The sequence below is a fragment of the Schistocerca americana genome, chromosome 7, assembly GCF_021461395.2.
Source record: "Schistocerca americana isolate TAMUIC-IGC-003095 chromosome 7, iqSchAmer2.1, whole genome shotgun sequence".
In the NCBI taxonomy this organism is placed as follows: domain Eukaryota; kingdom Metazoa; phylum Arthropoda; class Insecta; order Orthoptera; family Acrididae; genus Schistocerca; species Schistocerca americana.
Genome location: NC_060125.1, coordinates 530,057,692 through 530,201,870, shown reverse-complemented (window position 1 = coordinate 530,201,870; position 144,179 = coordinate 530,057,692). Strand labels below are relative to the sequence as shown.

At 43.3% G+C, this 144,179-nt stretch overlaps 1 protein-coding gene across 1 annotated transcript; it reads left to right on the top strand.

Annotated features, from left to right (window-relative positions):
* Positions 1-58,235: 58,235 nt before the first annotated feature.
* Positions 58,236-124,582, top strand: LOC124623065 (glucose dehydrogenase [FAD, quinone]-like). Its single transcript, XM_047148857.1, has 4 exons — positions 58,236-58,292; positions 85,710-86,058; positions 93,444-93,454; positions 123,032-124,582. The coding sequence occupies exons 1-4, from the start codon at positions 58,236-58,238 to the stop codon at positions 124,580-124,582; spliced, it is 1,968 nt and encodes a 655-aa protein (XP_047004813.1).
* The last annotated feature ends 19,597 nt before the right edge of the window (positions 124,583-144,179 follow it).

The window sequence follows — 144,179 nt, the reverse complement described above, 5'->3', positions numbered from 1 at the left end:
TAAACGGCTGTGAAAACACACTTGACCTCGTAGCAACAAACAATCCTGTGTTAATAGTGAGCATCAAATCCAATTTAGGAATTAGTGAACACGGGGTTGTCGTAGCGAGACTGAATACTGTAATCCCCAAATCCTCGAAAAATAAGCGAGAAATATACCTATTCAAAAAATCAGATAAAAGTTCACTTGACGCCTTCCTGAGAGACTCCACTCATTCCAAATTAATAATATAGGTGTACACCAGATGTTGCTTAAATTCAGAGAAATAGTATCGGCAGCAGTTGAGAGATTTATACCAAATGTATTAACAAACGACGGAGCTGATCCTCCTCGGTACACAAAACGAGTTAGAACACTGTTGCAGAAACAATGAAACAGACATATCAAATTTAAACAGACGCAAAATTCCCAGGACTGGCAGTCTCTTACAGAAGCTCTAAATTTAACGCGGACTTCAGTGCGAGATGCTTATAACAGTTTCAACAACGAAACTTCGTCTCGGAACCTGGCAGAAAATCCAAGGAGATTTTGGTCGAATGTGAAGTATGTTAGTGGCAAGAAACAATCAATGCCTTCTCTGCGCGATAGCAATGGAGATACTATCGAAGACAGTGCTGTCAAAGCAGAGTTACTTAACACAGCCTTCCGAAATGCCTTCAAAAAAGAAGACGAAGTAAATATTCCAGAATTCGAATCAAGAACAGCTGCCAACATGAGTAACGTAGAAGTAAATATCCTCGGAGTAGTGAAGCAACTTAAATCACTTAATAAAAGCAAGTCTTCTCGTTCAGACTGTATACCAATTAGGTTCCTTTCGGAGTATGCTGATGCATTAACTCCATACTTAACAATCATATACATCCGTTCGCTCTACGAAAGATCTGTACCCAAAGACTGGAAAGTAGCACAGGTCACACCAATATTCAAGAAAGGTAGTAGGAGTAATCCACTAAATTACAGGCCCATATCGTTAACGTCGATATGCAGCAGGATTTTGGAACATATATTGTGTTCAAACACTATGCATTACCTCGAAGAAAACGGTCTATTGACACACGGTCAACATTGGTTTAGAAAACATCGTTCCTGTGGAACACAACTATCTCATTATTCACACGAAGTGTTGAGTGCTATTGACAAGGGATTTCAGATCTATTCCGTATTTATGGATATCCGGAAGGTTTTTGACACTGTACCACACAAGCGGCTCGTAGTGAAATTGCGCGCTTATGGAATATCGTCTCAGTTATGTGACTGGATTTGCGATTTCCTGTCAGAGAGGTCACAGTTCGTAGTAACTGACGGAAAGTCATCGTGTAAAACAGAAGTGATTTCTGGCGTTCCTCAAGGTAGAGTTATAGGCCCTTTGCTGTCCTTTATCTATATTAAAGATTTTGGAGACAATCTGAGCAGCCTTCTTCGGTCGTTTGCAGATGGCGCTGTCGTTTATCGACTAATAAAGTCATCAGAAGACCAAAACAAACTGCAAAACGATTTAGAAAAAATATCTGAATGGTGCGAAAAGTAGCAGTTGACCCTAAATAACGAAAAGTTTGAGGTCATCCACATGCGTGCTAAAAGGAACTCGTTTAACTTCGGTTACACGATAAATCAGTCTAATCTAAAAGCCGTAAATTCAACTAAATACCTAGGTATTACAATTACGAACAACTTAAATTGGAAGGAACACCCAGAAAATGTTGTGAGGAAGGCTACCCAAAGGCTGCGTTTTATTGGCAGGACACTTAGAAAATGTAACAGACCTACTAAGGAGACTGCCTACACTACGCTCGTCTGTCTTCTTTTAGAATACTGTTGCGCGGTGTGGTATCCTTACCAAATAGGACTGACTGAGTACATCGAAAAAGTTCAAAGAAAGGCAGCACGTTTTGTATTGTCGCGAAATATGGGAGTGAGTGTCACAGAAACGATACAGGATTGAGCGTTTCTCGTTGCGACGGAATCTTTTCACCAAATTCCAGTCACCAACTTTCTCCTCCGAATGCGAAAATATTTTGTTGACACTGATCTACATAGGAAGGAATGATCACCAAGATAAAATAAGCTCGTACAGAAAGATATGGGTGTTCATTCTTTCTGCGCGCTATAGGGGATTGGAATAATGGAGAATTGTGAAGATGGTTCCATGAATCCTCAACCAGGCACTTAAATGTGATTTGCAGAATATCCATGTAGATGTAGATGTAGAAACTTCCTGGCATATTAAAACTGTGCGCAAGACCGAGACTCGAACTTGGGACCTTTCCCTTACGCGGGCAAGTGATCTACCATCTGAGCTATCCAGGCATGACTCACGACCCGTCCTTACAGCCCTAATTACGCCAGTACCTTGTCTCCTACTTTCCAAACTTTACAGAAACTCTTCTCTGAAACTTGCAGAAAGTAGGAGACGAGGTACTGCCGGAGTTAGGGCTGTGAGGACGGGTCGTGAGTCATGCTTGGGTAGGTCAAATGGTAGAGCACTTGCCTGTGAAAGACAAAGTTCCCGAGTTCAAGTCTTGGACTGGCACACAGTTTTAATCTGCCAGGAAATTTCATATCAGTGCACACTTCACTGAAAGTGAAAATCTCATTCTGCAATTATAATATTAATAACAACAACAGCAATAGTAATATTAACAATAACAGTAACCATGAGGTGAATGAACTAAAAGCTAATGAACAACAACTTCATCAATTGACTCATCTTATGTTTAAAAATTTAAATTTTGACCAATTATATTAATTGTATTTAACAAATGAAACATATGGAGACATAGTTTTTGATTGTATTAAAAAGGAAAATCTATGTACTGAATTTGATGGGATGTCTTTATCAAAGAAACAAAAATTATCTCAAGATGTTATGACAGAATTTAAAGGTAAAATAGAATAGAATAATCTCTTAAGGTATCATAAATTATCAGAAGTTTTTGTGACAGAAGTTAAGGATAAACTAATTGTTTATTTACATTAGTGCATCAGAGATTATCTGAAGAATTTATCAGAGAATTTCAAGCTAAAGTGAGTTGGGCTGGAAAGACATATATCAATAATAATTATCTGAAGAGTTCATAAGAGAATTGCAAGATGAATTGAATTGGACATATGTATTATGACAGCAAAAATTAACTGAAGACTATCTGAGAGAATTTTAACACAAATTAAATTGGGATGATACATCAGCTGAACAAAAAATATCTGAGGATTTTATTATGGAATTTAAAGATAAGGTTAGCTGGGGAAAAAATTTTAAGCTGTCAAAATTTATCAGAATCATTCATATAAAAAATGATAACACATTATGAAATAATGGATCAGCCTGAAGGTAATAATTTTTCTACGTATTTAATTGGTCAGAGTCATCAATTTGTAAAAACAAAATGTAATCATATTTTTCATAAAGAATGTACTGATAAATGATTAGTAGATGATCTTTCTTGTCCAGTTTGCAGAAGTATTGTTAAAAAATTTGTAAGATAAGAAATATTATACTTGGTGAAGACTAATTATATCATTAATCAATTGCTCTTCTATGTAATCATTTAAAGTGCTGAAATAATTGTGCCAACAAACTACTCTTAAATTTTCTTTCATTCTTCTGTACAAATTTATTGAATTAATATTATAATTAATACAACATTTCTTGACAATTTTCATGTCTATCTTCGATTCTATACAACTGCCTGTCTAAGTTTTGTTCCTTGTACTCTAAGGTTATAACAATTATATTCAAAGTTTTCAACAAATAATTTAAAAAGAACAAAAGTTGGTTTTAAGTCCTGATTAAGTGTTTGAGGAACTACATGGGGTAATATTATACCTATTTTCCTTTGTCTTCCTTGTTTTATTTCTACAGCATTATTAATCTGGTTCAAATGGTTCAAATGGCTCTGAGCACTATGGGACTTAACTTATGAGGTCATCAGTCCCCTATAACTTAGAACTACTTAAACCTAAGGAACCTAAGGACATCACACACATCCATGCCCGAAGCAGAATTTGAACCTGCGATCATAGAGGTCGCGCGGTTCCAGACTGTAGCGCCTAGAACCGCTTGGCCACCCCGGCCAGCCATTATTAATTATCCCATTTACATTTTGAATATGATCTGGAATTTTACTCAAATTTTCTGAATGAGTTATCTAATCATGATATATTTTTTTAATTTTGTATTCTTCACATTTGTGGACTGAAGGTAAAACTCCTTCACACACCAAATATTGATACTTTTCTGCTGACCTCATTTTTTATTTCATAATAATAAATATAGACCAGGTTCATTAATAAAATTTGTGTCTGAATGCAAGAGTAATTAATTGTTATCTATCAAATCCTTATACTTTCTCCATATTTTTTCTCTAACATGGTCTAATATTGCCTTTCTCATGTTTGTAAATTCTAAAAGTTTCGTCAAATCTTAGCTTTAAACCACAGTTTATTCTTATCATCAATAATCATAAACATTAGTATTACATGTGAACTTCTTGTTGCTGAGGTCAATGACTGACTCCATTTAATAAGACTAATTTTTATGAGAATTTTCCATAATCAAAGTAGTAAATAATGGGTACTCTGATAGGTTTTATTGATTTTTGCAATGTTTAGGTAGTGCTGTTTTTTTCTCTTCAACTATTATAATAAGATTTTATAATATTTTAAATGTATATAAATGACTTTTCTTCTACTACCGTTGTTTGTGAAAATGGTATTGCAGATGAAATTAGTAAAGCCATGACATATTTGGATGATTGTTGGTTAATCAGATATTCAGGATGATGTAAAATTTACTCAAGTGAGTTATGACGTATTCAGAGAATCATTAATGTTATTTCAGTAAACCTACAATCTTGAGATATCTAATGAACTGAATGAAGAAACGTTACATTTTATTAATAAACCTAGATTTGATAAAAAATACTATGCCGACTACAGAACTAGTTTACGTAAATGGAATGACAAAAATATAAAATGGTGTTATGAAGGTGCAACTGAAAAGGTATTACTAGCAGCAAAAGCGTTATTTCATTTATGGTAAAAGTATATTGACATTTCATTTGGTCAAGATAAAAATAATCCAGATAATTTAAATATCAATAAAAGACAAGTATATAGTTATGAAATATGTGGTCACCATTGTCCAAAGGATCTGGATGGAAAAGGTAATGTGTTAGATTATACATTTTTCAAATGTGGGTAATGATCCAGTGAAAATACATATGAATGATGAAGAGTTCTGGTACTTGGAAATTGATAGGAATACACCAAAAGATAAAACAAATCTATATGAAATACTAGTTCATAAAACTGGTCATGTACTGGGTCTATAGCACACTGATGTTTATGAGAAATAATGTATCCTTAATGTAAAGGTTCAAATTTATAATTATCTCAAGCTAATTTCGATGCTCATCAAAGCTTTCATGGTAAAATAAAACACTGTGAATAACACAGCTATCTATACCAAAAAGAATTCATCTGCACCAATGGGATCATTATGTCAAATTAAGAAGTTCGTTCACTTATTATTTGTGAACGGAATTTCATATATTGTTTATCAGAAGTGGGTATGGATACTTAGTGATATAAGATCATAGGTCATAACTAATTGGTTAACCTTATTACTACAAGATTTACAATAAAAAGTATGTGAAGTTTTAAGCAGAGATTTTCAGGATTGCCTGCAGAAATAAATTCAGCTTTCAGTAATCTTAACGGATTGTTAGATTTTTTTCAGAGATGATACTTTCTATGAACATAATGAATTCACAAAAAAGATAGAAGAGCAGGTACAACTGATTTTCCATTATTTGGTATTGAAATTTAACTTTTTCCTAATAAAAAATTTTCTGTATAATTGAAGCCATCCAGTCTAAACTGTGTAAATACTGTAAATCTGAGAAGTCAACTGACAATTCTTCTTGATACAGTGATCCCATCGATCTTCACTTGCCAACCAACAGTGATACTAGTCACTAATTGCTGGACCCTACTCTGTCTGGAGCAGAGGCGGAATTATTCGTATACGTCGATCAGGGGGCCTCAAAATGGCGTATGTAGAGCTGAAACTGTTTGCTGAAATAAAATAACCAGTGGAAATTTAAGCGGGTGAAGTTGTTTCCATTCGACACTTTATACTGAACATCCGAGGTCGCGCTATCACCTGTATAAAAATTGACTTACAAAGACATTTCCTTTTCTGTTCCACTGCCAAACAGCGCGAGGGAGAAACGACATGCTACACTGGAAAGCCAAAGAAGCCAGATGCATATTCAAATAGAGAGATATGTAAATAGGCAAAATACGGCGCTGCGGTCGGCAACGCCCATATAAGACAACAAGTGTCTGGTGCAGTTGTTACATCGGTTACTGCTGTTACAATGGCAGGTGATCAAGGTTTAAGTGAGTTTGAACATGATGTTGTAATCGGCGCTCGCACGAGGGATGGGACACATCTCGGAGGTAGTGATGAACAGGGGATTTTCCAGTACGGCTGTTTCACGAATGTACAGTGAATATCATGAATCCGGTAAAACATTAAATTTCTGACATCGCTGCGGCTGAAAAAAGATCCTGCAAGAAAAAAGCCAACGATGACTGAATAGAATCTTTCAACGTGACGGAAAGGCGGCCCTTAGCCAAATTGCTGCAAATTTCAATGCTGGGTTATCAACAAGCGTCAGCGTGCGAACCATTCAACGAAACATCATCGATATGGGCTTTGGGAGCCGACACAAAGATTTACGCCTTGCCTGGGCCCGTCAATACCGACATCGGACTGTTGATGACTGGAAACATGTTGCCTGGTCGGACGAGTCCCGTTTCAAATGGTTGAAATGGCTCTGAGCACTATGGGACTTAACATCTATGGTCATCAGTCCCTTAGAACTTAGAACTACTTAAACCTAACTAACCTAAGGACATCACACAACACCCAGCCATCACGAGGCAGAGGAAATCCCTGACCCCGCCGGGAATCGAACCCGGGAACGTTTCAAATTGTATCGAGTGGATGGATGTGTACGGGTATGGAGGCAACCTCATGAACCCATGGATCCAGCTTGTCAGCAGGGGACTGTTCAAGCTGGTGGAGGCTCTGTAATTGTGTAGGGTGTGTGCAGTTGGAGTGATATGGGACCCCTGATACGTCTAGATACGACTCTGACAGGTGACACGTACGTAAGCATCCGGTCTGATCACCTGCATCCATTCGTGTCCATTGCGAATCCCGACAGACTTCGGCAATTTCAGCAGGACAGTGCGATACCACACACATCCAGAATTGCTGCAGAGTGGCTCCAGGAACACTCTTCTGGATTTAAATACTTCGGCTGGACACCAAACTCCCCAGACATGAACATTGTTGAGCTTATCTGGGACGCCTTGCAACGTGCTGTTCAGAAGAAATCTCCACCCCCCTCGTACTCTTACGGACTTATGGACACCCTTGAATGATTTATGGTGTCAGTTCCCTCCAGTATACTTCAGACATTAGTCGACTCCATGCCACGTCGTATTGCAGACTTCTGCGCGCTCGCAGGGGCCCCACACCATATTAGGCAAGTGTACTAGTTTCTTTGGCTTTTCACTGTATATGCCTCCGTACGAACAGTAATCTAATCTTCCCTTCGTGGTCTTTACTTGAAATGTACGTTGGCGGCAGTAGAATCGTTTTGTAGTCAGCCTCAAATTCAGGTTTTCGAAAGTTTCTCAATAGTGCTCCACCGAAAGAACGTCACCTTCCCTCTAGTGATTCCCATTTGAGTTCCCGAAGCACCCCGTATTACTTGCATGTTGTCGGACCTAACGTTAACGAATCTACCAGCCCGCCTTTGAATTGCTGTGAACTGCTTCGATGTCTTCTGTTAGCCGACATGGCACGGATTGCAACCAGTCGAACAGTTCCGAACAATGGATATCACTAGCGTCCTGTATGCAGTCTAATTTTCAGATAAACCACACTTACCTATAAAGTACTCGCATTATACCTAACGCGGATATTCGCCTTGCATCTGATACTGCTTTGCAACCTTACGCCTAGGTATTTAATCGACGTGTGTCAAGCAACACACTCTAGTAATGCTGTACTCGAACATTATGGGTTTGTTTTTCCTTCCAACCTGCATTAAGTTACATTTATTTTGCACTGAAATCTAATTGTCATGCATTACGCCAAATAGAAATATTGTACAAGTCATTTTGTATCCCCCTACAGTCACTCAACTTCGACACCTTACATTAAACAGCAACATCATCAGTAAGCAAGTGCTGCCTACTGTGTCCACCAAATCATTTATGTATATAAAATAATAGCGGTATATAAAGAATAATAGCGGTCCTATAACACTTTCCCTGGCCACTCCTGACGATACGTTTATGGTGAACGCTCGCCATCGGCGGCAAGATACTGGGTTCCGTTGCTTATGAACTCTTCGAGCCACTCACGTATGTGGGAAAACATTCCGCATGCCAGTATCATCGTCGACAGTCGGCACCGTGTCAAATGCTTTACGGAAATCTAGAAATATGGAATCCGCCTGTTGCTCTTCATCTGTGGTTCGCAGGATATCATGTGAGAAAAGGGAGGGAGAGGTGGACGGTGCTGGTCCACACAGTTGGTATCCTTCATCCCTGTCGACCAGATTCTCGTGAACCCGTATTTCAATGAATTGTTTTCTGATGCTGCCCCAATAGCCGGTTGATCGCCCTACCACCTTGGTTTTGTTGAAGTCAAAGGTGGGTCTTCCTTCATGCTATGCTCTGCTATCGGTGACCGATCGTTCTGTCCCAGATGCACATGCCTGATATGCTCATCGCAGTGTTTCGAAATACAACAAAACTTTTTCCCAACATACTGGTGGCAACATTTTCAGGCGACGCTGTAAATCCCAGGGTCCTTCAGTTTAAGCATGTCTTTTGCAGAAGCAAGCCACTACTCAAATTGGAATTTACGAGTAGATTCCCAATTTTGGCTGAGAGTGTTCCCAAGTACAGAAGGAGAGGGAGTCCCTTGTCTTCTTCTTCCTCTTCCGGTTTGCTGCATACTTTCTGTTCTTGAACGGCCTACTAATCTGTGCTCCACTGTACCCCTTTTTTACAGAATTCTTCCTTCAGGTGTTGTACTTCGGCTAGGAGGGTCTTCTTCGTAGCAGTTGAGGTAGGTAGGTAGGTAGTTGGTGTTTAACGTCCCGTCGACAACGAGGTCATTGGAGACGGAGCGCAAGCTCGGGTTAGGGAAGGATTGGGAAGGAAATCGGCCGTGCTCTTTCAAAGGAACCATCCCGGCATTTGCCTGAAACGATTTAGGGAAATCACGGAAAACCTAAATCAGGATGGTTGGAGACGGGATTGAACCGTCGTCCTCCCGTAGCAGATGACACGAGCCCTATGTGTAAGGGCGATCAGCACTGTCTATCGTTGAGCTGGATGGTGGCAGCTCTTTGCATGCAGGCAGAAGCCTGTGTGGGGATTCTTCCTATGCACTGAACGGCCTTGTCCAACATTTGCCATCCTCTTCATTAGTACGTCCAAGAGAGGGAAACATCCATTCTCATTTATTTCTACAGTGAAAGCAATGTTCCGCTGGATGCTATTAAGTTGGTATAGAATTTCATCCAATGGCTGCCTTGTTCCCACGTTTTTTTTTTATATTTTTTATATGTTTTTAATCAATTTATCATTGGTACAGTTTCAAATTACAGTGAACTGTTATTTTCATCATGAATCAGTACAGCAGAACTGTGTTTCTGGGGCCCTCGCTTATTGCCAGTTCTCACACAAATGATGTTCACAATAAATTGGCTGAACCGGGTTGACATGAGAACTGAAGACATGAAACCTCCCACAACGAAAATCACTACAAATATTCAAAATAAAAATTAAGCAGATTGTCGTTGATATACACTTCAAAACACAGTATATAATGTGTTAATTATAAAACTGGAATCCTCAGCATATTGTTAAAAACAAGTGTGTGGTTGCTGTAATATCGTTACAGTATAGCTGTGTATTTAAAATAGTCCGATGTTGGGTGTTAAAATAATCTGTTGTATTTAAATTGTATGTAGGTAGCAAGAGTTTCTGATGATAAAATATTACGTAATGTGTCCCTCAAAGGTAATAAAATTAATAAAATGAAATTTTTGAGTTGTAATTGTCCGATAGGTGAGACACAGCAGAAGTATGACAAGAATAACGTGGAACTGTAGTCTCTTTAGATTAATGGTTAAGGGGAACTCCCTGCTATGGTGAATGAAAACTATTACCTTTAATTTCATATTGATGTGAAAGTCAGGAACAGAAGTCGTCTTGGGAGAGCGGAGAAGCTTAGTGATGCAGGATCATGAAAATATTAATTTGCAGTGCAAAAAATGATTTGCATGACGATAGCAATGAGAATCGAACTTCGTAAGAAGAAAATTAGACTTTTGAAATCTTCGACAGGGCTATGATGACGATCGATTTTCACATCACCAAATAGACCACTTTCAATGACTCTATTAACTGGAATGGGCATCATTTATCATAGAACAAAATCTTAGTGATAATATACAAGAATGAAACAACATACATTTGTAATAATCAAATACATCATTAAATTAAATAAGTGCCGTCTTTCTCGGCACGTCCATTCGAAAAAACGAACAACGATCAAAAGAGAAGTAATGATTCCAGATTAACTCTTACACCAATTTTTTGAGAACCCTTTTTAATTGGATTTCTTGCAAATGTTGTAAAATACGGGAGAGTGATCAACTCCCATAAAAATTATTATATCTTTGTCTTTAAATAACTGTCCGTTACAAATAAAGAAAGTGCACGGCAAGTAGATGAAGTTATGCATAAACTTATAAATTTGTCTTCAACCAAATGGTAAGGACAATCATGCGATCTTCCCATCAACGCAATCTAGCAATGGTAGCTACTTTCTTTCAGAACTACGGGCCCGCTATCTGCCACAGCACTTGCGAATGGAATGTACATCTGACAGGTAACAACATATCCAGAAAACCGCACATGAAGTCGGTATGTTGTCGTGGACATATCCAACTTTATTATGCACTTATTTGTAATGTTTTGTTTTCATTTTGTGTTTGAACAGATTCTGATGGCAACAAACGCGATAATAGTTATGAACAAAATTAGAATTACGAAGTTAACGAAACACTGCATCAAAAAGAGCAAGAAATGATCGTCCGCTCTTACTCAGCCTTTACGTCTTCAATTCAGGAATCGTATTTCAGGGCAGAAACTATGAATAGTCTTCAGCCTACAGGGAATCCGTAGATAAAAATTAAGGAAATAACAGATCCCTCAAAGGTGCGCAAGGTGTTACTCGTCCAGCACATCAACCGTGAACGGAATGAGGAGCATGAATCCAACATTAATTTTTAAAGTGTAGATGTAGATGTAGATTTAGGTAGTATGCATCACAAAAGCGTGGACTGCGGACCTTTTCAAACGCATGAGACATATTTTTAATACACTATTGTCCATTAAAATTGCTACACCAAGACGAAATGCAGATGATAAACGGCTATTCATTGGACAAATATATTATACTAGAACTGACATGTGATTACATTTTCACGCAATTTGGGTGCATAGATCCTGAGAAATCAGTACCCAGAACAACCACCTCTGGCAGAGTAATAACGGCCTTGGTACGCCTGCGCATTGAGTCAAACAGAGCTTGGATGGCGTGTACAGCCACAGCTGCCCATGCAGCTTCAACACAATACCACAGTTCATCAAGAGTAGTGATTGGCGTATTGTGACGAGCCAGTTGTTCGGCCACCATTGACCAGACGTTTTCAGTTGGTGAGAGATCTGGACAATGTGCTGGCCAGGGCAGGTGTCGAACATTTTCTGTGTCCAGAAAGGCCCGTACAGGACCTGCAACATGTGGTCACGCATTATCCTACTGAAACGTAGGGTTTTGCAGGGATCGAATGAAGGGTAGAGCCACGAGTCGTAACACATCTGAAATGTAACATGCACTGTTCAAAGTGCCGTCAATGCGAACAAGAGGTGACCGAGATGTGTAACCAATGGCACACCATACCACCAAGACGGGTGATACGCCAGTATGGCGATGTCGAATACACGCATCATGATGCTGTAAACAGAACCTGGATTCATCCGAAGAATTGTCGTTTTGCCGTTCGTGCACCCAGCTTCGTCGTTGAGTACACCATCGCAGGCGCTCCTGTCTGTGATGCAGCGACAAGGGTATCCACAGCCATGGTCTCCGAGCTGATAGTCCATGCTGCTGCAAACGTCGTCGAACTGTTCGTGCAGATGGTTGTTGTCTTGCAAACGTCCCCATCTGTTGACTCAGGGATCGAGACGTGGCTGCACGATCCGTTACAGCGATGCGGATAAGATGCCTGTCATCTCGACTGCTGGTGATACGAGGCCGTTGGGATCCAGCACGGCGTCCTGTATTACGCTCCTGAACCCACCGATTCCATATCTACTAACAGTCATTGGATCTCGACCAACGCCAGCAGCAATGACGCGATACGATAAACCGCAATCGCGATAGGCTACAATCGGACCGTTACCAAAGTCGGAAACGATTCTGATTTTTATTTTTATTGGATACAAAGGTGTTGGTACCAGAACAAGATTTGTGGTTCATTCTTGTTTCGAACATGTTTTCAATAGTTCACAAATTTAGCAATCGCCTTGTGCCAAGTGTACCTTGATCGTGACTGCTGACAAGAGGTGCACAAGTCTTTGCACAACAAATGGTAGTGGCAAACTTACAGAACCTCAGAGGATGGTCTCTGGCAGAGAAAAGTTACTGCTTTGCAGTACTGCGTATTCCGTGCTACAGGAATCGAGAGGAACCTTTGTAGAGGAAGCAAATCGTTCTTTCAGATCTGCAACCGAATGTATAAAGGGTTAGCAAGACCGTATTTTTCGAGAACGCTGAGAAATGGAAACAATGCACTTGCTTAAATGGAAACGTATGCACGCTGAATCCACCAATGAGAATTCAGAACGCGATAAAGGAGCCTTGCGCCTGCATTAACTTGGCACGTTCTGTAAGCTTTGCTGCTAAAATACACACATCCGAGCGTGCAAGGCGAGTACGCTTGCATCCGCCGTTTCCAACAACTACATCGCTCTCTGAGATCAGATACGGACCTTGAGCTACGCCGTGTCGCCTTCGACAACCTGTATTGGCCGCTGGATATTTCAAAGTAAATAAACGACGCAGTGCGGCAAGAATTTACGTCTGTCGCCTGCAAAGAGCCGGGTGACGTACGGCCCCGTAACTGGCTGCTGCGTACGGCAGGCAGCAGGCTGGGCCGGAGATACCGCCCGCGACAAACTGCAGCTCTTGTATGTATTGGCGAGAAACGCAGTGGACTTCTGGGTACAGAGACGTTATTTATTCTTGGCGGTCACATGTCGAGATGATAACATCAACAGCTGAAACCTTCAACGATGTAACGGAAATGTATATAATTGTCCGAGCAAGTCAACATCCTGTACCATCTGAATTCTACAAACATTACTGCAATATATCAACAGAGCTGCTGAAACTATATATAACCACACAATTATAATTTAGTACTGCTAACATTAGTATTAAAAGTATTTGGAGTTTTGTGTAAGAAGAGAAAAACACAGCACCAAAACCAGGACGGTCAAATGATTCAGTCGAAGAAGCAAGAAAGAGATGTTAAAAGACAATTCTACCAAACTAGAAGCAGCTAGAAGCAGTATCAATAACTTTTATTAAAATTAACACATTCACCAAAGATCTAAAACCCATATCGTATACTGACAATGTATAACTGACGTGGAGCTATTATACAACTGTTATTCAAGCAATATTGTGGATATTCAGGCCAGTCGTGAGCCGTGTGATTGTTACCACAACATGTTTCGCAACAACATTATCCCATTTTCAGGTGTTAAAACAAGGAAACAAGATAAAAGCACAGACGTCCTGAGTCATAATCTACCTTAAAAAAGGTTTTTATGCCATTAGGTCTCTTCACAACCTAAAAACCAACTGTACACTTGCATTGTCAACTCAAACCATGAAACATAAAATATCACTAGCCGGTGCATCTATCGTTCCCGTGGTACAATTGCAAACTGAAAGCCAGTGCCATCCCCTAGCAACGATAATATTTACTTAAGCCTAAAGCTCAGCACTGACCATACTACTATCTGTCATAAAATCTTTGAGGAGTACCTCTCTCGTCCTAGTCCTTTCTAACTTAAAACTACCTTTACGCTGCAATACGAATGGAAACAGCATGCATAAATCCTATGTCACCAGATAAAACATATTGGTAGCTGCTTCTTAAGGAGGATATCGCTAAAGTGTGCCCAGAAATACCGTTTAGACACTTCTGTCCTCTCATTTAGAATGCCGACGCACTGATCTTTCAAGGCGCAATAAATCTCTATCTCCTCTAAATTTGATAGCAACTACTCTTTGTCTTCAACGTCCAATACCCTCATGCTTCCCGTTATATCCCCCAACGAATGCTGTTCGTTCTTAAGATGCTTTGCTATAGCTGACGAGCCTTTCTCTCTATTATTATGCTCTTTGAATCTAACTTCAGAATTCTGTCCCTTCTTCCCTTCCCTTTCTGTCTCGCTTCATAGTCCTGATATTTTCCTTCATAAACTCAAGATTTCCTTATCCATTCCTTGTCTGTGTCGGTATGTCACCTCAGCCTCTGTCCCAATTTGTTGTTCGTCTTGAAAGCAATTCTAACCCTTTTCTTGCTAACCAACCTTTCTAATTTATGTGAGATGGTCCCCCAATACGGCATGACTCTATATTGGTCAATATTTTTATCACTTTTCTGTTACCATGCCTAACTGCTACATCCAACCGCTTTGTCAAACCAGCATCAGAACCATTTTCTACAGCTATTTGTTAAGAGTTTCCATTTGCTCAGTCTTGGTTTCCGGACATACAGGTATGGAATTAGCCTTGTGCAACGCATTTTTGAAAAATCTTAGTTTATGTTTGTGGTAGCGGCATGAGGATACGATTGACAACTGGGCTGATTATCCTCAACATAATATTTCTGATAATGTACGAGAGTAATACCAAAAGCAAGGTCTCCTGTTTTTTTATAAGTACAGAACCCTGTTTGTGTGGCAGTTGGTCACACTGTTATGAACAGTGTTTCACGCGCTGTGTGTAAACAAGCACACGCCGCGCTGAGGAGCTCAGTCTTGGCTTGGGAGCCGTTGAGAATGGAGCTCCCGTTGGATGTTACTGCCAAGTGCGAACTGCACGCAGTTATTTGGTTTTTGAACGCAAAGGGCACTGCGCAGATTGAAATCCATCGCCAATTGACGGAAGCGTATGGTGAGTCGTGCACGGATGTCAGAAATGTTCGTGAGTGGCGTAGAGAGTTTGCAGCTGGTCGGACCGAAATTCAAGACGAACAAAGGAGCGGGAGACCGTCAATTTCTGAGGAGACAGTGCTGAAGTTTGAGCAAAGCTTGCGTGAAGATCGGCGGATCACCCTGGATGATCTCTGCACGTTGGTTCCTGAGGTTTGCCGAAGCACCGCTCACCGAATTTTAACGGAAACATTGAACTACCGGAAGGTGTGCGCGAGATGGGTGCCACGCTTGCTGACTGAAGACCACATGTGGAAACGAGTTGATGCTTCCCGCGCATTTCTTCACCGCCTTGTAGCCGAACAGGACAACTTTCTGGACTCAATTGTCACAGGTGACGAAACCTGGGCATACCACTTTACAACTGATACCGAGCAACAATCACGCCAGTGGCGGTATCCTTCTTCGCCAAAGCCGCGGAAATTCAAATTCAAACACAGTCTGCCGGTAAAGTCATGACAATCGTCTTTTTGGATCCAAAACGGATATTGTTGGTCGACTTTTATGCCCACTGGGACCACAATTAACGCTGACAGGTACTGTGAGACTCTGTAAAAACTCAAAGGGGCAATTCATAACCGGAGAAGAGGAATGTTGAGCAAGGCTGTACACATTCTCCATGACAACGCTCTCCCACACATCGCTCGGAAAACCGTTGCTCTCCTGCAACAGATTCAGTGGAACATGTCCGCCCCAGTAGCTGAGTGGTCAGCGTGACGGATTGCCGTCCTCTGGGCCCGGGTTCGATTCCCGGCTGGGTCGGAGATTTTCTCCGCTCAGGGACTGGGTGTTGTGTTGTGTTCATCATCATTTCATCCCCATCCGGCGTGCAGGTCGCCCAATGTGGCGCCGAATGTAATAAGACCTGCGATATGGCGGCCGGACCTGCCCCGCGAGGGGCCTCCCGGCCAATGACGCCAAACGCTCATCATCATCATCAGTGGAACATAATCACCCATCCACCCTATAGTCCTGACTTGGCGCCCAGTGACTATCACCTGTTCTCTAAGTTAAAAGAACGTTTGGCCGGAAAGCGATTCAGCTCCGACGACGAGGTGAAAGAAGAGGTTCATGACTTTCTGAACAGCATGGCGGCGACCTGGTATGACATGGCCATACAAAAACTGCCTCACTGTCTACGAAAATGCATCGACAGAAATGGTGATTATGTCGAAAAATAGTTAAATGTTCAAGCTGTAAACTGATGTAAACCATTGTAGAAATAACAGGTCTATGTACTAATAACAAAATAGGAGACCTTACGTTTGGGATTACCCTCATAATTCCACACCAATGTCTCAACTGGTTTCCAACCTTAGCAAATGATGTCCATAGTGATACATGTAATGAATGCACCAGAAACACAAAAGATGCCATAAGTAAATCTCTTCATAATAAAATTCACAGAAAAAAGCCTGAATAATTAGCATTCAATTACTTTACTACCATATTCACCAAAAATTCTTAAGAAATTAATGTACTCATTGACAGGTCAAACTTACATGGAAACCATTTAATTAGTTCATTACAGTTGGAGTTCAAGAGGGGCTGCTTGACTGAGACCGCCACTTACACTGTGCTGGCATACACTGGCGCCAGCACACTGTGCGGCACGAGGGTTACGAGAGTATTGATAGAGGCCAATGGCAAAACTTGCTGGAAACATGCTGCCAACGCTCTCTCAACCGCCAGTATTTAGGATCACCGCCGCGGACTGATGGGCCTTCACGCACTCCACCTCACCTTCCATATATGCCTCCCATCCGCCGTGTGGATCCTCTATAACCTGATTCCTTTCCCCCATCTGTTCCTTTTCTCGAACATATCTGCATCCTCTACACCTTCTGCTGACTTAATCCCCCCCCCCCCCTCATCCCCTGGTTTCTCCTCTCCAACCCCCACCTGCTGCTGTGCCTTCACTGTTGTGTCCCCCCTACCGTCCACCTCTACATCTCTTTCCCAAGGTGGCTTCTGACAACTCCCCCTCCCAGATGACGCTCTCTCTCCCCCAGTTTATCCTTCCTATCAACTCTGATCCTCACCTGCCCCTCCCTCCCACAATCCTTTCCCCAGGCTCCCTCTCTCCCCACTTCCATCCTGTTTTCCCCACCTACCCTCTGACTCCGTTCTCTCCCCTGAGTCCATTTGCTTCCCCTCCTCTGCTTTCCCCACTCCTCCCCACGTCCACCCTGCCCTCCATTTTATGCATCCTCTCCCTCCATCGGCTCCCACCCTTTTTCTTTCCCTCTCCCCTCTTTTTTCCCCCTCATCGCTCTGGGTCCTCCCCCCCCCCCCCCCCCTCCAAATCTGCCATCGTGTCTCATCTATGGTGCAGTTTCAAGTGAGTGTTCAGTATTGTGTGTCCCCTTTCAGTGTTGCAAACAGACACCATATTGTCGCTAGGTGTATTTTTAACTCTTGCAAACAGAAACCAGAAATTTTGGAAATTGTGGTAAGATCTTATTGGACCAAACTGCTGAATCGGTCCCTTAGCTCAAACACTACTTAATTTAACTTAAAGTAACTTACACTAAGGACAACACACACATCCATGACCAAGGGAGGACTCGAACCTCTGATGGAGGGAGTCATGCGGACTGTGACAAGACGCCCTAGACCGCGCGGCTACCCCGCGTGACAGAAACCAGACTGTCGCTGTGTTTTTAAAATGTGCCTGTCTAATTCCTATGTGTTTTAATCAGCATCACGAGCCCTTTGTTTTTTCATGTTCCAGTTTTGACCTGTCGCCGTTTTGTCGTCTGTTTTTATTGTTTTACTATCTCCTCATTATATTTTTAACATCTTTAGGCTGCAGAGCGGCATATTACGCTGCTACCAGCCCGCACCCCCTCTTGGGGGGGGGGGGGGGGGGACAGAAATTCAATGAAGAAAAAGGAAGTCCGAAGGGTCAGTTTAGCAAGTTAGTTCGATAGCTGGTGGTACACGTTTCTAGATGTGAGGTCGTGGTCCAAGAAGTTCTTCCGTTCCTGACGTTTTGTCCAGGATTGCGCTGGACATCTTCCGAGGCGCTCCTCCGCGTCAGAAAGACTCAGCGGAGGAGCGCCTCTGAAGATGTCCAGCGCAGCTCTGGACGAAACGTCAGGAACAGAAGAGTTTCTTAGACCACGACCTCACATCCCGAAAGATGTACCAGTAGCTACGTCATCCAGTCATGAAAGCCTTCACTCTTAGTTAGTCCGAGTACAGAAGACAGCTTGTACCTCAGTTTATGTAACTTCAAGTAAAGTAGCTCTTTCTTTATGAATAAAGAACCCAGTTATTAATTGCGTGCAGTTTATAACATAGAACGTGTATACCGCCATCAACCAACCTCCTCTCCTTGCTCCCCATGGTACAGCTCTACAGAGACAACGAGACGACATAAAAGCGGCTAAAGAGAATGCAACATACACATTTAACGACGACCTGTTACAAACGTTAAATAACACTAGTTAGTATTATTTGCGTTCATAGTAGTGTACCGACATTCCTACTTTCTTATTCATAATTAAACCGACTCCTGGAATATCCTTACTTAATTTTGCATTTATAGCCCTGAGTTCACCCGACCACATATCCTGTTCCTCCTGTCACCGAATTACACTAACTCCCAGCATATCTAACTTCAACCTACCCATTTCACTTTTTAAGTTTTCTAACATATCTGACCGATTAAGGGATCTAGCATTCGACTCTCCGATCCATAGATCGTTAGTTTTGTGTCTCCTGTTGATGACGTCCTCCTCAGCAGGCCCCACCTGGAGGTGCGAATGGGGAACTATTTTATCTCCGGAACATTTTACCCAGGAGGATGCTATCATTTTTTAACCATACAGTGGAGCTGCATGCTCTCGGATTTCTTTTAGTACCCATGTGGATGACCTCGCGCTTTTCTTTGTTTAGTGCCAATTGCCACTTTTCTCACCATACAGAAATTCTCTCTAGATCATTTGATAATTGGAATTGATCGTCTGATGATTTAACTAGACGCTAAATTACAGCATCATCTGCAAAAAATCTAAGAGGGCTGCTCAGATTATCACCTAGATCATTTATGTAAATCAGGAACAGCAGAGGGCCTATGACACTACCTTGCGGAACGCCAGATATCACATCTACTTGATGATTTACCGCGTATCACTACGAACTGTGACCTGTCTGAGAGGAAATCACGAATCCAGACGCACAACAGAGACGATACTCCATATGCAGGCAATTTGAGTAATAGTAGTAGCTTGCGAGGAACGGTATCAAAGGCCTTCCGGAAATCTAGGAATGTGGAATCGATCTGAGATCCTGAATTGCAATTTTGGAAAGCCTCTTTCGTTTCGACCTAATATAGTCTGTGTGCTTCATGTCGTGTTGAAAATCTGCGTGGGAAGTGGAGTAGGAGGTTTAGGCTCTGAACTGTGCCGAATGTTGGTTAGAGTAGTAAAAATTGATGTGTTTTATAAAAGATAGGCTGTTACCTGCCGCTTCGCTCTCATATCTGTAGTTTTGTAATGATGAGTGATGGTGAGTAAGTAAACTAGTAATTTTACGAGATATTGGAGTATATAGTGGTGTGCAATCATATGTACAAAAAATATATTCAGTGTCGGCACGTATATACCTTATGAATGTGTTTCTGTTATTTTGCTGAATGTCGAATCTGAAGCATGCATTATAGTTTCTATTTAAAAAATGTCTCGACGATTTTAGCAGAAGTTGAGCTTATAGGGGTTTCTCTGGCTCAACTAGTACTCGATGTGAGAGTTTGTCGTAGTGAAATACATAGCAACAGTTTCTTCCTTTTATTTTAATGCTTTATGCCGCATCCATCCCACTGTGACTAATTTATGATTAACATAGTCAGTTAGATCATAACTGATGCAGTCTCACCAAAAGCGTCCCACGTTCCACATCTAAAGGTATGACTCTCTGTTTTTCGTAGAGCCTTCAAATGACGCTGTCGGTTTGTGTGTTCAGTCGTCTTGGAAGTTGTTAAGAGATGTGAGGTTCTCAGCGTATAAAATGCGATGGCTTGTGACTCTCCCAGTGCTTCTGTAGCTCTTAAAGCCACCTGACGTTCTGCATCCGAGTTCTGGCAGACATGAAACTGCTCTAAGGTTTGCTGCATTTGGGTAACTTTCGCAGCTTGAGCTCTCCAAGAACTAAGCGTTGAATCAGATTTTCGTTTGGGAGGTTTGTGGTAACAGTTTTAAATATGATTTTCGGGCCTACCGTCCGATTTTATTGTTGGATCCCCACCAAAACTCTCCAGGTATTCCAGGTAGTGCAGGAAAGCAACATCAGAAACCACGCGCGCAATAAATTGGATTTGCGCTGTCATGGAATGATCTATAGACACTAAGAGTCGCCGACCGTTGCACTAGCCAAGTCTGCATGCCACTCACGTATACCATAATTAAAAATGTTAATAATACTCACAAAGATACAACTTTCTAAAGTAGTCTGTGGTCTCCTTTAGGGTTCGCGCTGTCCCCATACCAAATACCGTATGATTCGATTTAGAGGTAGAGTCCTGAGGTTACAGTGAGTTACTTTCGCAATTAATAATACTGGCATTAGCATGGAAGTATGGATTAAACACGCTGAGAATTCAATAAACATTGTGTTAATTACGTTGAATCATATTACGTAGAATATATCGACCAATAAAAGCATTTTCAAAATATGATAAAATTCAAAAGCGAAAGAGCAAATAGTTTTTTCTGAAAGTAAAGAGTTTTTCTTAATTTGCGTAACATTCATGAAATCATTAAATATCTTGTACTACACACTTTATAAAGTATCCTTCCTTCTTCATCAGTGTTCAAGCTGTCTCATTCCAAATTTCATGATTATCGGTCAACGGTTTAGTCGTAACAGACATATTTACTTTCGTATTTATATATTGGTATGGAAGTGTGGATTAGCATGGATTAAACACGCAAGTCTTTTTATTTGACGCCACTTCATTGACTTGCTAGTCGACGATGATAAAATGATGCTGACGACAAAGCGCACATCCAGACGCGAGCGGAAAAAGACTAACCCGTGGGGGAACTGAACCAGGGAACCCAAGATCGTGAAACAGAAAAGCTAGCTGCGCTACCGCGAACTGTTCACGGAAATGTAAACACAACAAAGGCGCATGACGCTGAGCAGCTAAAATGTGACGGTTTTGTGACCGATATTAATATGGAAGCACGGATTAAATACGTTGGTGATTGTATAAATATTGTATTCATTACGTTGAATCATATTATGTAGAACATATCAAACACTAACTGCAATTGCACACTTATGATTAAGTTCAAAAGTCAAAGAGTAAATAGCTTTTTCGAAGAGTAATTATTGTTCCCTAAGTCGCGTTATATTCTTCAAATCAATAAACATGTTGTACTACACACTTTCTAGGGCAGCGTATGTTCTTTCTAAGCCTTCAAACTGTCTCCGTGTATAAAATTTTATCAAAATCTGTTCAGCACTTTAGTCGTGAAAGCGTAACAGCAGAGTTACTTTCACTTTTGTAACATCAGTATGTATTTCCCGACACGTGAGAAACAACTGATCTTTGACTACACGTTTTTTTTTTTTTTTTTTTAAAACAATGAACGTTTAAGTTATCCCCATCATTTCCTTACTACTTTTTCTAAGTACAGAGTATGACTTTGTTTTTCAGTCTAGTCGAGCTGAAATGTGGACAAGGGAAAGTAAGTTACGAGTGTCAAGCTTCAGCCTATTTATGGATGCCCATCAAAGTACTCTACAACTTCCTGTGCCGTAATCACGTATCGAATTAATATTGCAGCTGTTTAAGTGAGCAAATAAAAATTAACCTGCCACCTCCCACCCTGTTCGGCTGTACCAGAGAAACTGGTACATCTTCCTAATATCGTGTAGGGCCCCCGGGAGCACGCAAAAGTGCCGCAACACAACGTGGTATCGACTCGACTGTTGTCTGAAGTTGTGCTGAAGGGAACTGACACCAGGAATCTTGCAGGGCACTGGTGGCCAGCGGAAGTGTTTAAACTCATAAAAGTGTTCCTGGAGCCACTGTGTAGCAATTCTGGACGTGTGGGGTGTCGCGTTATCTTGTTGGAATTGCCCAAGTCCGTCGGAACGCAAAATGGACAGGAATGGATGTAGGTGATCAGACAGGATGCTTATGTACGTGTCACCTGTCAAGAGTCGAATGTAGACGTATCAGGCGTCCCGTTATCACTCCAGCTGCACACGCCCCAAACCATTACAGAGCGTCCACCAGCTTGAAAGTCCCCTGCTGACATGTAGGGTCCATAGGTTCAAAAATGGCTCTGAGCACTATGCGACTTAACTTCTGAGGTTATCAGTCGCCTAGAACATAGAACTAATTAAACCTAACTAACCTAAGGACATCACACACATCCATGCCCGAGGCAGGATTCGAACCTGCGACCGTAGCGGTCGCTCGGCTCCAGACCGTAGCGCCCAGAACCGCACGGCCACTTCGGCCAGCTCCATAGGTTCATGAGGTCGTCTCCATACCTGTACACGTCCATCCGCTCGATACAATTTGTAACGAGACTCATCCGACCAGGCAACAGGTTTCCAGTGAATCAGTCCAATTTCGGTGTTGAGCCCAGGTGAGGCGTAAAGCTTTGTGTCGTGCACTCATCAAAGATACAGGAGGGGGGCCTTCGGCTCCGAAATCCCATACCGATGATGTTTCGTTGAATGGTTCGCGCTCTGACACTTCTGGATGGCCCAGCATTGAATTCAGCAGCAATTTGCGGAAGGGTTGCACTTCTGTCACGTTGAACGATTCTCTTCAGTCGTCGTTGGTTCCGTTCTTGCAAGATTTTCATGGAAGCAGCGATGTCGGAGATTTCATGTTTTACCGGATTCCTGATACGGTACACTCGTGACATGGATGTGCGGGAAAATCCCCACTTCATCGCTACCTCGGAGATCCTGTGTCCCACCGCTCGTGCATCGACTACAACACCTCGTTCAACTCACCTGAATCTTGATAACCTGCCATTGTAGCCGAGGTAACCCATCGAAAAACCGCGCCAGACACTTGTTGTCTTATACAGGCTTTGCCGACCTCAACACCGTATTCTGCCTGTTTACATATGTCTGTATTTGACTCTCTGTATTTGGAATCGCATGCCTATACCAGATTCCTTCGCGCTTTAGTGTATGTTATTGGAGTTAGAGTAGGTTCACGAGAAAGTTGTCCGATCTCTACAACAGAAGGCCACAGACTAGTGGACTACAAGCATGCACTTAAGCATACGGGAAGTCATCCACTGAAGCAAAAATGATAGCTGGGTTTTCCCAAGGGAGTGCTATAGACCCTTTGCAATATGCATAAACGGTTTAGGAAACTATATGAGCATTCCTTTTAGATTTTTTGCAGACGATGCTGTCGTTAACCGTCTACTACATTCGTTAGAAAATCAGTACCAGTACGAGTCACAAAATTATTTATACAAGGTATCTGCATGGTGCTAGGTTTGCACTTTACCAAGAACAATAAAAAGTATCAGATTCTCCATATGAATACTAAAATAGATCGTTAAATTTCGTTACACGAAAATTGAAATGAATTTAACCATATGGTGCAATTGTTCAGTGCAGAGTGGGCAGCTGTTAAAGTCGCTTGTTTGGCGTTTGGAATCACTGCTGAGAATACAAATACACGCAGTCCACCCCAACGGATACTCCCGACTTTAGCTGTGCCCTGAGTGCATTTGCAGTCCCACGACTGACTAAAAACGCGAAAGAAGCGACTTCAACAGCTGTCCACTGCAGTGGACGACAACTGCACCACAAGGTTAAAGGTTATCAATTCATCTAAATACCTAGGGATTACAATTACGAACAACTTAAATTGGAAACCTCATACAGAATAGGTTTTGTTGAAGGTTGACCAAAGACTGCGTTTCATTGGCAGAAGACTAATAAGATACAACAGATCAACCAAAGAGATTGCCTACACTACACTTGTCTATATCTGCTAGAGTGTTGCTGCGCTTATGGGATCCTTACAAGATATGATTCATGAAGGACATTGAATAAGTTCAAGGAGAGCAGCTCGTTTTATTATAGAGAAATAGGGGTTGTGTGGGGGGGAGGGGAAGGGGGAGTGAGTGCCACGGATATGACACTCGATTCGGAGTGACTCTAATTAAAACAAAGGCATTTTTCGGTTCGGCGAGGTCTTTACACGAAATTTCAATCATAAACTTTCTCCTCAGAGTGCGAAAATATTTTGTTGCCTCCCACGTACATGGGAAGAAATGATTACCGCAATAAAAGAAGAGATTACACGGATGGATTTAATTTGTTAGATTCTCTCGCTCGTTGTTCGAGAGTGGAATGGTAGTGAAATAGCGTGAAAGTGGTTCGATAAAACTTCAGTCAGGCATTGCAGAGTAGTAATGTAGATGTAGAACTGTACTTAAGTTTGGTGCAGTTGGGCAGACGTTTTGCACCTCTTCTGCTGATGGCGGAACAGTGGTTTGCGTTCCTGCTGCGTTGTTATTATTTGATCAAGTACCAAATACTATGTCGTTCACGTCCTGTTTCTAAAATCTCGTCATAATTCGGCAGCTATTAAGCTAAACATTTAATGCCTAAGGTAAGTCGGAAAATTCGCCAGATTGTACAGTATGGCTTAGTGACATCTTGACATATTTACTCCTTATGAATAACTTTGTGGTTACTTTCTTAGCTGCAAAATTTAACTTCCTATTTACTAATGCCATCGTCTGTTATTTTGCTACATAATTTTAGCGTCTTATTTTCTAATTTAATTCCACCAGCACGACCTAACTCAGTTTGTGTCCAAGCAATAACACTGTTTTATTTTTCTTGATAGCCTAACTTATATTTTGTTTTGAAGACACCATAAATTTCGCAATGACAAGAAATCAAGCACATTGTTTCCTGAGACAAAGGCTGATATTAAGTAATAACGCTGCTTCGCAGTATTTCATCTAGCTGCACCAAATCGTCTACAAGTTTTTCGTCACTCTTTTTGCATAAGCTTTTCTTATTTAATTCCCTGTTGATGTCGTATACAGGAATGAATTTGGATGGTTCGTCAGCAGATACGAAGGGAACGTAGATTAAGCAGGTAGTGGATGTTAAAAAAATCTGTTCTCGTAGCTGGTTGCGTGCCTGTCGATAGACTTCACAATATCAACCACTCCTTTGCCTCTTGCGACTGGTGGAGTGGGAAGTGTTCCGTCAAAGCTGTCATACTACGCACTCGAGTGGTCTGTATATCGTATTCATACTTTGGTATCGAGCCAATGAAATGCGTCTATCGCACGTCTATACCGTAATCGTTTATGATTCAAAAAACTAATCACGAGTCACCACTCCAAAGTCACAGTGCCCCAATGAGGTCAATGAGAAACGTATTTATATCAGTCGTAAAGATTCGTTTACACGCGCCATTTTTTACGGCAGGTGGGCACATTAGAATCAGTGTCAACATTATTAATTATGAACTTCCAGTGTGCTGGAGTAGCTTGAATCAGCAACTTCCGTTAATCAATCGTAGGAAAAACCAGTCCGGGTTGCAAATATTTTATTTTTCATTCGATGAGCAGTTTCGGTTCAAGACACATTTTCAAATCACCTTGCAGGGTAGGAGCCCAAATTTACACTCATGCATAATAAAGTCATTAAGAAATTCTTAAGCATATGTCAAAGATACAGTACATATCGTTTTAAACTAACATAACAAAGTCGAAAACGGTATTTCCGAAGATGTCAAAAATTTGTAATATACATTTACAGTGCACACAGGTAATTGGGAGTTTACTCCTGCCTGTGTTCTAAGGAAACCTCGGGAAGGGGGCTCCCTATCAGGATATAGGAAACCTTTTCTATTTGATAAAATCTTCTCTAACCATCACGAATACAACAGTTCATACAGTAACCGTACAAGTCCACGATAAAATTAAAACCTTTCAGAATATTTACCTAAAAGAGTCGAATACTTAAAAATCACAAATCAGTAGTACACAACAGATCCACATACGGGGTGTATTACAAAACTGAATGCCGTGTTGGCATGTAAAAATCTTTAAATATGAAACCGTGCAGAAAACTATAGGAGCACTTTTTAAAATCTTTACCAAAAAGTGTCAAATACTTAAAACCACTGACCAGTAATACACAGGAGCCCCACATAATAAGGGCAATAATGAATGTGGCATGTCCGGAACGATATAAATGTTACAATTATAAAATACAGAAGAGCAAGAAAAATAAAGGATCCCTCACTCCAAACAGAACATACAATACAGTTTTCTCCAACACCTCTGAACAGTTTCTGCTTTCTCATTATACTAGGTTTGCATAAATCAACAAGTTACGTGTTTCATATTTACTGCCTTTAGCACTCATTCATAACTTTTGTTTTGCTTGTCTCTATTTTCCACAGTGGTTCTTAAAAACAGCCCTCGATGGCGACGATTAAATGTCGCTATTATGCCCTAACTCAGTAGGCGAACGAGACTGGTAACCTTTGGCAGAAGGAAACGCACAACAACACCACCAATACTTAACCAACAAGAAGCATATGAGCATTGTCACTAAATAAGATTACTTTTTAGGCAGGCCTTTTTGAGTGAAAAGCTTCACAGATTTCGGTACAAACTGATTACTAAACTATTCGGCAAGAAGTTTCAGAAGACATCGAAGAACTTCATCCAGCTCTTTAAAATATTAGTAGTATGTTTCGGGCGACATCTTTCAAGGGCAGAGTTCTTCCTACCGACACGCGTTAGGGCAGTTAATGTGTGCCAAAAGTGATTAATGCCGAAAGAGCAGACAATCGTTCTTTTTTTCATTTTCTGTCCTAGGACAGGCATGTGTTTTGGAGAAATGAAAGATTTTTCTAGGCAACATCTTGAAATCCCTCCTTACTGCACCCTTGTGTGCAATCTTCAAGCTCTGTTTTGGGCACATTAGCCACGTCTCGTTCTGCAAGCAGCTTCTTTCCACACACGTTCAGCTGCCAAATGTCATATCTATATTTAAATCTGTTTAACCACCCAGAACTTGAAAACAATGTCTTTTCCCTCCTCACGTAACAACTAAGGTAACATTTTGGCTTTTTCTTGAAGTATCGAGTCTGTTAAAAGCATGACTTTTCTCGGTGTTAAATAGCTTCACCTATTTTTTCAAAGTCAAATGTTTTCAGTGGTATAGTGTGAGAATATTTCACAGTTTGCTGTAGAAGTTTTGGTATAGATTTCACCCTTTCTGAAACGGTAGAAATACCAACTCCATATTCAGTCATAACAGTTTTTAATAAAATTCATTTTCTCACATCTTTATTAGTAACTAATTTACTAGTGAAAGTATTCACAAGACGTTTCTGCTTAGTCACCGCAACACAAAGATACACTTTCAACTGAATGGAGTATTGCTGGCTGTAGGTTGGTGGTCGGCGACTGGCGGAGCAACTCAAGGTCAGGCGCTCACTTCTTCGCACTAGCTGTAGCCGAGCACATTCTCGCCCTCGAATTATTTTGTGCAGTATACATTTATTATATTTTTATTTTTGCGATCTTGGTTACCTTCGAATAACCCGAGTTTCGGTTGACCCTTGTTCGGTTAACCGGAATGTTACTGTATCCTGAGCGAGGCTCCTGCAGACAGATAACCCGGCAAACTCGTTAGCGCTGCTGGCGGCTGTTCCTAGTGTCTCTCTAAAAGGGGAAGCCCCGAGACGCGGCCAATCGATTCTCCTCTTATTTGGCAAGTCGTTTATGTACAACCTCAAATGAAAGGTTATAAGGTTTTTTGTTCAACATCAACCTGTTTTTGAAAAAATTACCCCAAAGTTCATGACACGGAGTCCACTGAGAACTGGCGGGACTGATAGATGTTGACAAACCGAGCACTATTCATTAAAATGTATGGTGTACAGAACGCGTATTTTTCTAGCAGTCGAGGAAACAAACTTTTCCGACTGCCGCTTATATACCCGTAAGGTAAACGCTATTCAACGGAAACGCCGCTGATGTAGTGACCAAGGCATCTGGCTGTGTAACGGACAACATATATGCAATTCCCAATACGTCCTCTAGAGGTAGCAAGTGTCAGTTATGGGCAAAACAGTGTCCTGTGTAGATGTGAGAGCGTTACGTCGCAGCTAAGTGAATTCGAACGTTCGCAAATTGTTGGTGCTCGTGTGGTGTTTCCGTAATCAAAGCATCCGACGCGTTTGGTGTTTGAAGAGGTGCCGTATCGAATGTCGATACCGCGTACAGGGAAAGCGAGAAATCCTCATCCGCTAAGTTACAGCGCGGTTAAAAGTGTGTGCTGAGTCATCGTGACAGATGGCCATTGAGGAGGATTGTGACGAAAAATAAGAGAACGACAGCTCCAGAAGTTATTGCTGAAATAATTGTTGCGTTCGCAGTCCCTGTCACCACCGAAGCATCTCCAAGGGAAATGCAGGGCGAGTAGGAATTTCCAAACTACTCATCAGCGATGGAAAAAGTGGCGCCCAACACCATAAAACCTGGACTGTGGAGCGATGGAAGAAAGTAATTTGGTCATATGAGTATTGTTGCAATCTGTTTCGAACTTTTAGCCAAGTTTACGTCCAAAGAGTGAAACATAGAAGGAGTTTGGTGATGATCTGCGCAGCCACATCGTGATACTACGTGGGCCACATGGTTATTCTGCAAGGTCATCATCGACCACTTTGGCTGGTCAGGTCTATTCCATAGCACAAGTTTTGTTTCCCAGCGATAATTCTGTATTACAAGTCCACAGGGTCGTTGTTCACACAGCTCGCATTGTTCAGAACAGGTTTCGTGAGCACGATGATCAATTGTCGCATTTCTCCTGGCCATCAGTCACCAGAGCTCATTGTTACTGAGCTTTTTTCGCCTACTTTGGGGAGAATTTCACGCGATCGCTATTCACCTTCATCATCGTTACCTGGATTTGTCACTATTTTGCGGAAAGAATGGTATAAGATTCTCTTGAAAATCATGCAGCAACTATATTTATTCCGGCACGATTGGAAGCTTTTGTACGCCGTATTAGGCATGATACTGTGTTGCACTTTTGGTGTCCCTATACTTTGTCCATCCCTATACTTTGACATAATATCTGAGATTTTTTTCGGATTCTTCCTGAATATTTTGGTATCATGGGCCAGTGGTCTCCTGTGGCTCGTTCCAGAGTAACAATGTATTTTAGATTTATTTAGTCGTTTCCACAGTTACCTCTTTCTGTGAAAGTACCTTCACAAAAATCAAAAATTATGCAACATTCAGTCACATAATAAAACAAAAACCCTCATGAAACGCTTACATCTCAGCGGAAACAGTTCAGCAAGGCATCCTTTTGCCGCTCTTTCACTGCATTTAGTGAATCCATATGCGAGGTGCGTAGATAAGCCTATCGATATTGATGGGTATTACCTTAAACGTGCAACTAACATTGCCGGAAAAACGAATCCAAGACAGAAACGAGATATGTTGAATCCACGCTTGATGGCGGAGAGTGAAGTGGACATTACTGTTGTCAACAGTCTGCAGGGTGCGAGCTAACATCCTGAAGATGTTCAGGATCACATGCAGTTACAATAGAATTTCCTTCTTAAATTTGAATGTCACACCCAGTAGCCTTGCACCAGTGTGCTTTCTGATAAATATATAAAGAACAAAGTAACTATTGTGCCCTAAACTTTACAACAAATATTATATTACCTAATGATTCAATAAGGTGTCATGTTGTCATCGCTCGATATGTTTTGTGTCTAGTAAATGAGGATCTCATGCTTAAATGTTAATACCGATAATTTAAATTTACTACGTCTTTTAAACAGATAAAGTTACAGAGTTGATATTTACAACGTTTCTCATTTTAATGATGCGATTCTACATGAAATGTCGATCGTTAAGATCGACCAAAGCGTTTAGATTTTAGCATTCAGGTCTTTGTCACAAAACTTGCTAATTTCACTTTAACAGTAAATACTAAATATGATCAACATTCAAGTTTTATTGGGATCACCATGAAAATTTATGGAGGATGGCAGCTTAAAATTACTGTGTCTTGATTACTTGTACTACTACAGAATTAAATAGTTTTCATAAATGTTTCCCTTTGTGGCCGTTCTTAGGTCCGCCATATTTAACACTGCTACGTCTTGCTACGTCTTGCCCACAAAAGGCTTCTGCAGGGTTTCTCTATGACGTAGATTCACGTCTGTCTCACTCGCACACTGCAGCGCTTAGGCCTCAATAGACAATAGACGCCTGTGAATTTCCCCATCTCGTGGTGAATCTGCGCCCTTTGTGGCATCCGGTCCTGGACGACAGGGTTCGTTTCACAATTCCTGAAGGCTGACTCTTTCGGCCATACACTTAAATGAGAGCGAAATGCTCGTTAACTCACAACGGCTAGTGAATGGAATTAATTTGTTTTCAGACAAAACACACTGCGCTTGCCGTACTGTTGTGCAGATGTTTCTAGTGTATTATAGATACGTAGAGACTTCAGAAGTAAGTTACACATGTCGTCCCATGCTAAGACAATTGCTTCGCAAGAGTAGCGCATTGTCATATGAGTAGCAGATTTGTTCGAAGGTACACCCACCCGACCATACAAATCTGTGCAACAGAAAGTCCCCATCTGTCCCATGTTCTATACTAACAGAATCTAGAACAGTGGGGGTGGAGCTGGTTGGCTCGCATTACCACACTTGAAAGCTCGGCTAATGAGAGGCTTCTTCAGATTATATCTTGCAAACGCTAGACAGGTTGACAAGGTGGATGTGCGTTTAGGTGAGCACAACTCTTTTGTATGAAAGTGTGCCAGCAATGTGATCGGTCGTGTTCCAACATCGACGACAATTTTGATATAGAAGATGATGACCATATGAACGAGCTCCTTGCAGTACCACGGTCTGAAGCACCTGAGGCGACAGCAGGTATTAATTCATATAATATTTTAATCATCATCCATCTTTATTAAATGAATTTCCTCTATCATAACATTAATCATACATTTACATTTTTTTCAGTTGAAGGTCGGCAACCTCTCACAGTTCGGCCAGGACATACCACGGCGCCTGACGCTTTACCTGGACCGTCTAGTGCCCAAGAAACATCGCCTGGGCTACCACAGCCAAACGGAGACGAGTAAAGTAACTGCGCACACGATGCCAGTACAAATATTTCTTTATATATCGATAATTCATTTTACAGTCCACCTGTCTTTCGTATCCATATTCCATAGGTAAATGCCTTCGTTTTTCGCAGACAGACTACCTACTCGATGTGAGAACCCAATCCTGCGGTCGGCATTCACTCATTTCATGACATATGTACGTTACTACACACAAATCGCATACTGATTTTGCTATTCAGTGTCATGTACCTAATATGTTTAAAATATAATTTAGTGATATTTTCGACATACATGCTTTCTCATCAGTTAATTTAAAGCGACTTCTTTTAAGCGTAGTACATGGAAAGTATATCGCCGATGAAAGACAGACAGGTGGGAAATGTCGTTTGGCTGCTGTAAGAAGCACAAGGCATTTTTACTAATATTCGCCCTGCTCCATCCACGTTTGATTCATCTCTTGCAGGAAATTTAATGAAATGTTGCGTGATTTAAGGGTCTTTCTTGATGACATGATTACTTCTAGAGCTGCAGGGGGTGTTGGTGGACATTTTTGACGTTTTCTCGAAAGGGCCAAGAAATACCACTCTTCATCGCGCTCTTGCGCCTATAGCGCTCATCAGAAAGCCAAACTTGAGTGGCACATTTTGCAGGAAATTTGGCATCTTTGAAAAACGTACGAGGGTCGTCCACAAACTAAGTTCCGTTTCTATTTCTATCCGCGGCAGCGCTACGATCGCAGTTCCGAGCATGCGCGGCAGTTACTCTGACTCAAGGAGAAGACATATACGCCATTTTCAGATCGCTGCTGCCTACGTGTGCTTTGTAGTGCTTCTTCATAATGTCAGCCGTAATTGAAAACTCCGCCGCGTGTGAAATCAGATCTGTGATTCGTTTTCTAAACGCTAAGTTAAACCAAAGGAAATTCATCGGTAAATCTGCGAGGTTTACGGACAAAATGCTATGAGTGATTCAATGGTTAGAAGATGGGTCAGTCTGTTCGATAAAGGACGTGATCAAGTGTACGATGAAGAACGAATGGACGCCCGTCTGTGGTTACTGATGAACTGGTTCACACTATTGAAGAGAAGATTAAGCACAACCGTAAGTATACACTTAGTGCCCTTGCTATGGAAGTTCCGTAAATCTCACGATCACTAATTCATGAAATTGTTACTGAAAAACTGAAATTTCGAAAACTTTTCTCACGTTGGGTACCCAAAATTCTTACTGAACAACGCTAAAAACAATGGATGGGCAGTGCACTTCCATTTTTGAGTCGCTATAATGAAGAAGGCGATGGTTTTCTTTCTCGGGTAGTCACGGGGGATGAAACTTGGGTATCGTACGACACCCCTCAAACAAAACGGCAATCAGCAGAATGGAGCCACACTTCATTCCCAACGAAGGTTAAGCCTAAGCAAATCTTGACACCTCGATAAGTCATGTGCACCGTTTTTTGGGACAGAAAAGGCATTTTTCTGATTGATTTCTTACCACGAGGCCAAACAATCAATGCACATGGTTACTGCGAGACCATTAAGAAATTGCGCCACGCAATACAGAACAAGCGCCGAGTATTACTGTTAAAAAGTGTTTTTTTTCACGATAATGCCCGATCTCATACGGCGAATGTGACCAAACAACTCTTACGGGAATTTCACTGGGAGGCGTTTGATCATCCTCCGTACAGCCCGCTCCTAGCGACTTTCATCTCTTGTTACGCCCAAAATCTGTCCTTGGTGGTCACCACTTCAAAGAAGATGACGAGCTGAAAGAACATGTTACCACATGGTTGAATACATAGGCGGCAACCTTCTATGAAGAAGGCATACAAAAACTTGTGCCACGCTATGACAAGTGCCTACAAGATTTCGGAAGCTATGTAGAAAAGTTTTTTTAACAGTTGTAGATTTTTGTACAATATTTTTTTTTTGTAACTGTACACGTTTGTTTTATATAACCAAACTAAACTTACTTTGTGGACATACCTCGTATTAATTTCGAGATATATGCGAGAAAGTGAACAAAGTACGAAAGTTTTGAGGTTTCTTGCGTTTTCCTTCTTGGATCTGACCTGCTACAAGACAGCAAAAATGACACTCGGGTTCAGCACCCGAAAAAAAACGCATACAACCGCTGAGAAAAAAATTTCCACAATTTTGCTACAGGAAAAGTGCCATTTGACTCGGCTAAAACCAAGTACACGTTTCTGCTGCGGTACGGATAAGAGATGAATCGCAGTGGGACCGAAATTTCATGGAATCTGGAAACGTAATCCAGAGTTAAAGGACGAGTGACAGTACAACTCTTGCGGGCGAAACATTTAAACTTCACACAGATTTGCCGTGACGGTATATAGACCAAATGGGTCCAGGCTTAGTGAAATGGCGCCAACAATTTTAAGTCCGCACAGAGGCGGGTGATGTTGATACGGAAGAAAGACCATTGACATCGACCACAAAGGACAATCTTCAAGGAACTGGGGAAAGGACAAACGAGAAAGGGGTGGGGCGCATTGCGGGGGGGGGGGGGGGGGCGAAGAGATCATCCAGGTTTTGGAATGAGTCCGTGATCAATGAGCGAGTGGATTTCTATCGCCGAGGAACTGAACGACAGTAGTAAGGTCCAACGGTTGTTTAGAGAGATTCGGTGACTACGTTGATAAATAGTGCCATTTATCTTTGTCCCTCTGCAGTAGTCTGCAGAATTCAGTAAACGTTCCTTGACTCGTCATAATAACGCGCAACTTTCTGTGAGACGTCCCTTCGTATTAATAAAAATGTGGGTAATAAACAAACACAAATGGAATTAATGTACGACGAGTCACTGGACACCATGATGTACTTAGAAAATATTCTTGAACAACCACTGACATTATTTATCTGGCATCTGAGTTTAGCCTGTAGAAGGCTTACAACTTATTTTTTGTTTCCTTTTTTATTTTTTAAGAGAATATTTATATGGGACATCCTATTCTATACTATTGAGAGAAACCGTATATGTCAGTTGAAACTGTGGGAGATGTAATTCAGATTTTCCGGACCAGCATTGGAATCCGGATCCCCTATCGGAGGCCAACTGCTTCAAGATTGCATCGTTTCCGACGATGGCCTTGTTTTTGTGCCAGTTCTTCCGATTGTGTAATTTGACTGAAGAGTAAATGGCAGTTCCATCAACAGTCGGCCTGTCAACTTCGGCTCGACTATTCCGACAGATTCGCATGCCGAATCTTTCCACCCGACCAACGAACAGTAAACAGCTATAATAGGCGGGCAGAGAGACGTAAACACGCACGTGGCAGTTTACTCCAGGCGGAGACATCCAGTTAGATAGGGCAGGGGAGGCCAGACAGGAAGTCTGTGCGAAAAGAGACGTCAGACGCGTAACGAAAACAAAAGTACGCCGGTGCAGGAAGTTGTATACAAAACACGTTTCGCTTTTACGACGAAATCTCTCACCACCCGCAAGCTCCGCCGAGCGGAATACAGTAGCGTAGGAAGGCGGAAGAGGCGCGACATCACAACATCCGCGTATCCGCGAAGATATCACCGGGCGACGCAGCAGAAAGCGCAGAAAGTAAATATCCGCCCGCGTTTAGACGGAGTGCAGTGACAAGGAGACGGAGCACCGACCGTCCGCTGGAAGGCACGCGAAGACTGCAGGCCTGGGATATGCGTCTGCGACGAAATTGGTGGCGGCGCCAGCGACGATGTTTACGTCCGGTGGAGGCCGGGAGCTCAGAAAGGGTGCTCCGGCGCAGAAAGAGAGAAAGTCGGGGGCGGGGAGATGTACGTGCGGCGCCAGATTCGGAAACGGCGGCGACAATTGGGGGTCTCGCGAGCGGCGCCTATAAATACACGCCCGAGATACCGCGACGGGGGAAGGAGGACCCCCACTTTATTGTGTCGCCGGGACCGCGGGGGGAATCGGCCGTTATGCCGGCGACCCTGGCGGCCTTCCAAATAGCGGGTCCGCGGTCTGTGATGTACGAGGGCGTGGCCCCCCGGCCTGTCAGCACCTGCTGAGGATCAAAGAGGCGCGCAGGCGAGGCGGCAGCGAGTGCCCTTCCCTCCCGCCCACTCAGAGTGATGTAAAGGCCCACGCAAAGTGATGTAATAGCAAGGTAACGTTCTGAAGGAGAGCGATAATCGTAGGAAGTAATCGCGTGGCGACCCTGTAAAACTAACACTGTGTCACTCTTACGAGGCATGTTCAGAATGTAAGTATACTAGAATATTATAGTTTTTGGCAAAAGTGTATTTGAAAGAAACTTCCAGGATATTTTTGATACACTTGTTCATTTCGTTTCCGCCTAATCCCCATCCCATTCATTGTATCTAGTGAGCCATGGCGCAAGCTTATTTATGTCCTCCTCGAAGTACTCTCCCGACAGCTCCTTTCTCCACTTCAGATTCTCTTTCAGCACGTGCTAGTCGGTTGAAAATTTAATTCCACTCGTGTGGATTCGGGGAGATGAAAAGATGGTAATGTGAGAGCATCAAATCATACAAAATATGAGGCTAGGTTAAAGAACCCCAACCAAACGAGTCAAAGAGCACCTTGGTGGGAAAGGCTATGTGATGACGTGTGACAAGCACACTGTTCCCAGAATGAGATTTTCACTCTGCAGCGGAGTGGGCGCTGATATGAAACTTCCTGGCAGATTAAAACTGTGTGCCGGACCGAGACTCACAGTTTGGAAGGTAGGAGGCGAGGTACTGGCAGAAGTAAAGCTGTGAGGACGGGGCGTGAGTCGTGCTTGGGTAGCTCAGTTGGTAGAGCACTTGCCCGCGAAAGGCAAAGGTCCCGAGTTCGAGTCTCTGTCCGGCACACACTTTTAATCTGCCAGGAAGTTTCATTCAAGCACACTGTTGTCAGTATTCCCCACCCTTTCATAATGTCCCTTTTGAGCTTTTTACGGGCCCACACTATCGTTTTGCATTAATGGTCTCCTCCAGGGGCAGACATTCGACCAAAATTACGCCTTGTTGATCCTAAAATTCTGAGACCACAATTTTTTTTACCGAAATCGTGGTTTTAAATTTTTTGGCAAATGGAAACTGTTGTGACACCACGATGACGACTTTCCTTTTGGCTCTGGTGTGTAATGAGTCACCAACATTTCATCTCCAGACACAACAGAGCTCAGAAAATCCTGTCCTTCAAATTCAAGTCGCACAAGGAACTTTGTGCTGCTCTGTCAGCTGTTTTGGGACCCATCTTGCCCACAGTTTCCGGCATCCCAGAGTTTCCGTGAGTATCTCGTATAAGAGACTTCTGTAGAGTTGTGGAAACATTGCTGAAATTTCTTGTCCTGTCAATAGGCGATCTTCACCAACAGTTTCCTCAATTTTTTACACCAGCTAATCAACCAGAATGGAAGATCTACCACTTCTCTATCCGTCATGAACATTTGCTACGCTTCACTAAACTCTCAACACCACTCAAATACACTAATTCTGTTCGTAACAGGCTCGCGTAAACCGTTTTGATTCGTAAAAAAATTTTGGCAGATGTTATTCCTTCCGCGAGTACGAAGCGGATCACAGCATGTGGTTCACCGTTAGCAGGATTTCTTCCCGACATCTCCCAAGCAACTGGGCACTACCAACTAGTGTTGGCAACCCTCAGTTACCAAAATTCCACTGCCCATTGTCCTCATAGCACACTCACGTTTTGAGCATGCCTCACATATACGTGATATTAAAATAAATTTCCATGTTTTGAGATGTCGTAGTATGTATCAAAAAGACAAAAAGATCCAGTAAACATGGAAGCTAAATTGTATACCTAAAGAGCTATGACCACACGTTCATTTTCACTGCTATGAAATACATCTCTTCTACTGCAAATTCTTTGCTCTTATGAACGACCAACAATTGACGACAATTCCTGTGTTACTGTCCGTGAATACAGCAAGCAGTAAACATATGCTAAGGTTGTTACTGTAAACCGTAATCACAATTCTGTGTAACTGCGATGCATACACTAGTTCTAATGGAACAAGTTTGTGAATCCATAACTTGGTGAAACGCTTCTACATTGCGCAGGTTCGTTATAATTTAAGTGCAGCTCACAGAGGTCCATAGTGTGTCGTAATTATCGTATGGTAGCGAAATATGGTAGACATTTTAATGTGTGTGAATTCCTAAGGGACCAAACTGCTGAGGTCATCGGTTCCTAGACATATACACTACTTAAACTAACTTATGCTAAGAACCACACACACACCAATGCCCGAGGGAGGACTAGAACCTTTGGTGGCAGTGGCCGTTCAATCCGTCACATGGCGCCCTAGACCGAGCGGCCACATTTTAATGCGTTAACGCGGAACCGATTTACGCAGGAAAGAAGCTAGTTTCAGTTTTGGCCACAAGGTGCAAAACTGGCACTGCCAATTCAAGAAATAAGTATACAAATGTTTCCATATGCAATGGATTAAGAACAGGGCGTAGGCACAAAAGGCCAAACAAGTGAGAAAGGCATATTGTCGGTTTTATTTTGACCGTCACTTACACAATTTGTTCAGTATGAGACTCGTAGACGTCGACGAGATGTTGTCAACGCCAGATTTATACCTTATGGCCAAAACTGAAACTAAGTTTTTCCAGTTTAATTCGGACCCGCATTAATGCATTAGCATATCTACAAAGTGGCACTGACATATAATAATTACAGCCCATACTGGGCCTCCGTGAATACATTTACTTTAGTTATAACCACGCAGTAGTTTTATCTTTGCAGTTAGCAGAGTATTGGAAGCCTATTACTCCACAGGGAAATTGGCAGACGTTATGGTCTGGGAAATGAAAGCGACCGTGTACTGTAAGTTGCAAAACATGCAGAACGTAGTGTACCATATGCATAGTTATTCAGTCGTCTTTTCCAGTGATTAGCAGACTCCAACAAAGACGGATTGAGGCAGACTTTGCATTATTCGCACTCCAGTTGTTGAGGAGTGAATATTGCGGCAATAGAGATAGCAAAACATAGTTCCTTCTACATGCTTAAGTAAACACATGTAAAGATTTGAATGAAGCTCAGAGTAGTGAAAAATATGTTCGCAAGAATCTCAAATTACATAATTGCTTGACCTTTATATTTTTAAAAAATAAATAGAAATTATCATGTTTCACATAGAGTTACCGGCCGGTGTGACCGAGCGGTTCTAGCTGCTTCGGTCTGGAACCGCGCGACCGCTGCGGACGCAGGTTCGAATCCTGCCTCGGACATGAATGTGTGTGATGTTAGGTTTAAGTAGCTCTACGTTCTAGGGGACTGATGACCTCAGATGTTAAGTCCCATAGTGCTCAGAGCCATTTGACCCATTTGAACCACATACAGTTGTCCTTCAACGGACAATGTGACTTTACATGACCATGTACACTACAGGCCATTAAAATTACTACACCAAGAGCAATGGACAAATATATTATACTAGAGCTAACATGTGATTACATTATCACGCAATTTGGGTGCATAGATCCTGAGAAATCAGCACCCAGAACAACCTCCTCTGGCCGCAATAACGGCCTTGATACGCCTGGGCATTGAGTCAAACAGAGCTTGCATGGCGCGTACAGGTACAGCAGTCCATCAAGCTGCAACGCGATACCACAGTTCATCAAGAGTAGTGACTGGCGTATTGTGACGAGCCAGTTGCTCGGCCACCATTGACCAGACGTTTTCAATTGGTGAGTGATCTGGAGGATGTGTTGGACAGGGCAGCAGTCGAACATTTCTGTATCCAAAAAGGCCCGTACAGGACCTGCAACATGCGGTCGTGCATTATCCTGCTGAAATGTAGGGTTTCGCAGGGATCGAATGAAGGGTAGAGCCACGGGTCGTAACACATCTGAAAGGTAACGTCCACTGTTCAAAGTACCGTCAATGCGAAAAAGAGGTGACCGAGACGTGTAACCAATGGCGCCCCATACCATCACGCCAGGTGATAGGCCAGTATGGCGATGACGAATCCACGCTTCCAATGTGCGTTCACTGCGATGTCGCCAAACACGGATGTGACCATCATGATGCTATAAACAGAACCTGGATTCATCCGAAAAAATGACGTTTTGCCATTCGTGCACCCAGGTTCGTCGTTGAGTACACCATCGCAGGCGCTCCTGTCTGTGATGCAGCGTCAAGGGTATCGGCAGCCCTGGTCTCCGAGCTGATAGTCCATGCTGCTGCAAACGTCATCGAACTGTTCGTGCAGATGGTTGTTGTCTTGCAAACGTCCCCATCTGTTGACTCAGGGATCGAGACGTGGGTGCACGATCCGTTACAGCCATGCGGATAAGATGCCTGTCATCTAGACTGCTAGTGATACGAGGCCGTTGGGATCCAGCACGGCGTTCCGTATTACCCTCCTGAACCCACCGTTCCATATTCTGCAAACAGTCATTGGATCTCGACCAACGCGAGCAGCAATGTCGCGATACGATAAACAGCAATCCGACCTTTATCAAAGTCGGAAACGTGATGGTACGCATTTCTCCACCTTACACGAGGCATCACAACAACGTTTAACCAGGCAACGCCGGTCAACTGCTGTTTGTGCATGAGAAATCGGTTGGAAACTTTCCTCATGTCAGCACGTTGCAGGTGTCGCCACCCTTGGCAACCTTGTGTGAATGCTCTGAAAAGCTGATCATTTGCATATCACAGCATCTTGTTCCTGTCGGTTAAATTCCGCGTCTGTTGCCCGTCATCTTCGTGGTGTAGCAATTTTAATGGCCAGTAGTGTGCATAAAAAAAACATGAAAATTACCCTATGTTCATATTAATGCCCAAGATATTAATTAATTAGTAGAAAAGCAATGAGATATACTTACAAGCTCAGATGACTGAATAGATGTTGGATATTGATTTCTGCGTGTTCCAATAAAGCTTCGAACGCAAAGAAAGAACTAATAAAGTCCGCATTACAAACGACTGCAAAGTACCTTGCATAAATGGATCTGATGTTCCATAAAGCAATATTAGGCAAATCAGAGAAAGCAGGAGACAATGCGAGACCTCCGTCGTTTCTTGTAAATGTCCACCACAATTATGCTTCTACAGTCGGACCTGATTGGCCTGATTCCAGCAGCATATCTGACCTTAGAGTACAATACTAATTAATGAAGTTACGCAACAGGATCTGAATAACGTTATCTGTACTAAAGCGATGTATCCTGAGTGCGGTCTCTATGAATCTGCTCTAACTCTTCAGCATGATATGCAATTTAATATCTATGTAATTAATGTCATCACTTCCATTATCCTGAAGTTATTCCCCAATAACGTTGTGTTTATCAAGATTAACAATTATCATTCACAATTTCATATAAATTAATGTTCAACAGTTTACATTAACAAATTTCGGAATGTGCTAGCAAGTTTTACAGACGAGTAGGGATAAGAAGCAGGATTTGTTGTGACCATATCATATTTAGAGACACGCGAAGTTGCATGGTTGCTAAGTAGTAATTGCACGGCGAGGAATTGACAGCGCAGAAGATGATATTACTATTGGGACAGAAAGATCATTATGGAGGCCGTCGCTTATAACCGAAAAAACGAATCGTTGTGCCCGTATGTCCAGAGCACGCGGCTGCCGCTATGTATTCTTCCCTCGAGTTGCGCTGACTGCCGCCGAACCGCAGAACTCGACGTGGCTCGCCGTCACTGCCTGTCGTCTGTGTCTATGTGTGTGCTCTGCTGATCTCGGCACCCACAATCTGGCCGTTAATCTGTTCTGATCAGCATTTCCCTTGCTCTAACCTCTCTGTTTCGTGTCCCTTGATCGAATCTCCTCTCTTCCATGCCCTCTGATCGACCGCCCGAATCTGTCCTCCTAGGAAACGTACTCTCCCGCCCGTCTACAGCTTTTTCGCGCCCCTGTAAATTACTGTTCCATTTCTGGCTTTGTTGTCAAGGGAGGCCAATAGTAAAAATTTGTAACGTCTCTCTTATTCCCTGCGTCAACTTCGTATTAATTTCTCTTCAATTCCACTACTTTATCACGTTTCCCTGGCCAACAGTTGGGACGTAAGACAGACGACATAGGCCGTTCACCAATGACAAGCCGTTTTCTTTTCCCCTCTTGAAAGTTTGCATTTCTTCATTACAATACAGTTACAGATAGACACGTCCTCACAGCACTAGATGGAAGAACCCCGTGTGTCGCGTTGTCCACTGACAATGCGGCCCTCGGTAACTAATCAGGCACGCCAGGCATTTCTATTGGCTGACTCGCGTCGAATTTGAGGCGACTTGCACAAGGCATATCTCGCAGTTCCCATTCAAAGATAAGGTACTCTAGCATGTCCTGCAGCAGGGGAGACATGTGTGAGACCTCTTCTTCTGACATCACTGTTTACAGCTGTGTTATGTTTTTACTATTTGATCAAGTATCACACATGTTGTACCGATGAAGCCCTCTTTATAAGCCCTCTTCATAAGCAACGAAAAGAGTTTATAGTTCTGTTAAAAATTAAACTTCGTCTCAGAATTCGGAACTTATAAACGTTGCAACTTATTTGTGCTCGTCCTAAGATTCGTCTCATCGTCCGACATAACTTAATGAAAACCTTTAGTTTTTATGGATATGTTTTTGGTAGCCCGTCTTACGTGCGTAATAACCGATTTTCTACAATCACCAGATGTTGCAGAATATAGTAGCCTCGTAAAACTGACAAATACTTAAGGCTAAATTTGACTATCTTATTTCTTTACTAGCCTTTCCCCCACGGCTCCGTTAGTGTATGCGTTACATTCGTTGTGATTATAAATTACTTATAAAAAACTGGCTTTTACTTGTGAAAAGCGTAAATAATTTACAGACATGTTTGCTACTGCACTGAACGTAGTATATCTTCAGGTTTTATTCCCTCCCGACAGTTAGTTCCTGACGTTCCCGTAAGGCGGCACACGCGAATGAGTTATTCCAACTGTTATTAACCAGTACAATCGTTTCATCGAAGCTGGCTTCGTATCATATAGGACGCCGCTCAGAGTCGCCGAGCAGACACCCACGTCGTACCTGGACATGCTTGAACACCATCTAATACCTCGATTACAACAGGATAAGGGCACAGAATTTATTTCCCAACGAGATGGTGCGCCGCATGTTGTCACTATGAAATTGTCGTGTACCTCCGTAGGAATGTGTCGACATGAACTTCACGTGGAGGAACAATATCCTGGCGACCACAATCACCTAATTTAACCCCAATAGACTTCTCCATATGGGGTTACATTAGAGACAGAGTGCTTATTCCTCTACTTCTAGGAAATGTTGATGAGTTGCGAACTGGATAACACAAGCAGTTGTCACCATACATCAAAATTTTCTTAATAGGATTTGGCAGGAAACTGATTACAGATGGGACATTTGTCGTGTTATAAAAGGTAGCCACATTGAACATTTGTAATTAAAACTTGAAGGTATATTCCATTCAGTGCTATATCAAACACTTCTGTAAGATATGTACCTTTTTCATAATTAAAGTTTACTTTTGCATGACTAATTTATAAATATCCTGTATATTGCAGACATTTTCTCCTCCCACCTCTCTGTGTCGGTCTCCTTCTCCCACTCTCTCTATCTATCACATCCTCCTCTCATGTCTTTCTGTTCTCCTTCCCCTCTCTCCACCCATCACCTCCTGCCTTCTCTCTGTCTGTCCATCTCCTCCTTCCCCTTTCTGAGTCAACATCATTCTTCCCCTCTCTCACTGTCCATAACCCCTCCCCCTCTCACTATGCTCAGCCATGCTATAGCCCCTCTGTCTCCTCCTTGCTCTCTCTCCCTCTCTCTCTCTCCATCAGTCACCTCCTTCCCCCTCTCCATCTGTCCCTCCCCTCCTCTGCTTTTCTCTGTCCTCCTCATCTTCCCTATCTTTCACTATTCATATCCTCCCTCTCCCCCTTTCTCTCTGCTCAGCCAACATCAGACATGCCTTCAACCATCTTTCTCTGTCTCCACCTCGCCCTCTATCTGTCCCTCTCTTTCTCCTCCTCTCTGTACGTTTCCTCCTGCCCCCATCTCTCTGTCCATTTGCTTCTTCCCCCCTTTTCTTATGCATCTCCTCCTGCTTCCTCTCCATCTTCTTCCCCCTTCTCTTCCTATCTATTCCATCCTGTCCCATTTCTCTATCTCTTGACTAACACCACAACTCTCCCTGTCCACACCCTCCTGCCTCCTCTCTGCTCATCTTCTCCTTCATCCTTTCTCTGTCCTTCCCCTCCTCTATCCACCCATAGTTCCTCCACCCCTATGCATCCACACATCCCTACAAAATAGGTCAATAGAGCAGGCCGATGCTGCTGCCACAATGTGCTTGTCACGTCATGCAGCCTACATGTCAAGGGCCTGAAATTAGTTTTCTTGCTCTTAATGTGTAGGTTGCCCTGCAAACCAGATCGGTGAAGCAGGCTGATACCATTCACATACAACATTCTTGTCATACGCAGCAATCTGTATGGCAGGGGCTGAAAATATTCGTATTTGCCGCATTGCAGCTGGGAGGTTATAAACCCCATGGTGCTGGTACCTATGAAATTTGCTGTCAGTGTGTCAAATTTTACTGAAATCGATCCAGTGGTTTGTGAAAAGTTCCCAGATATATACAGCATGCTCAGAAATCCCCATTAAAATTTTCTAGGACCTGTAGAGGGGACTGAGTTCATAGTATTTTGAACAGCAACCTATGTACAGATATGTGCCATTTCTGTTCTATAATGGTTTGAGTTCAGATGTGTAACATGTCATTGTCTGCTGAGTGAAAAAGAAAAATCTCAGATTTGGTTGTCCTGGAATGCAATAGGGTAGAGAGAATGAGATGTACTATCTCAGATAGTAACCTAATGTCACTTAACATCTGTCTTGCAAAGTTTAATTTATGAGACTCCTCTAGAGACAGAGGAAGATTTGCTGGCACAAGTTGTGACTGCTGCACTAGAAATTAAAGAGACGCCAAACAGGATTGAGAGTGGGTTCCAGAACATGCTTCATCGATGCTATGTCTGTAACAATATTAGTTGTGCCACATCAAGCTGCTGTTGTAAAGCATCAGTACCATTCTGTATGTACGGTATGCTTGGATCTTTATTTGTTTTGGAATAACCTGGACACATAATGTGTAAGTGTTAATACAAACACATGTGCTTTGGTGATAAACGGATATTTTGTTATGTTTCCTTTCGAAGTGTTACATAAAAACTGTAATGCAACACATCTAGTTGAATTTCTCAAGTAAATGCGCGTGAGTTAAGCATCTAAACTGAAACAATCATAGAATGGAAGCAGTACATTTCTGGAAATGGTTTCCTGTTTAAAACATTACGTACTCACTTCTCTCTACAAGTCCTAGAAGTATGTAACAGGAATTTCTGAACATATTTCATCTGATTTATACAGGGTGTTACAAAAAGGTACGGCCAAACTTTCAGGAAACATTCCTCAAACACAAATAAAGAAAAGATGTTATGTGGACATGTGTCCGGAAACGCTTACTTTCCATGTAAGAGCTCATTTTAGTTTCTTCCACCTACGCTCAATGGAGCACGTTATCATGATTTCATACGGGATACTCTACCTGTGCTGCTAGAACATGTGCCTTTACAAGTACGACACAACATGTGGTTCATGCACGATGGAGCTCCTGCACATTTCAGTCGAAGTGTTCGTACGCTTCTCAACAACAGATTCGGTGACCGATGGATTGGTAGAGGCGGACCAATTCCATGGCCTCCACGCTCTCCTGACCTCAACCCTCTTGACTTTCATTTATGGGGGCATTTGAAAGCTCTTGTCTACGCAACCCCGGTACTAAATGTAGAGACTCTTCTTGCTCGTATTGTGGACGGCTGTGATACAATACGCCATTCTCCAGTGCTGCATCAGCGCATCAGGGATTCCATGCGACGGAGGATGGATGCATGTATCCTCGCTAACGGAGGACATTTTGAACATTTCCTGTAACAAAGTGTTTGAAGTCACTCTGGTACGTTCTGTTACTGTGTGTTTCCATTCCGTGATTAATGTGATTTGAAGAGAAGTAATAAAATGAGCTCTAACATGGAAAGTAAGCGTTTCCGGACACATGTCCACATAACATATTTGCTTTCTTTGTGTGTGAGGTATGTTTCCTGAAAGTTTGGCCGTACCTTTTTGTAACACCCTCTATATATGGTAGCCTTTTCCCTGTAGCTTCACATGTATGTCACATTTAATGCACACACTTCTTGGTCTATTTCCTCCTTCCCTCTCTTCTCTGCCTGTGCCCAATCTGTCCATCTTCCCTTCCACCATCTCAGCCCATGTCCACTTTCCTCCACTGTTTATGTCCATCTCCTCCTCCACCCCTTCTCTCTCTCTCTCCATCTTCTCCTCCCTCCTCTCTCTGTCCTTACATCTACTCTTGCCAAGGTCATGGATACCTTTTTTCCCCATTATGTATAAGCTGCCATGCAAAGCAGACCAATAAAACTAGTTGATACTACTCCAAAACAACATGCCTATTGTGCTGGGCAGCCTATGTGTTGGGGCTGGGCAGCCTGCACATTGGGACAGGAAAACCATTTCTTGACCCTGATGCACAGGCTGCCCTGCAAAGCCAGTCAATAAGGAAGGTCAATATTATTCCCACATGACCTGTTGTGCATGGCGTCCTTTACAGTAAGGACTTAAGAAACACACATGTCCGTATGTCTGTGAATATTAGAGCTAGAGTATTATGAAACCTCTATGCTGTTCCTCTAAGGGCAATAAGTTTGTTTGCCAGATTTGGCACACTTTGGTCCAGGGATGTGGGAGTAGTTCCAGCTTATACATGCATACATATAAGAGGCGTTCAAAAATAAATGAACCAAAGGCATAATTACAGAAACCAGTACCTGTATGTTAGAAGTATTGACCCCAGCTGATGAGACAACTGTCCCACTGTGACACAAGGCAGTGAATGGCTGTCTCATAGAATTACTGGGGCTGCTATGTTAACCAGTTCCTTATGTACAGATGGACGTCGTCGTCCGAGGTGAGTCGTTTGCCCCTCAGAGCCTTTTCAAGGGGACCAAAAATGGTTTAATCAGAGAGAGAGAGGTCCGGAATGTATTGAGAGTGGCCGAGAACCTCCCATTGGAATTTATGCAGGAGTGCTGCGACTGTGTTGGCCATATGAGGCTTTGCATTGTCATGGAGCAGAATGACCCCACAGGTCAGGCTGCCTGGTCGTTTTGCTTTGATCCCTTTGGGAAGGGTGGTCAAGGTTTGCAAGTAACGCTGGGCATTCACTGTTGTCCCATGCTGCAGGAAATGAATCAGAAGGGGGCCATCTTGGTCAAAGTAGAATGTTAGCATTATCTTTCCAGCACTCGTGTGGATGGCCCTGGCTTCTTTTGGTGGTGGCGACCCTGGATGCTTCCTCTGGAGACTTTGTCATTTTGATTCAGATTCGAAGTGATGACACCTTGACTCATCTCCAGCCACCACTTGTGCCAGGAACGCATTCCCTTCCAGAGCATAGTGCTGCAGATGAGCAAGACAGTGGACCGTTTGACATGCTTTCTTGTGTGGTTGAGGACTGTGGGGCACCTATTGGGCATACTCTTTGTGCATGTACAGTAATTCCTTCATGAGCGCCACGCGGGGTAGCCATGCAGTCTGAGGCACTTTGTCATGGTCCATGCAGCTCCCGCCGTTGGAAGTTCGAGTCCTCCCTCGGGCATCGGTGTGTGTGTTGTCCATAGCGTAAGTTAGTTCAAGTTAGATTAAGTAGTGTGTAGGTTTAGGGACCGATGACCTAAGTAGTTTGGTCCCATAAGACCTTACCACATGTTTCCAAAGTTTTCTTTCTTGATGGTGGGAACACACCCAACACTCAATCCGACCATGGCAGCTATGGCTTTCACTGTCACTTGGCGGTGTATCCACTAGCTGTACGATGTCATTGGTAATGCAGTGTGGTCCTCCTAACCATGCATCAGTGGCTAACGACCCCTGTCCTTCCCTGGAGCGCTTGTGCCATGCTTTGACCCTTGCAATGGACATGCAGTATTCGCCATACACTTGTGACACTCGTCGATGAATGTCCGTTCCTCCCACTCCTTCCACTGTCAGAAAACGAACAACACGTCTTTGCTCTTGTTTTGATGTCTCCATGTCTCTGTTTGCAATGCGACTGTCAGTGTTGGATGATTGATGCATGCTGCTGCTAGCTGTGTATAGTGAAGTGACATGCACGTGTGCCCTCTAGCCAAGGGCTGGTTGGAACCACATCTCGTTACACACGCCTCGATTTTACCCTCCTGTCACCGGTTTGCACATTCCAGACACTGGCTCCTTTCTTTTTGAACACCCATTATACATACATTCAGTTTAATGTATAGCCTTTCCCTATTTACATGATTGGCACATATATTGCACACATATCTTCCTCCCTCCTCTCTTGGTCCACCTCTTGTCCCATCTCCTTCTCTTTGCCCCTGCCAATCTCCTCCTTTTCCTCTTTCTGACCATCTTCACCTTGCTCTCTCTCTGATCACCTCCTCCCCCCCCCCCCCCACAGCCCACTAATCTCTATGTCTCTGTGTCACCCCCCTCTTTCCATCTCCTCACTCCTGTAGCTTCCAGTCTCCTCCTCTTCTCACTGCCTACCTGTCTCCTCTCTCATCTTTCTCTGTACAATTTATTCCTCCCCAACTCTCTGCCCAACTCTCCCACCACATCTATGCCTACCTTCTCCTTTCACCCTCTCTGCCCATTTCCTCTTGCCCCCTCTGAGTCCATCTCATCCTTCCTCTTTCCATATTCTCCTCCCATCTCTCTCTCTATGTCCATCCTCTCCTCTCTTTCTGTCTCTGACCGTTTCATCCTGCCCTAGTGTCTCTGTCCATCCCCTCCTGTCCTCCTCTGTTTGTCTGTACACTGCTGTACCCTTGACTCTGCCCATCCCTGCTGTTGCTCCCTCTCTCTCTCTCTCTGTCAATCCATTCCCGCCCCCTCTCTCCCTATCCATTCCCTCCTTCCCACCTCTCCCTGTCTATCCCCTTCCCTATCCATCTCTATCCCCCCCATCCATGCCCATTTACGCATGTAACCCCAGCACAACAGATTGATGAAGCAGATCAAACCCAGTCTCACAAGATACTTGTTGCATTAAGAGGCTTGAAAACTGTTTTCTACCCCAGATGTATACTCTTATCCTGTGAAGCAGGCTGATAAAGTAAGCTGACAATACAACACACCTCTCATGCAGGGCCGCCTATATTCTGAGGCTGGAAAACCGTTTTTGCTCCTGACATTTAGGCTGCCCTCAGAGTTGGTTGATAAGGCTGGCTTCTATTCCTATGCAACAGGTCTATTGTGAAGGGCAGCCTATATGGCAGGGGCTAAAAAAAAACGCTTGTTTCCTGTATCTCCGGTCCTATTTGAGCTAGAAGGTTATAAAACCCACAGTGCTAATGTGAAGTTTGCTGATTGCTTGGCAAATTTGAGTGAATCGATCCAGGGGTTTTGAAGAGATCCTGGGCATATATACTTCCACTCTGCTTTATCTATATAGTTTCCAACTTCCACATACTGGGATATTGCTATATCTAGGAGATTTATAACTTCAGTAGTGGCAACTATTTATTTACAACTTACGCAAAATATTTAAACTTTTCTGTCCTTCAAAGTAGTTACCAGCGTTGTGTATAACTCATTGCCAGAGATGTGAAAATCATAGGATATACTTAGCAACGCCAGTAGTGTTGATAGTTCGAGTGGAGTGGTCTATTGTCTGACGAATCTCTGTAAAAGTTCTGAAGCATTTGCCATGAAGTTCTTCCTTCAATTCGGGAATCAAGCTGAAATCACAAGGGCTCAACTCCATCAAAGAATTTTCCTATAAACAGGTCTTGTAGAAAGTGTCGCAGCTTCTTTCTCTGAACCGTTCATTTTTGGAACACACCCTGTGAACTTAGAGAAAGAAACTGCGACTCTTTCTGCACACCCATCATTCTGCAGGACAATGCATGGCACATACGCAGAAAGTTGCACTGATTTGTTTGATTGATGGGGCTTGCAATGGTGGTACCACCTACAGCCATCACACTACTCAGATTTGTTTATTTGTACCTGATGGTTGGTCGCTTTAACGGTTCCTTCCCTTAAAAACGAAAACAATAAATCTGGCAAAGATGTTGTCGAAGTTCAAGGCCAGTGAATCTATAGTTCAGTAACAGAACTGAATAGTGCAGCCTAAGCAAATGAATCGTCTCTACGTACTTACTGTGATTTCCAAACAACCAGTCCCTATAATCTACGCAGTAATTATTCCTCAGCGCGAGAGTGTTCGTGCCGGGCCGCTTTTCCAATATAATGGAACATAGTACCGGACTCAACACCAATAATTTCTCACCCGTCACTTTCCTCAAAAAACAACTGATTCATTGAGACACAGTAAAATCGAAACATAATCTCGTAGGATTCAACTATTTATTCACGCCCTGGCGTTACGCACTATGCAAGAGTCCATGCACTTCTTAATACCGATTCGTAGTCGAATCATAACGTCGAAAGTTACAGTCCGGATCCTTGAATAATCACTGCAACATCAGCCTCAAATACCTCTGTCAACATGACGTTAATTGGAAGTACAACATTCTCGATGACTTACCGCTTCAAACTCAAGTTCCAGTATGGTTCAAATGGCTCTGAGCACTATGGGACTTAACTTCTGAGGTCATCAGCCCCTAGAACTACTTAAACCGAACTTACCTAAGGACATCACACACACGGTCGCGCGGTTCCAGACTGTAGCGCCTAGAACCTCTCGGCAAGTTCAAGTATGGACACATGATCTACCTCCTACCTGATCCAAGCCATACCCCGACCAAAACTGTACTGGCTATTAACCACATGTAAAACCACTAGGAACCATTAAAATGAATAAACTAACAGCGCTATTTACTAAAAATTCTAAGTTGTGATAAGTTCCTGTGGGACCAGACTGCTGAGGTCATCGGTCCCTAGGCTTACACACTACTTAATCTAACTTAAACGACCTTACGCTAGGGACAGCACATACACCCATGCTCAAGGGAGGACGGGGGGAGCCGCACGAACCGTAGCAAGACGCCCAAGACCGCGCGGCTACCCCGCGCGGCGCGCTATTTACACTTTTAAAAATTTAGAGATTGTAGTTGTAGGCAGTTGTGATCTCGAACAGCTGCCAACTGCGGCGGTAAGTACGATCTTTGTCGCACGGGATGTTGCTTGTCTGGAACACACGTTACAACAGAGGTAGTGACGTTCTTTTATCCCTTCCAGCTCTCTGCAACAATGTATACGCAGCATAACAAAATATTTTACAATAATCGCAGCTTTAGCTATACATTAGTCTGTAAATTATTTTTTAATGAGTAGAGGCAACAAGCTTGTCCTTAACATTGCCCAGCAAAACTTGGTACGTTACAGTTTCAAGGAAGATGTTGTCCTACACAATAATTAAATTTTTTATGTGTGTATATAGCTACACAGGTGTATATGGACGGTTGGCTGTCTCTACATCTGTGTGTGTGTGTGTGTGTGTGTGTGTGTGTGTGTGTGTGGATGTGTGGATGGGTTGGTGGGTGGATGCGTCTATGTGGCATGTATCTGTGTTTATTCTTCAGCAGAATGATGAGATGTGAGTGTGTTCAGAATAAGATATATTACTTATAGTCCTTGTGATGGACATTTTCAGCTTCGAGACATTTATCAATCACAGCTACTGGATGCGTAGAATCGGTCGTGAAGAAATAATGTAGTTCAACTGCAATTTTGAAACGTCACAGGCGGTCTCAGTACCTTTGCCCCGTATGACTTAAGGACAGAGTCATGACGGTTCACTTGAGAAAAAGAACATTCCTCGATCCTTCTGTTGGTTGGATCACATGCCAATTCGAAACTCTCATTGCTCCTTTTCTACGCATATAACATGATTCGAATTTATGGAGAATTCGTGAACCTTGTTTGCAGTGATGGCTGGCCTTTTTTTTCATTTTCTTCTTTTTTCTCTATTCTTCTTAATGTAAGGACAACAGTGTAGTTTAAATTCATGTTCACCTATTCAGCAAGTAAATAAGTGAAAAGCAAACGTCTCTCCGAGAATCTCGAAACACTGTCCAGTAGCCTGACACCCTGCTTACATATGACATTTAAACATAAGGCAAAAGGTGCCAAGGGCATTATCCACCCGGTCTGAATTTGCCTCTTAATCTGCACTGCTTACGTAGTGATAGCTGACGATTGCGAACAGCACAAGCTGCTGCTGTATTTCTTTTCCGCCCTTTCTGTGCTTCAGATGTTCTCCTACTGCCGTTCTCTAACTGTTTCTCGTTCTTGAATGTCGACGTTTTCATTTGCAATGGGGATCGTTCCAGCTTCCTATCTGAGAACAAACGAGTTGTTCACTCTAGAGAGAACGAGTGTACTTTGCAAGTTCCACGCAAAAAGTAGGCACGCCAGGGCAAATGGAAAGCGAACGGCACGCATTTGTTTCCCGCCCCTTCGCCTGCTCTCCGCTGGCTGCGAATTTCCACGCTCGATCATAAACGTCTGACTGCGGAAACGCACTCAAAAACATTGAAGTGCGAGATTTACGTCTGCCTTCTAGCGTAGGCGAGGGAGCTAGCGAGACGAATATGACACAAGCGGTGAAAAACACTGAAAGTGGAGGAATTCAGAACTCGAAGGTGAAATTAAGATGAGTGTGTATTTATCAGTTCCTGTTCTCCTACAGCAGTTTTTATCTTGCATAAATTTGCTGCTTTACGACACAGAACGAGCGTGCAAAGTTGTGCGATCATTAAATATACCGAAATCTAGTTCTAGGAATGTTCGGGTAAGATGAGCAATGAGAGTCGAGTGCATGAACTTAATTGTGTAAAATATGAGTCATTCTCAAACAGATCGTGCAAGACCTGAAACATGTAAACTATTACAGCACGTAAGTTACCTTAAAGTTACATTTCTTTTTAGAACTTCCGCTTGTAAACATACACCGAGCGAGGTGACACAGTCTTTAGCACACTGGACTCACATGTGGGAGAAAAACGTGTAGCTTTCCCGATATCGTTTCGCCGTTTGATTAATTCTCAATGTGAATCTAATAGTTATGTTGGTGCAGAAAACTATGAAATTATATTGGCCGACTGTGAGAGAATATGGAATGACAAACCCTGCTCGACAACGTACTCCAGGACACAGCTCACTGCCGGCTGCTGTGGCCGAGCGGTTCTAGACGCATCAGTCCGCAGCCACGTGGCTGCTACGGTCGCAGGTTCGAATCCTGCCTCGGGCATGGATGCGTGTGATGTCCTTAAGTTAGCTAGGTTTATTTAGTTCTAAATCTAGGGGACTGATGAACTCATATGTTAAGTCCTATAGTGCTTTGAGCCATTTTTTGAACACAGCTCACTGTTACAGTAGGTGACAGTTGAGACGGGTGCATGGCACTGATCTGCCTGTTAGTAATACCTCCCTGCCGACCAACCGCTCTGCACCAATCAGTGAAACTCATCTGCCGTAATTGTCATGCAGTTATTCGTACACTGCGCTCCAAAATGTTAATTCTGCCCACTGAATCTTTCAGCAAGACCACGCTTGGGAATTTTGAATACAACTGTCAATAAAGGGAAACTAGTTCTGGTAAAACTGAACTACATCACTGTAGAGCTGTGCATTCGTCATTACATCGAAACACATTCAAAGAATTAACTTCTCATGGTTCGGATTCACAGTCATATAATATTTCTTAAAAGACATCATAGCCGCCATTGACTGTATAAAACATTTATTGTTGCAATTGCAATTTTCGAGTAACACTGCAAAGTTACATTCTGTCAGAATACAAAACTATTCGAGATGAGTACATGTCGTCGTCACAATGCAGCATTTTGACAGTCAAAAGGCTGCATTGTGACGACAACATGTACTCATGTCAGATAGTTTTGTATTCTGACGGAATCTAACTTTGTAGTGTGACTTGAAAATGGCCATAAGGTCGAAATTGCAATAGTATCAATAAATATTTTATGCAGTCAATGGCGACTATGATGTCTTTTAAAAAAAACATTCAAAGAAGGTGCCCATCATGTATCAAGAGCTCGCTCACACATGAGTGTGCCGTCACCAGTGGTACAAAAAACCACACACGAATCTTCACCCGCGTAAGAATTTATGTTTTATAAATACCACAACACAGCTAATCTGCTTTGGGATGACACCGTTAATATTCTTTGCACACGAGTCCTCACACATCTGGCCAGGATAGCCAGGAAAGCAGTAAGAAATGTTCAAATGTGTGTGAAATCTTAAGGGACTTAACTGCTAAGGTCATCAGTCCCTAAGCTTACACACTACTTAACCTAAATTATCCGAAGCACAAACACACACACCCATGCCCGAGGGAGGACTCGAACCTCCGCCGGGACCAGCCGCACAGTCCATGACTGCAGCGCCTAGACCGCTCGGCTAATCCGGCGGGGCGAAAGCAGTTAATACAGAATCTGATATTATCCAAGACTACAATTCTCACAGATTGCGAGACGTGACAAGTCATCGGTGACGACAACACGACAAAACTAGAGTAGAGAACAGTTCACCAGTACGCAGTGCTCATCTGTCTTCACACGCCGGCCGAAGTGGCCGAGCGGTTCTAGGCGCTACAGTCTGCAACCGCGCTGCTGCTACGGTCGCAGGTTCGAATCCTGCCTCGGGCATGGATGTGTATGATGCCCTTAGGTTAGTTAGGTTTAAGTAGTTTTAAGTTCTAGGGGACTGATGACCTGAGAAGTTAAGTCCCATAGTGCTCAGAGCCATTTCAACCATTTTTTGTCTTCACACATGGGAGCGCTGCGACGGACACACCCTGAGCTTTGTTCATAGACTATTCACGTCTATGCCTCTGCCGTTTGTCCCCAGCAGAAATATACTGTAAATACATAATTAAAGTTCGCTGCCTGAGTGACCTTACCTAGCTGACGTTACTAGCACATTATGTCCCAAACAAAGTTAATTGTGCCATTAAGACGGAGCGTGACTTGCCGCGCATCCGTCCCGTTTGACCGGCGAAGAGCGCCTCTCTAAAAAAATGATTCAAATGGCTCTGAGCACTATGGGACTTAACTTCTGAGGTCATCAGTCCCCTAGAACTTAGAATTACTTAAACCGAACTAACCTAAGGACATCACACAAATCCATGCCTGAGGCAGGATTCGAAACTGCGACCGTCGCGGTTCCAGACTGTAGCGCCTAGAACCGCTCGGCCACTTCGGCCGGCTGCCTCTCTAACAATGGCGTGTCTCCCTACTGCACATGGTTTTTGATAGCAGTGATATCAGACACCACAGTTCGCCAAATACTACCTTTATTTGCAATTACATCATTCCCTCTGATTTACGTATGTGGAGACAAACACTAAACAATGCTTTTATACACACATCAAAAATAGTTTTGCATCACCTCGGTTCCGAGTGTTCCGGACCCTGTACTGAAAATTGGAATAGAGCTCAACATAAACACCATTTCCGCCCTTTTTATTGCTCATGAAAACCACACATTGCATGTTGTACCACCACACAGCGAGACCTTCAGAGGTGGTGCTCCTGATTGCTGCACACACCGGTACCTCTAATAGCCAGTAGCACGTCCTCTTGCACTGCTGCAAGCCTTTATTCGTCGTGACATAATATCCACAAACAATAATAATTTAGTGTGATTTTTGTGTTAAGAAAATGAGAAATAATTAAAGTTTTGTAAGTAAATCTTAATTAAATAATGCTGCACACTCACAGTTCTGGTTATGTTTTCAAATGATGCCAAAAGATAAATTTTATAGTTCCTAACTGAATTGATTCCCATAAGTGTCGGTTTTTTACTTTTTAGGTAATTTTCTCTATCTCCGAAACTATGACAGATAGAAGGCTGAAATTTTTCTGCGATCTTCTCTTGAATAACAAAAACTAGCTTACCGATATTGAACAAGATAGAATTATATTTAATATAGTTTATTTAGGTTCATATGTGGCATGAATATAGGCTCCTGTTAAGTGACACGCTGGCGCGTTCCCATGCAGCAGTACCAACAGGTGCACACAACTCATTGCTAGGACACGACATTTTGTCTCCTTCACAGCCTCTGGCTCCAATACTGCGGGCTGTACTGCGATGTAGCTTACTGCAATAATTATTATCGCGCATTAACTCGCGATGTCACAAGAGGGCGCATGACGTCGTTGTGATATGTGGGCTCCTACCGCCAAGTTCTCTGTAAACTGGACTCGATTTTGAAATCACTAAGCCGGCCGAAGTGGCCGTGCGGTTAAAGGCGCTGCAGTCTGGAACCGCAAGACCGCTACGGTCGCAGGTTCGAATCCTGCCTTGGGCATGGATGTTTGTGATGTCCTTAGGTTAGTTAGGTTTAAGTAGTTCTAAGTTCTAGGGGACTAATGACCACAGCAGTTGAGTCCCATAGTGCTCAGAGCCATTTGAACCATTTGAAATCACTAAAATAACATCAGATATAATTTCAATTGCCAAGGTTTCATTTCATTTCTTCCTACTCTTGAAGTTCCTTCACTTCTTTGTTACACAGTGTACGTAACTGCTTCATCTTGCGAAAAGTCAGAGTCTGAAACTGGTAATATCTATAAGGTTATTAATACACAGTATGAACAGCAAGAGATTCAACACATCTCCGTAGGACACACCTGAAAATACTTCTGCATCATTACATGGAGTCATCCAGCCAAGATAAGCCGACCTTTGTGACCGAGCGGTTCTAGGCGCTTCAGTCTGGAACCGCGCGACCGTTACGGCCGCAGGTTCGAATCCTGCCTCAGGTATGGAAGTGTAATGTCCTTAGGTTAGTTAGGTTTAAGTAGTACTAAGTTCTAGGGGACTGATGGCACGCCGGCCGGAGTGGCCGAGCGGTTAAAGGCGCTACAGTCTGGAACCGCACGACCGCTACGGTCGCAGGTTCGAATCCTGCCTCGGGCATGGATGTGTGTGATGTCCTTAGGTTAGTTAGGTTTAAGTAGTTCTAAGTTCTAGGGGACTTATGACCACAGCAGTTGAGTCCCATAGTGCTCAGAGCCATTTGAACCATTTGACTGATGGCCTCAGATGTTAAGTCCTATAGTGCTTAGAGCCATTTGATTTGGCCAAGGTAACATTCTGCGTTCTCCCTACCAGGAAAAGCTCGATCCAGTTACAAATTTCGCTTAATAACACATACGATCGTGCTTTCGATAATAAGGATAGGTGAGGCACTGATTCAAATGCTTTTGTAAGTCAATAAATGCTGTATCTACCCGACTGCCCTTATCCACGGTTTTCAGGAAGTCCCGTGATAAAAGCGCGCAGTCGGGACTCAGATGACCGATGTTTTCAGAATCGATTTGGTTGTCCTGGAGGAGGAGGTCATTGTGTTAAATATATCTAATTATTCACTATGTTTGAGCTCAAAACATATTCTAAGATTCTACAACAAATAGATGTCAAGGATATTAGAATGTAAGTTTGTGGATCACTCCTCACACCTTTCTTGTAGATGGATGTGAGCTGTGTTTTCTTCCAACTACGGGGCACGGCTTTTTGCTCGAGGGATTTGCGATATGTTGTGGTTAAAAGAGGGTCTCACTCAGCCACAAATCCGGTATAGAATCTGATAGCGATTTCGTCTAGCTCCGCATTTTGGTTCAGTTCTAGCAATTTCATCGTTTCTCATCAACACTGGCACTAATATCTATTATTCATTTATCTTTGCAATGGCGCGAGAATTAAATAAGGACCAAACCTCTGAATTGTCTTTTGCAGCGGAACATTTGAAAACGGAGTTTAGCATTTCAACATTTGAAAACAGATCAGCATTTCTGCTTTTCCTTCGCTATCCTCAGTTTCTGTTCATTTTTTGTCCGTGAATGTCTGTACACTAACCACCAAGAGCCTTTACAGATAACCAGAATTTATTTGATTTTGTAAGAGATTTTTCGATAATTTTTTGCTACGGTAACTTTGAAGGCTTCACTCATTGCTCACTTGGCAGCCAGAATCGTTGAATTCGACTTTTTACGAGTGTTCCCTGGTATCTTTCATATATATATGTGTATGTGTCACTCACCGTTTCTGGCAGTTCTTGGCATAACTTGATGTTTATGCTTTGCTCCATTTAACTACTGTGTCACAAATACAGCGCTCAGATGAAAGCGGTAAATGTGAAAATATTTACCACTTTCATCTGGCCGCAGCACACAAATCTGATTCACCTTACTGCGTTTGATGCTACAAAATAATAATTTAAACCCCGCGGCACTCCGTGTCTCTCGCTGAGAACGGTGAGCAGTACATTCCCACTGCTTTGCTTCACGTAATGCCCTGCCGTATCGCTACAGACTACATTTGCGTGTCCAAGGCACTTAACTGCCCGTGATCGGACCAGGGTGAACTCAATGTACTTCGTTTTTGAGGCGCTGATGTCGACTGCCGGCCTATTAATCACTGGCGCTTCGGAGAGACAAATTACGTCGCGTGCTAGATGGCCGCCGCCTTTTAGGACGGTCTCCGTCAGCCGCGGACCGGGTCGCTCGATCAAAATAGCCCCGGCTTCCGCCGCGTCGTTCTTCATTAAAATAACTCTGGAAATGTTGATACCTGGCTGTCGCGAGCTGTGACGCAGATGAAGAGCCCGCAGCAGCCGCCTAATGGCGCCAGCGACAGGAAACCGGAGCGCTGCGTGCGTCAGGCCGCGGCTACACGGCGCGTTTACTTTTACTTAATTAACTGCAGCGAGAACACGTCGTTAGTCTGGCCGCTGCAGTGTGTCTGAATAGAAATTGTTCATAAACACTAGGGGTTCTAGAAATAACATTTAGAGCCGTCGTGGCTTACGCTAATGTGGTGTGTAAAAGGACACTTCCCTTAAGTTGCGGGTAACACTTGGAACCCAGATATCTTGTGTCACGACAGTGACGTATTCTACACGGACGGAAATACTATGTATTGCTCCACAAATCTCCAGACCAATGGTTTTTAAAACTTGTGGAAATGTTCATCACGTAACTAGTGTTAAAGACTTAAACTTTCATTCCATTCGGAATTCGAGATGCCGTCGCTTCTTTTCACTTTTGTTGTCCGCTCCTAATTGAAAATGGCATTGGCAGGATTACACTAGTCAACAGCTATTTGGCATCTGGGATATGATACATCAACAAGTATGTATTTTGGTGTGTAGAATCCGAATATACCTTTCAAAATGTTCTAGCGCGTACCGTTTATGAGTTTTTAAAGGTTTTTTATTTTTCGTATTCAGTATTTCGCTTTTTGGTTTTCTTCTGTTTTGATGTGTAATTGTTTGTTTTTGATCTGCCGAACAGAGCTAGAAGATCTACAAATCATCAGTAAATGGTTGGTGTGGTAATCCAGAGGTATGAAACAGATCCTCAGTGAGTGATTCCTCTGAAAGATAGTGCAAACTTTTTGTGTTTAAGCCGCGCGGGATTAGCCGAGCGGTCTAGGGCGCTGCAGTCATGGACTGTGCGGCGGGTCCCGGCGGAGGTTCGAGTCCTCCCTCGGGCATGGGTGTGTGTGTTTGTCCTTGGGATAGGTTAAGTAGTGTGTAAGCTTAGGGACTGATGACCTTAGCAGTTAAGTCCCATTAGATTTCCCACACATTTGAACATTTTTTTGCGTTTAAAACATGCACTAAGAAAAATGGTAACTAGTAAATCTCGTTGCTGTCTAAACCACCCCAACAAATTTTGTTATGTGTGTGGGAAATTCACTCCAAAAGCTCAAAGAAAACCAATAACTGATTTATACTTATATTGATATGGTGTCTGTTCTTTCGGACATATCCGAAAGAACAGACACCATATCCATATAAGTATATAGTTGTGGCAATACCGGCCATGATCTTCTTCTTCTGTGCGGATGCACACATATTACCCAAACTCTTACGGGACTTGGTAAGAAAGTCTTCCACGAGTAATGAGTGCTTTGAGGTGGGACACTACGAATGTAGTGTGTGGACATACAAGGTAATGTGGGTCTAGCGAGAAGAGTGCGCGAGTATAGTGCAGTCGCACTATCCCCTGTGCCCTCGGTGGCTCAGATGGATAGAGCGGCTGCCATGTAAGCAGAAAATCCCGGGTTCGAGTCCCGGTCGTGGCACACATTTTCACCTGTCCCCGTTGATATATATCAACGCCCTCAGCAGCTGAACGTATTAACGTAATTCTAATTTCGTTATAATTCTAATAACTGATTTGGTTAAGAAGGCATATAAATTGTAATTTCATTGTCCTGTTGGTCATCAAGATAAAAATGTTGCACCTCATATTGCCTGCATAACCTATACTACAACCTTAACCGAGCGGTTGAGAGGAAAACGCCGAGCCATGCCACTCGCTGTTCCCATGCTGTGGTGTGAGCCTAAAGACCAATACTCAGACTGTTACTTCTGTCTTACAAATATTTCGGGACATTCAAGCAAAACTAGACACAATATAAAGTATCCAAATGTATCTTCAGTGCATTTGCCTGTGCCCCATGATAAGGGGTTGTGTGTTCCTGTCTGCAACTTGGAAGCCACGGAACCAGGCACCATGTCAAGAGAATTAGAAACTATTGAACATATCGAAGAGTACTGCCCTCAATATCTGACACTTCGCCTCAGCTCTTTAATCAAAAGGAATGGAACGATTTGGTTCGCGATCTAAAACTTTCGAAACAGCAAGCTGAACTCTTGGGGTCGAGACTGCAACAACGGTACCTTCTAGCTCCAGGGACAAAAATTTCCTGTTTCAGATCAAGAGGTGCTTCCTTCGCTCAGTATTTCGACATGCTGAATTCAATGTGTGTATGTAGAGATGTCAATGGTCTGCTGATGTCCCTAGGTGTACAACATAATCCGCAGGAGTACCGATCATTTATTGACTCCAGTAAAATCAGTTTAAAAGCATTACCACTATATAATGGCAATGCATTTCCATCGGTACCTTTGGCTTATGCCTTATTGCTTATTGCCTCTTATGAAACCTTGGCTTAGATTCTAGAGGCAATAAAATATAAAGATCATGAATGGCAGCTTTGCTGTGATTTAAAAGTTGTTGCACTCCTTGCAGGTTTACAGGCTGTATTCACGAAATACTGCTGCTTTTTGTGCCTTTGGGATAGCAGTGACACCAAGAACCACATACAGTCAAGGAATGGCCTACAAAGAAGTCATATGTTCCTGGAATCATAAATGTGAACAACACCCCATTGGTTGAGCCCGATAAAATCATTTTGCCTCTCCTTCATATCAAGTTGGGCCTTATCAAGAATTATGGAAAAGCTCTGGATAAAGATGGTGAGGCCTTCAATCACTTAAAAGAAAAGTTTCCCAAATGAAGTGAGGCAAAGTTGAAGGAGGGTATATTTGTTGGACCACAAATAAGAAAATTGCTGAAAGATCCAACCTTTGATACCAAACTCGCAGATAACCAATTAGCTGCTCGGTCTTCTTTTAAAGCAGTTGTGAAGGGCTTCTTGCGTAACAGAATGATCAGAACTATAAGAACATGGGGTGTAGAATGTCTCTTAAAATTCACTTTTTACATTCTCACTTTGATTTCTTCCCGGGATATTTTAGAGCCGCAAGCGATTAGCATGGTGAACGCTTTAACCAAGATATTCTTATCATGGGACACCAAGGCCATTGGAACTCTTCCACGGTGGGTGACTACTGCTGGGTTCTTGTTAGGGGCCGGCCGAAGTGGCCGCGCGGTTCTGGCGCTGCAGTCTGGAACCGCGAGACCACTACGGTCGCAGGTTCGAATCCTGCCTCGGGCATGGATGTGTGTGATGTCCTTAGGTTAGTTACGTTTAACTAGTTCTAAGTTCTAGGGGACTAATGACCTCAGCAGTTGAGTCCCATAGTGCTCAGAGCCATTCTTGTTAGGGAGAGTGATGAAACGGCAAACAAAAGAAGAGCTCCGTCATCGCATTTTTCAAAACACAAAGACGATTAAAGGTGAAAATATCTTCTGAACTAATTTGGACCTTTTATTTTCATCATGTCGATATATACATACAAAATAGTATTGATTTCAAACGTTCTGAATGTGTATTTTTGTTTGACTTAATTGTGTCAATTTTCGATATTATCCCCCCATGAACAATGGACCTTGCCATTGGTGGGGAGGCTTGCGTGCCTCAGCGATACAGATGGCCGTACCGTAGGTGCAACCACAACGGAGGGGTATCTGTTGAGAGGCCAGACAAACGTGTGGTTCCTGAAGAGGGGCAGCAGCCTTTTCAGTAGTTGCAGGGCAACAGTTTGGATGATTGACTGACCTGGCCTTGTAACAATAACCAAAACAGCCTTGCTGTGCTGGTACTGCGAACGGCTGAAAGCAAGGGGAAACTATAGCCGTAATTTTTCCCGAGGGCATGCAGCTTTACTGTATGGTTAAATGATGATGGCGTCCTCTTGGGTAAAATAATCCGGGGGTAAAATCGTCCCCCATTCGGATCTCCGGGCGGGGACTACTCAAGAGGACGTCGTTATCAGGAGAAAGAAAACTGGTGTTCTACGGATAGGAGCGTGGAATGTCAGATCCCTTAATCGGGCAGGAAGGTTAGAAAATTCAAAAAGGGAAATGGATAGGTTAAAGTTTGATATAGTGGGAATTAGTGAAGTTCGGTGGCAGGATGAACAAGACTTCTGGTCAGGCGAATACAGGATCATAAATACAAAATCAAATAGGGGTAATGCAGCAGTAGCTATAATAATGAATAGGAAAGTAGGAATGCGGGTAAGCTACTACAAACAGCATAGTGAACGCATTATTGTGGCCAAGATAGACACGAAGCCCATACCGACCACAGTAGTACAAGTTTATATGCCAACTAGCTCCGCAGATGATGAAGAGATTGAAGAAATGTATGATGAGATAAAAGTAATTATTCAGACAGCGAAGGGAGACGATAGTTTAATAGTTATGGGGGACTGGAATGATCGTAGGAAAAGGAAGAGAAGGAAAACTAGTAGGTGAATATACAATGGGGCTAAGGAATGAAGGAGGAAGCCGAATGGTAGAAATCTGCACAGAGCATAACTTAATCGTAGCTAACACCTGGTTCAAGAATCATGAAAGAAGCTTGTATAGGCGGAGGCCTGGAGGTTTCAGATACATTATATAATGGTAAGACAGAGATGCAGGAACCGGGTTTTAAATTGTAAGACATTTCCCGGGCCAGATGTGGATTCTGAGCCCAATATATTGGTTATGAACTGTAGAGTAAATCTGAAGAAACTGCAAAGAGGTGGGAATTTAAGGGTATGGGACCTGGATAAATTCAAAGAACCAGAGGTTTTAGAGAGTTTCAGAGAGAGCATTAGGGAACGATTGACAGGAACAGGCAAAAGAAATACGGTAGAAGAATAAAGGGTAGCTTTGAGAGACGAAATAGTGAAGGCAGCAGAAGATCAAGTAGGTAAAAAGCGCAGGGCAAGTAGAAATACTTGGATAACAGGAGAGATATTGAATTTAATTGATGACAGGAGAAAATATAAAAATGCAGTAAATGAAGCAGTCAAAAAGGAATACAAACGTCTCAAAAATGAGATCGAAAGGAAGTGCAAAATGGCAAATCAGGGATGGTTAGAGGACAAATTTAAGAATGTAGAGGCATACGTATATCACTAGGAGTAAGGTAGATACTGCCTACAGGAAAATTAAAGAGACCTTTGGGGAAAAGAGAACCACTTGTATGAATATGAAGAGCTCATATAGAATACCAGTTCTAAGCAAATAAGAGAAAGCAGAAAGTTGGAAGGAGTGTTTAGGGGGTCTATACAAGGGCAATGTTTCCAGAATGAGATTTTCACTCTGCGGTGGAGTGTGCGCTGATATAAAACTTCCTTTCAGATTAAAACTGTGTGCCGGACCGAGACTCGAAATCGGGACCTTTGCCTTTCACGGGCAAGTTTTCTACCAACTGAGCTACCCAAGCACGACTCACGCCCCCTCCTCTCAGCTTCACTTCTGCCAGTACCACGTCTTCTACCTTCCAAACTTTACAGAAGCTCTCCTGCGAACCATGCAGAACTAGCACTCCTGAAAGAAAGGAAGTTTCGTATCCGACTTCAACAGTCCGGCGGTTATACCGGTTTCTAATATACCACCGTTTCACATTTGCAATGGCTTACCTAGCTCTTACGCTAAGCCGCGATCCGACATTGCTAATCACTTTACCAAGACAAATACATTCCCCATATTTCATTACTCTACATTAATTATTTTTTGTTCCTATTTTTTCCGTCAGTGTATTTCACAAGGTGATGAGACTGACTTGGACGTCATCTAGGTGGGATCTCCACACACAATAGTTTTGTACAGTTACTCACACCAGTGATCATCTAGAGTGAAGGCTTTTTCCTCTTCTGAAAATTACCTCAAATAAGAAGGATGTTGTAATCAACATATCCCATCGGTATGCAAATACTGGAGTATGAGTTGGATTGCGTTCGGTAAAGATGTTCATGGTGTACCCCTTCCCATTTTCGTCTTATTAAGACATACTTCCTCCATAACTTACATATTTTGACAGTGTACTTACAAGGAACAGTTCGATTGTGAAACTTTCATAATCACTAACTATTTTATTAGTCATCTTGTATGTTAGTGTATTTCTATGTGTTTGTTTACGTGTCTACTATTCAAGCTGTTCTTCTCTAAACGCAGCATACAAACCAAGTTCTACAGTTAGCTGCACTACAGAAAAATTAAACACAATTTATTGCTCGACAGAAACAGTGAGCATCCACAAGACAGGATTGGATATCAATGCTGGTACCTACATATAGACATCATCGGCGGGTACGTAGATCATGTGCCTTCCAATTCTCTACAACAAGTAGAACAGTCACCGGGTGCGTTACTGTTGTTCGTGTTTAGTGTTGTTACGAGGCCTGGTATCCAAGAGGCGTGAACAGAGTCAAATATTGAGTGATAACAGTGAAGAACACCGTGATGCCACGTCCTCTTATGAGACCAAGTTATCAGCACTTGAGAGATTTTGAAAGCAGCCAAATTGTTGGTCTCCATTTCGTCAGCTGATAGAATCGTGCAGTATCCAGATGCATGGGGCTTCCGAGGTGACAGTGACCCATTGTTGGACTTCCGTCGTTAAGGTTCCAGTTGACGTGTCTGACTACCAGAAGGAACGAACGCCTTATTGTGCACGAATCACATCGTAAACCATTCACATCTGCGCCGGCCATCCAAGAATAAGTAATGGACTCCCACCAACATTCGTTATCATCCTTACGATTGAGTGGAGACTAGGAGCAGCCTTATCATGGAACTGTCGTTCCATGCGTAGCCTGCCGCTAACGCCACAATGCAAACGGCTGGGTCGCTTGATACCGTGACAGGAAAGCATCGCCGGCTGTTATGACCGAGCGGTTCTAGGCGCTTCAGTCTGGAAACGCGTGGTCGCTACGGTCGCAGGTTCGAATCCTGCCTCGGGCATGGATGTGTGTGATGACCTTAGCTTAGTTATGTTTAAGTAGTTATAAGTTCTAGGGGACTGATGACCTCAGTTGTTAAGTCCCATAGTGCTCAGATCCATTTTGAACAGGAAAGCATCGTCGGCGTCTACGGCGGCGGCCTGGGTATAGGTTCTATTCTTCCAGTGTTTTGGAGAGGCACAGCTGTGTTAATCCTGGTGTCATGGTGCGTGGAGAAACCGATTGCGACTGGTAGTGTTTGGGGGCATTCCGACGACACAAGAGTATGTCACGGACATGATGTGTCCTCAAGGGTTATCTCTCATGCAGCAGTGGAGTTGTGGACTTTATGAACAGGACAATGATTTTCACACACTCTATGAACTGGTGCGTGATGCTGAGATACTCCTGTGGCCAGCAAGAGTCCCTGGTCTGCCCCCGATGAAACATGTGTCAGGCCAGCTCAGCTATTGACTCTGTCCCAGTACCGATGTACAGGATATCAAGAAACACAACAGCTACGGGCCAGCTAGCGGGAGGAGAAAATACAACGGTTTTATGACACCCTTCCCAGTCCAATCAGTGCATACATCCAAGCCAGACGGGGTGCTCATTAGTGGGCACGTACTGCCACGTCTATTATTAATATGACTCGAATTTTTAATCACTGAAATAACATCACAAACCTTCTGAAACCGCCGGCCGGAGTGGCCGAGCGGTTAAAGGCGCTACAGTCTGGAACCGCACGACCGCTACGGTCGCAGGTTAGAATCCTGCCTCGGGCATGGATGTGTGTGATGTCCTTAGGTTCGTTAGGTTTAAGTAGTTCTAAGTTCTAGGGGACTTATGACCACAGCAGTTGAGTCCCATATTGCTCAGAGCCATTTGAACCATTTTTGAACCTCCTGAAACCATGAACTTTCATTTCATTTCCTCCTTCTCTTCGGGATGCTTTAATGCCTTTTGTCAGTGAGTGTATCGTGGTTGAAAATTGTGGGAAATATTGTGTGTTGCGATGACATATACGAGGTGTGACAATAAAGTAATGAGACTGATGTGAAAAAAATGTTGCTTACCGTTTTTGTCTAGTTAAGTGTTGTCTCCTTCAAAGTAGCTCCCTTCTGATTGCACACACTTTTTCCACCGCTTCTGCCATTGATGGTAACATTTCTGCAACTCATCTTCTGTAATATATTCCAAGATCCTCGTCACAGATTTTTGGACATCTTGTGTTGTTTGAAAAGGGTTTCCCTTTAGCGCCATTTTGACTCTTGGAAATAGAAAAAAGTCGCATGGAGTGATATCTTGTGAATAAGGTGGCTGTGGTAGTACTGAAATTTGTTTTGAGGTTAAAAATTGCTGTACTGACAGAGCAGTATGAGATGCCGCATTATCGCGATGCAGAATCCAATTATTAGGAATGGTGGCACGGACATGAAGAACTCTTTTACGAAGTCTTTATAAAATTTCTTTGTTATAACATTGGTTAACTGTTTGTCCAGGAGGCACCCACTCTTTACGAACAATTCCCTTGGAATCAAAGAAGCACACAAGCTTGCACTTCACTTTTGACTTTGACATTCGAGCTTTTTTTGGTCTGGGTGATCCCTTTGAGCACCATTGCGAACTTTGGCGTTTTGATTTGTAAATAATAGATTTCAGCTATAAGTCGTTCTTTGGAATTTTTATTGGCAGATCTAGATTTCACCTAGAAACTACCCATTCTCAATGCACTATCATTTTTGGTCAATGCATGTAATGCCTGTCGGTCTGGCTTTGTACACGGTTCATTGATTACTCAAATTTGGCGTTTTGTCTCTGGATCGTACTGAAAAAACCAACTTTCATCACCAGTGATAACATGGCTCAACAATTCTTAATTGATGGCATACCGTTGCACAACATTATGCAGTTCCGTTTCCGTGACGAGAGACACAAACACATGTTAACTTATTACAGCGCAACTCACGACTGAGCAATTGCATTGATGTGCCGCTTGGACCAGCAGCAGCTTATAGACCAAGGTCAAAGACATTGTGCCTACGCAAGCCTGCAGGGTTGCCACATCTTCCAAAGAAAATCAGTCTCATTACTTTATTGTCGCACCTCGTATCAATAGTGCTGGAGAAGAAGAACAGCTATGCACGAGACATAGAGGACTCCCCACATCCCCGCTGGTCTCCGAATTCTCCTGAGCGTTCTTGTGGGACCATGTCTACATAGTAGTTTAGGCTTCAACCGTCCTATAGTGAGATACACAAGTTACCTGCTTCACTTTTTACTTAACAATTAACCATTAAAATTTTTGACAATGGAAAAATTTTTTACATTGTGCCAAATTTTTCCTATTTCTTTTAGATAGTGACAGATAAGACTTTCAACTTATTTGTGTTCTTGAATAGCACTTAATGTTTCTGACGATCAAATCGTTCTATTTAGACGTTTGGTCAAAAATTGAGTCTGTTTACAAATTTTAGGCTCTATTCGCGTAAACTGGCCCCCCTTCACTTGCTTAAACCGGACCCCTTAATTTCTTATGTTTAAAGTCTGCCTGTATTACTACATACACTTATTCTCTTGCAGCTTCCAAGAGGGTAATGGGGACGGCTTATCAAAGAAAGTGGAGTACGTCTAAAATGACTAAAGCTATAGATACAATTCCGAAAAAGAAGATGGACTGGAAGAAGGCCAGTAAAGTTCATTGTTCGAAAAACAATACTTACAAGATTGCCCAACATGAAGTACAGTACCTTGAGGAAGCAGCAAACACAAAAAGAAGCAGACCCACAATTTTGGGCAAAGATCTTAGTATTGTCTTGCTGTTGAAGCTTCTTCCTCTGAGCTTATTCGTGAAGACTCGTGATGAATGGCCGTACACTAGAAAGAGAGAAATAACATTGAACTTCCTCTGAGGGACGAAATTTCTGGGAAAAAGTAGTTTATTCTTTTTCCAAAACGCCACAAATATGAACTGTTAGAAATAAAGTCCACAGGAATATTCTATAACAAGTCTCTTGGGTTCAGTGAAGAAAACACAGAGAAATTGTATATTTCTGGAAGATGGTAAGATGTTACATTATACCTCCTTTGCAACCGGATTATGCTCTTTCTTATTTAATGATATTTGCTAACATTGTTTTGTGTTATTTTAATTATTTTTAATAAGGGTCCGATTCTCGCAGCTATTTTTCAAAATAGTTAAGTGTAAGGTTTTTGAAAAAAAAATTCGTAATAACTTTTAATTACACTTTCAAGAGTGAAATGTAAATGGTGCTTAACATTATAAAGTAAATATTACATTCTATTAACACTTATATTTGGACTACTTTTTTTAAAATGAGAAACGAAGTATGGGTCTGGTTTTGGACTCTTTCATCTTTTTACAAGAATAATAAGAGTACGAAAATGAAAACAGAGAGCAAAGCGACGCTATTGTGTTGGCTGTCGACGCTCATTAATGAAAACATGAGTGACTTTAATGCCATACTGTACGAGATGCTTCCAAGTGTTATCTCATCAGAGTTGATTTTCTCCAACAAACACGTGTATCCGTTGTCGAACATGAGTCCTTCGTCCACTGAATCCTGCATTCAGTGTGGCCTCTCATAAAAGACGTCGGCACAAGTTTACCAGCAGATCTGATATTCGCTTTGTGTGAGCGAGGCGCCGAAGCGTGTCTTCAGCTGTCCAACTCGGAAAGCGGAGCCCGTCGAGTGGCTAATTAACCATGAAGATGTTATCAGGGCCCCAGGGGCAGCGCAGCTGAAGAAAACCTCAATAAGGCCACGCTACCGTCCGTAGCAGCCAAACGCCAGCAACCGTTTCTGTTAGGACTCCCCTAATGAAAGGCCGTGTTCGATGTACGAAACAGTTCTATATCGTTTCGAGCCCATAGGCGGGAGGAATCTTCAGAGCTAAAACTGGTAACAGTATCGACGGTACCAAAGCCCCTGAATTCATGGGCGTATTATAAGCTGTATAGAGGGTATCACCATTGGTCACATAATGAGAAATGCATGATTATTTGTAACAGATGATGTCACTCTCGCTAGAACCAAGTGATACTTTGAATTACTGTCCTGGTGCCAAGCTGCCATTTTATTTAACTCCATCTTCTTTTCTGTTAAAATAATCATAGCGTTTTTAAATTACCACTGACTTTCTGTATAAGCTCATATGATACTGCCTTGTCTTCGCTAAAGCGCTATTCTCGTTAAATTTTAATCCATGGTGCCCACAATGTAAAGAACATTCCCTGTGGTCGACTTATCACTTGGTCCGTAGCGACGGTTCCTCTTATTTTCGCCGGCCGTGGTGGCAGAGCGGTTCTAGGCGCTACAGTCTGGAACCGTGCGACCGCTACGGTCGCAGGTTCGAATCCTGCCTCGGGCATGGATGTGTCTGATGTCCTTAGGTTAGTTAGGTTTAATTAGTTCTAAGTTTGCATTACCCGGTTCTCAGAATTCCTGAATATAGACGTTGACTGTAGACATTGTATCACAGACACAGTCCCTTTGACTGTTTAGAGATGTCACTAAATCCGCACAAAGATGTTAACAACCACGCATGAGCAGCGCCTATAGACGGCGGAGGTCCGACAGCCGATCAGTTCCAGTCATTCCATCAGGTACAAGGCACACGGCTCTTGTTGTCTGTAGTTTAACCATGCCTAGGCGGTCAATACCGCGGTTCGATCGCGTCCGGATTGTTACTTTGTGCCAAGAAGGGCTCTCAACAAGGGAACTGTCCAGGCGTCTCGGAGTGAACCAAAGCAATGTTGTTCGGACATGGAGGAGATACAGACAGACAGGAACTATCGATGGCATGGCTCGCTCAGGCCTCACAAAGGCTGCTACTGCAATGGACGACAGCTACCTACGGATTATGGCTCGGAGGAACCCTGACAGCGACGCCACCATGTTGGATAATGCTTTTCGCGCAGCCACAGGACGTCGTGTTACGATTCAGACGACGTCCATAGCGAGGTGCACCTTTGCAACTCCGACACCATGCAGTGCGGTACAGATGAGCCCAACAACATGCTTAATGGACCGCTCAGGATTGGCATCACATTCTATACAGCGATGAGTGTCGCATATGCCTTCAACCAGACAATCGTCGGAGACGTGTTTGGAGGCAATCCGGTCAGGCTGAAAGCCTTAGACACACTGTCCAGAGAGTGCAGCAAGGTGGATGTTCCCTGATGTTTTGGAGTGGCGTCGTGTGGGGCCGACGTACGCCGCTGGTGGTCATGGAAGGCGCCGTAACGGCTACACGATACGTAAATTCCATCCTCCCGCCGATAGTGTAACCATATTCGGCAGCATATTGGCGAGGCATTCGTCTTCATGGATGACAATTCGCACCCCCATCGCGCACATCTTATGAATGACATCGCTCGACTGGACTGGCCAGCATGTTGTCCCGACATGAACCCTATAGAACATGCCTGGGACAGATTGAAAATGACTGTTTATGGATGACGTGACCCACCAACTACTGTGAGGGATCTACGCCGATTCGCCGTTGAGGAGTGGGACAATCTGGACCAACAGTGCCTTGCTGAGCTTGTGCATAGTATGCCGCGACGAATACAGGCATGCATCAATGCAAGACGCGTGGTACTTCGTATTAGAGGCACTGTTGTGTACAACGATCTGGACCACCACCCTTGAATGTTGTAACCTCCCCACAAAAATTTAAAAAGTATTATTTTAAATGCAAATGGACATTGAGCTAAGTGTAACCTCCCAGAGAAATTTTGAACACAATAATTCAATGTTAACTAGAATACAACTTAATGTAACCTCCCAGCAAATAAATTTAATGACAATGACAATTAAATAAAAATTAGCAATCTGACCCAGGTATAAGCTGCCCACAAAAATGTGAAAGTCAATTCAGTGATAATAAAATCTCTGTGACAATGAGAACACAAATAGACCGAAATGTCGATCATAGGCCCTGTTCACTAATTAAACTGTAATTTTTACCTTAGTAAAAGTGCATCTGCTCTTATTTTTCGCCATAGCTTGGAGGAAATTCATTGCAAAAATTTTGAATTTAAGGGAAACTTTTCTTTAAGGAATAGCAAGGGAAATATTTCTTTCATTAAAGGATTCTTTGTTGAAAAATTGCTTTGAAAACAAAATTATTATTGGGGCGATTCTTGGACAAATTAGTTACAGTTAATTTACATCATTAGCTGAGCGCAATGCTGCTTCATTACCTTATTTAAAAAATAATATACCTCGTCCTGAATCTTGACCAGAGTGCCATGTCGACGCCCGCCGACTCCTCACTCGCAACTGAACTCTCTCGCAACTCGATCGCAACTGCACTGAACTCTCGCGCGGTCAAGCGCAGACTAGGAATGACAAATAGCTCTCTGGTCAGAGACTCTGCAATGCCTCGCCATCGCCGCCACACAACATACGTGTTTCAAGGTCTCGCTGTATGGTGGTACAACATGCAATGTGTGATTTTCATGTGCAATAAAAAGGGCGGAAATGAAGTTTATGTTGATCTCTGTTCCAGTTTTCTTTAGAGGTTCCGAAACTCTCGGAACCGGGGTAATGAAAAACTTTTTTTGGTCTGTGTACTTAGCAGTGAACGGCGAATATTTCGTAAAACAAATATGTTTGTAAGAAACTAAAACAGCAACCGAAAAACCTTTCCCGCGGGATATTTTATTGTGTTATGAATGAGTGGACCTAGTTCCCAGGGTTGGGGCCTCAATGCGGAGGAGCTATATAGCTAGTGTAGCGTTACAAAAGCGTAGTATTTATCAGTGAACGGCAAATACGGGGACAAAAAAGTACGTTTTATAGCAATATGTTTACATAATGTGTATTCATAAACATACAGTTATAAATGTCTCCGTTCGTAGTCGCTAATTATAACAATATGTTTATTTTTGTGCTGTAACATATAGCTATAATCAGCGGTGGAAATATATTTGCGAACGCTGACAGTGTGCGGCTGTTTCTTGTTGGATCGTCTGATCAGTCGGAAGTTGCTTTTCACAGGAGAGTAAATGCCTATTGAAAATATAATTATTTTTGGATACCTCAACATGAATTTCCTAAGGGACCGTAGTTTGTCATGCATTTACCAGTAGGATATTGCGCGGAGAAAATATTTCACCGCATGCAACTTCTGTCCGATTTCGACGAAAGAATTCGTGACTGTGAACTCTCTATTTGGCAGAAACATAAAGAAAATCAAATAACTTCATGAAGGAGTGAGACATAGATTCTATACTAAATAAATAGTCCATACACCAGTTCCATTTAACTCTGAATTTACGGCAATTAACAGATGAACTTACACTGCAATGAAGGATTTAACATGGATGCCGTTTTGACTGGCACTTCTCTTCTCGTAATGAAAGTAATTGCTTTGACGTTTTCACATACACGTCGCACAATAAATCTACTGCTATGCGGTATTGCAGTTTAAGTATTGCACTTTTACTTCACACTAAAATAATATTATTTTTAACAATAATAATACGGCGGCAAGACATTCGCGTCCGACACAAGTTACAAGAGACAAGAGAAAAAAATGAGCAACTGTTTATCGAGAATATCTCGTACATGAAAATAATGTGTAAAAATGTTCTTCTGCTGTCCGTTTTTCGCGCCGCGGTTTTCAAAGTCAGTAACTCACTGCATCTCTGACGGCGCTTCGACAAAGCACCTTACGTCACAGGACGTTCACCTTTTACATTAGCGCAACACTATTTGCTAACTTTACGAGGTATAATTTAATATTTTAGGAATGATTGCACCAGCAGTGATGTTGAGTTGTACTTGTAGTCCGGGGTGATATGTTACAATACAGCATCACCGGTCTATTGCGGTCTAACTGTGTTGGTGAGGCAGTAAATTTCCACAGGGCAGTGACTACGTTACTGCAATTCACTTTGGAGGTGTGGCGGTGGGACTTGTAGTCCCGGCCTGTGGGTCTGATGTAGAGAAAATCTGTGAGGCATTTGTTAACATGAGAGGTACAAAGCGTCTGCGGGAGACGAAACAGCGAATGATAAAGACACAATACGACTTCACTTACAAGGAATGTGTAATGTTAACAGCGAGTTTTACTGGCGAAACGTGACACTGCAGGCAGAGGTGACAATGGAAACTGCTACTAATGGCAAAACTTGAGATTCTGTTCGAGACTCAGCTGACGAAATGAGGTGCTGTGTCTGAAACAAAGGCAGAGAGGTGTCCTCCATCTGTGTAATTTCTTCAGCGTTCTCAAGGAGTGAAAAACCGAGTCGCCGACGCCATTCTGCCTCCAACTGCGTGACGTGAAGAGTACGTAGGAAAGGTAGGTGGAGACGTTCTGGATGCGGGTAGTTTTGTATCAGTAGAGCTGAAATGCCAGCTGTGTTCATTGTACTGCGATCGAGGATCTGAGAAAAAACAAACAGCGCCCGTCGTTTGTCGGACGAGATATACTGTATGGATGGATATTTAGCCAAGGACAGATTTACAATTGTCGTTTCAGAACATAGATGTCCCGGCCTTCATTAATGGCGGTGAGATTACGATTGAGCTGTATGCTAAACCGAAAGAACAAGACATTAAAGAAAATCAATCTAGACTTGAGGTCAACGCAAATGAAATATAAAGTACTTTATTCTAACCTATGTTTCCACGTATTTGGTACATGAATTAACTTCACTCATGTCTTACGGGACAACGAGGATCATACAGAAATAAATAAAGTCAAAAATTTTAGTTATTGCACAAGAAAAAATACTTCCTCCTACAGTGGATACTTGTAGAAGTATATATATCAACGTGAGTGGGAATAGACCTTCAATGTACTTTTTCCATCTTTCTGCACTTCCCTCAGTGTTTAAAAGTGGAATACCCATCGCACTCATAATTTTACCATCCTTACTTTTAATTTAACATAATTTGTTGTGACTTTTGTGTATGCTGAATCAGTTATTACGACGGTCATCCCTTTTTCGAATTCTTCACCCGAAGGCCAGTCTCATAAATCCTATTGTTACTGTTGTTTTCATGAGCTTTGCAGACTTCATACTGTGAATGTGACAGTGCTAACTTTCCCTTTCTCCATAATCCTCCCTCCATTAGTTGCAAGTCCCAATCAGAACAAAACCACCTACTCACATGGAGCTTTGGGGACAGGAATAGAGTACAATATATAACTTTCTAGATAAGTAAAAAGGTAAATGTTCGAATGTTCCTTTGTTTAAAACGGTTAATCTCATAAAGTTTTTGACCGATTGCTTTGAAGTTTGATGAAATTGTACATTCTAATACAGGCGTATATATAACTTTTCGAGATTTTTCGTAATAACGTTTCCCTATTATTAATTTTATAAGAAAATTATGAACTACATGTATTTAAAAATAGGTATATATAATCAATACTCGTATTCCAGTGGAAATTTGTGTCAAAATTTCAAAGCAATCGTTCAAAAACTTTCAGAGATTTTAGATTAGGAACAATTACAGATTCTATATAAGTTCGAATGTAGATGTTCGTTTCTTCAAAATCTCAAATCGCCGAAAGTTCTTCACCGATCTCTTTGAAATTTTGACACATTTTGCATTCGAATACTCACGTGTTTGTATGTACTTACTGGAACGCCATCTGGTATATATGTAATAAAAAGAGTAACGTTATGTAAATGTTGGTTTGTTCAAAATCGTTAATCTCCGAAAGTTCTTGACCGATTCCTTTGAAATTTTTACACAATGTTGAATTCTAACACGAGCGTGTTTTTAGGCATCTAATTCTTCAATATATGTATATTTTAGTGTATGTAATACCCGAATGTACATATGTAACTTATAAAGGGGAAACGTTGTTATGAGAAATCTCAAAAAGTGCCTTTCCGAATTACTTCAAACTTTTACACGTTAATGTAATAAACATTTAGGCAGATATGAACCAGATGCCTTCTAATATATATATATATATATATATATATATCGTTGTTAGCAAGCAGTATTTATGGCTTATTTGTTTATGATTGGGATACTACTACAGAATTTGAATTAGCAATAACAATAAAACAAGGCTCAAGGTTCAAGGTCAAAGAAAGGGGGGGGGGGAGGAGATGGGCAGGGGCATGGGAGGATATGAACATAGAAAACGGCAAGGAGGAGGTGAACAGAAAGAGGGGGCAGGAGCGGATGGAGACAGAATAGGGAGGAGAAGAAGGAGAGAGAGGGAGGAGGCGATGGACAGCGAGAGGAGGTAGGAGGAGGAGGTGGATAAAGAAAGGGGAAGGGAGAGAAGGAGATCAGGACATATATCCAATTCCCATACATAATAGAAACATGTGCTTTATCTTTTTTTCCATTTAAGAGGACTGAGCCACAGTAAAATGTGACCAGGCACAGGTAGTTATTACGGAGCATCGCTACAGTCTCGATATTTCCGATCCTTCCGCAGGGGTGGGGCAGTGCAGCGAGGGTTTACAATCTGTACCACGAGTGCTGATGGTGTAGTGTGAGCACTGATAGTGCGGCACTTACCAACGACCAATGAGCTTCCCCCAACCAGGTCAGGCAACTTATACCTGTGGCGGGCTTCTCAAGCTGCTCACTCTTGTCTATTAAGGGCCCTGGATTGCAGTGGACTGATGTTGGAGACACTATCAAACCTCCCCTATATTGCGTCTCTCTATCCCTTTTTCAAATAAACTACTTTAGTGTAAAAGACGACTTCACCTTGTTACTTTTAAATCCACAACCTAACCTGTTGACCACACTCCTATCTTGGTTGTTCTGCACAGTTAATTCAGATGAGTAAGAAAACTAATCCTGTAATGGTGGAACACAGTAATAGCAGAGCTTTGGTTGATACAGTCATATCGCTGAAGTATCCATGTGTAACTCAGCAAAGTGATATGAAGTTGTACAGGCACGTTAGGACATTAGCAGAATGTTTGCTTTCAAGGTACTGGGAGAATTCCAGAAAAGTGTAGCTCATCAAAAAATGAAACAACGGTATAAAACACTAGTGTGATACATTCTTGTGTACTGTTCGAGTGTCTGGTCTCCCCACCAGGAAGGCATAACAGCAATTCAGAAACGAGATGCTATATTCCTTACTCGTAGGTGAGTGTAACGGAGTTGCTTTGTGATTCAAATGGGAATCACTGGAGGAAAGGCAACGTTCTTTTCACGAAACGCTATTGAGAAATGAAGTTATTTTATACACTCGTCGCTGGACAAAAATTTAGCCACTTGATTTTCAGCAACTCAACTTTGTTGACATATTTAGAGATTACAAAAGTCATGAAGAACACAGCTTTTTTAAAAAACTGACAGAGGTTTGGAAAAATATAAATTAAAATGAATGTACTGAAAGAGTTGGCATTATGTACCACAGTCAGAGTACAATAGAGTGAGAATATATGACATTATGTACGAAGTAACAAACATGGTCACAAGACAGCGTGAATAACAGCACATAGTAGCGCTGAATGTGTTCGACAGGCAAAGCAAAGCATATCAATTTGGATGTTATACAGCAGAGACCATAAAATACATCTTTCTTAAAAGTCATCATAGTCGCCGTTGACTGTATAAAATACACTCCTGGAAATGGAAAAAAGAACACATTGACACCGGTGTGTCAGACCCACCATACTTGCTCCGGACACTGCGAGAGGGCTGTACAAGCAATGATCACACGCACGGCACAGCGGACACACCAGGAACCGCGGTGTTGGCCGTCGAATGGCGCTAGCTGCGCAGCATTTGTGCACCGCCGCCGTCAGTGTCAGCCAGTTTGCCGTGGCATACGGAGCTCCATCGCAGTCTAACACTGGTAGCATGCCGTGACAGCGTGGACGTGAACCGTATGTGCAGTTGACGGACTTATAGCGAGGGCGTATAGTGGGCATGCGGGAGGCCGGGTGGACGTACTGCCGAATTGCTCAACACGTGGGGCGTGAGGTCTCCACAGTACATCGATGTTGTCGCCAGTGGTCGGCGGAAGGTGCACGTGCCCGTCGACCTGGGACCGGACCGCAGCGATGCACGGATGCACGCCAAGACCGTAGGATCCTACGCAGTGCCGTAGGGGACCGCACCGCCACTTCCCAGCAAATTAGGGACACTGTTGCTCCTGGGGTATCGGCGAGGACCATTCGCAACCGTCTCCATGAAGCTGGGCTACGGTCCCGCACACCGTTAGGCCGTCTTCCGCTCACGCCCCAACATCGTGCAGCCCGCCTCCAGTGGTGTCGCGACAGGCGTGAATGGAGGGACGAATGGAGACGTGTCGTCTTCAGCGATGAGAGTCGCTTCTGCCTTGGTGCCAATGATGGTCGTATGCGTGTTTGGCGCCGTGCAGGTGAGCGCCACAATCAGGACTGCATACGACCGAGGCACACAGGGCCAACACCCGGCAGCATGGTGTGGGGAGCGATCTCATACACTGGCCGTACACCACTGGTGATCGTCGAGGGGACACTGAATAGTGCACGGTACATCCAAACCGTCATCGAACCCATCGTTCTACCATTCCTAGACCGGTAATGGAACTTGCTGTTCCAACAGGACAATGCACGTCCGCATGTATCCCGTGCCACCCAACGTGCTCTAGAAGGTGTAAGTCAACTACCCTGGCCAGCAAGATCTCCGGATCTGTCCCCCATTGAGCATGTTTGGGACTGGATGAAGCGTCGTCTCACGCGGTCTGCACGTCCAGCACGAACGCTGGTCCAACTGAGGCGCCAGGTGGAAATGGCATGGCAAGCCGTTCCACAGGACTACATCCAGCATCTCTACGATCGTCTCCATGGGAGAATAGCAGCCTGCATTGCTGCGAAAGGTGGATATACACTGTACTAGTGCCGACATTGTGCATGCTCTGTTGCCTGTGTCTATGTGCCTGTGGTTCTGTCAGTGTGATCATGTGATGTATCTGACCCCAGGAATGTGTCAATAAAGTTTCCCCTTCCTGGGACAATGAATTCACGGTGTTCTTATTTCAATTTCCAGGAATGTATTTATTGTTACTATTGCAATTTCGGCGTTATGGCCATTTTCAAGTAACACTGCAAAGTCACATTCTGTCAGAATATAAAACTATCTAACATGAGAACATGAAGGACATATATTCACAAACAATGAATAACATAAAACAGTGCAAAAATGGAAAGAATACAATTTTAACATTAAATAACAATGAGAAAAATCAGAAAGAAATGAGTCTGCAATTACAAGCTTAAAGAGAAGAGCGGTTTACGTGAGCAACTATGTAACGCCAAAATTTGAATGAAGGCAAATCATTATCAAAGCGCTGGTTGGAACGTAGCATTGCAAATTGCGTGTACATTAACAAAATGATTATAGGATGCAGTCCAGACTGGATTTTCCATAGTCTGTAAACATAATTTGTGAATGCTAGGTACCATTTCTCAATAAAGAGTAAGGCTAAAAATGGATGAGGTGAGAAATAAATAAATTTCGCATAAGGATGGTGAGGAAAGATAAGAGAAGTTAGGGCTGTAACGGAAGCATATACACAGTTACTTTCCCGCACTTCATTTGGGAGTGGAACACGAAAGAAACTGGCTACACTCTGAACTGTGAGAGAATGCTTTGACAGCTGGGAGCGCAGTTGTTAGTATTCGACATTAAAGTGCAGAGGGCCATGGACTGGCGGAAAGGGCTGGGAGGAGGGTGGGGGCGAGCGGGTCGACAGGCCTTCCCCTCCCACCATTCAGCCCTGTGATAGCCTGGGCTACAGAGCCTAACAATGCTGCATGACTCAAAGCAGCATTCTTGTTGGAAGTATTTTATTTTTTCGTATACTAGCAGAGTTTGCCTATTTACACACAAATAAAGAGATATACGACACTAACAACGTACAGCAAAATGCGCAAATGTTATGCGTAAAATATTGAATGAAGACGTTATCTCTTATTACGTGTGGGACAACTGAAACCTCTAGATCATCATTACCTGATTGATCTCTTATCACTAACACACAGACTTCGGTATCTCCGCTGCTGCTCTCCTCCCCGTCTGCTAAGGAAATTACAGTATTTTCTATGGACTTTTCTCTTATGCTTTCTTCTATATTCGTCTTGGTAATCTCTTTCAACACATGATTCACGACATTCTCCCAATTTTCTGGCGGTACTCGTGTGTCAGCCTCATATACGAGCCTCTCTCTCCGTCTGTGTCTTGCGACGTAAATGTTTTGTTTCGCTCCGCGACATCTGCTTTTATTGAGCCCATACAAGTTCGATACCCGGCGGGGTCAGGGATTTTCTCTGCCTCGTGATGACTGGGTGTTGTGTGATGTCCTTAGGTTAGTTAGGTTTAAGTAGTTCTGAGTTCTAGGGGACTGATGACCTCAGAAGTTAAGTCCCATAGTGCTCAGAGCAATTTGAACCATTTTGAACGAAGTTCGATAGCGTTGTAATTGAAGTGGTACTGTATACATTTGTGAGCGCGATTGGCTTGTATAGTTACACTAATTCCACAAGTCCCGTTATTTGAATATTCTGTTCAAACCCTATTTCACTACCTTTTAACCATCTGACTATTTCGTCTCTCAATGCAGCAGCCGTTGGTGCGTTGTTTAATTGTACTGAATGGTACGGCGCACCTTCAATTACAAAAACACTACAAGAACTGTCATTTGGTAGCAAACGAGTAACGGACCAGCCTTTAAATGTATCTATATTCATTTTCTCGTGATAATAGAAAGTTTCTCTCTTTCTTTCTTTCTTTTTCTTTTTTACTGTTACATCATTATCGCACCAGGCACAAAACCATTCATAGAGCCAGCGTGAACAGTAGTTGTATTGTACTGTATTGTGTGTTAACCGGTGACCTTGAAACGACGGACAGGCTCCGTCCCCGCCACAGTCGCAGTGGTCCGCAACCCCACGTCGACTACCGCAGTCCACTTCACCCCTCCGCCGCCCCCACCGAACAACTCTTTCAGGGTTATTGTGCGTTTCGGCCCCCGGTGGACCCCCCCCCCCCCCCCTCACTCACCAGGGAACGTCTCACACCAGACGAGTGTAACCCCTATGTTTGCGTGGTGTAGTAATGTTGGTGCACTCATACATGGAGAACTTTTATTCGCAGCAGTCGTCGACATAGTGTGGCTGAGGCGGAATAAGGGAGAACCAGCCTGCATTCGCTGAGGCAGATGGAAAACCGCCTAAAAGCCACCCACAGACTGGCTGGCTCACTGGACCTAGGTGGAAAACCGCCTAAAAGCCACCCACAGACTGGCTGGCTCACTGGACCTCAACGCAAGTCCACTGGGCGGATTCGTGCCGGGGACCAGGCGCTCCTTCCCAATCCGGAAAGCCGTGCATTGGACTGCACTGCTAACCAGGCGGGCTGAACAGTAATTAGTTGCTCTCCCTTACCAGCTGGCACACTCATAGTTCCATCGTCTGTCCACCAACTTTTCGTCAATCCATATTACATTTCCGGATTTGCTGCTAACAACTCAGGCAGGAAAAGACATCTACATGCCACAATGTCAGTGCATAGCATTGGCACCTTTCTTCCTGAGAACTTTTCCCACCAAAAGCCAATTTTTGCTAAAACAGTAGAGAGACTTGTCGTTCTGCCTGTGAACAAACCACTGTCCTACAGTAAAACCATCAACTTTTTAAGTGTCAGGTACTCCTTCCTCGACACGGCCTCCTCCTTGGTTTTCCAGATGTCACAAAAACAGGGCTCCCAGCTGAAACTGCAGCCTATTTATCATTTGTGACTCTCTTCACTGACGCTGTGGAGAAGTTCAGTGCTTCTGCCAATTGTCAAAGGCCGACCATTGTCCCTACCCCATTCAAAATTAACATGCAATTTGTATATAAATACTCGTGCTTGAAATTTCAGTGTAGCTTCTTTTCCAAAAGTCCTCCTCTTCGCACTACAGCAAGCCATTCTCCACACATACGGCAAGAAACTCACAGAATTAGTGGAATGTGCATGTACACACACGAATCTGAAAGACAGTGATGTTATCAACTTTTTAAAAGTCAGATACTCCTCCCGGCTGCAGTATGCCTATTCACGCTGATAAGGTGAAACGTTATAACCACTGCCCCCCGCGATGGTTGCCACCTGGTCGCGTTGCGGGCGTGTGACGCGATAACAAAAGTGTGTAAGCAGATCAGACACGGACGGAGGATCACCGTAGCGAAGATATGGGCTGCAAATGGGAAAATCCATTGAGATAAACGACTTTGACAAAGAGCGGATTATTGTTACACAGGGCCTGTGAACGAGTATGTCGAAAACGGCGAAGCTAGCCAAATTTTCAAAATGGCTCTAAGCACTATGGGACTTAACATCTGAGGTCATCAGTCCCCTAGACTTAGAACTACTTAAACCTAACTAACCTAAGTACATCACACACATCCATGCCCGAGGCAGGATTCGAACCTAGACCGGAGCAGCAGAGTGGTTCCGAACTGAAGAGACTAAAACTGCTCGGCCACAGCGGACAGCTAGCCGAATTTTCACGTGCTATTGTCGTGAGCATCTACTAAAAGAGGTAGAAGGACAGTGAAACTACCTTTAGGCAGTTAACGGTTGGACGTCCAAGACTCTTCACAGAACATGGGGTTCAGAGGCTTGTCTGTTCTCTAAAGTAAGATACGTGGTGATCTGTGGCATCTCTGCCGAAAGAGCACAATGCTGGTGCCCGCCGCGCAAATGTTTCATGTTCATCGTACATTGTTGAACACAGAGCTCCGCAGCAGACCATTCGTTCGTGTTCACATGGTGACCCAATGACATTATTAGTTACGATTGCAGTGGGCACGGGTCCATCGAGATTCAACCGTAGATCAATGGGAAAGTGCCGGTTCTTTGGGTGAACCACATATTTGCTACAGTAGCTCGCTGGTCGTCTCCACAAACGCCGTCATCGAGCTGAATGGCAGCTCGAAACCAGACACAGGCTGGTGGGAGCAGTATTATGCTATGGCAGACGTTATCGTGCACTTGTGCCGGACCTTTGGTAGTAATCAAAGACACGCTGACAGCTGCGAACCACCTGTATCTATTCATGCTTGATGTCTTCCCCGGCGGCGATGTCGTCTTTTAGGAGCATAACTGCCCGTGTCTCAGAGCCAGAACTGTGCTAGAGTGGTTTGAGACGCTGTGACCAAACTGGCCTGATGTAAATCCTACGGAACCCATCACAACGTACGAAAAGCAGCGGCCCCATATTTAAACGTATTACATGACCTGTGCGTAGACGTCTAGTGCCGCATGCCTCCAAAGACCTACCACCAAACAGTTGGATCCCTGATACGCAAGCCGGCCACTGTGGCGGAGCCGTTCTAGGCGCTTCAGTCTGGAACCGCGTTGCTGCTACGGTCGCAGGTTCGAATCCTGCCTCGGGCATGGATGTGTGTGATGTCCTTAGATTAGTTAGGTTTAAGTAGTTCTACGTCCTGGGGACTGATAACCTCAGATGTTAAGTCCCATAGTGCTTAGAGCCATTTGAACCATTTTTGAACCTGGTACGCAGAATCAGTGATGTATTTCGTTCCAAAGGCTGACAATCAGGCTATTAAGCAGGTGGTCATAATTTTTTGGCTCATCAATCTATGTGTCTGATAGCACTTCCTTCAAAGTTGATTGTTTCACTCACACGACAAAGTCTTTTCCTTGACTTTCCAGGCGCAATTATAACAGGAGTCCCAGCTGAATTGGTAGCCTCTTTATCATTTGTGACTCTCTTCAGTGACGCTGCAGATACGTTCAATACTTCTGCCACCCTGTCAGTCACTTTATTCACTGGTACCAAAGGCCTACCATTGTCCCTTTCCCTTTCAAAGAAAACACCCAGCCTGTGTACAAATTCTCGTACTTGAGAGTTCAGCTTAGCTCCTTTTCCAAAAGTCCTTTTCTCTGTACTACAGGAAGCCATATTCCACACACACAGCAACAAACTGACAAAATTAGTGGAATGTAAACGTACATACACAATCCTGAATGAATCACGCAGCAGCACTGACTGAAAGCAGGGGTTGCCTAGCACTGCGGCAGCACTGGTGCGTTGCTACGGTAATGTAAACGAAGTGTGGTGATCCCATTGGTCGTGGTGGACGTGCGAAGGACGTGCGCCAAGGCGACTTCAACTGTCTCCATCTACATCTACATACATACTCCGCAATCCACCATACGGTGCTCGGCGGAGGGTACCTCGTACCACAATTAGCATCTTCTCTCCCTGTTCCACTCCCAAACAGAACGAGGGAAAAATGACTGCTTATATCCCTCTGTACGAGCCCCAATCCCTCTTATCTTATCTTTGTGGTCTTTCCGCGAAATGTAAGTTGGCGGCAGTAAAATTGTATTGCAGTCAGCCTCAAATGCTGGTTCTCTAAATTTCCTCAGCAGCGATTCACGAAAAGAACGCCTCCTTTCCTCCAGAGACTCCCACCCGAGTTCCTGAAGCATTTCCGTAACACTCGCGTGATGATCAAACCCACCAGTAACAAATCTAGCAGCCCGCCTCTGAATTGCTTCTATTTCCTCCCTCAATCCGACCTGATAGGGATCCCAAACGCTCGAGCAGTACTCAAGAATAGGTCGTATTAGCGTTTTATAAGCGGTCTCCTTTACACATGAATCACATCCTGCCAAAATTCTACCAGTGAACCGAAGACGACTATCCGCCTTCCCCACAACTGCCATGACATGCTTGTCCCACTTCACATCACTCTGCAGTGCTACGCCCAAATATTTAATCGGCGTGATTGTGTCAAGCGCTACACTACTGATGGAGTATTCAAACATTACGGGATTCTTTTTCTTATTCATCTGCATTAATTTACGTTTATCTACACTCCTGGAAATTGAAATAAGAACACCGTGAATTCATTGTCCCAGGAAGGGGAAACTTTATTGACACATTCCTGGGGTCAGATACATCACATGATCACACTGACAGAACCACAGGCACATAGACACAGGCAACAGAGCATGCACAATGTCGGCACAAGTACAGTGTATATCCACCTTTCGCAGCAATGCAGGCTGCTATTCTCCCATGGAGACGATCGTAGAGATGCTGGATGTAGTCCTGTGGAACGGCTTGCCATGCCATTTCCACCTGGCGCCTCAGTTGGACCAGCGTTCGTGCTGGACGTGCAGACCGCGTGAGACGACGCTTCATCCAGTCCCAAACATGCTCAATGGGGGACAGATCCGGAGATCTTGCTGGCCAGGGTAGTTGACTTACACCTTCTAGAGCACGTTGGGTGGCACGGGATACATGCGGACGTGCATTGTCCTATTGGAACAGCAAGTTCCCTTGCCGGTCTAGGAATGGTAGAACGATGGGTTCGATGACGGTTTGGATGTACCGTGCACTATTCAGTGTCCCCTCGACGATCACCAGTGGTGTACGGCCAGTGTAGGAGATCGCTCCCCACACCATGATGCTGGGTGTTGGCCCTGTGTGCCTCGGTCGTATGCAGTCCTGATTGTGGCGCTCACCTGCACGGCGCCAAACACGCATACGACCATCATTGGCACCAAGGCAGAAGCGACTCTCATCGCTGAAGACGACACGTCTCCATTCGTCCCTCCATTCACGCCTGTCGCGACACCACTGGAGGCGGGCTGCACGATGTTGGGGCGTGAGCGGAAGACGGCCTAACGGTGTGCGGGACCGTAGCCCAGCTTCATGGAGACGGTTGCGAATGGTCCTCGCCGATTCCCCAGGAGCAACAGTGTCCCTAATTTGCTGGGAAGTGGCGGTGCGGTCCCCTACGGCACTGCGTAGGATCCTACGATCTTGGCGTGCATCCGTGCGTCGCTGCGGTCCGGTCCCAGGTCGACGGGCACGTGCACCTTCCGCCGACCACTGGCGACAACATCGATGTACTGTGGAGACCTCACGCCCCACGTGTTGAGCAATTCGGCGGTACGTCCACTCGGCCTCCCGCATGCCCACTATACGCCCTCGCTCAAAGTCCGTCAACTGCACATACGGTTCACGTCCACGCTGTCGCGGCATGCTACCAGTGTTAAAGACTGCGATGGAGCTCCGTATGCCACGGCAAACTGGCTGACACTGACGGTGGCGGTGCACAAATGCTGCGCAGCTAGCGCCATTCGACGGCCAACACCGCGGTTCCTGGTGTGTCCGCTGTGCCGTGCGTGTGATCATTGCTTGTACAGCCCTCTCGCAGTGTCCGGAGCAAGTATGGTGGGTCTGACACACCGGTGTCAATGTGTTCTTTTTTCCATTTCCAGGAGTGTATATTTAGAGTTAGCTGCCATTCTTTGCACCAATCACAAATCCTGTCCAAGTCATCTTGTATCCTCCTACAGTCACTCGACGACGACACCTTCCCGTACACCACAGCACCATCAGCAAACAGCCGCACATTGCTATCCACCCTATCCAAAAGATCATTTATTTAGATAGAAAACAACAGCGGACCTACCACACTTCCCTGGGGCACTCCAGATGATACCCTCACCTCCGATGAACACTCACCATCGAGGACAGTCACAGCTCTTCTCTTGCTGTACGGAGTGTAGTCGTGGTACGCAGGTGCCTTCGCTGTACAGCATGCAGTGGCTTGTGGATTATATACGTAGAAGTATATGCAGATGTAGTAGGTTTTCCATAAATCTGTTACAGAATGGACAGTGGCAGCGCTGCAGACCTGCCCTGATGAGTGGATCCGCGGTTGCAGCCTCTGCGCAGTTTTGCGGTGCGGGGAGTGGCGGCGGCAGCGCCGGGTCCTTGTTCTGCCAGCTGCTGGCTTCCCTCGCCCACGCGCAGTGCGCGCTCGCCGACCGTGGCGCCTTCCCACGGGACGCGTCACCCCCGTTGCCGCAGTACGACTTCGTGGTGGTCGGCGCCGGGTCGGCGGGGGCGGCGGTGGCCTCCAGGCTCTCCGAGAACCCGGCCTGGAATGTTCTGCTCCTGGAGGCGGGCGGAGACCCGACCCCAACGTCAGACGTCCCCAGTCTCTTCCCGACGTTGCGTCAGACAGAGGTACGACACCACATGGTAAACGTCGCTGTGGCGTACGTGTTACAGGGTACTTCCCACAGTGCCACGCATTACAGCTTCTTATACTCCATTCACGAATGGAGCAGGGGAATAACGAGTACTTTAAACCCGCTACGCGCAGGGTAGTTAAGTAATTATGTCTTCGTAGTCCCCATGTGGGAGCAATGCGCAGGAAGCAGTAGTAAATTCCTACATGGTTCATTTAATAGTAGTACCTGAATCTGTGTAAGTAGGATATCGCGAGACAGTTGGCATGTGCAATGGGCATTCAACAAGCAACGCAAAGCAATTTTTTGTTTGAAGCTGATTGGTTTTATTCAGGATTCTAAAACACGATATTACTCCCCGCTCTATTGGCTAAAAAACCCAATTTTGCGACATAATCTGCGTTTAATCCGATGGCCTTAGCCACGTTACTGGTACCATTCTACTGGTTGATGTTGGAGCCAACGTCTTGCTGCATCAATAACCTACCACCGTCCTCGTTCTGCTTCCTGCCGAGCACATCCTTTCTTTCTTTTTTTCTTTCTTTTGCTATTGCCTTTATCCCGCATAGTGCGGAGGGTCGGCAGGGTTAAGTACGGAGTTGGCATGGTTAATTTTAAGGGGTGGCCGGATTCCCTTCCTGCCGCCACCCCCGTCCCGGGGTATGGGGTCTAGTGTAAATCGTGAAATAGTGGGAATGTGTTTCAAATGTCTGCGAGTCGTGTAATTGAGGCGGGACGTGTGGAATAGCCCAGTATTCTGCTGGTAGGATGTGGAAAACCGCCTAAAAACCACATCCAGGCTGGTCGGCACACCGGCCGTCGTCGTTAATCCACCGGGCGGATTTGATCTGGGGCCGGCGCGCCTACCCGAGTCCAGGAAGCAGCGCGTTAGCGCTCTCGGCTATCCTGGCGGGTCTGCCGAGTGCATCCTTCATTGGGCCGAAAAGATGGGAGCTGGAAAGTTCTGCAGACTGAATGAGGAAGAACAATCCAATGAGGATTTCTGAATCGCTCTCTCGCGAGCAGTCTTGTCTAAAGCCTTACGTAGCCATGGGGAAGGAGAAACTCGTTTGAATTTTTGTGTCGACGAACGCGCTGAAGTCGTGTCTTGTTTCCTGAGGTCGGCACAATACACCCCACAGTTCATCGTTACATCATGAGGGAGCCGGCCGGAGTGGCCGAGCGGTTCTAGGCGCTTCAGTCTGGAGCCGCGCTACCGCTACTGTCGCAGGTTCGAATCCTGCCTCGGACGTGGATGTGTGTCATGTCCTTAGGTTAGTTAGGTTTAAGTAGTTCTAAATTCTAGGGGATTGATGACCGCAGATGTTAAGTTCCATAGTGCTCAGAGCCATTTGAACCATTTTTTAACCACGAGGGATGATATAAAAGAGAATAACCCTTTCAAAGTCTCAGAAGAACGTCGCTTTGTCTTCACTGGCTGTAACTGTGGCTTTAAACTTTTTCTTTAGAGAAGAAGTGGTGTAGCGTTACTCCAGAAATTGCGGTTTTGTCTCCAGATCGAAGTTTTGAACTCATGCTTCATCGCGTATGACGATATTCGATTAAAAATTGTCATTATCAGCCTAGTAACTCGCATGCAATTCCGTACAGATTGTCCTTCATTGGTCTTTGCAGTCTTCTGTTTGCTGGCGAGGAACCCAGTGGGAACACACCTTTGAGTACCAGAACCGGTGGTCGAGTGTGCCAGCACTACCAACACAGACGTCCATTTGAAAAGCGAATGTCTGATTGTGACCCGTCGGTCACTTCGAATGAGAGTGTCCGCACGTTCCAACATAGCAGTAGTCACTGCTGTGTGTAGACGGCCGACAACCGGCAGATAAGGCGGGTTTGCGCGACCTTGTTTCGATGACAGCAGTCGCCTCGCCCAACGACTCGGGATGCTTTTGTTCACTGCCAGGTGTCCGAAGGCATTCAACAACATCCTATGAATATCTGCGATGCTCTCGTTTTCCGCCAAAAGAAACTCAGTGTCAGCTCTGTGCTTGGAACGCACCTCCGTCACAGACCTCATTAGGGGAGGATCTTAGAGTGGATGAAATTATCTCGGACGACATCGTGTGATGAGTACGTTCTCGAAACAGTCAAATAAAAAATTATACAAATTTAAAATATTAATGGGACCTTATGATCCTTTTTCCTTTGTGAGGATGAGACCCTATTGGTGTCTATGTAGATTAGGAAGAAGGTCGTGTTTCGATCCTGAAACAAGGAAATGATGGGCCTGATTAAATATACTGCAATAGTACTACAAATCTCTTCCTGATGTGGTAACCACTGATACTATTCTAACAGCTCACTGAATCTGGATTGTATAATTCTTTGGCGAAATACAGACAGAACAGACAGACCGCGTAAATGATTCTCCCAAGTTACTTTCAAGCACCTTCTGCTGCATGTTCTTCAGCATTCTCATGACATTCCTCCATGAATCAGACAACATTTAATACCACGTGCTGTTATTCCTTGTATTTGTTTGAGTCCCGTTTTAGACCAATGTTGTATAGGTCCCAGATATTTGATCAGTGTTCCGAGGTCAGTATCGAGAGTATTTTGTAAGAAATCCTCTCTAGTAAACTGCCTTCATTTTCCTAGTACCCTATCAATAAGCCGAAGGAATCCATCTGCTTTTCCTATGACTTTCTGTACAGCCATTCAATTTCATACCCATATAACTTGTTACGCCCATGTATTTGTATGAGTTGACAAATTCCAGTTGAGACTGATTTATTTTGTAGTTATAGCATAATATGGTTTGTTGTATGTGAAGTACACACTTTTATATTTCTTAATATTTAAAACTTGTCGCCAAACTTATGCTCCACTTTGAAACATCGTCTAGGTCTGAAGAAATATTTGTACAACTTTTCCACAATGTACTTTATAGATACAACTGCATCATCGATAAAAGTCTGACATTACTATTAATATTGTCCGCCAGGTCATTAATCTGCAACTTCCCTGCCAATAAATCCTCAATTAAGTCAAAAATTTTGTTGGAGAACTAATATCGTCGAACTGTCATTAAGAAGTATTGGCGTGGTACTACGGGAAATACTTTTCGGAAATCAATAAATACTGCATCCACGTAGCTGTCTAGATCTACAGCATTGAAGACACCATCTGAGCAAAGCGCTAGTTGGAATTTCTAGATACATTACAGCAGACGTCGCCGAAGCACAAACTCAGCTTTGTGCCTCTGTAGTGAGATATTAGATTTGTATTTGGGAGGAAAGCGGTTCACATACCATTCTTGCCATCCACATTGACGTTTTCCGTGATTTCTCTAACGTGGTTAATGCGAATGCCGGGATAGTTCCTTCGAAAAGGGCGCGGCTGTTTTCCATCCCTATCCTGTTCTAATCAGAGCTTTTGCTTGGTCCCTAATGACATTATCGTGAATGAGAGGTTAACCTTAATCTACCCCGATCTTCAAGTGCAGTCATACAGGTTGTAGTTGTAACAATACGGAATGGGAAGGATTTAATCTAAAACGGAACCACTTAAGTTTGAAGAACAAGGAATTCTACATTCAAAGAAGGGAAAAAATGTTTAGAGTAACAACACGTACCGAATTTCCATTCCCAAGAGGTAAGAAATTTGTTTTCCGGAGAGAACCAAATTAATTTAAAAGGAGGCTTTTAGTTTAAAAGAGATAAGAATATCTGTTTTCAGCTTTGTTTTAAACATTAAAGCAGTTTTCTTTGTAATGATGGCCTTAGGGTCTACGCCGTTGAAAGCGAAACTGGCGTACTAAAGGTTGTGCTAAACTACGAGTAGTTATGGCACGCGCGTTAAAAGTAAAAAAAGGGGGTTTGGCGAGAAAGAAAAGAGAAAATGAAAAGGATTGTTATGGGGCAGCGGGGAACTGGAAGCGATAAGGTGCTGGCAAATAAAACTTGACATTTTCACTATGCTGGCTTTCGAATAAAAAATGTGACCCTCAACTACTAACCTCAGACTCAGAATTGAAATATTGAAAGTTTTGGCTGATTTCATTGTCTAGGGGCTGGGATACGTAGTTGCCGCGTTACAAGCCAAATACTGCTGAGTCTACAGTACACAATATGAATGTACACATGGATCGAATGGTCGAAGGTTCCTATCAGTCGGCAATTGCAAATTTTGAATGCAACATAGAAATTTATAAATGAAAGATTGCAATCAAATAAAATCTGCAGGTACTATTTTTAACGACTTAAAATGATGAGTACGATAGCAGAAGTACCTTTAAGTATGCCGTTTATTACTGCAAAACACATGTTGGTGTCGATGGCCTAGCAATACAATGCAAGTTGAAGAACATGGAAACAATAGGTTCCTACTTCACGTAATTAGTTATGAACAACAACATAGCTCGCGAGGTATTCACTTCTAAACGCATACTAAGTCTTGACTGCGGAAGCCACGGAAATCTCACAAGTGCACAAGTCGGCACTACGAAATATTTCTATCTCCCGTGGCCACGCACAAACTGCTCAACATTCTCCAAGTATTTCCTGCGACCGTCCATCGCGCCTTCCCGTCCAGCACTCCCTCGTGTCCTGTGCCACCTGATGCTCCTCCCCCCCCCCCCCCCCCCCTCCATACAGTCGCTCCATTGACTTCGGTAGTCGGCTACTCTAGTAACGAGCGCTGTTATTGGCTAAAGCGCTCCCGCCATGTCTCCAAGCCAGCGCACTCTCATAAACATACTGAAACACGTACGAAATACTGCATTTATATTTAAATAACTTTAAATTAAATAAATATTCCTTTGGCTGGACCATAAACATGCTCTTACACACATTATTAAATACAAAAACAAATTAAATATACATATATCAAAGGAATGGAAGCAAAAGTAGGCCAGCAGCCTAATGTCTGTATGCTTTCTAAAACACAGTAAATATTTGATCAATTTCTTCATGAATAGTATATATCGGATATAAACAAAGACACAGACGAATAAATATATATTTATGAGCATGCTGCTACCGTTTTTTCGTGTAACTGTGAAGTACTTATTGTGTGACATGATCAATAGTAATCGGCCACTTTGACCTCTAATAACTCGTGTACTATTCAAGTTACATGCCTGTAATTCATACAAATTTAGGTTTACACTAATAGCTTTCTAAAGACACGTCGATCGAGATAATAGGATGAACCGTTTGGATTTTGGAAATTCGTTGCTGGGTATTACTTGTGTAATTTACAGTCAGATACTAAACTTTAAACTAATAAAGATATTGAAAATCTCATTACACCATCAGAATCGTCTTGCAAATAATGGTAATGTACATGTTCTTTCTATCGTGATTCCTCTGACTATTATTAATTTCTACATGAAGTGTGAAATGTCTGCCATTATGGTTTCACGCAATCCGCCATCTTTGGCACTCATGGCGTACAAATCTCCTTCATCAACACAAAGCACACTATTAATTTTAATTTTAATAGTTAACAGCCTCAGCTGCACTGTTTGCCTAGAATTTACCTAGGTTTCAGTCGGCATAACCCAACCTTCTACAGAATAACAGTTACTACCGTCTTTCCATTGTGGAAACCAGTCGTGGCTGCCACATCGGAGTCACGAAGTGGGGCCGGGGCAGTTCCAGATAAGTTTTATAGTCTGACTATAATTTATGGATCTGTAGTGTTAACTTGACGATGTCGACTATGGAAAGACGGTAGTTACGGTTATTCTGAAGAAGGTTGGGTTATCCCGACTGAAACCTAGGTAAATTCTAGGCAAACAGTGCAACTGAGGCTGTTAATTATTAAAATTAAAATTAATGTTTACACAGTTGCTGACAGGGCCGCGAAATGTTGAAGACATTTAAACAACTCACAGTCCTCGACACAGGATAAACATGAAATTCGCAGCCACGTGGTCGGCCTGGACCACGCGCTTGGTCTACCCCTCTTGCTCCAGGTAACATTTGGCACCACATGGTTGCTGAGGAGCCCACGCTTATCGAGCGGCCGATGCGGCCACGGCAACTCCGAACTTAGAATATTTTCAGGACGCCACAACTCGCCTGTTACCTCCCAACCAGAAAAGACAATTATTTGGAAACATGAGTTAAAATAAATTACGATAAAATTTCAGATATTCCACTTAGATTTTTATTACAAAACGCTTTCTTATGGCAGCGGAATGGATGACTCTCACAGTGTAAATAATTTAAAAGAAAAGAAAGGTCAAGACAGCTACTTAGTAAGCAATAATAATTTAACAAAAAGACTTCTCTAGTAAATCAATTTTCAAGCAAAAGAGCAAAATTTTAAAAACAGTGATATATAAATAACATAATTACAGGGGGTACAGAAAGGAGAGATTTAATTACTTGTAGTCTTTGCTGCCACTGGTTCAGTCTATATCAGAAAAACAATACTAAAAATGAGAAAAAATGTACATTTGATATATTGATGAGAATCAGCATTCAAGAAGGTTGAAGACTCGGTACAGATCAACCAGTGAGTCATAACCCAATGACTATAACAGAAGGTGGATTCTAAGTGCTATTAAGGAAATGAGGCCCCAGCAGTTGCACGAACACTTGTGCTCAAAATACTGAACTTCAAACAAAGCCCGTACTACATATTCAAGATTATCTTTTCAGTAATCATAAACTTCAAGCAATGCCCACATTACACCACAAAGTATCCTCAAAATGGCAGTTTTGGGCAAATACAGTTTACACAAAAGGGATTTTTTGTTTCAAGTAAATATTAAACAAATAAACAACAGATTAAAGAAAGGTGCCAATGACTTAAAGCATGAAAGACTGGCTCATGCTTGACAGAACCCCTTCGCCTCATGCAGTACAAGTAAATATGGCCAGCACTGACCAACTCATTGGGCTCAAAACAAAGAACATGAACCATCCCATGCACTGCACACATTTGGAAAACACATAGACGCCAAAAGGCAAGTGCTGTAGTTGCACATTGGCAAAAGAACCCAATAACGCCGCTACTAATACACCATCCTTGGAAGTGGGTACACTTAACCGCCGAGCACAAGCATGTCACAGGAGCAACCAAGATGTTCACCAAACAAATACATATGTGTCCGCTCCCCCATTCTATCTGTATACTCACGGACCAAACAGCAAAGCCGAACCAAGGCCGTATTGGAACTCGAGCGTCTCTTTGCTCAGACAAGTGAGCTTAGCAGTCCAAGACAGCGCAATGCCGAGAAATCCGCATCGGTTTACAGCCCAACACAATGAGCGCTTCTGGCTTCTGAGGAACTTCCTTCTCCAGCTAATGGCAAGACGGAACTGACCAAGAGCCAAAGTAGCTCGTTAAGTCACCACGACCAGTCGCTCACGCATTCTCTCACGAGGTGCCAGGAAAGAGTTATCGAATGTCCAGATGTAGTAGCCTCGCGCCATGAATGAGGAATCGATAGTGCCCATGGATCAAAGACAAACACAAAAAAATGGTATCGGGGAAAAGTACCTACCACCCCACATCATAATTTGTAAATGTGAGATGCGCAAAACTGCACCGAAGTTTGGAGTCCTTATTAAACTACAGATTACTAGTAATTGTCTGGGTAAGTCAGTAAATAAGTTCAAGGGCCAGAGGAAGCGAAGAGCACATAGCCACCATGTCCAATAAAGTGTTGTGTTATTCAAATCACCCTTAGAATTGGGCTTCAAGTGCAAGTTACACCTTAATTGCACCTTTCCACTAGCTGACACTTACAGAACAGTTATACAAATTCCATTTGTTTGTGTCAAGTATGGCCAACCGATTTCGGTACAACATGAACCATCTGCAGATCTACAGACAACAGTAAAATAAGTAACCAGCACATGTTCTGTGTGTGTGTGTGTGTGGTGTTATGTTGACGTGTTGTGCAACAGATTGATCTGACCAGTATCCTTGGGATCCTGCCAGAAGCAATTTCCACCCCACACTACTACAGAAGTCAGACAGACGCTCCTAACGTACCAAAATGAAATGCCTGAAAAACTTTCAGCAATAAATATCTTCTGAAGTCGTCCACTATACGGAACAGACACAAAAATTCTCCATTTTATTGTGTAACTAGTGTGACACTTGGCTACTGGAGTATTGCTAGTTAGTGTAAGAAAAACATTAAACGAACGGAAAATACTATTTACTGCAAAATCTGAGAAAATCAAGTGAAACTTTTATTTATAAACTAATACACAAATTTCTGGGTTCTTATCGGTATAGAAGGTTACCTCTTATGGATTGGAATCCTGTTAATGAAATTTATACACAAATTGTGGGAAAGCTCTTTTATCCCTTTTCTTTAAAATTGTTATTTACTCAGCAGAATGGCTGAGAACTGCACCTACTCAACTTGAATAATTATCCAATCGAATTTTTCTAAGCACGGTCTAGGCTGCCACGTGAGAGATGTAATGGAGTGACATGAATGAAGTATGTTATTTCTAATGGAGGAAAGATGGGGCTCGCCTACACTGTAGCGCGCAATACCATGAGCGACGACTGCTGCCTGCATTGTTCGTCGCTAAAACATAGCAAAACTATCTCTTTCCATCTGGATTGACCTTCACCAATCAAACTCTCACTATGCCTTGATGAAGTCAAGGACTCCTATCTGCCCCTAGTCTAACTATTGGCATGGTACACTTGTCAAATAACCAGTACACCGCGATGCCACTCAATGTTCCCTCACAGGCGCTAACTAATACTCTGACTGTGTTCACACTGCACAGTAAATGTCGTGGCCAACACAGTGAACAAACACTTAATTGCGAGCGACTCAGTATAGAATATCACTCTGATTCACTAGCCACAAAGCTGGTCTCTCAGTGCAGTATTGAATAGAGACTTTGTTCCTCGCTCTCTGCGTACATGCACGAGCGCACTTGCTCCTGCTACATGTTCCCACTTCACGAGTGTCACCGGAACGACTTCTCTCCACGCAAAAAGCGAAGGGGTATATCATCCGCTGTCTTTCCCTCACTTCTCCGGCTCATTGCGTCAGAAATAGTCCTCCTATCAGCGTTACTCTTACAAACGGGAGAATGGCGCACCGTTTAAGCCGACAAATCCGGAAATATAAAGCATCGGTGTTAGGCATTTACTGTCCATCTGTGAGAACTCTGAAACTGCGCACTAGGTCCATCAAAAATGCGTATGCAGGGGGCTCTCCCAAACAATACAGTGGGTTTTGCTTTTAAGGTGAACACGCAGGCCATTATCCCTTTTCTTTAGCAAAAACTGGTTTGGTCCCTCGGAGGTCAGCCAGCCGGCACAGCTGTGTGCTAACTCACCCTCCTACGGACTTTCCAGTGGCCTGGTTGCCTCCGCCAAACCAAAACTCCTGTGCCTGTCGTGTCTTGAATGTTTGTGTACACCAGCCTCTACTTCTTAATCTTGGTGGCACTTGCGATTTATTTATTAGATTTGCACTTGCAATTTATTTATTAGATTTGCATATCGATGAAATGCAAATACACTCCTGGAAATGGAAAAAAGAACACATTGACACCGGTGTGTCAGACCCACCATACTTGCTCCGGGCCCTGCGAGAGGGCTGTACAAGCAATGGTCACACGCACGGCACAGCGGACACACCAGGAACCGCGGTGTTGGCCGTCGAATGGCGCTAGCTGCGCAGCATTTGTGCACCGCCGCCGTCAGTGTCAGCCAGTTTGCCGTGGCATACGGAGCTCCATCGCAGTCTTTAACACTGGTAGCATGCCGCGACAGCGTGGACGTGAACCGTATGTGCAGTTGACGGACTTTGAGCGAGGGCGTATAGTGGGCATGCGGGAGGCCGGGTGGACGTACCGCCGAATTGCTCAACACGTGGGGCGTGAGGTCTCCACAGTACATCGATGTTGTCGCCAGTGGTCGGCGGAAGGTGCACGTGCCCGTCGACCTGTGACCGGACCGCAGCGACGCACGGATGCATTCCAAGACCGTAGGATCCTACGCAGTGCCGTAGGGGACCGCACCGCCACTTCCCAGCAAATTAGGGACACTGTTGCCCCTGGGGTATCGGCGAGGACCATTCGCAACCGTCTCCATGAAGCTGGGCTACGGTCCCGCACACCGTTAGGCCGTCTTCCGCTCACGCCCCAACATCGTGCAGCCCGCCTCCAGTGGTGTCGCGACAGGCGTGAATGGAGGGACGAATGGAGACGTGTCGTCTTCAGCGATGAGAGTCGCTTCTGCCTTGGTGCCAATGATGGTCGTATGCGTGTTTGGCGCCGTGCAGGTGAGCGCCACAATCAGGACTGCATACGACCGAGGCACACAGGGCCAACACCCGGCATCATGGTGTGGGGAGCGATCTCCTACACTGGCCGTACACCACTGGTGATCGTCGAGGGGACACTGAATAGTGCACGGTACATCCAAACCGTCATCGAACCCATCGTTCTACCATTCCTAGACCGGCAAGGGAACTTGCTGTTCCAACAGGACAATGCACGTCCGCATGTATCCCGTGCCACCCAACGTGCTCTAGAAGGTGTAAGTCAACTACCCTGGCCAGCAAGGTCTCCGGATCTGTCCCCCATTGAGCATGTTTGGGACTGGATGAAGCGTCGTCTCACGCGGTCTGCAAGTCCAGCACGAACGCTGGTCCAACTGAGGCGCCAGGTGGAAATGGCATGGCAAGCCGTTCCACAGGACTACATCCAGCATCTCTACGATCGTCTCCATGGGAGAATAGCAGCCTGCATTGCTGCGAAAGGTGGATATACACTGTACTAGTGCCGACATTGTGCATGCTCTGTTGCCTGTGTCTATGTGCCTGTGGTTCTGTCAGTGTGATCATGTGATGTATCTGACCCCAGGAATGTGTCAATGAAGTTTCCCCTTCCTGGGACAATGAATTCACGGTGTTCTTATTTCAATTTCCAGGAGTGTATGTAAAATTGACTCTAGCCTATCGAGTTTGGGCTCGAATGAAACGTCTTGATACTCAGAATACGATGGTGAGGTCGGAATATGTAAGAAATGAAGATCAGGAGACCACGCCACCTTACAGTTCTATGAAAATACTAAAAGGTTATCAAACCATGCTACTAGCCAATATCAGATACACCAGAACGTAACTGACTGTACTGGGTAAAAGACTAACCTGTCCAACTATCAGCACACTGTAGATGCTACATCATATAATAAAATTATGATTTTGTATAATTAAAGTTAAAAATATAGACCACAAGATTGCTGCCACAGGGTGGCATTTGGCATATTTGTCAAATTTGAATAATACGTGTTCACTCCCATTGAAATAACAATAATTATTGTTTTGTAGAGAGAATGGTGTTCTTGTAGGCACTTAATTGAAAATTAAGATTATGTACTGGAATAAAAACATCATAAAAATTTGCCAAAGTTAAAGGCCAGTGGCAAAAATATCCATAGCACTGCTGCAGACTTGTCTTCGTCGTGAATTGCTTTCTCATGTGATCGCTGTTTTGGTGTTGTGCTGTGAGCCAACCAGTCGTCTGCGGGTCACCGCCGTAGCAGAGAGCAGGAAAGGAAGGCTCCTTCACCAGTGTCATGTATGGCATGCATTTCACAAATTTCCAACAGCACGCATCCTTTCGTCTATCGCCTTTAATGTACACTGCATAGCCAAAGAAACTGGTACACCTGCCTAATATCGTGTAGTGCCACCATCCCTGATATGCTCAATAATGTTCATGTCTGGGGAGTTTGGTGGCCAGCAGAAGTGTTTAATCTCAGTAGACTGTTCCTGGAGCCACTCTGTAGCAATTCTGGACATGTGGGGTGTCGCATTGTCCTGCTGGAATCGTCCAAGTCCATCGGAATGCACAATGGCCATGAATGGGTCGAAGTGATCAGACAGGATGCTTACATATGTATCACCTGAGTCATATCTAGAAGTATCCGGGGGTCCCGTATCACTGCAACTGCATACTCTCCACACCACTGCAGAGCCTTCAACAGCTTGAACAGTCCCCTGCTGACATGCAGGACCCATGGATTCAAGAGGTTGTTTCAAGCCAATATGTGTCCATCCGCTCGATACAATTTGAAATGATACTCGTCCCATCAGGCAACATATTTCCAGTCATCAACAGTCCAGTGTCGTGTCGACGGGCCCAGGTGAGGCGTAAAGCTTTGTGTCGTGCAGGCATCAAGGATACATGAGTGGGCCCTCGGCTCCGAAAGCCCGTATCGTTGATGTGTCGCTTAACTGTTTGCACGCTAACACTTGTTGATGGCATTGAAATCAGCAGCAATTTTCGGAAGGGTTGCACTTCTGTCGCGCTGAACGAGTCTCTTCAGTCATCGTTGGTCCTGTTCTTGCAGAATCATTTTCCGGCTGCAACGATGTCGGAGATTTGATGCTTCACCGGATTCCTGATATTCACGGTACACCCGTGAAATGATCGAACGGGGAAATCCCCACTCCATCGCTATCTCGGAGATGCTGTGTCCCATCGTTCGTGCGCCGACTAGAACACCACGTTCAAACTCACTTAATTCTTGATGACCTGCGGTTGTAGCAGCAGTAACGGATGTAGCAACTGCGCCAGACACTTGCTCTCCTATATAGGCGTTGCTAACGGCAGCGCCATATTCTGCCTGTTTACATATATCTGTAATTGAATACGCATGCCAACACCAGTTTCTTTGGCGCTTCAGTGTATATACACAACAATTATCATCATATTAAATAAACATAAAAGTTGAAATAAACATTATAACTGAATTCGTTCTACTTATTCAGAATTACGTTTGGATCTTGCTTTTCCTGAGTATACATTTCAAGCTCCTACAGGACTTTACGGTATCGTCACTTTCGGGTTCTCTGCAGGATGTCCAAGTTTTGCTCACTGTTCGTGACTGGATGCTCCACGTAGCCACATGTGCCCCAAATACTGTTCTGTTCTGATAGTGTTTCTGCTATTCAAATCTTGTTTCAATTCTATTCCCTGTTTATCCTACGTACGAGTATTGTTAACTGTAGTCATTACAGTACCTCAATTTTGAAACTTATTCTTACTATTGCGGATTTACGAGTATGGCGGAACCTTAATTTTAACAAGTTATTTGTGCGAAGACTATTTCTACATTTCTTACGAAAATGTTTCTAATTCTGGAGAAACTAGAATCACAGAAGGCTGTCTTGACTATGGTTGATATGGGTGCAACGGTGGTTACAGTACATGATACGGACTACATCAAGGAAACCGAGTTTTTTCTTCTTTTTTACCTAGAATGGAATAATAGTAGTCAAAAAAGATCCAACGAGCAAATTTCAAATAGATGCAAGTAAAAAGTCTATAACACATTTGTATTCCAATCTCTCCTTCTACAGCTCCCTCTAGTACCTCTATCTAGTGCCTTTTCTCGCCGATTCTCTGGAGAAACTCCTTATTCCTTACCTTATCAGTCTACCTATACGGAGAAACATTTAAACTTTAAGTAATGAGCCACCGAATCTCCGAATCACGCTTACAAGAAAACTACATAAAGAGAAAAATTCGACATGTCCTACTGAGAAAAACACCTGTCGCACAAATTATAAAATAAAGAATGTGTTGAATAAAAGACTGAAGGCGGCATGCACATATCAATACGAAGGTTGGAACTTTAATGGCGGCCACTATTTACTTACAGCTCGTACAAAATAGATACGTGTTTCAAATTTTTACTGACCTTCAGAGTAGTCACCAACATTGTGTATAACCCGTTGCCAGCGATGTGGAAGTCATAGGATACTCTTAGCAGTGCCAGTTGCGTTGACAGTTCGAGCGGCGCGGTCTATTGGCCGACGAATTTGTAGCAGTTCTGGAGTGAATGCCGTGAAGTGTTTCCTTCAGTTTAGAAATCGATTTGAACTCACGAGGGCTTAAGTCAGGAGAGTGCAGTAGGTGGTATAGCACTTGGCATCCCCATGAGTCAAACAAATCAGTAACAGCCTGCACTGTACGTGCTTGAGCATTGTCCTGAAAAATGATAGTCAGGTCCTCCAGAAAGTGTCATCACTTCTGTCTCTAAGCTGGTCGTAGGCTGTGTTCTAAAAATGAACAGCATAGAGACAAGACTGATGACACTTTCTGCAGGACCTGACTATCATTTTGCAGGACAATGCTCAAGCACGTACAGTGCAGGTTGTTACTGATTTGTTTGACTCATGGGGCTGCTAAGTACTGTACCACCTACTGCATTCCCCTGACTTAAGCCCTCGTGAGTTCAACTCGATTTCTAAACTGAAGGAAACACTTCACGGCATTCACTTCAGAACTGCTACAAATTCGTCGGGCAAAAGACCGCCCCGCTCGAACTGTCAACACAACTGGCACTGCTAAGAGTATCCTACGACTCCCACATCGCTGGCAACGGGTTATACACAATGTTGGTGACTACTCTGAAGCTCAGTCAAACTTTGAAATACGTATCTATTTTGTACGAGCTGTAAATAAATAGTTGCCACCATTAAAGTTCCAATTCCTGGAATAAAGAACAGCTATGAATTAGCCTAGTAAATTAAAGACATAGTAATACTAGAAGGTTCGTCAGTGTTACCTGATATTGACAGCAGGAGAGCGATCTCTTAAATTGAAAAAAAGTTGTCTTCTCACTATACTATTCACAGAGGTAAAAAAGACATGCACTAACTGCTAATACTGTGTCAGACCCCATTTGTCCCGACATAGTGAAGGAACTCGACGTGTCATGGACTCAATACGTTGTTGGACGTTCGATGCAGAAGCACTGAGCCATGCTAACGCTGCAGCGGACCATAATTGCGAAAGTGTTGCTAGTGCAGGAGTTGGTGCACGAACTGACCTCTCGATTAGGTCCCTTAAATGTTCAGTGGGATTCGCATCGGGCAATCCGGGTGGCCAAAATGTCCAGAATGTTCTTCAAACCAATCGCGAATAGCTGTGACCCAGCGACGTGTCTCATCGTCATCCAGAAAAAATCCATAGTTGTTTCGGTACACGATGTCCATGAATGATTACAAATGGTCTCCAAGTAGCTGAACATAACCATTTCCAGTCAATGATCGATTCAGCTGGACCGGAGGGCCCAGGCCATTCCATATAAACATAGCCCATACCATTATGAAGCCACCACCAGCTTGCACAGTCCAATCTATATGGTCACGAGCCCAGATGAGGCTCTTCAGGCGATGCCATGCTGTTAGCAAAGACAGCAGCGTCGGTAGTCTGCTGCCATAGCCCATTAACGCCACATCTCGCCAACTGTCCTAACGAATACGTTCGTCGTACGTCCCACATTGATTTCTGTGGTTATTTCAGGCAGCGTTGCTTGTGTGTTAGCACTGATACCTCTACGCAAACACCTTGCTCCCCGTCGTTAAGTGAAAGTCGGCGACCACTGCGTTGTCTGTGATGACAGGTAATGCCTGTAATTTGATATTCTCATCAAACCCTTGACACTGTGGATCTCGGAATATTGACTTCCCTAACGATTTCCGATATGGAATGTTCCAAGCGTCTAGCTCCACTATCATCCAACGTTCAAAGTCTGTTAACTTCCGCCGTGCGGCGGTAATCACGTAGAGAACCTTTTCACACAAATCACCTGAGTAAAAATGACGGCTCCGCCAATGGAATGCCCCTTTACACTTTGTTTACACGATACTGTCGCCATCTGTTTATGCTCGTATCGCTATTCGATGACTTTTGTCACCTCAGGGTACAGAAATATTCCCGTGAAAAAAACACCATCAAAAATAGTCTCCTCGTACAAAATAGTAGCAAAATGAAATGATTGAACTAGTGAAAATGTTGCAACTGGTGTTCTTGTGCAGTTACTTCACATTCAATGACAAAATTTACCGGCATAAGGATAGTTTGCAGTGGGTATAAGTGTATCTGGAACCATTTTTATAAAATACAAGTTTTTTGATGAACCTTTTGATTTTACAAAGAAAATCACATATTACATGAGATATGTAGACTATTGGGTTTGATTACATTAAGAAGAGAAACATGATAATGGAAGCTTAGCACATAAAAGGAGTTGTCATCATCCAATTCACTAAGGACTTTGAAGAAGATAATTGTCTAAACTACTTAACTACTTGAATTTGACACTAATAAAGGAAGACGGTAAATATGAATTGAGCACACTAGGAATCATTCATCTACAGATGTTGTCGCTAATGAGCTCTCCTGCCACCGTCCAAGACTTAAGTGGGCATATTTCAATTCAGTGGCGCACAGGTTACTAAGATTGCCGCTAAGGCAACAGAAAGCACAAAAGGAACTGGGTGTTTGAAAGAAAGTGACCTTGGTGAATGGGTACTGCATCAAAGACGTGGAGAAAATTTGTAGGAACTAAAGAAGATCCAATCAATAAGTGGAAATCACATCGCAACTAAGAACAACAACAGCAAAATATATTTGGCTTCGGTTTGGAAATCCCGCTGGTAGACACCAATTAACTGGTGGGTTTTATGACAGAGAAAATTATAAGATGCTCATGTAGGGTTCGTTAAACTTATTTTATTAGTTTGGTGCATAAGTTCGTGGCGTTTTTGTTTTGCATGTTGGTATTCAGATTACTATGGACTTATTTATCGATAGTCATTTCTTATTTGTAGTTCACTGTTGCTATTTGAGTGTAACTTTGTCACTTGGAGATAGTGAGTGGAGCTGTGGGCATTAGAAAATAGAGTGCCAAGTGGAGAAATCGGAATAATTCCGACATATTCTTCTGTTTGAGTTGAACAGAGGGGAGACAGCAGCGAAGCCAGCCAGATATATTTATGTCGTGTATGGGAATACTGTCGCTGGACAGACCGCGGCAGGAAAATGGTTTTCTCGTTTTAAGAAAAATCGTTTTGACGTTAGTGACTCTCAGCATTCAGGAACACTTTTAGGGTTTCATGAAGAGCGTTTCAGTGGATTCACCCACAATGATCCACGTCGATGTACATGAGAACTCGCAAATATGATGAACTGCTATCATTCCACCATCGCGCGACATTTGCATGGAATGGAGAAGGTTCAAAAATCGGGTGTACGTGTATCGCATGCTCTAAGCCAAAATGACAACGATCTTTGGGTGGCCATATGCGCAAACTCTGCTTGCTTGTCATCAGTTGGCAAAATTTCTGATGAAGCTGGGACACGTGACTCTAAGGTAGATCAAGCGGAGAAAAATTTCAGTGTTAAGTTGGAGAAGTTTCAGACAGATCTGGGAAGCAACGTAAGAAATTGTATGAGTGGGCAAGATGCTCTAATAGCTGAGACGACAATGGCTATTAGCAAGCTATCCGTTCGAATAGGTAAAGGGGAGAAAGAAGTAGATAAAATAAAGGAAAAACTGGAATCTGTCATTAAAAATGAAAATGGTGAAGTTAAAGAGCAAATCAATGAAATTAAAAGCGAACTGAATTCTTTAGCTGCACATCAAACCTCTACAGTAATCAGTGTTCCGTGGATGAACTCGGGAACGGTCAAATGTTTTGGAGACGACGCGAAATATGACCGAGTAAATTTTCTAGCAGCATGCAGCGAAGTGGAACGTCCGACGAGGCGAAGATAAAATTCGTGAAAAGACGTTTGGATGGTGAGCCGCAATCGTGGGCAAATATACACAGTGATACATTCACTACCTACGAAATGTTTGAAAGCAGTTTCCTGCACAAGTTCTGGAGTGAAGCGAAGCAAACGCGACTCCAAAATGGGTTTCTGAACGAGCCAACAATTAAATACGGGAACGGGTCGATGTGAGAATTTGTGAACGTGAACTTGCGAGATTAATTCGTGTGAAACGTCCATTCGGAGTGCTTACTGAAATTACGACGTTTAAAAGGCGGTTACCGGAAAATTTGCAGTGGGATCTAGCGCACAGTCTTAGCAACTCAATAGACGAATATTTGGACTTTGTAGAAAAATTAGAACAGGCGATGAAATTTAAATCGCAAAGTAAGTAGACAAATAGTTTCTGAGTGAAAATCGTAACTACAGTCCCAGTAACTACTAAGAAAGACATCCGGGAAATTATCAACGGAATGCAAACAGCAGTTTTGATAATGGAAACGGTAACAGGAACACATCCAATGATAAATTTCAAAGGGGTAATGGGACCGGATACTTTCATGACAGGGACTAACACCAAGAACGAAGATTTGAGGGACCGCAGCTGGCGAAATGAACCAGCGTAATGGGAGATCGGGAAACTGAGTTTCGCCGCATCTCAGGTTCGGAGATGCCAAAATAAACCGCCGATGAATAGGACACGAGTAAATGGTAATGTCATAGGTGTCAATAAATCGGCAGAAAGGCGTCAGAATTTTCGAAATGAAATTAGTAAGAGATGAGAACCAAATAGGTAAATGTTCAAATGAGGTCGTACGTAAAATGCGTAACTCCAAGATAATGAAGGGTAACGATAAAGACGATCAGGACGATCTAGGGCTAGATGATTTGTTTTATGAATGTGAGACGAAAAATTGTGTGAATGTTAATACAATGAAAGATTCTATGCGCCAAAAGGAGGCTGAGGTCGAGCTGAATTTGGTGGAGTTAGATAGTATGGAAATTCTAAAGAGGCACTAACCTGTGTTAACGATTATAGTGATGAAGGTTACAAGTGATACTGTGACGGCGAAAGTTGTTAAGAAGGTCAATAAGGGTGGCACAGCATTAGTCTCGTCAGCTGTTGATGAATTTGTGCGTGTATCGGCAGATATTGGCGAATTATTTTTGAAGGAAGGTATTAAAGGTGTTTTATGTGCTGAAGTTACGAAAGTTGAAGCTGCTGGTATTGACATTTCAGAGTAAGAAATCTGTGCGTACCTTTCTACTAATGGAGGTGAGCCCGAAAGTATGGATGGATCTGTGAATCTTGAATGTTTGTTTTAGAATGAATGTGGATCTGAATTCGATGTGCGATCTGAAATTGACGTGGCGCGGGAATGTGTATTAGAGGAAAAGGTATCATGGTCAGGTTAAACCAAAACGCAGCGGAATTTAACGCTACTGTTGATTCTGAAGTTGCGCTACGCTGTAGCTACGATTTAGGTGATGTAATGGCAGACGATGGTGAAACTATGAACGGTTCTTATATTGGTGATTTGTCGACGGAGGTAAATGAGATTTTATGTTGCGAGTTGTATGATGTACCAGCGGCTGTTGAATGTGCTGTTTGTAAACGCGTTTCTAATGACGCAGAAGTAAATAGTAATGCTTTATTTCATGATAATGATGTTTTAGCTACTAATGTCGATAATCTTAAGGGAGAATACAGTGAGTTTGATTCTAATACAGGAAGTGATATTTGGACAGAATGGAATCTTAAGAAGGAATGTGATTTTACTGTAACTGATTGGCGATGGTACGGTAGAACATTACGATCATTATTGCCTCAGTTGTGGACTCAAGGGAAGTTTAAGATAGCGAGAGGTCTAGAAGGGAGAAAAAATAAAATTGGTGTGAAAGAAGCATTTAATGAATTATTCTGGGACGAGTACGAAATTGAGGGGTGGATCGAAGAGGATATGTGTATTCTAGAGATGGAAGAGAAGGGACGAGGCATAAATAATGATTTATTGAGGGAACAGCGTTTAGAGCGAAAAGAATCGATTAATGTTCAGCCTATCATTGAAATTAAAGTTAATGACGAGAAAGTAGATGCACTGCTCGACACTGGAAGTAATGTGTCGGCAGCGTCGGATGATTTTATACGTAAGGTAAAGAATAAGAAATTAATATTACTACATTAAATAGTGTAAAAATTAAAATGGCAGTTGCGGTTTAAGTAAGCCGATAAGGCATGAAGTGGACTTGGAATTCAAGTGCGAGGAGAATCATTTTAATATAGGATGCTTTGTAGTGAATGGACTTGTAAAAGATGTGGTGCTGGGAACGGATTTCTTACGTAAATATAAAACTTCGCTTCACTGCGTGGGGAGGTGCTTGGATTTTGAAACTGAGGGTTTACAAAAGGAAAGGAAAGTTTAAGAATCTTTTGACGGGGGACAACCAGATTACGCACACCATAATTACACATGGTTGGGATGAAGAGAACAATATGTGTGACTAGGGAAAGGAAACGCTAGAAGCAGTCGAGGGTATATCGGAGGTAGAGAAGAAGGAGTTATGTGAATTGTTGTGTCGTTATGAGGACATATTTTATGTTCGTCCTGGTAAAGTAACAGACTTTGAATACTCCATTAAAGCAAAGCCGCACAAGTCGATTATGTGCAAGCCTTATGTAATTCCTATTGTTAATCGGGAAGCCGTCAGGTGTAGGTTAAGGCAAATGCTAGAATGGAATATTATAGAGCAGTGTAGGGGCGGTTATTGTAATCCAATTGTAATTGTAAAGAAAAAAGACAAATCGGTTAGAATCGTGTTAGACGCGCGTAAGATAAATAAGGTAATTGTGAGAGAACTCGACCAGTCTGGTCATATGGAGGAACTGCTGCAAAACTTCAGGAACATAAAATTGACGTCTAGTGTTGACTGGACTTCAGGATTTTGGCAAATCTCATTGGCAGAAGAAAGCAGACGTTACACAGCTTTCTTATTCGAGGGACGAAGCTACTGGTTCAGGGTTGTACCATTCGGCCTCACGATTTCAGTGGCAGTAATTGTGAGAGCGCTAAGCCATGTCTTAGAAGAACACTTGATGAGTAAGTTGGTGATCTATGTTGACGACATTTTAACAGCGACGGAATCCTGGAACGAACATTGTAAATGGCTGGAGGAAGTGCTTGTGGCCTTAAGATAAGGTCGGATGACGTTAAAGATTGCTAAATGCGAATTTGTCCGAGAGGAAATTCAGTTTCTGAGACACATTCTTACATGTGAGGTAATTTTACCGAGTACCGAGAAACTAAAGTCAATCTCGGATTGTAAAAGGCCAACCAACAGAAAGCAATTAAAATCGTACGTCGGATTGTGTGGGTTTCATCGAAAATTCTTGAGGATGGAGGAATGAATAAGCCAAATTTATGAAAGTTATTAAAGAGAATTGCATCTTGGAAATGGACCGTGGAATGTGGAAAAGAATTTCAGAACATAAAGGATAAACTGTTTTCGAGCAAGATGCTCTATTATCCCGACATGACACTTCCGTTGACACTTCCGTTCTGTTTGTCGTCGGACAGTTCAGATTATGGGATAGGCTGCGAAATCTGCCAAGAAAAACAAATCGACAGGAAGATAGAACATCGGAGTGTGGCTTTTGCCAGCCGCATACTCAACAAACACGAGAGCGGCTACAGCATATCAGAGAAGGAGCTGCTTGCAATCATGTATGGATTCAAAAAGTTCCGTATGTATTTCGAAGGTAGAGAGGTAACAGTGCTATCCGACCGTAAAGCCCTCAGCTTTTTGCAAGACTGTAGAATACTAAACGACCGTTTGATGCGCCTGGCAATGTTCCTGCAGCAATTTAGTTACCAGATACGCTACATTAAAGAGACCGAGAATTGTATTGTCGATGCTCTGTCACGGCTTCCCGTTGGAGAGGAAGGCAATGAAGGAGAGGAGACAAATAACGAATTTCAGCTGCTGTACATGAATCGGGGGAGAAGGAAATTCGTGCGGTCTGCAGGGATACGAAGAGAGAGCAAAATGATGACCCTGGACCGAAGAACATCAAAATCAATTTTGACAGCAAGGGCTACGAAAAAACACCCCGCTATTTCAAGATCTACATGGGTGTGCTGTTCCGCAGAAGTTACGAGAAGACGGATCGCTGGAGACTGTGCTTCCCAGACAAATATGTGGAACAGCTGATAGATTACGTCCACGTAAGTCACGGTAATTATGGGGCCCAGAAATGCACGGAACTTATAGAGCAATACATCCATATTAATAACCTCGCTAGACTAGTACGCACAAAGCTGGCTGCCTGTGATCGATGTCAGCGAGTAAAATATTGCACTACAACTCAACAAGGGGAAATGCAATGTGTAATACAGACCAAAGGGCAACGGCCCTGCTGCAGATGATACACCGGTTCCCGTGAGAAACCGATGTTAAGCGCTGTCGGACGTGGTCGGCACTTGGATGGGTGACCATCCAGGCCGCCATGCGCTGTTGCCAGTTTTCGGGGTGCACTCAGCCTCGTGATGCCAATTGAGGAGCTACTCGACCGAATAGTAGCGGCTTCGGTCAAGAATACCATCTTACGACCGGGATAGCGGTGTGCTGACCCCACACCCCTCCTATCCGCATCCTCCAACGAGGATAACACGGCGGTCGGATGGTCCTGGTAGGCCACTCGTGGCCTGAAGACGGAGTGCTTTTTTTATAATGCCGACCAAGGTAGGAGAGCTACTTCGGTCGACAGTTTTGGCCAACTGCCCACAGGACATGGAGGTATGACGTACATATTTGTTGTTGTGGACCTCTTTTCAAAGTTTATTAAACTTTATCCGATACAGAAACCTAACAGAAACACGCTGATAGCCAAATTAGAAAAGGATTTATTTAAAAACGAAATAAAACCCGAATTGTTGTTATTTGACAGCGGATCTCAGATTACATTAAACGTTTGGAACAAATTTATGAACGACCAGGATATAAAACACATTAAAATATCCGTGTACCACACAGCGAATAACCCTCGCGAGTGGTATATGCGAGGAGTTGGACGACTGTGTCGGATTTACGCGAGTGATAGACACTCAAAGTGGGTGGAATACGTACGTTCGTTTGAGGCCGTTCTAAACACCGTGAAAAGTAACGCAACTGGATATTCACCCTTGGAGGTGATGACGGGAGTCAAACCGAAATTTCTACTGACAGAAATTGTGGAGCCCCCGCAGTGCCAGGCTGATTCGGCCGCTGAGAGGAAGCAGGCGGTAAAATCCCGTATGGAGAAGTTGGCAGCGGAAAGGAAGAATCGGCATAATGGGCGGTACAAACCTATTAAATACAAAATAGGAGACAAAGTCCTAGTACGTACAAAAGAAAAGTCCAGCGAAGTGGATGGAAAAATAAAAAAGTTGTTTGAGCTGTACTATGGGTCATTTGTAGTCAGTCGCAGAATGTCCACAACCTAATGCCTACCGACTCAAATACCCTGTTTCAGGAAAACTTCTAGGATTAAGAAATGTGACGCAATTGAGACTGTACATTGAGAAGGGGAAAGTAGGTTAAGAAATAAGTGTATCTGGTTTAGATTATAAGGGGGGAAATTTGCAATGTTTCATTTCAGGATTTATTGTAGTTTGTTTGTTGTTTCGTCACATAAGGATTTTTTTTTTGGCACAAGCTCTGTGCAACTATAAAGAGATAGTTTAGATGCACATTTCGGTGCGAGGAGGTCAGAGAACTAAATTATTTGGTGAACGATATCAAGTCAAACATCAGTGCACAGTACGCATGTAAATTAGGTTTTTAAGGGTATACAAGAGATTTATTTATGTGTCTGTTAGACTTAAGTTTTTGGATGGTTTTATGTTAGCTGTAGTTTCCAAATTATAAGTTAGTGCAAGGCCAATTTGGGTGCATGGAGGTCGGAGACATTTGGAAAATGAAAATTAAGAATGCTTACCTAGGAAGACAGATGAATGTTTATCTACTTATCTGAGAATATTTTGCGGAATACTTTATTGTTGCATGAAGTATCGATTTGTGTACGCAGCTTCACTGAACGGAGTTAAACGAGGGGTTAGATTTGTTCATATTTGTTGTTAGTTTTGAGTCTAAGGGGGTCATTTAAATTATGAAGAAAATATTAATTTGCCGATGAAGTCGATTGGGAATCTGTCAAGAAATGCAAGTCTCTAGTGGGACCTGAATTACGTGTTACAATCATTGGAGAATTTACTGTGTAGTTTAGATCTGTTTGTATCGATTCCATTGGAGGAAGCGTTCAATGCAGATCCTGGGTGGTTTCGGAAAGTGATTGTTTTCTGGTATCTACACACGATTCAATTTTCAACAGATTTGTTCCCGAAACACGTTGGCGATGAAACGCAGAGCCATACAGAATTCGGTGGGGTATTCGGCTCCGAATCTGTGGAGCGCCGCTGGAGACTTCGTTGTGGCAAAAAGTTGTGTGAAACTGAGCGCAGTGCCACTGATATTTCCGCGGCATTTCAATAGACAGTCGATTTTGATAAATGTATAGTTTTATTTGGCATTTAATTAAAATGCCGCAATTCATAATTTATGTTACATATAAGTTTCTTTAAATTTAAAGCTTGCTGCATCAACACCACTACAAATAAGAACACTATTGATCTGGTGCTTAGGATATTTATGTTTTTGTATTATGAATTTGTGTCTTGCAAATTTGGGTGGTACTTCATAACATACATGTCACGCCAACATGTTATGAAGTGGCGGTGTGTGAGTTGATGAGCATTTCGCTCTCATTTAAGTATATGGCCGAAAGAGTCAGCCTCCAGGAATTCAGAAACAAACCCTGTCGTCCAGGACCGTGTGCCACAAAGAACGCAGATTCGCTACAATTTGGGGAAATTCACAGGCGACTATTGTGCTAAACGAGGCCTAAGTGCTGTTGTGTGCGAGTGAGACAGACGAGAACCTACATCATAGGGAAACCCCGTAAAAGCTGTGTGTGGCCATGGTGATGTAGCAGTGTTAAATAAGGCGGACCTAAGATCGGCCATAAAGAGAAACATTTATGAAAACTTTTTAGCTCTGTAGTAATTCAGGGAATGGAGCTACAGTAATTTTAATCTACCATCCTTCATAAATTTTCATGGCGATCCCAATAAAACTTGAATATTGATCATATGTATAATAGTTTAGGATTTGCTATTAAAGTGAAATTAACAAATTTTGTAACAAAGATCTGAATGCTGAAATCTGAACAGTTTGGTCGATCTTAACGATCGATGTTTCATATAGAAGCGCATCATTAAAACGACAAATGTTGTAAATATCAACTCTGCAACTTTATTTGTTTGAAAGATATACTAAATTTAGTTATTATTATTTTCACTTCAGCATCAGATCTTCATTTCCTCCATATAAAACACAATGAACGATGACAACATCACACCTTATTGAATCATTAGGTAACAGAACATTTGTGGCAAATTTTAGTGCATAATAGTTACTTTTGTTCTTTATTTATTTATCAGAAAGCACATTGGTACAAGGCTACTGGCCGTGACATTGAAAGTTAAGAAGGAAATGGTATTGGTTTATGTAAAAGAATTTAACGTTCATTATGTAATGGATATTATTGTTACTTTATTTAGAACGTGAAAGTGGTTAAGCTTTGATTATTTAAACATGTTAAAATGTAAAATAATGTACAATAAGCTGTAGCCAATCAGATGGAGGGCTTCACGAAAGGGAACTGGCCTAGTCAGTTGAGCGAGTGTGTTCGGCGAGCGGGAAACGCGGCCGGGGACGGGCAGAGGGACAGTGCTGATGGAGACGCGAAATCGGACGGTCGGTCTTCAGGTAGCTAGGAAGTGAAACGACTTAGAAAATAGTGTGGTATGGCGGGACTTAGTCTCTGAGCGGTGAGCAGCCGTGAGCCTGGTGTGAACTCTAACTTTTCGCATACATAACTTATACACTCCTGGAAATTGAAATAAGAACACCGTGAATTCATTGTCCCAGGAAGGGGAAACTTTATTGACACATTCCTGGGGTCAGATACATCACATGATCACACTGACAGAACCACAGGCACATAGACACAGGCAACAGAGCATGCACAATGTCGGCACTAGTACAGTGTATATCCACCTTTCGCAGCAATGCAGGCTGCTATTCTCCCATGGAGACGATCGTAGAGATGCTGGATGTAGTCCTGTGGAACGGCGTGCCATGCCATTTCCACCTGGCGCCTCAGTTGGACCAGCGTTCGTGCTGGACGTGCAGACCGCGTGAGACGACGCTTCATCCAGTCACAAACATGCTCAATGCTTCGGAGATCTTGCTGGCCAGGGTAGTTGACTTATACCTTCTAGAGCACGTTGGGTGGCACTGGATACATGCGGACGTGCATTGTCCTGTTGGAACAGCAAGTTCCCTTGCCGATCTAGGAATGGTAGAACGATGGGTTCGATGACGGTTTGGATGTACAGTGCACTATTCAGTGTCCCCTAGATGATCACCAGTGGTGTACGGCCAGTGTAGGAGATCGCTCCCCACACCATGATGCCGGGTGTTGGCCCTGTGTGCCTCGGTCGTATGCAGTCCTGATTGTGGCGCTCACCTGCACGGCGCCAAACACGCATACGACCATCATTGGCACCAAGGCAGAAGCGACTCTCATCGCTGAAGACGACACGTCTCCATTCGTCCCTCCATTCACGCCTGTCGCGACACCACTGGAGGCGGGCTGCACGATGTTGGGGCGTGAGCGGAAGACGGCCTAACGGTGTGCGGGACCGTAGCCCAGCTTCATGGAGACGGTTGCGAATGGTCCTCGCCGATACTCCAGGAGCAACAGTGTCCCTAATTTGCTGGGAAGTGGCGGTGCGGTCCCCTACGGCACTGCGTAGGATCCTACGGTCTTGGAGTGCATCCATGCGTCGCTGCGGTCCGGTCCCAGGTCGACGGGCACGTGCACCTTCCGCCGACCACTGGCAACAACATCGATGTACTGTGGAGACCTCACGCCCCACGTGTTGAGCAATTCGGCGGTACGTCCACCCGGCCTCCCGCATGCCCACTATACGCCCTCGCTCAAAGTCCGTCAACTGCACATACGGTTCACGTCCACGCTGTCGCGGCATGCTACCAGTGTTAAAGACTGCGCTGGAGCTCCGTATGCCACGGCAAACTGGCTGACACTGACGGCGGCTGTGCACAAATGCTGCGCAGCTAGCGCCATTCGACGGCCAACACCGCGGTTCCTGGTGTGTCCGCTGTGCCGTGCATGTGATCATTGCTTGTACAGCCCTCTCGCAGTGTCCGGAGCAAGTATGGTGGGTCTGACACACCGGTGTCAATGTGTTCTTTTTTCCATTTCCAGGAGTGTATTTCGAGATGAGATTGTGAATGATCGAACTGTGTCAAATGGATATGCGCTCCAGTATAGTAGTAACTCTAAATACGACCACTTTCGCTATTAGTTTGCTTTATGAATAAACATTATTCTCTCCAAATCGCAACTGTGTGGCCTACATCATGTATGGGTCGTTAATTTAGCTCCCGACATTATTATTAGCGTTGTTACATGTTATATTAACGTTGTATGTTTCATACAATTTCGCAAACTTGCCATCAGCCAGACAATTTAACCAAAGGGTCACAACTGTCTAATTTAGGGCGTGTATTGTGACACATGCGGTTCAACCCCTAGACGATTTTGAACCGATGCATTTCAACTAAGAGGAACCTCATGTGAGCCCGAACATTTTTGCGATGTGAGGTCGCATGTAACTTTGCCCTTCCTCCTCTTTTCAAATTTATGCAGCTGCAGTTGCACTCAAAACTATCGCATCAAACAGATCTGTCCTAAGATTGCATTGCTTCATGAAGGGCAGGATTTTTGCCAAGTGTACATTTCATCATTTATCATATCCATTGTTATTCTACTACGCCATCAAACACTCACTCTTTTTCTGGCTGGTATAAAAGATAACTTAATTAAACAACGTGACATTCATTAAGGGTATCAGCTAATGTAACAATTCATTTTTCGCTTAAATTAGTATTAAAATTTCTGATCTTGTCTGAAATTTCATTCATTCTTATTGACTTTACAAAAGATGCATTATTAATTTTCTTACTCATTCGCACACTGATGATTTAGGTTCAATCATGGTTTTTCATTCCTTTTTAAAAGACCAATTGATGCCCACTGTCACTCCAAAATAATTTCTTAAAATTTAAGTCTTCTCTGTGTCGTAGCAAACTTACATTTGCTTAAGGAGAAGTTCAAGTAAGTACTACAACACACATATAAAATATTACTTCATTTTACTGTAACTTTTCAATACAGAATACTTAACTCAGATACACTCCCTGTCCACTAGAATCACAATATATTTTTATAACTATCGCTGCCGACCGCTGTGGCCGAGCGGTTCTAGGCGCTTCAGTCTGGAACCGCGCGACCGCTACCGTCGCAGGTTCGAATCCTGCCTCGGACATGGATACGTGTGATATCCTTAGGTTGGTTAGGTTTAAGTAGTTCTAAGTTCTAGGGGACTGACGACCTCAGATGTTAAGTCCCATAGTGCTCAGAGCCATTTGAACCATACTACTATAGCTGACTACAAGAAGAAATGTTTGTACATGACTAATACAGGGAGGCAGTCGCATATTAATGTGCAATTAACATTAAAATTTTGGTGCACAGTTCTGACTAATGATACTAGTGCTGCCAGAGCTGATGATGTTCTCTTAATCTGTGATCACAGAGAGTGGCGAGCTGTGGCTTATGGAACCCCTTGAGCAAGTGTCTTCACCTATGTCTCTCATTCGTGGCTGTATTTGGCACCGACTGTATTGTCTTTAGCTTGTGGTCCCATTGTCAGGTACCAGCTGTAAAATGAGACTTCAGCATTTGGACGACACCACAAACTCATTCATCGGTTTTACAAATATGTGCATGACGACATGGTAAAATGCCAAAATGTGCATAATAGTACATAGCTGCACAATGACACACTTTGTAGTAGTGTGGTCAAATATTAATTTACACACTTGTTCTCTGTATAGGTTCTTAGATGAAAGACCAAGTCAAAAAATGAATTTTTGTATTATGTATTCAAAATATTCAATTTTATACTGATACTGTCACTCTGATCACAATTTATTGGTTATGAACTGTAGATAAAAACTGAAGAAATTGCAAAAAGGAGATGGGACCTGGATAAACTGGAAGAACCAGAGGTTGTAGAGAGTTTCAGAAAGAGCATTAGGGAACGACTGACAAGAACAGGAGAAAGAAATGCAGTAGAAGAAGAATGGATAGCTCTGAGAGATGAAACAGGGAAAGGCGGCAGAGGAGCAAGTAGGTAGAAAGGCGAGTAGAAATCCTTGGATAACATAAAAGATATTGAATTTAATTGAGGAAAGGAGAAAATATAGAAATGCAGCAAATGAAGCAGTAGAGAAGGAATACAAACATCTAAAAAATGAGATCGACAGGAAGTGCAAAATGGCTAAGCAGAGATGACTAGAGGACAAATGCGAGGATGTAGAGGCATATATCTCTAGGGGTAAATAAATACTGCCTACATGAAAATTAAAGAGACTTTCGGAATAAAGAGAACCACCTGCATGAATATCAAGAGCTCAGATGGAGAACCAGTCCTGAGCACAGAAGGGAAAGCAGAAATGTGGAAGGAGTATACATAGGGTCTATAAAAGGGCGAAGTACTTGAGGGCAATATTATGGAAACTGAAGAGGACTTAGATGAAGATGAAATGGGAGATATGATACTGCGTGAAGAATCTGACAGAGGACTGAAAGACATAAGTCGAAACTAACCCCCGGGAGTAGACAACATTCCATTAGAACTACTTACAGCATCGGGAGAGCTCACCATGATAAAGCTCTACCATTTGGTGAGCAAGATGTATGACAGAGGTGAAATACCCTCAGACTTCAAGAAGAATATAATAATTCCAATCCCAAAGAAAGCAGGTATTGACAGGTGTGAAATTTACCGAACTATCGGTTTAATAAGTCACGGCTTCAAAATACTAACACGAATTCTTTACAGACAAATGAAAAAACTTGTAGAAGTCGACGTCGGGGAAGATCACTTTGGATTCCGTATAAATGTTGGAGCACGCAAGGCAATACTGACCCTACGGCTTATCTTAGAAGATAGATTAAGGAAAGGCATACCTTCGTGTCTAGCTCTTGTAGACAGAGAAATTTTGACAATGTTGATGGGAATGTTCTCTTGCAAAGTCTGTAGGTGGCAGGGATAAAATACAGGGAGTGAAAGGCTATTTACAATTTGTGCAGAAATCAGATGGCAATTATAAGAGTCGAGGGGCACGTAAGGGAAGTAGTGATTGAGAAAGGAGTAAGACAGTGTTGTAGCCTATGCCCGGTGTCATTCAATCTGCATATTGAGCAAACAGTAAAGGGAGCAAAAGAAAAATTTGGAGGAGAAATTAAAATCTATGGAGAAGAAATAAAAACTTTGAGGTTTGCCGAGGACATAGTAATTCTGTCAGAGACAGCAAAGGACTTGGAAGAGCAGTTGAAGGGAATGGACGGTGTCTTTAAAAGAAGATATAAGGTGAACGTAAACAAGAGTAAAACGAGGATAATGGAATGTATTCGAATTAAATCAGGCGACGCTAAGGGAATTAGATTAGGAAATGAGACACCTAAAGTATTAGGTGAGGGTTGCTATTTGGGGAGCAAAATAACTGATGATGGTCGAAGTAGAGAGGACTTAAAATGTAAACAAGCAATGGCATGGAAAGCGTTTCTGAAGGAGAGAAATTTGTTAACATCGAGTATAGATTTAAGTGTCAGAACGTCATTTCTGAATGTATTTGTATGGAGTGTAGCCATGTATGGAAGTGAAACATGGACGATAAACAGTTTAGACATGAAGAGAACAGAATCTTTCGAAATGTGATGTGACAGAAGAATGCTGAGGATTAGAAGGGTAGATCAGGTAACTAATGAGGAGGTACTAAATAGAAATGAGGAGAAGAGGAATTTGTGGCACCACTTGACTAGAAGGAGGGATCGGTTGATAGGACACGTTCTGAGGCGTCAAGGGATCATCAATTTAGTACTGGAGGGAGATGTGGAGGTTAAAAATCGTAGAGGGAGACCAAGAGATGAATACACTAAGCTGATTCAGGAGAATGTTAAATTGCAATAGTTACTCGGAGATGAAGAAGTCTGCACAGGATTGAGTAGCATGGAGAACTTCATCAAACAAGTCTCTGGACTGAATACCACATCAACAATGACACTATCAGTCATTGATGTTTAAGATGTGCAAACATTACATCTCAATATTTTTCTGTTGCTCATGTTCAAGACCAGCAGGTCAGTCTCTCTTACCCAAGTTGAACACGTAATATATTTTATTAACTATCATTAAAATGTCACCTAAAGAAAACAGACTCAAAACATTATCTTCGGTTTTAGGCACTGAATTATTTCATGACACGATGTCGATGTAGTCAATGGATTGGTACGAGAAATGCGGAGTTAGACTTTGATTTGAAGGTTCACGAATGTAACTCGTCATGGCATGTTAACACTGATTTAATGAGAAATTGGAATGGTTGATGTGCAAGACTGTTCTCCATACACATTTTCTCCCTACTCTCTCTGTTGCACACTCACATATGATTTCCCTGGTTAATGTTTTCACAGTGCTGGTTCAAAAATGGCTCTGGGCACTACGGGACTTAACATCTGAGGTCATCAGTCCTCTAGACTCAGAACTGCTTAAACCTAACTAACCTAAGGACATCACACACATCCATGCCAGAGGCATGATTCGAACCTGCGACTGTAGCGGTTGCGCGGTTCCAGATTGAAGCGCCTAGAACCGCTCGGACACAGCGGCCGGCCACAGTGCTGGTGATCATAACATGTCTTAAAAGAGTTGAAGTTCATCAAGTTCTTGACTTGATCACTGCTGTTCACGTCTTTTTTTTTTTTTTGATACTTTTGGGAAGAAAGTCATACAATGTGGCGTCGTACGATGCATTTAAATTGATTGGTTTAGTTCCTTTTCACTCGCCCAACATCCTGAATCGAGGGAATGCAGGCTTTCTCGGCGAATCTCGATGATGAAGTGTTCTCGGGTTATCAGCCGAGTCCAGACGTCGTTCTGGAGCAGTGTTTCGACATTCCTTCATTCGTCAGAAGGTGAGAGACCCGAGCTGTAGGTCGGATAAGAATGAACAGTTCAATGAACTTCTGTGAGCTCCACTCGGGTGCGCAGAATTGTGTGGGGCCTTGTTTTATCATGCAGAAGGAGAAATTCGTTTGCTTCCTTGGGGCGACAAACATTCTGAAGTCTTTTCTTCCATTCCCTGAGGGTAGCGCAGCAGTGAGCACTGGCTAGCATGCGGGAAATCGGACAGATTTGTGCGACCTCGTTGCCATGGTTACAGACGCCTCGCCTAACGACTCACCGCACTTTCGTTCACGGCCAGGTCTCCGTAGACATTCTGTAAGCGCCTGTGGATATCTGTGCTGCTCTAGTTTACCACCAAAAGAAACTCGATAACATCTCTCTGGGTGAAAAATACATCCGTTGTAGATGTCTTTTTGAAGGTTACATGTAGCACCACCACCAATCGGAACTTCATGAGACTATAAGGGCTAAGGCGGGAATATTCCACGGTGTGACGAAACAGATTCCTCATTTTTAACCGAAACTGGTGGAGAAAAAAAATATTTTGTATTACGTGTTGAACACACCTGGCAGGCACACTGTGTGTGTTGATGTTTTCTTGACACATATTTTAGATATGGAAAAACTGCAAGCTACACTTTCTATGTATTTTTACTAAAAATTGATTCCTTCTGAACATGGCGCCAATTTACAGAAAGTTCAGGTCTGGGGGTATTTTTGAGCACGGTCAAGATGGCGGCTACATACTGATAGGCTGTTACCTATTAACGCCAGCTAAAATACTTGGCTATTTTTGGCTGTTTCATTTTAATGGCAGATAAAACAGTGAGCTCTCATTGCCACAGCAAAATGTATGTGGTATGGTGTGTGTGTGTGTGTGTGTGTGTGTGTGTGTGTATGTGTGTGTGTGTGTGTGTGTGATGAGACAGAATTTGCCGTGTGTCAGGTTACTGCTGACACAGAATCTCAACATTGCGTCTTGCCAAGCCGTATGTGTGACGTCATTGAAAGGAGGCGTGACTTTTCATGTCATGCGATTTCAGTTAATGACCTCTAGTAACATGTTGCAAATGCAAATAAAGTGTTTCACAATGCATATATCTATACTGCTGTAGCGATCTGTGGCTAATGTCGTGGCAGAGCATAATGCCTCTGCAGCTGCAAGTTTTTCACACCTACATGTTTCCATATCAAGTCAATGCCGCTCCCATTTCCAACTGTAGTGGGTACTTATCATTGAGACTCGACCGTGGATCAATGGAAATGTTTTTCTTGTTACTCGTGATCAATGGTTGTGGCCGGAGATGCCATCATCCAGGCGAATGGCTGCTCAAAACGTGCGCTGCAACGCGGACGTAGGCCAGTGTGGTCAGTATCATGCATGACTTTCACCTTAGTTTTCATGAGACCTGTGGTGGTAACAGATGGCACCATGGCAGTTGTGTGTCTGCTTGCACTTAGCTGCAGACCACCTGCATCCACTCACGCTTCATATCTTCCCCCACGACGATGGCATTTTCCAGGAAGACAACTGTCTGTGAGACAAGGTCATAATCGTGCTATCGTGCTACAGTAGTTCGAGTAGCTTGATAGTGATCACACGTTAATGTCACGGTCAGTAAATTCACCGGATCCGAACGCGAAAGAACAGACAGCTTGTGCCACGTTCCTCTGAAAACCTGCCAAGGATTTGTTGAGTCTACGGGACACAGTGTCGTTGCTGTATTGCGTTCCGAATGTAGACCACCGACCAACGGGATGTTAGGCAGGTGTTCATGACACACTCTAAGGAAAAAAAAGGGAAACGGCGCACCACGAAGGAATTATCAGAATGGGACAGAAATCAGTAGATTTGACGTACATGTACAGACAAACAGATGAATACAGTTTCGGAAAAATTAGATGAATTATTCAGGAGAAAGAACCTCACAAATTGGGCACTTCTTAACGCAGTGGTGCACATCTGGCCCTTACGCAAACAGTTATTGGAGTTGGCATTAATTGATAAAGTTGTTTGATGTCCTCCTGAGGGACATCATGACAATTTGTGTCCAAATGGCGCGTTAGATCGTCAAAATCCCTAGCTGGTTGGTGTGCCCTGCCCACAATGCTCAAAACGTTCTCAATTCCGGAGAGATCTGTTGACCTTGCCGATCGTGGTATGGTTTGGCAAGAACGAAGATAAGCATTAGAAACTCTCACCGTCTGCGGGCAGGTCTTATCTTGCTGAAATGTAAGCTCAGGATGGCTTGCCACGAAGGGAAACAAAATGAAGCGAAGAATATCATCGATGTACCGCTGCGCTATAAGGGTACCAACCAAAAAGTCTTGCTGTGAATTGAAATGGCACCCCAGACCCGCACTCCTGGTTGTCGGTCCGAATGGCGGTTGATAGGTTCGTATCCCACCGGCGTCAGGGGCGTCTCTAGACACGTTTTTGCTGGTCATCAGAGCTCAGTTCAATGCAGGACTCATCACTGAAGACAGTTGTACCCCATTCAGTGAGATTCCAGGCCTCAACGATCAGCGTAGACATGTCTGGAGACCTAGCAGACAGCGGTGAGGTACCAACCTGGCTGTCGCGCGCCCTATGGCCAGACAGTGGTGATGATCTGGGGTGACATTTCATCTCATAGCAGGACATCTTTGTTTATCATCCGTGGCATCCATACAGCACAGTGGTACCTCATGACAAGCCATCCTGGGCCTACTTTTCAGCGTCTACCCGCACATGGTGAGAGTTTCTACTGCTTGTATTTGTGCTTGCCAATCCTTACGTTGACCAGAAAAGTCCCCGGATCTCTCCCCAGTTGAGAATGTAAGGAGCATTAAGGGCAGGGACACCCAACCAGATAGGGTTTTTGACAATCTAACGCACCAAGTGTATAGAATTTAGCATGACATGCACCAGGGGGACACCCAAGAACTCTGTCAATCAGTTCCATTCCGAGTAACTGCTTGCACAGTGCCCAGAGATGGAACAACGGCTTATTGACTTGCTCAATTGGTGAAGCTCTTTTTCTTGAATAAACCTTTCAATTTTACTGAAATTTTAATCAAGTGTTTGTAGATGTATATCACATCTACCGATCTCCATTCCTTTCGGATAATTCCTTCGTGACGCGTCGTTTTTTGTCTTAGGGTGTATTTTTGGCCCATAAGTGTAGTAAAAATGCAAATGTCGTGTGAGTAACCCCTCCCGTCGGGTAGACCGTTCGCCGGGTGCAAGTCTTTTGATCTGACGCCACTTCGGCGACTTGCGCGTCGATGGGGATGAAATGATAATGATTAGGACAACACAACACCCAGTCGCTGAGAGGAGAAAATCTCCGACCCAGCCGGGAAACGAACCCGGGCCTTTAGGATTGACATTCTGTCGCGCTGACCACTCAGCTACCGGGGGCGGACATACGTGTAGTTCTTATGTACAACAAACACCACCAGGTATAGACCGTACATATTCACAAGGGTTAATCGAAATTTATTTCCATCTGCACTGAAACATTTGCTCTCGGTTTCATTCTACACCGTTTCGAGACTTCATTCGTCCCCCATTCGTGTTTATATAAAAATTTAATTGGCGTTTCACACTTCAGATAATCTTTGCGTGTTATCTGTTGACGGCTTAGCTAGGGATCATTGTGTATGTACACAAAAAACTAAACTAAACTCCGTCCGAAGAGACCATGAAGGCCCGACGGTACCGACCAGCCGCCGTGTCATCCACAGCCCACAGGCATCACTGGATGCGATTATGGAGGCGCATGTGGTCAGCACACCACTCTCCCGGCCGTTGTCAGTTTTCGTGACCGGAGCCGCTAATCCCCAATCAAGTAGCTCCTCAGTTTGCCTCACAAGGGCTGAGTGCACTCCGCTTGCCAACAGCGCTGGATAGACCAGATGGTCACCCATACAAGTGCTAGCCCAGCCCGACAGCGATTAACTTCGGTGATCTGACGGGAACCGATGTTACCACTGCTGCAAGGCCGTTGCCTGTGTGTGTACACGGCACGCAGGAAATCAATCACAGGCGGCTCCACCACATTCACTTAGAGGTTAAATAAGGACACCGCAGAGTAAAATAGGAGACACCACACAAATACCGCGTAACACGTCTGTAGACCTGATAAAGGCTTCAGTTCGGTGATGGAAACTTTTCACAGCCTTCTTCATGTACACCATATTCAACAGTCACTGATTGATTAACAGATCCCTCAGTGAAACCAGATTGAGGGAATGTTGATTGCTACGTCCAACCCGCTGTTCTAGAAAGTTCATGTATTTTCATTGTACTTCAAGAAGAATAAATAAATACCTTGAGCATTGCCGATTGCAATGTAAATTTGTCCACCACAATAAAACATTTGGAATGCGTAGTGTCCTGAAACGAAGATATTAAATGAACACGATCAAAAGTAATATAAGAGTAATATTATATAGCTGAATAAAATCAGGTGATGCTGAAGTAATTCCATTACGAAATGAGACACTGAAAGTAGTTGCTCGGTTTTGCTGTTTTCGAAAAATTTGCTGTTGACAGTGCTGACAACAAAAAGAGATATAAGGTAAAGACTAATAATATCAAGAAAATAATTTCTCAAAAACATAAATCTGTTAACATCTATTGTAAATATAGGTGTTAGAGAGTCTTTTCTGAAAATATTTGCCTGAGTAAATTTATTATTAAATGAATAGTGGACAATAAGAGGTAGAGACAAAACGAGAAGAGAATTTTTTGCAATACATTGTTAAAGAGAAATGTTGAGAATTAGAGAGATAGGTCAAGTAACTGATAAAAGGTACTGCACCGGGCTGGGGAGAAAAGAACAGTATGGCAAAATGTAACTAAAAGAAGGAATCGATTCGTAGGACAGATCATCAAGGCATCTCAAAACAGTTTATTTTGTAATTTAAGTATTGCTCGGTAAAAATGGAAGTGGGTGATCAAGTCTTAACTGCAGCAAGCAAATGCAAATAGATGTAAGTCGCAGTGGTCATCCAGAGATGAAGAGACGTACACAGCATAGCCGAATGTGGAAACCTGCATCAAACCAGTCTTCAGACTGAAGACCACAATAACAATTACGTGTATGGTGTAAGAATATACCACAAGTTTCGGACAATGTAAACCCAACCAATTGTATAAGAGTTAAATGAGCATCAAGTAGGTAATAAATATAAAGAAAATCGGGTTACTTTTGTTCCAGATGGATTGGACTTACCGGACGGAACCAGAAAATCAAACTTGCCTGGCGCAGGTGAATGGAAGATGTGCTTGGCCACGAGGCAAAGGTCTCGGGGGTACCAGCTCAATCAATGGCATGTTGTACATCAGAGGCAGCCAGCAGGACTATGATGGCTGGGCAGCGCTCGGCAATGATGGGTGGTCCTACCGGGAGGTACTGCCCTTCTTCAAGAAACTGGAGGCCTTTGATGAGGAACAACTGAAGAAAAGGCCGCTCATGGCAGGTGTACATGGGCGCAGTGGACCTATTTACGTCACGAAACTGGAGCGCCTAGATCCTGCCTTTGAGACACTAGACGCTGCTGCCAAAGAACTAGGCTACAAAATTATTGAGGACTACAGCGCCGAGCCCCTTGTGGGGTTTGGGGATATACACTGCTCCATCAAGAATGGTACGAGGTGGAGCACAGCTCGTGGATACCTGACGCCAGTGACACAGAGGTCGAACCTGCATGTCTTGAAGTTTGCATACGTAACCAAGGTTCTGATTCGGGAAAAGGACCAGGCAGCATATGGCGTACAGTTTTTGAAAGATGGTACTGTCAAGGAAGTTAGAGCAAGAAAGGAAGTAATACTGTCAGCAGGAGTTATTAACACACCTCACATACTGATGCATTCTGGAATTGGGCCAAAAGCCCACTTGGATAAGGTTGGTGTACGAGTGCTGAAGGATCTCAGAGTTGGTTACAACCTTCAGGACCATCTGGCATACATTGGACTATATTACAGAAGGCAAAAGTTGGTGGGAACAAGACCTGAAGAGGATTTATTCAAATATTTGATGAACAAGACAGGCCCTCTTTCAACCATACGGCTTTTTTCTTACACAGGGTTCACAGTGACAGATAAAGCGCCACCAACACTTCCTGGTATCGATCCAACTGACTACCCTGACATACAGCTCCTCTTCGTCCTTGCTCAAAGCAACACTGCAAGCGTCGTTGCCAAAGCTTTCAATTTGAATGACGAAGTGACCAGCACCCTGAAGAAACTTGTTGAAAACGAGGACGTGATATTAGTTTCGGTGACATTATTAGCACCTAGGAGCCGTGGCCGCGTCAAACTGAGGACTGCCGACCCGATGGACCTGCCACTCATCTACCCCGGCTATCTTGGAGACCCTGGCGACTTCGAGAATCTACTGGCTGGCGTGGAAATCGCCCACAGGCTGGGCTCGACAGAGGCAATGAAGAAGGCTGGTTACTCTGTAAAGGAGTTCCCTCTGAAGAACTGCAACCGCTCATCGCTGCTGAAACACGACTACTGGCGATGCGCTGTGCCGTACCTAACCAGCACGCTTTTCCACCCAGTGGGCACAGCCAAGATGGGACCCTCTGCAGATGCTGACGCGGTCGTTGACCCGTGGCTGCGAGTCCGTGGAGTGCGCAATCTGCGTGTAGCTGACGCCTCCGTCATGCCAGTCATTGTTCGCTGCAACACCAACGTCGCCTCCATCATGATCGGCGAGAAATGTGCACATGTGGTGACCGAAGAGTGGCGGGACCTTTCTTAGCGTTGGACAAACAGAACGAGAACAGCACATCCTCAAGGAAGACAAAGGCGGTTCCCCCAAGAACGGTTGAATACTAGAGAAGATCTAGTTTTACTTTTACCCGGAAAGCTGACACTTATCGCAACTTCTCACACTACAAAATACATGTTCTCAGCCAAACCGCTATCATGATCAACGTCAATTATTAAACTACTAATGATTTATTTTCCTGTGATATTTTCATGAGTCACTATGCCAAAAGGCTGGTACATGGGGGAGTGACGATTATATTCTCTCATGGCTAAAAACGACACTAATAATTTGCTGTTTTGGTTTGTTGGCTTGGTCTTTATAACCAGTTATGGAGAGGATGTTCAGCTGTTTTAACGGCAGGAAAGATGGGAAGCCACCTCCATGGCAGCAACAGTCCACAGCCATACTATGAAAGAATGTTAGATTAGGAATATTGGATTAGAGGTTATTATAAAAAGTGATGTTGAGAGGAGAGGACCATAACGGGTGACTCACACACACACAATGTAACAGGAACACGTGCATATATTTTTGTATGTGGTAACTTAATGAGTACACACATTAGTGTGTTGCTTGTTTTTCATGTGTTGAATAATGTTCCCACAAACTTTATGACCTGATGTTTTCTGCATGGTCGTAAGTGCACGACTAAGTGGACTATGCCTGTCAGTATAGACTAACCGTGTTGAGTTCACGCGTCCAGATTTGGACATCTGATGAGTTGCCCAGTGGAAAGTAAGCATTGAAAGCCTGCCCTTGCAACATGTACTTCGAGGTACTACCCAACCTAAACACATACGACTTGTAATTGCTATCGTTACTTGCATCCACATAACGTAAACACTACTTATAGAACCCAGTACGTTGTCCTCGATAGTGAGTGTTCATCGGAGGTGAGGGTAACATCTGGAGTGCCCCAGGGAAGTGTGGTAGGTCCACTGTTGTTTTCTATGTACATAAATTATCTTTTGGATAGGGTGGATAGCAATGTGCGGCTGTTTGCTGATGATGCTGTGGTGTACGAGAAGGTGTCATCGTTGAGTGACTGTAGGAGGATACAAGATGACTTGGACAGGATTTGTGATTGGTGTAAAGAATGGCAGCTAACTCTAAATATAGATAAATGTAAAGTAATGCAGATGAATAGGAAAAAGAATCCCGCAATGTTTGAATACACCATTAGTAGTGTAGCGCTTGACACAGTCACGTCGATTAAATATTTGGGCGTAACATTGCAGAGTGAAATGAAGTGGGACAAGCACGTAATGGCAGTTGTGGGGAAGGCGGATAGTCGTCTTCGGTTCACTGGTAGAATTTTGGGAAGATGTGGTTCATCTGTAAAGGAGACCACTTATAAAACGCTAATACGACCTATTCTTGAGTACTTCTCGAGTGTTTGGGATCCATATCAGGTTGGATTGAGGGAGGCATAGAAGCAATTCAGAGGCGGGCTGCTAGATTTGTTACTGGTAGGTTTGATCATCACGCGAGTGTTACAGAAATGCTTCAGGAACCCGGGTAGGAGTCTCTGGAGGAAAGGAGGCGTTCTTTTCGTGAATCGCAACTGAGGAAATTTAGAAAACCAGCATTTGAGGCTGACTGTAGTACAATTTTACTGCCGCCAACTCATATTTCGCGGAAAGACCACAAAGATAAGATAAGAGAGGTTAGGGCTCGTATAGAGGCATATAGGCAGTCGTTTTTCCCTCCGCCACGCACCGTATGGTGGATTGCGGAGTATGTATGTAGATGTAGATGTAGATGTAGATCTAAAGTTGTTCAGTATACCGTCCTCGGTCACCAGCAGGAGTATCTACGCATCCATTACACCCTCTATATTTAGGAGGTTGTTGTACTTACCGACCTACTTTGCGCATGTACTGTGATCACGACGGTGCTGAGAGAACTCGGTACAACCCACAAAACTTATGTTTCTACAGCTCCTTTACTTCTTGGAAAGAATTTGTACGTGATCTATTTTAAGCAAGTGCTGTGGATGATAATGTCGTTACTACGACCATACGTCATTCATGGGACATATCAGCCTACCATGGCCAAGGTGATTGTACACTAAGGCCAACTGATTCAAGTGTTACAACTTGCTGTTATGATAAACGATGAAGCTAGGCTGCTATTAGAGTCACACTGGGATACTCAAATTGGAACATTTGGAGCTGATCACAGAAATATCAACGTCACTATCACTACAGTTGGCAATCAGATGTCAACTAGTTTCGCAGTTTGATACAGTCATGCCACTTTTCTACTTACGTTAAGTTCTGGTTTTTGAATCAAAGTTTTTGTGTTTAAGTACTCGCCACGATCATTTACTGCATATTGTGAGCGTTTGTAGGACCGTAGAGTACGCTGTTGGTTTTAAATATATTGAAATTTAGAAAGTACTCGTAATGGCTGATCAAATGGCGGTCAGCGATAATCCTATTTGCCTCTGCAGCAGATGTGCTAAATTGCTGGAAAATCCCAAATAATGGGCAAGTGGAGGTTATGGTCTAACAAATAAATACATGTACGCTCAGTGTTGCTTTACAGTGTATTAAGAAACATAATCACGATACATTTACCACAATACCGACATCTAAGTCAGATAAGAACAATTGCTATTGTAACAAGTGAAACAAAGGTAGCTCGACTTACGAGCAACAAGATCAAAACAAAACAAAAAATAAAGATAATTCTAATTGTGAATTGCTATTTATACACTAATTTCAATGGCAGTGATTCTTATATATCTCGTTACATCTACATCTCTCATCGTTTTTCATATAATTAATGTTGGACATAATTACACAAAATATCTATACATCAGAATTTGTTCGTTTTTATACGTTTACAAATATTTTTCGTTAATTATTAATGTCACTTTTTCTATACGTTGTATCCGATTTATTGAATTCACTACCCAAAGGATGCAACATACAAAAATGTAATAGTGTTGTGGATATACCACCTGCGCGTCTGTCACACACTACATAAGTTTATTTATCACAGTTCGCGAATGTCACAAGCTTGCTATGCGGTTCAGTTTGTCATAGCTTTCACACTTTGAAATTCTACGGTTCATTTACAGTTAATGGGTTCACTGTACTTGTTTTTGCTGCCTAATTTTTGTTTAAAGTTTTTGTACCTTGAATTACCCTTTAGTTCATGGAGAGGGGGTCCAGTAACTTGAGCAATTAATCGAAGGGTCCACCTATTCAGGCACGGTGCACGGGAGAAAAAGGCTCTACAAAAGCCCTCTATGGATCTATCCCACCTCCCCTTTCCACTCCACATTCGTAATATTGCAGATAAAGACGAAGCTCTTAATGTCTATCCTACTTGGTGTAATGGAGGATGCATTACTCCATGTGCAATGTGCACTTTTAGTAAAATGTCTCTGAATATGACCGAAAAGTTACAAACTTCTTTGTTTAAAATTTCCTATCAATATACGATGAAAAATCAACTAAAGGCTTCTCCGACGGCTGACGGTGCCGACGCCGCGGCCGAAGTCTGGAACAAGGTGCGTTGATTCTCGGCGTGTGTTGTGGAGGACACGCCCGGCAGGAACGGTATTCAAAGCCGCAATCCCATCGCCAGCGGATGGCTGCTCTGCATACGCTACCCACGTGTGGTCTCGTTCGGCTGCACATCTCCAGGACACAAGATCATGAAAACCACCAATTACGTGTTAGACATTGTCCAAACTTGTTGTTGTTTGCTAAGGGAAGTACTGCTTAATAGCAAGTGAGAATAGAATGCAAATATCTGGATGATTATCTGTATATAGTTATATAACCAATTCACATCCAAAATACCTCCACCCTTTGACCGTCATAGCATTCATTTGAAATAATTAAAGCAAAACTAAATATTTTTACACGTTTACTATGTTTTAGACTGCAAGTAAAATAACAAATGCCGTAAGATCTGACAGAAAAAGCATTTTTGATCGCATAACTGTTGCTACAGTGAAATCAATTAGTTTACTGTTCATTGAAGCGAATGAATGCTAAGACAGATGCACATTTTTAGTTAATTGGAGTTATATCGGCTAATGTCTGTTGAAACGTCCCATTAGAAAAATTAATGAATTACTCTGCTGATAAACCTCTTAAATTATTTGATTTTCAAACAGCTGAGCAGAAATGAACGTCCTCAGACATTTCGCTTTTTCCCTATTCTGATCAACACTAAAATGAAACACAATATTTTTAGCGCAACGCAATCTGACTTTTAATAGTCCCTACAAAAGAATGGCCCTGACTAACAATAACCTATACCTTTCACAAATCACTTACCTCACAAAAATCTTCGTTACTCAAACTACTGCAATACAGCGAGCGCCACTACTGCCAGCTAAATAAAAGATTCAAACTACTGAAGGCACTAACTACTGATAGGCATAGTTAGCAAATGAAAGATTTTGATAGAGAAGAAACAATGTATTTACCTTAATAGTGTTCAAAAGTCATTATATATATATATATATATATATATATATATATATATATATATATATATACACTCCTGGAAATTGAAATAAGAACACCGTGAATTCATTGTCCCAGGAAGGGGAAACTTTATTGACACATTCCTGGGGTCAGATACATCACATGATCACACTGACAGAACCACAGGCACATAGACACAGGCAACAGAGCATGCACAATGTCGGCACTAGTACAGTGTATATCCACCTTTCGCAGCAATGCAGGCTGCTATTCTCCCATGGAGACGATCGTAGAGATGCTGGATGTAGTCCTGTGGAACGGCTTGCCATGCCATTTCCACCTGGCGCCTCAGTTGGACCAGCGTTCGTGCTGGACGTGCAGACCGCGTGAGACGACGCTTCATCCAGTCCCAACATGCTCAATGCGGGACAGATCCGGAGATCTTGCTGGCCAGGGTAGTTGACTTACACCTTCTAGAGCACGTTGGGTGGCACGGGATACATGCGGACGTGCATTGTCCTGTTGGAACAGCAAGTTCCCTTGCCGGTCTAGGAATGGTAGAACGATGGGTTCGATGACGGTTTGGATGTACCGTGCACTATTGAGTGTTCCCTCGACGATCACCAGTCGTGTACGGCCAGTGTAGGAGATCGCTCCCCACACCATGATGCCGGGTGTTGGCCCTGTGTGCCTTGGTCGTATGCAGTCCTGATTGTGGCGCTCACCTGCACGGCGCCAAACACGCATACGACCATCATTGGCACCAAGGCAGAAGCGACTCTCATCGCTGAAGACGACACGTCTCCATTCGTCTCTCCATTCACGCCTGTCGCGACACCACTGGAGGCGGGCTGCACGATGTTGGGGCGTGAGCGGAAGACGGCCTAACGGTGTGCGGGACCGTAGCCCAGCTTCATGGAGACGGTTGCGAATGGTCCTCGCCGATACCCCAGGAGCAACAGTGTCCCTAATTTGCTGGGAAGTGGCGGTGCGGTCCCCTACGGCACTGCGTAGGATCCTACGGTCTTGGCGTGCATCCGTGCGTCGCTGCGGTCCGGTCCCAGGTCGACGGGCACGTGCACCTTCCGCCGACCACTGGCGACAACATCGATGTACTGTGGAGACCTCACGCCCCACGTGTTGAGCAATTCGGCGGTACGTCCACCCGGCCTCCCGCATGCCCACTATACGCCCTCGCTCAAAGTCCGTCAACTGCACATACGGTTCACGTCCACGCTGTCACGGCATGCTACCAGTGTTAAAGACTGCGATGGAGCTCCGTATGCCACGGCAAACTGGCTGACACTGACGGCGGCGGTGCACAAATGCTGCGCAGCTAGCGCCATTCGACGGCCAACACCGCGGTTCCTGGTGTGTCCGCTGTGCCGTGCGTGTGATCATTGCTTGTACAGCCCTCTCGCAGTGTCCGGAGCAAGTATGGTGGGTCTGACACACCGGTGTCAATGTGTTCTTTTTTCCATTTCCAGGAGTGTATATATATATATATATATATATATATATATATATATATATATATATATCAGTCCATGATATACAATATTACAAATTTACTGTCTCTGTCCAGATCATCCGCTCTCAAAACTCCGCCATCTCTCTCCCCACATCCACCACTGCTGGCGGCTCACCTCCAACTGCGCAACGCTACACGCAGTTAACAGCCAACAGCCCAACACTACAATGGCAGACGACATTACAAACTAGCCACAGACTGCACACAGCACAGCCAGTGATTTTCAAACAGAGCGCTGCGTGGCGTTACCAATAAGAAAACATAAACAGCCTACTTACATAGCCCCCATGGCCCCCACAAAAAAATTTACAAATTGTTTTGGGACATGGCCAATACAGATTTGAAAAAAATTTTCATAATTACAATAACAAAGAAATCAAATGCACACACTTATTGATACAATGTTGGTCAAAAGCTAAAATTTTCTCACAGTCCATAAAAACAGTCCTGATCGTTCATCACAGTAAAATAGCAGTGTTTTTCTCAAAGTCTGAGCAGTAAAAGAAAATGCACATGGAAGTAGTGGATTTCCATGCAGTCTTGAAGAAGTAGTGTTGTCCTTCCAATGGAAAGACAGTGCTGACTCTTGACATGCAGACAGGTAATGGGCCACAACAGAGCAAACCCACCACAAAATCAGTCGAAGTTTTGAAGAATATTGGTAGGTAGGTCACCTCAGAGCCGACCCACTGTAGTCCTGGTAGAGATTATGGTATTGGTGGGCCACTAGAGGTGCAGACCCACTGCAGTCCTTGTAGAAATAATGGTACTGATGAGTCAGCAAAGGTGTAGACCCACTGTAGTCCTTGTAGAAATAATGGTACTGGTGAGTCAGAAGTGTAAACCCACTGTAGTCCTTGTAGAAATAATGGAACTGGGGAGTCAGCAAAGGTGTAGACCCGCTGTAGTCCTTTTAGAGACGGCCAGGAGCCATCTGTTGCGACTGTGCAGATGCACAATGACCATCGAAGTCTTGCGGAGAATATAGCAAGTCCATAAACCACCACTTGTCCATTCACTAAAAATTTGTTTGAAATGTCCTCAGAACCAGCAATGCTGTTATCCAGTCCCTTGCTGAATTATTAACACACGTGCAAACACTATCAGTCCCTAATTCTCAAATATTGTCCATATACTATGACCAACAGAAACGTGTGCAGTGAAATGTAACTTACAAGTTACTTAATTTGATGAACTGGTGTAAATTACAATTTTATAACATAAGAATACATTAACAAAGGTACAGAATACATCGTTAAAGAACATAACAGTACAGATAACATTTGTAGTAATAGGGGCTTTACGAAAGAATAGAAATAAACATATACATCAGTGTTACAGGAATTATGACATAAGTAAATACATAAAAGATCAGAATAACTTTTGAAACATCAACTTCACACATGAGCATTAAAACAAAACAGAATAAATAATGTCTAAACATCTTTACAATGTAAATAACATATTATCAGAAAAATTCGACAACGTAACTCTCATCAAATAAACACATAAAGACAGGAAGAACACAAATATCCAAGGGTACACAAACACATAATGGGATAACACAAGGAAAGGACAGGGTTTGTTTTACTGCAGTATTTTGCAAACAAAACTTTCTTTACTTCTCGGAGAACTCCCTTCGTTCTTCATTATTTCCAAAAATTCCTATCTATACCTGCTTTCTGTACTTTTTTCGTATAACTTCTCAATGCATTTCTTCCAATTCATCGTAACTCATTCTCTTATATAGTCTATCCCCTCTTAAGCTAACTTAAATCTACTGATCTCAGATGCATAAACTAAGGGATGAGGCAATGCAGCAGCACAAACAGTTAATACAAACAGCAATGACAAAAAAAAATGGAAATCGGCAAAGCAAGCAGCAGTAAATGTAATAACTTATATCTAAACATGACAAACCCACAAGCAGAAAAAATAGTACGCTAAAGACAACATTGCAGATAAGGGAAATGTATAATCACATCTTAATGTCTATGTAATTAAAGTGGTGCACCACAAAAACTAATTCTACAAAAAATTACCAAGTGCTTGAAAAGAAAATTATATTTGCAGTTACTGTTATTAGTCCCTTCTTATTGTTCTTTCCATTCCAAGAGCTCCTTTTTCGAAGAATGTGGATCATAAAATAATTATTTAATAGATCTGTTGACAGAAAGTGTTCACATTAGCAAATGCATTTAAGTTTATTTTATAAAACCAATGCTGCAACACAACAGGAAAACAGATATCAAATGAAATAAGCAATTACGCAATCCAAAGCATAAAAACATCATTCAATAGCTATGTGGCATTACGTAAGTCAGTAGCTCTCAACTCTCGTAGAAAGGCACTTGTCATAATCAGGTTTGCAGATGTAAGAATATTTCCCATCAATTCATAAGCATTTCAGTAAGTAGCACAAAGTACGATATGTTTCCAAGTAATGAGCGTGTCGTATTTGCGATGCTTTCTACAATGGAATGTCAATAGAGAGGTTAATGGTCTCTTTTTTTTCACCTAATGGCGTTTTCTCCAGGCAAGTGGCACAGCTGGGCGTCCACGGCGCATTATGTGTAGGTCACTTAACTTTCTTACCGCAATATTTACGACAGCAGTGACAGTCTCATATAAAAAAAAATTTCTCAGGTCGAGAATTTGCGTTACGAATGTGTAGAAAGAAAATCCTATAAATATAACAGCATCCAAAAAATTTTCGCCGGCATTGTGATACCTTCACGCATATACACACATTTCATAACTCTTATAAAGTACGATTCTTGGATTACAACATCCTTTTTCACAAACCAGAGTCGCTAACCACTACTCATTATTCCTTACCTTACTACACATATACATATTCGTCGACACTCCTTCAATATTTCATCATAATAAATATACAACAGCACGTTGCACAGTTGGAGGTGAACTGCCAGCAGTGGTGGATGTGAGGAGAGAGATGGCGGAATTTTGAGAGCGGACGATTTGGACGTGTCTCATTAAGAAAGAGTAAATTTGTAAGACTGGATGTCATGAACTGACACATATAATATGACTTTTGAACAATATTAAGGTAAATACATTGTTTGTTCTCTATCAAAATCCTTCTTTTGCTAACTGTGCCTATCAGTAGTTAGTGCTTTCAGTAGTTTGAATCTTTTATTTATCTGGCAGTAGTGGCGCTCACTTTATTGCAGTAGTTCGAGTAACGAAGATTTTTGTGAGGTAAGTGATTTGTGAAACGTATAGGTTAATGTTAGTTAGGGCCATTCTTTTGTAGGGATTTTTGAAAGTCAGATTGTGTTGCGCTAAAAAATATTGTGTGTCAGTTTAAGCACAGTCATGTATAATTGTTCAAAGGGGACGTTTCACTGTTTACTGTTGGAAAGTGAATACCACACAGTAGGAATGAAGTGATTCTTAGCTAGTCTATGTAAGGTAATAGCTAATATGCCTACACATACTGGAGTTAGGTTAAAGTCGTTGTATAGTTGATGCATTGCTTGCACTAGACAAGTTGTAGTGATTCTCTGTTAGACAACAAAGTTTAACTGTTTTTGCAGATTCACAGTCTTTTCATTACCAGTAACTACACAGTGTTTATTAAATTCATACTGAAAAATAATTCTAAAGGAAAGACACTGTTTCGTTTTCCATAGTTTTGGAATTCAGATAACTGGCAGTAACTCTGTCTTCTCTGACCATTACAGTTTTGCAAAAACGTCAAAGTTTATAGTTGTTGACACTGTTGGCGTTATTTTTCTGTAGTAAAGTTAAATTTTACATTCAGTTCCTGGCACAGTTATTGCTATTCGATGAGGAACATTCATGGTATTTAGACTGAAGAGCCAAAGAAAATGGTACGCTTGCCTAATATCACGCAGTGCCCCCGCGAGCACGCAGAAATGCCGCAACAGGACGTAGCATAGACTCGACTGATGACTGAAATAGTACTGGAGGAAACTGACACCATGATCCTTGCAAAGATGTCCATAAATCCGTTAGAGTACGAGCGGGTGGAGGTCTCTTCTAACAGTACGTTGCAAGGCATCCCAGATATGCTCAATAGTGTTCACATCTGGGGAGTCTGGTGGCCAGCTAAAGTGTTTAAACTCAGAAGAGTGTTCCTGGAGCCACTGTGTTGCAATTCTGGACGTGTGGGATATCGCATTGTTCTACCGGAATTCCTCAAGTCCGACGGAATTCAAAATGGACACGAATGGATACAGGTGATTAGACAGGATGATTACGTACGTGACGCCTGTCAGAGTCGTATCTAGACATAACAGGGGTCCCATATCACTCCAACTGCACACGCTCCAACCATTACTGAACCTCCACCAGTTTGAACAGTCCCCTGCTGACATGCAGGGTCCATAGATTCATGAGGTTGTCTTTATACTCGTACACGTTCATCCGTTCGATACAATTTGAAACGAGACTCGTCCGACAAGGCAACATGTTTCCAGGAATCAACAGTCCAGCGTTGCTAAAGCTTTGTGTCGTGCAGTCATCAAGGGTACACGAGTGGGCCTTCGGCTCCGAAAGCCCATATCGGTGAAGTTTCGTTGAATGGTTCACAGGCTGACACTTGTTGATGGCCCAGCATTGAAATCTGCAGCAATTTTCGGAAGGGTTGCAATTCTGTAATGCCGAACGATTCTCTTCAGTCGTCGTTGGTCCCGTTCTTGCAGGATCTTTTCCCGGTCGCAGCGATTTCGGAGATTTGATGTTTTACCGGATTCCTGATATTCACGTAATCTCGTGAAATGGTCGTATGGGGAAATCCCCACTTCATCGCTACTTCGGGTATGCTGTGTCCTCGCTCGTGCGTCGACTATAACTCACGTAAATCTTGAGACCGTGCCATTGTAGCAGCAGTAACCGATCTGACAATTGCGCCAGACACTTGCGTCTTATATAGGCATTGACGACAGCAGTTCCATACTCTGCCTCTTTACATTGACCTGTATTTGAATACGCATACTTATACCAATTTCTTTGGCGCTCCAGCGTATCTTAATCGAACATTCAAGTGGGAAGTATAATGGTAAGTAGCGGCTCTTGTCTTAACTTTGTTTACTGCACTACCACAACCTCTACAACAGGAGAAAAAGGAGGAACAGGTAGGGACTGATGAGTTTCACTTACTACCATTTTGCCATGTCGACTGTGTCTTTTCGATACTGATTTCCTACGCTGGGTGTTTATAAATGAATGGTGCGGCTTTAAAAACTAATGATATATTGATATATTACTTTGTGTGGCAAACCTTACAGCATAATCAGCATCAACTGTACAAGCTTTTGATGGATTGGTCAGAATCCTTCAATATGTGCACCCTTGTTTGCCAGACACGAAAATGAAATTCTTTCCACACTCGGTGTAGCAAGTCCTTTGTGATGGTCTGAAGTGCGTGCTTTATCCGATCATATGCTTCCTCATTGGCCGTACATAAACTCAGTCTTTAACAAGCCTCCACAGAAAGAAATCCGGCGAACGGGGTGGCAAGGGGAGTAGGTTGTTGTCTAATTTTGCAGCACGTCCAGTCCAGCGTTGATCAAGAACACGATTAAGAAGCTCTCGTACATTCCCGTGGAAACGGGATTGAGCACCTTCCAGCTGAAAATGTGATTTTGAAAATTTGTGGTAAGATCTTATGGGACCAAACTGCTTCGGTCATCGGTCCCTAAGCTTACACACTACTTAATCAAACTTAAAGTAACCTACGCTATGGACAACGCACACACCCATGCCCGAGGGAAGACTCGAACCTCCGACGGGGGAAAATGTAATCATCATAATTAATCTTCAGCCAGGTGAGGACAATGTCTCCAACAAGTCTCGAAATGAATTACCCGTCGCCGTCTCTTGTTCGAAAAAAATTGACTCGTACACTTTCTCGCGCGACACCGTAAAGAAAACATTCACTTTTGGATGGTCACGCTGATGCTCTACCAGCTTATGGGGTTCCTCTCCTCCCCATATACGAACACTGTATGTGTGAGTTCACGTTGCCACTTACATGGAAAGTGGCATCATCGCTGATGGTGAGTCCTTCTACAAAACTAGCGTCCTCCATTTTTTAGCTGCTGCTCTTCACAAAGTCACGCCTTTTCACTTTGTCTACTCGTGTAAGGGTCTGCACTAGTCCCACTTTGTATGATGTGGCTGTTCGGAATGTGACCGACTGTCGTAGTAAGATTAACGATTTAATAGACATACAGTGATACAGGAAACTCAGAAGAGACCCTACTGACAAAGTACGTAGAACTGTTACACTGTTGATAAAGAAGTGCTCAATCAATCAGAGAGTTCAGAAAAGCCTGCCCAATTCTGCTGCGCCACCACCAAGGCTTTGTGGGTTGCTGAAGGTGCACAAAGAACATGTTCCTCTAAGACCTATAGCGAGTGCCATTCGTTCGCCTATCTTTTCGACTGACGAGTTCTTGACAACATTACTACGACCGTATGTCCACCGATCGGATTTCTCTATGAAGAATATGGCACAATTTATCAGTGAATTAAGCGGCATAGTGGTCCAGCCGGAGTTCATTTTGCTAGTTTTGATGTGATACGCTATTTATTATGGTTCCGCTCAATGAATTGTTGCAACAGCTGAATCGGATTTTCCCTTCCAGTATTGCAGAGCTCTTTAACTATTGCCTCACGACCGCGTTTTTCAAATAAAACGGCGAATTCTATGAACGGACGGATTATGTGCCTATGGGGAGCAAATTTTTGAAGAAAAACGTTCGAGAAGCAGGCACTGTAAGCTGCCGACAGAAAGCCGAATACTTGGTTCTGCTACGTGTACGATACGTTTGTTTTGTGGAGGCATGGCAGGGAGGCACTAGGTCGTTTTCAGAAACATCTCAAGGAGATTAATCTGAAGATTCAGTTTACCATCGAGGAGGTAGCAGGCGGAGGATTAGATTCTTTTAATGTGCTCGTTTTTAAGACAGAAGATGACAGCTCAGGCGACACTGTTGACCGAAAACCCACGCGCTTAGACCTTGACCTGCACCAGGACTCTAACCACCATCCACAAAAAAGCGAGACATCAAAAAGACGTTGGCGGACAGAGCAAAGAACGCTTGCGAACCAGAGCTGCTTGAAACAGAATTAAAACATCTCACCAACGCGTTGCTCAAGAATGGTTATTCGTCCGCTAAGGTTAAAAGAGTGTTAAGATCGCCGTCCAACAACCATAGCAGTGTAAATCGAAAGTTTTCCTGCCCTTCATTAAAAACGTTACTAAAAAGCGTGTGGCTAGGGCCTCCCGTCGGGTAGACAGTTCGCCTGGTGAAGTCTTTCGACTTACCTATCGAAGGGGATGAAATGATGATAAGGACAAAACAACATACAGTCCCTGATCGGAGAAAATCTCCGATCCAACCGAGAATCGAACCCGGGCAATTATGTGTGACATACCGTCGCTCTGACCACTCAGCTGCTAGCGGAGGACATTAAAAACGTTACTGACAGCATAGGAAAATTCTTGGAAAAACAGAACGTCGTGGAGATCTACAAACGCACCACGAATGTACATGATCACCTAAAACTGGTCAAGGATGCTCGCAAACCGCTGGAGAAAGAAGGAATTTAGTTGATTCCATGTGGCTGTGGGGAGGTGTACGTGAGTACTACAAAAAGAACGGTCAAAAAGAAATAGAAGAGCAAAAGGCAATTGTAGAAGGGAGGAAACTGGTCGATTAGTTGCTGCGGAACATCCTTTGTAGCCGAGAGACCACCACATTCATTTTGATAGGACTCAATTACTGGCAGTCATAAGCGGATACCAGGGAAACCTATACGGAGGGACCATAAACAGTACAACCACCTGCATTTTCAGAGAAGGAGCAGGGCGTTGAACTGAATGGTTTTAGAATCCCGCTGCAGAAGAAGATGCGTACTAGTCTTCCACTATGGGGTGATAGCAACAGTGAACTACCGCAATCGACAACGGCCAATTGCGCTCGGGTATTCAAAAACATGTGGCGTCGCTTCACTGAACGCAGCGTGCGTAAACGGAATTTTGCTGCAGTTAGTAGCGAGCCAAGGTGTGAATCGTACACTCAAAGAAGCTACCATCCCCCTTGAAATTGAAAATTTCCTCCGCAGATAGGGACGAAACGTTAGGTTTAAATGTGGAATCCATTCGACCACAACACAATAGGATGGAGCATTTTATTAAATGAGACATTTCCGGCCGTTAATGTTTTACCACGTACCTATATTGTTCTTGTGTGGTGAGTCTCTCCCAAACCCTTCACGATAATCTCGCTGCACTGTAACCACAGATACGGACACCTCAAAACGGAGCACGCACAAAGCCTTTCCCTGTCGCAACGCCAACTGCGCAGCAAGCATGAGATGCGAACAGAGAGTAGCGCATCAAAAACTGGGAGAGTTGCGCTGTTTATGCTGCAACATTTGCCCAAATAAAGTAATAAATCGATTTATTATTAATTTTTAAAACCGTACCAATCATTTATAAATACCCTGTACTTAATCTAGATCACTGCCTAGGCACACTGTACTTATCTCGGTAGATAGATGGTTATCCACTGTGTTCTGAAAGAGTAGCTCTCTTGTTTTTATTCACTCCATAACCAGGATTCAAATTTGGATTTCATATTTCAGTGAAGAAGAAAGAATGTGTTGGACGTTAGATGTTCATGTTTAGTGTTGTTAACGGCCTGGTAGGGTATATAAGGGGCGTGAACAGCGTTAGATGCTGAGTGATCACTGTGAAGGACACAGAGGTCCGGCTTACTTGTGTAAGACGGCATTATCAGCATGTGACAGCATTATCAGCACCTGATAGAGTTTACAAGAGTCCTCGTTGTGCGTTTCCATTTGGTCGGCTGGTCGAATCGTTTGGCATCCAGATATGTGAGACATTTGAATGCCGTAGCAGTCCGATGCTGAACTACTTGAGAACGTGAGAGCAAGCATACTCCTCGTCAAGTTTCTGTTCGCGCACGTCTCAAGACCATCACAGGTAAAGATCGCCGTATTGTGGACTAAGCACATAGTAGACCTTTCACATACGCCGTCCGGCAAGAAGTATTGGACGCCCTGCAATAATCTGTCATCCATTACCAATGATCGGAGCCGGGCGGAGTGGCCGAGCGGTTCTAGGCGCTTCAGTCTGGAACCACGCGACCGCTACGATCGCAGGTTCGAATCCTGCATCGGGCATGGATGTGTGTGATGTCCTTAGGTTAGGTTTAAGTAGTTCTAAGTTCTATGGGACTGATGACCTAAGATGTTAAGTCCCACAGCGCTCAGAGCCATTTGAACCAATGATCGGAGACACGTTTTTGCCGGACCAGGGAATTGCCGTCCCACAAATAGGTTGCCGTTAACGCTACAACGCACCGTTTCGACTGATGCTTTGAGCGGAAAGCATGATGAGACGGAAGCATAACTGCTGATGAATGACGTCGCATTGTGTTCAAAGATGAACCGCTGTTTTGCTCCACCCTGAAAGATCACCGTAGGTCAGAACGGCGGTGACCTGGGAAGACGTGCCATTCTTCCAATATTTTTCAGAGAACCAGCGGTGTCACTCCTGCTGTTATAGTGTGGGGAGCCATCGGTTATGCCTGGCAGTGTTTGAGGGAACTCTGACGGCACAACAATATCTCACGGACATCGTGCGTCCTCGTGTGTTACCTCTCACGCAACAATTCTGTGGTGCCGTTTTTCAACACGACAATACCCGTCCACACATAGCACGTATCACTAAGAACTGTCTGAGTGATATTAAGATGCTCTTGTGGCCAGCAAGATCCCCAGATGCCTCCCCGACAGAACACGTTTGGGACCAGTTCGAGTGTCAATTCCGGTCCAGTGCTAGTATCTATGATATGAAGGACCAGTTAAACAGTTGTGGGGCAAGTTGCCTCAGGAGAGGACACATTACCTTCCTGATTCCCTTCCCAACCGAATCAGTGCATGCATCCAGCCCAGAGGGAGTGCAACATCATACTGATAATTGGGCTCATATTGGCAGGCCCTTTGTAAACCTAACCCAATTTTGCAATCAGTGAAATAGTATCGCAAATCCTCTGAATCCATAAACTTTCATTTCGTTTCCTCCTCTCCGTCAGGGTGCTTCACGTTCTTTGTCAGTCAGTGTATTGTAGTTGTAATTGTGTGCTGCACTGGCCAGTATTAATAACGCTGGAAGCTGAAGAACAGCTACACACAACACCCATACACATGCGTAATAGGAGAGCAAAAAAAAAAGCCATATTATCACGTTGAGAGTCAAAGCTCATTAATCAAAACGGGAGTATCTTTAATTCATTTATAGTTTTTATTTATTCACTTTATTGTTTCTTTTAGATGTAACCCCGATTTATGTAATAGATAATGTTTTTAACGTTTTTGAAGTTGTTACATGTTTCAGTTGATTAAAAATTATGCTTCAGTGTAATAAGAGAATGGCAATTTTAATAATGATATTGAAGATAGTAACAACAATAATAATAACAACAACAATTACAATAATAAATAGCGAAAATAGTGGTAATGACAATAATCAAGTAACACACACACACACACACATATATATATATATATATATATATATATATATATATATATATATATATATATATATATATCAGAGACTATATAGTTCTGTATTAACTAAAGAATGAAGTGAAAGTTTAATAAGACGAGTGAATACTGGACAGACGATATTGGATGGTAAGAGCCATTTCAGACTACATTCTAAAGATTAGGGCTATGTTCAGAAAAGACAGTTAGATTAAGTACTATCCACTTATAAAAGTATTAGTGCGTGTATAAATGTGAATATCCTGTGGAATGGCATCAGAGCACGTTACCGTTCCATCTCTGCCGTAGTAACTACTTTAAATAAAAAAAAGAAAATAAAACACCAGACAGTCTTGAAAAATATAGGGCTTGTTTACGGATTTGTATTACACTTTTTGTGTTGTACATCTACATTCGACGAGCATCTTTTCGTCTCCGTCGCTGAGGTGGAACTAAAAGCTGCGCCGACGTGACGTTGATGTGGTACTGCGGGATCTGCCTCGTGTGTTGCTGTGATGTTGGTCCCATACGCACATTTTATGCTACAGCACTCGCATTCACATCTTCCACAACATACATACACGTAGACGCTCCTATGGAGATGATGTGCATAATGGGAGGGCTTTTGCAATTTCCGTACGCTGCAAAATTTGTCCTTTTCATGCCCTGGAACACTGTTAGAAATATTTTCTATTGTTGTATATTACCCATTATTTCCTGTAAGTTCGTATGATGATTACTTAGTTTCTACTGGTTCCGTAATTCCGTTACAGGCGTCACAGCTAAAGATAATGTAGTCATGTGTTCCCGTATGACCACACTGACAGACATCATTGTCTCTCCTGTAAAACCCTTACAGGCTAACTGGACATCGGCCGTGTCCCGTTGGATAATACACGTTGCCCTGAGTGAGATTGCGCATGGAAAAACGCTAGGTGTTCTCGAATAGGCGGGAGTAGTTGGTAAACTCTCTGACGCATTTCACGATTGCCTCAGTCGTTCTGCCGTGTACTCACTTTCCAGTTCAGAAGTTGGGTCTTCGTTGTTAACCTCTGGTGTCCCATTTGCTGGACACGACCAGATCACTTTGACGTAACCAGTAGGAGGCTGCAAGGCATGTTACCGTAATGCCTACTGGGTAGATTCGGAGGATCACTAGTAAAGCATGTTTTGGCGTGGTGTCGCGGGACCCTGTGAGTCTGAGGAGCACAGGCTCTGTTAACGTCGCAAGAGTGCCGTGTTCGGTGTTCACGGAAGGTTGGGCATCCAGACACTTACTGCATAAACCTATGACAGACGTGAAAATGGCATCGTCAAAGGTTCTCAATGCAAGAAAAGGTAGCTCCTATTCTGCTATTGAGGTGGGGACAATTTTGTGCATAATGTTACTTGCTTTGTTTGTGAGTGTCTGAATGAGTTGAGTGAAGCTGCACTTCTCCAGCTGTACTTCAAGGTATCGTATGACTCTTTGGCTGGTGACGGAGGTACTTTCTAACTAAACAGTAGGATTCCTACGTAATGACAGTTGGCCTTTAAGGAATATGTATGTGGTTTTGTGTGGGGCTATGGTTAGTTTATTGTTTAAGCACTATCGCTGCATTCGGGAGAGGACTACATTCACAACCTCCTTCTAGTGAGCTTTTGAGTTCCCTGACCTCGCAACCAGGACATCACAGACATACACTACCACCCCATCGGCGTGGTCATCTTCTTCCAGTTGGCACAAGAATGGTTCGACTGTCTAATCCCAAAACACTGGTCCGTAAATCGACCCCTGTGGGCACCCATCCATAGTTCCCTTTATTACTTCTCGTGTGCCGACTGAGCAATCTATAGCTCTAACCATCGATTAATCTGTGAACGTGTAGTGCAGACATTGCGGGACCGGTAGTTCACGCATCCTGGTATATAAAGCGTGCCATCATAAAGTATCGAATGCTACCGTGATGTCAATTAATATTGCTACTGTGAGTCCTTTGTTACATTTGTCAAGTGTTTCGATCGCCTTGTTAAATGCATCTTCGATACATTACCCTTTTCTAAAACTAGACTGTCACTGGATAAGTCCGTGCCGCTCTCTGTGTGAGTGTAACCTGTGACACAGCAGTTTTTCCTGTACCTTTGCAAGTGTGCTAATGAAACTGATTAGTCTAAAGGTTTTACCAATACTAGTTCTTTATCCTCTAAATTTTTTTTATTAATCAGATTTTGTGTTCTTTAATGGAATAGTGCACGAGTAGCTTTCCAGTGTTATCCTGTCGTGGATTTTCTTGTGTTAACACTTCTGTTCGTAGCTAAACACGAGCCGTTCGTCCATTAAGTGCTGCAGTCAGTGTGGCCTCTCACAGACCGTGTCGGTACAAGCTTATCAGCATGTCTGCTCCTTATTTTGTGTGAACGAGGCGCCGATGAGTGCCCCAACTGTACGGCTAGAAACTTGGAGCCCTTCCACTGGCTATTTAACGAAGACGATATTACAGGGGCCTGACGGACAAAATAACAGGAGGAAAACTCCGTGAGGCGGTGTTCCCATCTGTGTCAGCCAAATGCCAGCTACCCTTTTCTGTTAAACCTTCCAGACTAAGAGGCCACGGTCTATGTATAAAACTGTTTAATAACGTTTCGTCCCCAACTGCCAGAGACATCTTCCGAGATAAACCTGACAATTGCATCGAAAGCTCAAGAGTCCCCAAATTTACGGGCACATTATGAGTTGTATGGTGGGCATCACCATTAGTCATGAGATGGTGAGTAAACGATTATCTCGTACATGCGACACCAATCTCGTTAGAAGGAAACGATATTAGAATAACCATCTTCGTACAAAATCGTCATCCGTATTTTGTTTAACTCCTCCTCCCTTTATGTCAAAACGATCACAGTGTTTATAAATTTTATTGCTCCTTTACACAAGCATGTATGATAATACACAGCGCTAGTCTCACGAGATTTTGAACTCGTAGTGTAAGTTATCGCTATGTGGGAGGTGCTTTAATTTTTATCTTTAACTGGATGTATTTACGTATCC

Bases quoted from the DNA above. Each gene is read 5' to 3' on its own strand.
- LOC124623065 (XM_047148857.1), top strand. From the start codon at position 58,236: ATGAAGAGCCCGCAGCAGCCGCCTAATGGCGCCAGCGACAGGAAACCG. The intron at 58,293-85,709 runs GTGCGTCAGGCC...AATCTGTTACAG, and splicing joins ACAGGAAACCGGAGCGCTGC to AATGGACAGTGGCAGCGCTG.